The 144,179-nt window shown below is 39.2% G+C and overlaps 2 protein-coding genes and 1 long non-coding RNA gene across 7 annotated transcripts in view; 1 reads left to right on the forward strand and 2 right to left on the reverse strand.

Moving 5' to 3' along the window:
- GPD2 (glycerol-3-phosphate dehydrogenase 2) overlaps window positions 1–1,688 on the reverse strand; it is a 141,931-nt gene extending 140,243 nt beyond the window's left edge. The window contains exon 1 of one of the 2 annotated variants that reach the window (XM_082690583.1): window positions 1,320–1,688. The gene's annotated coding sequence lies outside the window, so the exon portion shown is untranslated. Of the gene's footprint in view, window positions 1–658; window positions 1,199–1,319 lie in introns of those variants that run through there. The other variant, XM_082690582.1, reaches the window with a different exon arrangement.
- Window positions 1,689–41,660: 39,972 nt separating this feature from the next.
- LOC309844204 lies at window positions 41,661–73,562 on the reverse strand. Its single transcript, XR_014300545.1, has 3 exons — window positions 73,333–73,562; window positions 71,470–71,518; window positions 41,661–41,834 (listed from the first exon to the last, which is right to left on the reverse strand). It is a non-coding gene; the product is annotated as an uncharacterized lncRNA (long non-coding RNA).
- A 5,143-nt stretch (window positions 73,563–78,705) lies between these two features.
- On the forward strand, window positions 78,706–96,865 carry NR4A2 (nuclear receptor subfamily 4 group A member 2). 4 transcript variants are annotated; one of them, XM_082690878.1, is made up of 9 exons: window positions 88,471–88,708; window positions 90,445–90,567; window positions 91,049–91,914; window positions 92,702–92,831; window positions 93,266–93,429; window positions 94,308–94,510; window positions 94,904–94,920; window positions 95,025–95,082; window positions 95,229–96,865. In XM_082690878.1, the coding sequence occupies exons 3-9, from the start codon at window positions 91,051–91,053 to the stop codon at window positions 95,314–95,316; spliced, it is 1,524 nt and encodes a 507-aa protein (XP_082547004.1). In that variant the 5' UTR covers window positions 88,471–88,708; window positions 90,445–90,567; window positions 91,049–91,050; the 3' UTR covers window positions 95,317–96,865. The 4 variants fall into 4 exon arrangements, with proteins under 4 accessions (XP_082547002.1, XP_082547003.1, XP_082547001.1 ...); XM_082690876.1 differs by lacking the exon at window positions 88,471–88,708 and adding an exon at window positions 78,706–78,924 and having other exon boundaries at window positions 94,904–95,082; XM_082690877.1 differs by having other exon boundaries at window positions 88,397–88,708; window positions 91,227–91,914; window positions 94,904–95,082.
- The last annotated feature ends 47,314 nt before the right edge of the window (window positions 96,866–144,179 follow it).

Consider the following 144,179-nt stretch of genomic DNA (forward strand, 5'->3'; position numbering starts at 1 on the left):
CAGTGTGGGTTGGCCCATGTCACTAAGACTGAGAATTTGTGTTTGTAAATTACTTTGAAACTCTTAAGGAAGGTTGGGGAGTGAATCCTCGTGCGCATAAGGTGGAGGGCTGTCTAGAAACTTAGCGGTAAGAGCAACACTTCATTCACAGGGCTACACCTTTCTGCCAAAGCACTCTGCAAATCTATTTTTGCTCAGAGACGCTACTACGTGGAGAGAGGAGGCTGCTTTAAGTACATCGGTGTACACTTTCCATTTCCTCCTATAACTGTCACACTCCAGCACCCAAGGTTCTCAAAAGAGAGCCTCAGCACCGTTCTAGAATCTTTCCCTCCCTTACTTCAGAAGGGAGCAACAGTCCTTCTCATCAGAGGAGCGACACTCACAAGCCAAAAGTTTGCAGGAAACTTTCAATTAGCTACCGACGCTTGCCCAAAATGTATCTTAACCCCACCGCCCTCCAAAATATAAAGAGCTAAACTCTGCCTGAGAACGAGGCCACCTTCTGTTGGGGAGAAATTCTCAATCTTCCCCCCCAAGAATCCCGCCACCACCCACCCAACACCGGGGTGCTAGGGGACTCACGCGGGTCGGAAAGGGACCGGTCTCCCCTCTGACCCTGAGGGCGGGGAAAGGGGGTCTCCCAGGAAGCACACACCTGAGATTGATCCTCTCGCGCGAGGGGAGAGCAGGCGCGCACAGTTCCTCCGGGTGGGGCGGAGTCTCTGCCTCCCCCCGAACCAGACCCTCGGCCCAGATCCTCGCGGCGAGGCGCGCGTGGCTGTCACTCCCCGGCAGCCCGAGCCAGTGTAACCCGACGCGCCCCGCGCCGCCGCACCCCCGCCTCTCCGGCGACTTCCTCCTCCCGCTCCTGCTCCTCCTCCCTCCCCAGGGGTTGGCCCGGGCGGCGCGACCGCTGCTTCCAGCCCGGATTCCTCGGGCCCAGGCTTCTCCGGCCCAGCGGGGAGACGCGGAAGTGGAGGCGGGAGCCGGGGCCGGGGTAGGGGGTGAAGCGTCGCGAACCAGCGGGTGGCGAGCGACCGAGGTCTCCGCCGCCCAATGAACGTGACCGGACGGGGACACACGCCCGGGTGGGGCGGCGGCGCGCCGTTGCGCGGGCCCTCGCCCCTGGCTGCGGTTCCTGCCCTGCGCCCCGCCTTGTCGGCCGCCTGGCAGACAAGAAAGCCTGGGCTCGGCTAGGCCTGGGGAATATGGGGGAGGTGTCCGATTGCCTCTGCCCTCCCCACGCGGGCCGCCCTCGCCACCTGTCCCGGAGAGAGGAGACTCTTGACCGCCTGCATGCGGGCAGGCTGGCTTACCTGATTTCTCGTCGCCCGCCCCCGAATCTGGCTTCCCCTCCTCAGCAGAAAGGCTTCCCTGGGCCTAGAAACGCTTCTAGGAAACGGGTGGACCCCTGGGACCCGGCCGAGCCCAAAGCCCTCGCTCGGGCTCCCCCCGCGCGCTCCTGTAGGCACGCTCGGCCTCCTGACCTGCCCGCTGAATGTCAGCGCGGGAACCCGCAGGGAAGGCCAAGCCCAAGCTCCAGAAGGTGGGATGCCGAGCATTGGCTCCTCAGGTCCAGCCTCGTACAGGTGGGGGGAGGCGGAGAGCCCCGCTGCAGAGCAGCAGGCTTCCCAGATGCACCCCCTAAAACCGACCCTGCCCACTGAGCATGCCCAGCTCACTTGGAACTGCAAGTGGCTAGACAAGCCCAAATGGACCCAGGGAGGACGCAGATGGGGTTCAAATGTACCCCATTTCTTTAAGACCTTTCCTCCCACAACCTCTGGAAGTTTTGCAAATAAGGTTTCTACCTTGGTGTTGAAAAATACCCAGGGGAGGGTTGGAAAGGCCTTCCAAAGGAAGGCAGCCAAATTACTTTGAACCCAAATCGCAATGTGGGGTTTTTTCAGCCTATTACTTATTAAGTCAATTTCCTTAAATGGCCGCAAAATTGTAACTGACATAAAGGAATGTGTAGCTTCATTGGGTCCCAAACTCACTAACTTCAGGAAACCAGTCTATCCAGGTTCCCAACTTTGGGTACATATTAGAATGGAAAGGCGGGTATAAAATGATTGACCCCAGGTTCACACCAAGTGAGTCACTCTGTAGATTGAACTTGGAGAGTCTTACATTTTAAAACTGGCTTTCAAAGGATAGCCAAAGGAACCAGCAGCCAGCAGCATCACCTAAGAACTTAGAAATACAAATTCTCTGCTTCACTCCCAACTGTGTGATTCCTAAAATCTGGAGCTGTTGCCTTTTTGATTTAACAAGCCCTTCCACTAATTCTCTTACACACTAAAGCTTGTGAACAACTGTTCACAAGAAAACTTCCTCCAGGTGATTCTAATGAGAACCCCTGTAATAAACCAATGTTTTCAGATTTTTTTCAAATCCCAAACATTTATCTAAAAGAGCAACATTTTACATAGAAAGTGAATAATCTGGTTGAATTGAGGTGCTAGTCCTGTATTTCCTTCCCACTAATTCTCCCAGAACAAATTAGTTCTTGGAAAATGGACCACCTATTTACTTTTGTACTCTGGTGCTAGCACAGTGCCTATAACATAATAAAGGTTTAATAAGTGTTTATTGATTTGAAATGAAAATTTAAGTGAATGATTTGTTCCAGACTCTATTATGTCTACTGTTTATTTTCCCCACAAGTCCTGGTCACCTTGGTAGCTAACAAGCCATTAGGAATTCAGTTCTTTTTTTTTTTTTTTTTTTTTTTAAGATTTATTTATTTGACAGACAGAGTTCACAAGTAGGCAGAGAGGGAGGCAGAGAGAGAGGGAGAAAGCAGGCTCCCCGCTGAGCAGAGAGACCAATGTGGGGCGCGATCCCAGGACCCTGAGATCATGACCTGAGCCAAAGGCAGAGGCTTTAACCCACTGAGCCATCCAGGCGCCCCAGGAATTCAGTTCTTAATAACCTGTGACTATCCATAAGGGTCTAAACCCAAGCCAGCACCTATGGAATAGAACATGGGAGAAAGTAGAGAATTTTGAGGAGTTGAGAAAAGTCAGAAGTATCAGACATGATTTCATTTGCCAAAACTGGGGCCCAAATTAACCAAAGGAAAGAAGAAAGACACTAGACATCTGGTGGAATTTAGGAAAGGCACTGAAGGAAAAGGTACGTATGGAAGGGCTTAGGGGAAGAGAGATAAGAAAGTTAACCATGATGAGCCGACAGTTTACTCTGGATCTTCTTTTTCTAAGCAACCTACCTCTGTTTCCGCTTCGCCAGATCTCTATCTGTCAAATAAATAAAATCTTAAAAAAAAAAAAAGTATTCCTTTTAGCTTTACACGTAATGCTTTAAAACTTAAAATACTAGTTATGAGTACCTAAAGTAGCTCCCTGCCTATTTCTGTCCCTTAGTCTTGCTTTCTGTGACAAGAATTCCACTGAAAGTTTGGTTGCTACTTAGGTTATCTAATAGGAGTGTAACTTCCCATATGCTTAAGCAATTTCTTTCTTTCTTTTTTTTTTTAAGCCATTTCTTTTTACTATTAAGATAGTTTGGGGGGAAGAGGGGAATAATCATTAGTTTAGGAATTACTCTTCAGATCAAATATTACATTAGATCCACAAACAATACATATGTAAAAAAAAAAAAAAAAAAATCTTCCCTGCACACAGACACTTGCTACAGCTTCTTTTTGCTCATGGAATTAAAACAAAAACAAACAAACAGGTTGAGAACTAAAAAGGGAAAAAACTTAGTGAGGGTGTAGGAGGGTTAGCACTTACCAGAAGCAATTTAAAAACATGAAGTAATTATTTTAGCAGAAAGCAATCTACTAAAGACCAGTATCTCAGGAAAGTTAGACTCTTAAGTGTTTCTTCTTGTCCTCATAAGTGTGACTCAGCATTTGGAATGGAATTATGTTTACCGTCTTTCAGATTGAGAGTATCAAATAACTTTGGTGCCACCTGATTCTTTTTTCTTGTGTGCCTAAGAAAACTTCAGGACTGCCCTGGGTTTTCAATCTCAGATGGCTACCTAAATCTGAAAAGCTTTCCCTTCTTCAATCATTTCTGTCTTACCAAAGCCTGAGTTTGCTCACCATTCATTTATCTTGCATTTGTAGCATGATCAGATGAATTTAGATTATTTCCTGTGCACCAGAAAAACAAAATGAGCAAGTCCTTTCTTTCCCAAGCCTGGAGAGTAGGCAACCTGCTGCTAGGACATCTTAAACACTATTGCTGGGAGTGCATTTTCCCCAACCTGGGGAGAACCTGGCATTGGTGATACTATCATGCACCTTTTATTACCATCTACCATATGCCAAAGGTCAACTGTTTTAGTCCCTGCCCATTTCTAGAGAAATAATTTTTCCCCAAGTGTTTATTGGTCACCAAAGTTCATAATAATACTTATGGAATATAAGGATTGAAAGGGGCCATAAATGTTATTAACTCCCATACTTTTGTTTTACAAACATTGAAACCAAGGCCCCAAGGTATTAAGTAATTTACCTAAAGTTACAGGATTAGCTAAACATACAACCAAGATGAAAATGCACAACTACTTGGTATACAGAACAGTGTATGGGCTTCAAGTGCATCCTCTTCCAAGTTCTTTAACCTAAGTTCTCTAGTCTCTGAGAACCTGTTTCCTTATCAGGGCATTAATAGTGAACAGTCACACAGTGTTTACTCTGTGACAGGGCCTGCGCTTAACAAGGTCCACATAATCTTTAAACTCAGAATAAACTCAGAATAACTGAGTTTTTGGCTTCCTGATTTCATTTTGTTTTACTTTTACAAAAAATGAGGAAAGTGACACACAAAGTTTTTAAGTAACGTGCCCAAGATAACACAGCTAGCAAATGGCCACACTGGGATTGAATGGGATAGTAGCTGTAAAAGACCTGACATATAGGTTGTCAACAGAAGAATCACCAATTTCATTTCCCTTTCCTAAGGTATAAATCAGAGGCATTCTGACGTTTGGTCCAAAATTGGGCCAAGACATCTTTATTCTGAGCTCTGATTGCTGTGTATGCTCACATATTTCTTCAGTTATATTATTTTAGTACAGGTCTTCCTCCGCTTATGATGGGGTAATGTCACAATAAACTCAGCATAGGTGGAAAAATATCGTAAGTTGAAAATATATTTAATATACCCAACTGACAAAACATAGCTTAGCTTAATCTAAAAGGTGCTCAGAACACATATATTAGCCTACAGCTGGGCAGAATCATCCAACTCAAAGCTTATTTTATAATAAAATATTGAAAATCTCATGTAATGTATGGAATACTGTACTGAAAATGAAAGACAGAATGGTTAAATGGGTCCAGAATGGTGGGTAAGTCCATACGGTGATTCATCCTGGAGATTGCCGGGTTGAATGGGAGCTGCAGCTCACTGCCACTGCCCAGCATCAGGAAGGAGGACTTGTACGACATACCACTAGTCCAAGAAAAAGTCCAAATTCAAAATTCAAAGTTTGGTTTCTAATGAATGTTTACCACTTTTGCACGATGGTAAAGTTAAAAAAAATCATTAAGTCAAGCCATCCTAAATTGGGGATTATTTGTCCTTTACATAATTTAGGAAGTACTATTTGTACCTATAATCCTATTTGTTGTTAAAATAGTTACAAACCTTAAGAAGATAACTAGACATTAAACAAAGACTACAGGTTTACCACTTACAAAGGGGAGAAAAAAAAAAACTGACACAGAGTTTCTAAAAGATTAACAATGCTGTGCACAAAAATCTTAAAACAAATCCTCAAATAGGACCAGACCAGTGAGGTTGGGGCTTTGCAATTAGAGCAGCTCATTTAGTAGATCTCTGCCTCTCTGCCTACTTGTTACTTGAATTTTTAAAATCAGAATTAGAGACATCTAAAAATAGCCTACAGAAAATCTTCCCATGTCAGTGATTCTCAGTTAGGATCAAGAATGAGGTGAATATATGATCCTTGAAAAGATGAAATAAAAATACTAAGTATACTTTTAAATGGGTACTTTAAGTTTTATTTCTGCTTTATAAGAGTCTGGGAAAGTATTTTTAAAATAAATTTTTAAAGCATCAATATAAAGTGGCACCATGAAACTTACTTAGATTTAAAGGCCTTGAGGGTAAAGGAAATGTGAACTCCTTCCTTAGGCAAGCATCCACTGTGTTCCTAGGACAGAGCAGCCCTGAAAACAAGCTTTTTCAAATGTTGATGATGTAAATTGAATAATGTTGACTCTGGAACACAGCCTCCTATTTAACGCAGCAGAAAGGTTGTGGGTAAACAGAAATGTCCCAAGAAACTCATGCAGAGAACATGAATAAGTATGAGGTTCTGATGTGGGAGCTGAACCAAAATGGAATATTGGGTTCTTCAGAGTAAATGGTGATGATTCAGTGACAGGAGGCTGAGCCAAGGGTAAGCAGCCTGAGAAACCAGAGATTTGCTCAGTTCCACATCTGAATACCTGTTACATAACCTGGAGATGGCTTGAAGCTCAGCAGTAACTGATTCAAATAAACTCAACCATGGCTGTAATGCTATAATGTGAATTTCAAAAAATGAATAAATCTAAACAGCAATAATAGAACAACAATAACAGTGGTCAGGGCTTATGTTTGTGCGTGATTAGCTTTAAAATGAGAATGTCGTGTATTAATTCTGCAGCCTGAAACACGTGGTCATTGACCTAATTTCTGCCAAGCCAAGAGGAAGGGACTTTACACACAAGGTTTCCAGCCAGAGAGTAACAGGTGCTGTTCCCTCAGCAAATACCTTGGCCTCAAAAGTGAATCTCCTTTCCTCCTCTATCGCCAAAAGCATCACACAAAGCTGAAAAGTGAATATTAGGAAAATAGAGAATCTTTGCTCTGTTATCGTTGGGTTGCATACTGAGGTTTATTTTTTAAAATAGCTCTTCCAGGAGGCATAAAACATGAAAGAATGTTTCAACATAACTTCCATCAAGGGGAAATTTGACTGTTTAGTGGAAAGTCTATTATTTTAAAATTCTCTAGACCACACTATAAATAGATAATCCCCTTCCCTTTCTGATGAACTTTTAACCCTGGTCAGGTTTCTAAGAACGGAGACAAACCTGACGTGTGATAAGAAGCTAGATAGAAACTGTTGTAAGGATATGTCCATTTTTTTCCCTAGTAAATTTAGACTGCGTGTGTTCTCAAAATATCTTTCAACAGTCAAATGTGAAGGAAGACAATTTTTCCTGAGTATGTGTTCTTCACGGTCAACCCGGTAGTCTTGTGGCTTTGAGACAGAGCAAAAGTCCTGTTCTCGCAAGGATGGTCTTCCTCCAGTGAGCTCCAAGGTGAAACTCTAGCTTCTCCATCACTGTGCTTACCCTGAACACAATTTGTGTGTTTGCTCCTTAGCCAGATGAAAAGCAAGAGTTCCCAGGCTTACCGAGCTAAAGCAAACACATGAGAGCTATCCTCTGGTAGGCTGAATGGGGGCCTCCCTGGAACCTGTGAAAGGTACAGGGTGGGAGTGGGGGCTTGCAGATTAAATTAAGGGTCTTGAGATGGAGACATTATTCTGAATTATCAGGGTGGATCCCACCCACAATTGAAAGTATCCTTGTAAGAGAGAAGTAATGGGGAGATTTTACACAGACAGAAGAGTAAAAGACATTGAGATCATGGATGCAGATTGGAGTAGAGCAGACACAGCCAAGAAATGCCAACAGCCATCAGAAGCTGGAAGAAGCAAGGGATTCATTCTCCCTTAGATCCTTTGAAGAAAGTGAAGCCCTGTTGACCACTGATTTTAGTGACTTTGAACTTCTGGCCTCCAGATCCCCGGGAGAACATATTCCTATTGTTTAAAGCAACAAGCTTATGGTAATTTCTTATAGTAGCCATGGGAAATGAATACAGCGTCCTTCATTTATTTCCCTTCGGCACTAATGCCAGTCTCTCCTTGTGGAGCCAGCCCTTCAATACACCACTGATATTTACAAGGTATTTTTCATTCAAGATGCCAAAGCAATTGACAACCATGTAAATGGGCTCAATTTTCTACCCTGGGGTATATCCAACCAGGACCAGAGCCTTCTAAAATTTAAGAGATGCCTGGACCACTTTATTTTGTATTTTTTTGAGCTTTCTAGTAAGTAAAGACATGCCTGAACCAGTTTTTAAAAAATTAGAGTGTAATTTGAATGTTACAGTTAGCCAGCTAATGTTCAGCAGAAGGAATACTCAGTAATGGTCCATACAGCTTCATTTAGAGATAAGAACAAAATTTTAAACGTGGGTGTCTGTGGTAGACAGTCTGCTGCAGCACCCAGACCTTCCTTCAAGCAGAGCTTAGTATGCCAGCTGCAGGAAGCATCTTTAGCCTGCTTCTTTAGAATTTGCCCCTGCTGCAAAGAACTTCCTCATTCAAGGTCATTCCTTTCCTGGGCCAGCGCTTACCCCATGACTGAGTGAAGCAAGGATATCAAGACTCAGCTGGGTAACTAACTGATAACTCTGATGGGCTGCAGGCACCCCAGAATTTCCCGGGGGTCAGGGAGGGCCGGCTGGCTGGGGAAGGGGAGGGGGGGTAACTGAGGCTTTGTGGAGCTTGTATCGACAATGCTACTTCTCCCTCTGCCCAATCCCGCTTCTGCATTCTTCTTTTCACAAGTATCCCTAGTAGTGACAGAGGAGCCCCTGCAATCTGTGCTACCTATCTAAAGGCATAAGTCTTCTCTAAACCCCGGGGAGTCCTGGAGCATGCATGGTGGAGTTCGTCCTTGCACCCTATTTCCTTTCAGTTTTGTTGGTTTTTTTGTATTGTTTTGTTTTTGTTTTTTTTTTTTAGTTTTTGTAACTTTAGTCAATCGATGAATATTTGTTGAGCTCCTTGAGCAACCTGTTTGGCCCATATGCGGAGGTGTTAGACCTCGGCAAGCTTCCTGGATAACAGGCTGCTGCTGCTTGTCCAAGTGTACCACATTCTCTCCAGCCTTCTTGGCACCAGGCACCAGTCTACTGTTCCAGGGGAAGCAGAGCTGTGCTCTCCCTACAGCCCTGAATGTAGCAGGTGATACACTTCCAGTCGAGGTATACAGATGCCTCCCAGGCAAGATAAACTGAGTTTGGCCTAGATATAAGATGAATAAGGCCTGGGGGAAGTCTGGGGCAAATTGGAGAGAGCGCACTACTTCCAAAGAGGTCAGCCCATTACCTTAACTTGAACTTCAGATTAAAGAGAGATACTAGGAAGAAAGATACTACATGCCTCAAGGTGTGATGCAATATGAAGACCACATCGTGACCTTTGAATTATTTTTGTCCCAAATGTTTTACTGGGATTAATCAAGTCTTTAGATAGGAGTTCCAGCCCATAAGACAACTGACCCCTTCAACAAGATGATGTCATCGAAGAAAAAAGAGGAGATGGGAGAGAGCCTGATCTAGTGTAAAAGTGACTATAATGTGACGCCACCAAATACAATGTACGTGTTTCTATTGAATCCTGGCATGAAAAGAAAATGAGTGTAAAAGACACTTTGGGAGTAGGAAAGAAATTTGAATATGGACTGAGTAAAAACTATATAAGAGAATTATGACTGAATATATATATAAAACTATATATATAGTTTTAGTATTATTTAGTATTATATATATATATTATAATATATATAAATAAATAAACTATATATAAATATAAATAAAATGCTTATTTTATTTATATTTATATATATAATAAATAAATAAGTTATGTATATAGTTTTAATATTTAGTATATAGTATATGGAATACATATATAAATATATATATATATATATATATATATATATATATAAAACCATAGAAGAGAATTATGACTGAATTTTTTCCAGTATGATAATAATATTGGAGTTGTGAGACACCTGGGTGGGTCAGTCGGTTAAGCATCTGCTCAGGTCATGATCCCAGGTCTTGATCCTGGAGTCCCAGGATCAAGCCAGTCTTCTGTGTCAGGTTCCCTGCTCAGTAGGGAGTCTGCTTCTTCCTCTCCTTCTGTTCCTCCCCCAACTCATGTTCTCCATCGCGCACATGTGCTTCCCCTCTCCAATAAATAAATAAATAAATAATCTTTGGAAAAAATTTAATTGTGTAGGAAACTGTCATTTTTGGAAATGTATGCCAAATTATTTAGGATGAAGGAATAGATCCACTTTAAGATGGTTCAGTAATAATAGAGATGTTTAGATATAGGGGTCAAATTCTGTAATAAATATGGCAACATCTTAACAATTGTTGAACACGATGGTAGTAATTGAATAGATTTATTTTTATTTTTTAGAAGGCCTTGAGATTTTCATAATCAAAATCTTTAGAAAAAATAAAAGTATCAGTCTTTATGCAGCTCTTGTCCATTACTGTCATGTGGGAATGAGGTTCATTGTTATAAGATAAGGTACTCTGAATTTTCAAAACAAACTGGAAATCTGGAATTTCTATGTAAACTGATTTTGTCACTTAAGAAATTATTAGCAACCATAACAAAAAAACAAATAAAAAACACCTCTGTGCGGGTCTGTTACAATGCATTTGGATGGGGCATCTGGGTGGCTCAGTGGGTTAAGCCTCTGCCTTTGGCTCAGGTCATGATCCCAGGATCCTGGGATCAAGCCTGGCATCGAGCCCCACATCCAGCCCTCTGCTCAGCAGGGAGCATGATTTCCCCTCTCTGTACCTGCCTCTTTGCCTACTTCTGATCTCTCTCTCTGTCAAATAAATAAATAAAATTTAAAAAAAAAAAGCATTTGGATACTGAAGTTGACCTCTCAGCCTCTTATTAATCATCTTAGGGTTAGATCCTTCGTACCTTAACCCTTTTCCTTACACCTTAGCTCTCTGACCCTCCACCCTTGATTTTCTTCTTTCTCCAAGAGCTATGTGGCTAACTTAGTTCTTTTCTCACTCTTGCTCTTCTTTTTTTCCCGAATGGCCTCTGCCACTTTGCAGTTTCACTGAGCAGTTGGTGGATAATGTGAGAATTAATCAAGCTATGGGCTTCTCTGGAGTATCAGATGATTTAGCAAACTAGAACTGTTTAATAATTATCCTAGGGCACTAAACATTATCCTAATGATCTAAAATAGTTATTAAACCTTCCCACTTAAGATTATTAAATTGCAACATCTGTCTTCAGGAAGCATTTCTATTGCGTGTAATATTTGTGAAACATTTACAACTGCTTTTAGTTGTATCTCATCCCCTGTGATAGGTTTATAGTTTTTTCCTTATTTAATGGCTGAAAACACTAGGCATGGAGTCCTACAGGTAACTCCTCTATATGAGGAGGACCTAGGCCTAGGCAAGCTTCCTGGATGACAGGCTGCTGCTTATCCAACTGCGCCACGTTCTCTCCAGCCCTTGTTTGCTTTATTAGCTAATTACCGGCTGCATATTCATCCCAGGTTCCAAGTATATTAAGGGCTATTTACTAGCTAAAATCAATACCCTTTCGATTAGACACCTGGCGTGGCTTTTGGTAACTAAGCATTATTTGGGCTTCACTGCTTTTACTCCATCAGGGAGATGAGAAAGTGCTTTGTTTTGATTTTTTACACTTAGTGGCTACTGCTCTTAGCAGTAGGAGATTAAGGGCAGTGGAGACTCACTCTGCCATGGCAGGGACTAGAACGAACATAATAATTACTGAACAAGAAAGGAAACAAAGAAAAATAAAATGACTAACAATGATTTTACTATTTTAAAGTTCTTTCTCAATTAAATAAATCTCTTCAGATATGTGTCTGGTTCCCCAGGCATTTTATTAACTTTAAAAATAAAAAGACAAATAAAATACATTCTCCAACTTGGTCAAGTCGGAAAGAACAACACCAAAACAGTAATTATTATTATTGAAGAGGGAATAGATCAAAAAGGAGTAGAACTGGGTTTTGACATAACACACGGCAAAGGGAATGATTCATTCTTTCCAGAAAGAAACAGGCCAGAGAGCCTTTGTTGGTGATGGCGGTGAAACCATCCAGCCAGAGGTATTACAAAATACCTCTGTAATGTAGGTATTTTATTACAGAAATAACAAATTATTATGTCCATTTTGGAACCATGAAAATATAGACACAAAGAAAAAAAAATCACTATCATCCATCATCCAGACCACAATTACCCACCGTTGATAGCTTGCTATGAACATTTAAAGAAGGTTTTCTTCAATTTATATGGACAATTTTTTAAAATAATAAAAACCAAAACATAAGGGAAGACATTGGTTGAATCAAATCATTCAAAACACAGGTCTTGCAATGTTACCTTCATGACTTCAGAAAATCTGCTTAATCTCTCTGAGCATCAGTTTTTTCCTCTATAATATATGGGTCATGGTATCTATCTTAGAGGATTATTATAAAAATGATTTAAAAGAAGTATATTTCTTAGAACAATCCCTGGTGTATATAAAGTACTCCACATATTCATTCAACCAACAAATATTTATGTAGAGCTTCCATGTTAACAAATTAGACCAGATCAGTGAACTAAATATGGTATTTATCTTAAATATGATCACTACCATTAACATAATGTTCTGTAAATCCTCTTTCATTTAACAAAATATCAAGAGCATCTTTCTTTGGCAATAAACATGATTCTATCATCATTCTTACCAGTGACATAGCATTTCAATGGGAAAATATATTATAATTTATTGAGACAATTGTCCAAAGGACAAAGATGGCTTTCAGTCTTATATTATGATCATTGTTTTGACTATCCTTTAATCCTTTCCAATTGATTCTTAAGAATATATCTTTTTTTTAAAAATTTTATTTTTTTTTTATTTGTCAGAGAGATATCACAAATAGGCAAAGAGGCAGGCAGAGGGGAAGAGGGAAGCAGGTTCCCTTCTGAGCAGAAAGCCAGATGTGGGGCCCAATCCCAGGACCCTGAGATCATGACCTGAGCCGAAGGCAGAGGCTTAACCCACTGAGTCACCCAGGTGCCCCTTAAGAATATATCTTTTAAATAGAATTATTGAATCAAAGATGATGAACATTTTTTTTCCTAAGTAGGCTCCACACCCAGCATGGAGCCCAACACAGGGCTTGAACTCACAGTCTGAGATCAAGACCAGAGCCATGACCAAGAGCCAGATGCACAGGTGACTATGCCACGTAGATGAACTAAAGATGATGAGCATTTTTAAAACTTTTTAACATCTGTTACTAGCTTGCCCAAGGAAAGCTTTCAGGTATGTGGAAAGGATAGCAGGGCTGGGTATTAAAGGGTAAGCAGAAAAGAGGTGGGAAGAGAAGTGTTAGAAAGACATCAACAGGAAGGAGTTCATTAACTTCAAGTGGTTTCAAGGTCATACTCTAAAGCAAGTTATCTTTTGGACTAAATAGATTATAAGGACAGCTAGTTTTAAAAGAGAACTTTGCAGTTAATCTAAATGACATAAAGGATAAGGTTTTCTTTTTCTTTCGATTCTCAAGAATAAGGAATCAGAGCGTCTTCTGAAATATTAACATGCACATTTTCATGTTCCACAACATCAGACAAATTTCCAAGGAGGGTACACCACTGTTACCTCTTAGTTCACTCTTTCCATACCTACTTACTCCTCTCTCTGCTCCCAGGAAAAGCATAGAACTATGCAAACTCATGGTGGTGGTGGTTGTTTTAATTGAATGTATGTAAAAATAACCTGGAGCACTTGTTTTAAAATGCTTGTTCCTAGGAATAAAGGGTATCTCCATAGATTTTGTCTCTGTAAAAACAGGCTGAGGATGAAAAACTTGCATTCTAAATAGCACCACTACTCCCAGCTAATTCCAGTATAGGCAATCCTCAACAACATTATGATGAACAACTTTGCTGTATATCCTTGCTGCTTAAAGGGTGTTTCCTATATAGAGAGCAAAAGCATCATGGAGTTTCTGATTAGAAATGCAGAATCTCAGACCTCACCCCAAACCTACCATACAAAATCTGAATGTTAACAAACTTCCTGGACAATTCGCATGTATGCACACTAAATTTTGATAAACCCTGTTCTTTAGCTTAACTGTCAATAAATAATCTGGTGTATCCAACACAGGAAAAATTTCCCATGAAAAGGAGAAACCCCATCCACTTGTGTTTTGGGGAGACCTAAAATCCAGATAATACTGGATATTGAGAAAATGCAGCATATAGCCTTGATCCTTCCAGCATGACTTGAGTGATCTGAGAGGGAAAAAAATCCCCAAAGGATAAACCTGTGGTGTAGAAGACTCCTTCACTAACATTCCGGGAAATATAATGAGGAAAAATGAGATCTAAACGATCTATCAACAGTACTCTAGTTATCCCCTTCAGCTTATATATCAATTCCCAACTCTTTTCGAGGTATAAATGACTTTATGGGAGGTTGCAGCAAGAAATATTTAAACAGCCCAAAGTATGATCAATAGATGCTAAATGAAATAAAATTGGTTTGGTTTTATTTCTCTTGTCAGTTTCTATTGACCAACCTTTTAAATTGTAAAATTATGCAGCTGAAACTAAAAACAAATAGGGAAAATGATGGAACTTTTATTTAGCACTGCCAGTTGATATTTTAAGAGCTGCAAAATTGGTAGAAATATATCTTATTGAGTTCAACTTTTATTGGGTCTGTCTCTACCGGAATCTGGCTGGAGATAACCATATTGTAATCAAACATGGACATTTATTAGAATCTCAAAAGTTTCATCAGTTAAATAATTATTTCAGATAGTTTTAGTGGGGTTTGAAATAAACCCAAGGGGTGGAGGGGTGGAGATCTAAGTTGGATCAAGTAACACTTGCATCCCATGAGTCCTTGTGTTTCAAATCCACTTACAGAAAAGCTTCAAAGTTTGTTATATCTTAAAAATGCAACACATAAAATGTAACTTCAGTTGTCCTCATCCTCTAAATTTATTTTAAATAAGGCAAAGTTTGATTTTTATTAACAACAACAAAAAGAGACAGAATTAACCACAGAGCACTTAAAAGCTTTGACTGGTACTCAAAATTACTTGTCTTGATGCTCATTTCACTACAAAACTGCTTAGATAAAATTCAAGAAGATGGTAGAGGACTAATCTCCCTTTCTCAGGATGCAAATTTAAGCAAGTTCTCCTATCTCTTTGAACTTGCTCTTGTGATGATATGGAGAGTAAGGATTTTAAAAGACAAAAGAGGTCAAGATAAAAAGCAAAACAAAAGGGGAAAATGGGAAGTGAGAGATCCAGATCAGACCAAACAGTTAGGAAGGTTTATGTCACTCACGTGGGCAAATTTGAAGCTAACAGTAACAACAAGATCTGCAATGCTGATCCTTTTCTCCTTAAAACTGGAAAGAAATGTGCAATACTGCTCCTTTTCTCCTTAAAACTAGAAAAACGTGCTATCTCTTCATGAAACTAAGCTTCAGTATCAGCGGAAATACTTCACAGTCCATTTGGCTGGTCAGAGAGGAATCTGTAGAAATCTCTTGGTTGCCACTTTATGATTCATAGCATAATATCTCTCACACTTGTAATATCTGTACATGTCCCTCACTATTTTACTTTGTGACTATGTGACACTTCTCCTCACCTTACTGTTTAATCTAACTTCCTTTTAATCTTACTTTTAACTTACTTTTTAATCAACTTACCTTTTAATCTAAACTTTTCCTAAAAAATAATTTCCATGAGTTACACATTAATATAAACAAATTAAAAAAATAAAAATAAAAAATGCCCCTCTACCACCCAAAAGCATCTTGTGAACAAACAACATTTGGAAAATCCTGACATAATAAGTGTTCAATAAATATTTGATAAATTCAGGAATAAATCTTATTTTTAACAGCTTCTTTAGGAAAGTGAATACACAAGATACAAGTGAAAATAATCCTTGCTAATTCACTAATATTTTGTCCCAAAGCATCAGATCAACCATAATTTTTATCTTCTGGCATATGTTTGATTTTATGCATTCAAAATCTCAGAGATCTAATTACAGGTTATTAATCAAATAATATTTTGTGACTTCTCAGTGATCCTTTTTAATTGATCATTCACCTCACAAAGAATGCGATCAAAGAAAAAACCAGAAAGTGTCCCCAAAAGCCAGATTTTTCTGAGTAAAACTGACTAATTCACCCTTTAATGACTACCTACTATGTGGAAGGCATTATGCTAGTTTTTAAAAATGTTCCTGAACTGAAAAATGCAAGACTAAATCCTTAACTCAAATTGCTTAAAAGTTTATGAGGAAGTCAGGCAATTAAACAAATAAATGTAATTCAGGTGGTAAAAGTTACAAGAGAGGTACCTATCAGTGACCCAGTAATACAAAGTAGTGACCAAGAGTGTCTGAGGGCAGCAAGGGTGAGGTATCAGTGAAGACAGGTAGTAGCTAAGCCTCCAGGATCTAGCATCCTAACAGGCACTCAAGAATCATTTTAAAAGCTGATGAATAGGGGCACCTGGGTGGCTCAGTTGGTTGGACGACTGCCTTTGGCTCAGGTCATGATCCTGGAGTCCTGGGATCGAGTCCCGCATCGGGCTCCCAGCTCTTTGGGATCGAGTCCCGCATCGGGCTCCCAGCTCTTTGGGAACCTTCTCCTCGCTCATGTTCTCTCTCACTGTCTCTCTCTCAAATAAACAAATAAAATATTTAAAAAAAAAAAAGCTGATGAATAAGTGAAGGAATAGTCAGATGTTAACCACTTAGATAAACAGGCAAAAATCAATCCAGATCTACCCTGTCCAGTATGTCAGGAAAATGAATTTGAACTTTAGGATAAATTGATATAAAACATGGGAACCCTCTGAAACATCCCACTTAATTTAAAACCATGAGTTCTGACACATTCATTTAACTAATATTTTTCATGCTTCTCTGTGATTTCAAAGAATGAGCAATTCCCATTCTTATACAAGTGAGGTTTTGGGGAGGCATATCCAATGGGGTAGAAGACCTATGACCCACTCTCAGCTCTGCAGTAAGCAACATGCCAACAATTCTTTTTTTTTTTTTTTCTTTTTTTTCACCCCAGTGTTCCAAGATTCATTCTTTACTCACCACATGCAGTGCTCCATGCAATATGTGCCCTCCTTAACACCCACCACCAGGCTCACCTAAACCCCCATCCTTCTCCCTTCCCAAAGCCTCGGTTTGTTTCTCAGAGTCCACGGTCTCTCATGATTTGTCTCCCCCTCTGATTTCCCCCAATTCACTTTTCCTTTCCTTCTCCTAATGTCCTCCATGTTATTCCTTATGCTCCACAAGTAAGTGAAATCATATGGTAATGGACTCTCTCTGCTTTACTTATTTCAATCAGCATAATCTCCTCCAGTCCAGTCCATGTTGATTCAAAAGTTCTGATGGAGGCATAATATTCCATTGTATGTATGGACCATATCTTCTTCATCCATTTGTCTGTTGAAGGCATCTTTAGGTTACTCCAGGCCTAGATTTTTCTCAGCTTCGGTGGTACCTAATTTTGAGTTCTAGTTGCAAAATATATTCAGATTCTCAGCATCTTTACTTCACATTTTGGTCGCAGCTCCCATCATCTTTTGCTTGGGTTACTGAAATGTTGTAACTTGACTCATTGCTTCTTTTCATGTCCCCATCCACTGTATTCTCAAATCAGCTGCCAGACTACTGTTAAGTAATATCAGGCCATTCCTGTGCTTAAAACTTCAAATGGCCTCCCGTATCATTTAGAGAAAAAACCAAAGTCCTTACTTACCATGGCTTCCACCTACCACTTATTTCCCTAACCCATCACTTGTGCTTCCTTCATTCCACTCCAACCATTGCACCTCCTTTCTGTTAGGAAAGAAAAGAGGAAGGAAGGAAGGAAGGCAAGCATCTTCTACTGCAGGGAAGAGTCTGGAAACTTTGTGCTTCATATTCTGTCTGCAAGAATACCTTTCCTCTTCACAGGTCTTCTCTTGAATGTTGTTTCCTCGGGGAGGCCTTCCATCACCATCTTCTTCACAATTTCAGTCCCTTGCCAACACAGCACTTATCACTGTTTATCACTGTTTAGAGCACTACACATTTTTTCTCATTTACTGTATCTTTTATTGAGCTCCCCATATAAGAACGCTAGTGCCACAAGGGTGGAACTTTGTCTCTTCCATGCACAGATGTAACCTTAGTGACTCAAAGAGTGTCTGGCACGTAAAAGCTCTCAAAAAATGTTTAATGAATGAATAATTGATGAAAAGTAAAGAGTTTGGATTAGACTTCCTCCTTGCTCAACTTTTCCACAGTTGAATAACAGCACGTGTCATTACACTATCTAAAAGACGCAGGAAATAGAAGCACTTACCACCATAACAACATCATTCCTAAACCTAGCTAAATGTTATGTAATACTTTTATGTCCTTATTTAACATTATATATTAAAGACCTATTGATCCCCCCTGGGACTGTCATTATTTAGAATATATATGGGATAATTGATAACATTCCCCATTTTCTAAATACAAATGGCATTGAAATCGCAATCATTTAAAAAGTACTCATTAAAGTAACACACATACAAAGTAACCTTTGGAAAAGTTTTCAGATCTCATCCACTCTGAATGTAAAAAGTTGATTTCTTTTCTAATAAAGTTCACCAATAAAATGATGCTGCTAAAGCCTCTGAAATGTCACAGAGCTACAGAGCTAGAAAGTAACTGGAGATCATTTGGTTCATACTTTTCCCAGAAAGCATGTGAATATCTCAGCTGTTCAGGGATCACATACGTCTTGGGATAGAAACACATTCAGACATATAGGTATAAGGAGCATCTGAGCCGTTGCAGACAACAGACCTAATTATATTTTAACATGAATGTTTAACCTCTCATTGATTCTCTATCCTTGTGCTTCAGCATCAGTTATTACAGAACTAGTGAGTTTAACTTTTGGTTTATATGAAATTTGAAGAATGAGGTCCATGTGTAAGTAGTAAATTGTATGTCACTTATGCTCAACAACTATTAGTCTGCTTTAAAACACCAGTTCGACCATAAGAGACTCTTAATCTCACAAAACAAACTGAGGCTTGCTGAGGGGAAGGAGGGAGGGAAAGGGGGGTGGGGTTATGGGTGTGGGAGGATATGTGCTATGGTGAGTGCTGTGAAGTGTGTAAACCTGGCGATTCACAGACCTGTACCCCTGGGGCTAATAATACATTATATGTTGATAAAAAATTAAAAAAATAAAATTAGACACCAATTCAAAACAGTTTTATTTAGAACGCTAAGAATAGATTGATGGCATATGTTCACTGTGTTTGTCTTACAATTTTTAAATTGGAGTAAGAGCAAGAATGACACCAAGACCCTATCTTTCAATTATAAGGAAAAAACAAGCTTTGTCTCCAAGTGATTTATGCATTTGCATCAAAACTTTGAAATTTCATACTGCAAATTATTTAAGCAGAAGTGGTTGAATTTTTGAGGCAATCTAAATCCAACTGAATACTTTTTGCTGATCGTGTTAAAGTTTATAAATCACTTTATCTACATTCTTCACACTCCTATGGAAGAAAATTTAGAAACTTAGAATGGAAAAGAAAAAAGAAAAAACTGCTTGAGTCCCAGTTCTGCCTTTGTTAAAAATATAACCTTTTTTTTTTTTCTAACCCTCCATTTCTTTACTAGTAAAACAAGGGTATGTTATCAATCTCACGGAGGTGTTGCAAAGCAAAATGCCTTGAAAGTACTTTGTGACCACAAATATACTATAAATATGATAGGCCATTATGGTTATTAATTTTGACATCACACTTACCAAAGCAGCCTCAAAAAGTACATTTACAAAATATTGATGAAGTACCAAGCCACCATTTTTGTAAACTCAGCAAAAATATATGTGGTCTACTATGTAGTTTCTTTTTCAGTTTTCTATTATTTGGGCTCATAATCATGTTGCTTGTCTTTATACTGGTTAGACACAGGTCTTACAGTATTGTTTCTTATTTATTAATAGCTAACATTTATTGAGCTAAACTTCTTGTGTGCCAGACACTGTGGAAGAGATTCAATATGCTTTTAGCCCATATAATTCTCAGAATACATGTGAGATAAGTACAATTACATCCCCCCTTTATCAAGGAAGCAACTAAGAAAGAGCTAGAAATGCCCTGCTGAAGTTCACAGACCTAGAGAGGGAGACGGGATTTAAACCTTGGTAGCCTGTCCAAGTCCTGTACTCTTAACCATGAAACCCTGCCACAAGTGTGTCGGACAGTTGTCTGAACTACTCTCTAAAGCTGACTGATAAAACCTATGCCTTTATTACTCAGCACTGCTAGTGGATGCCTCCTTTGATTCCCAGTGTTCTCAAGAGACTCGGGCAAGCACCTTCACTCAGGATGGTAAACTGAGGAAAGCAAGCTACTTACTATCTTAGTGGGCTTGGTTTTCCTGGGCAGGCAAAGTATTCCTTAAGCTTATGAAAGATGCTATAGGAAGAATTCTCACCAATGCTTCAAGCATTATAAATGCTATTTTTAGAATGTGTATTGTTTCTATAATTTAAGATCATGGAATCAGAATATGGAAATTACACTTGGAATCCTTGCCCTTCTGAGGAACAACTTCAGGTTTAATGGCCCTTAAGGTCATAGAAGAAGACATCTTATTGGCGTGATATCTTCCCGTTATTTGACGCTAAAGGAAAAATTGCTAGAAATGTCCATGGTTGCATTCTTTAATATACAGAACTTAGTATGACTGAAAATTTGTAGAAGTCAAACATCAAGTAAATTTGTTATGGCTGTGTTATAGACCCAGTTTTCAAGAATATAGCTCTGGATTCAGGATCCCAACCTTAACCACTTATTTTTGAAAAGATCTTAAGTAAGTTACTTAAACCCTAGTTTCCCCTTCTGCTAACTAGAAGTGTTCCAGTTTATGAGAATTATTTAGTTGTTGGTTCAAGCTGAATGAAGACTAGTTTCTTAAAAGTACTATATGTATTTTTGCTTCTCTTCCCCAACCCTATTATTTTCCTTCCACTACATAAAATTAGTCTTAGAAGTGGAAAGAAAATCACATTAAATTGGAAATAATTTGTGTTAGACTTTCAGTTAATTGACCAAATGGAATATTCCTTTCTCTGGTGTAATATCCTTTTTGGGTAAATATTGTATCTGTATAATAGGGAAAGGGGAAGAGTGAAGAGGTCTCCAAGTTACTAATAGCAATATTAACCTTTTAAGCATAAACTTAAGATAAGATGGTCATGCATGTTAAGGAGCAAAACAAAGATAAATGGCATATGATTTTGCAGTATAACCTCTTGCAGTAAATCAGTGTAAATAAAAAAGAAAGACAAATGTGTTACAGGTTCTTCAGTGTTCGATCAAAGTTAAATCTGTCCGTTTCTATTAAGACCTCTTGCTCAGAGGGGTCTGGGTAGTTCAGTTGGTTAAGCATCTGCCTTCGGCTCAGATCATGATCCCAGAGTCCTGGTAACCCACCCCACTTTGGCGGGGTGGGAGGGTCCCCTGCTCAGCAGGGGGTCTGCTTCTCCCTCTTCCTCTGTTTCCTCCCACTGCTCATGCTCATACTTGCACTCTCTTTCTGTCTCTCAAATAAATAAATAAATAAAATCTTAAAAAATAAAAAAAAGATTGCTTGCTCAGTTCCATGATGTCACAGCTAGGACAACATAATCCTGGATGTAAAAAGCTCAAGGCATTTACAAACAACTCAAAAACAAAACCAACAAACAAAAAATTCACACATACTTAAAAAAAAAACAAAAAACTAAGAGGGAACACAAAGTTGTACAAAACATTGCCTTAGTCCTATTCTCTAGGCCAATGGCATCCAATCTGGGGCCTTAGAAACTGAGCTGAACTGAGCCTCAGGAGCACTGGGTTAAAGGAAATAAATACCCAAAAAGGGAAGTAGCAGGAAGCGAGGACATTGGAAAAAAAATCTCTAAGAGCAAGTCTGAGGACCACAGGGAAAAGGAAACAACAGAACACACACACAGAGAAGCCAGAATTTGGGAGCAGAGGATCTATGGATTGCCAGCACTAGATGGGTGTGGACACTGGAGGCTCGTTCAAACATAGGAGCATTAGATCTTTCTGTGATCCCTTACTCTATAAGTTATCATAAAGACTTTCTAGTTGTGAATAAACAAAGATTTTTTAGAAGAGAACTCACCTCTGGTTAGAAGGCTTTGCTTGCCCTCTCACATTACTTAGCACGCTGTGTTCCGAAGCAGCCTAGAAACAACAGTCTAACCATTGACGGATTTCAGTAATATCTGGTATAGGCAGCAAAAATGAGAAGCAGAAGGGCTATAACCAACTGCAACTTTATCAATGTTATTAATACATCGAAGGAAAAAAAATTTGTCCCTGGGAAGAGTTGGGGATACTTGTGTTGGACTACAGAAGCATATTTTAGCTAAGTGCTCCTCATCCAGGGAGACCAGAACTACTCTTACATCTACTTAATAAATGTTAAAACGAAGGCAGAAAACTAAGGCAGTGAATCACATTGCCAGTGAATGACAGGGTGAGTTTACCTCACCACAATACCAGTCCAATAATCCCTTCTTTCACACAGTCCTCTCCCTATAATTACATACATTATTGTCCTTATAATAAGGTGGAAATAGCATACACGCTTCTTCGTGGTGAGCCCTTCTGCCCCTTACCCCCACCTCCACCACACCAGGATACATCAGGAAGGTCTTGAGGTAAGCTCATTGGATACTAGAGTGCCATTGCTCCCATGCCTTTCACTTGACAAAACTAAAGGAAAGCCTTTTTTTTAAAAAAACATTTTATTTATTCATTTGACAGACAGAGATCACAAGTAGGAAGAGAGGCAGGCAGAGAGAGAGAGGGGAAACAAGATCCATGCTGAGCAGAGAGCCCGATGTGGGGCTCGATCCCAGGACCCTGGGATCACAACCCGAGCCTAAGGCAGAGGCTTTAACCCACTGAGCCACCCAGGCACCCCAGGAAAGCCTTTTTAAATCATGATTTTTTTAAAGTGATATCTCCAGTTGAAATTTGGTAACAGAGTTTTTTTCATACTCCCTCAATCTATATTTTTATCTCCCTTTCCAAAGTGAAAAACTTGAGACCACAGAACATCAATATATTACTCATTCACACTATTATAGGATACATATAAGAGTTCCAGAATCAATTCATCAATACCCCTATTTTTTCTTTTTTTTTTTTAATCAATACCACCATTAATGACACATCTACCATGTAAAAGTCAACATTTATTTTGTTACTTATTTCCTGAGAATACTTGTTACAAAGAATATATAGGCAAAGTACTGTGGTCAAATGTTATTTGAGTTCATTCTTTCGTATATGTGTGGTTATGTTTTATATACAGTTAGGTTCCCTGGTTTCTGTTTACATTCAAATTTTAGGGTTGGCTTTCCTCATTATTTCTTATTAAATACTGTTATTTGAATATGTTTATATGGTTCAAAATACAAAGCTATATAAAAAGGAACACTCAAGGATGTCATAGTCATCTGCCTCATTCTCACACATCCCTGTAGATTTCTCCTTCACCTTTCCTTTTGGGGGAAAAACTGCAATGCATATGTACGTGTGAGCGTGTGTGAGCGTGTGTGCACAGCTGAAGAGACATGTGTGAACCTGAGTTACATTTATAAGTGGACACAGCACATTTAAGAACAAATCAGAAAATTTGTGTACTGAAGCTCATCGATAAAGCATTTGACAAAACAAATGTATTGATATTACAATGATATTTATGTGATTATAAAGTGAAAATTAAAATATTTCATTCGGTCCTGAAAGTTTTGTGTCCTCCTTGTTTTATGCATGTTTCTGCCACCCTTTATGAGCATTAATTATATTTACTATTTCTAACCCCTAAATTAATAATAGAAATAGAACTAGAAACATTTAGTAGGAATTAATCTAAAAACTTGTTCTAAGGGAAACCTATTCTTAAAAAAAGTGTTTGTCAGGGTGCCTGGGTGGCTTAGCCAGTTAAGCATCTAACTCAATTTTGGCTCAGGTTATAATCTCAGGATTTTGAGATTGAAGCCCATGTCAGCTCCTGCTAGGCATGGAGCTACTTAAGATTCTCTCTCTCCCTCTCCCTTTGCAACCCCCATCCCCACCCTGCTGGAGATCTCTCTCTCTCTCTCTCTCTCTCAAAAAAAAAAAAAAAAAAAAAAAAGTATAATCTGTGAGTCTTCCTAAAGAAGTTACCTGTAATTTCTTTAGAGAACTAGTATTTTCTTAGGTTAAATTAACTCAATACTTTTACTAAGCTTCCTTAAGTTAAATCTCTGGTAACCAAGACACTATTTCTGCAGAAGAGTTTATTCATGGAATTCAGTTTTCTTTCTTATTTACTCGTGTTGAGTAGTTTCTTAACTTTTCTGTTATCTGATCACTGGTCTAGCTTTGTGTTGCTTAAACCATAGGAGTCTGTCTAAGGCAAGAATTCATGTTAAGAATGAAGTTACTGTTATTAATAAACACATATATTGGTTTTTGCCAAGTTAAAAAATGAATAGTGTAGTGTTTTAACTGCTGAGTTTCTTCTTCCTGATAACCTGATGTTTTCATTTGTTAGGGCTGCAGCAACAAAGTACCACAAATTGTGTGGCTTGAACTAAAGAAATGTACTGTCTCAGAGTTCTGGAGGTTTGAAGTTCTAGATCAAGGCATTGGGAGGCTTGGTCTTTATAAGGGCTGTGAGGGAGAGTCTGCTTTCTGCCTCTTTCCTAGCTTCTGGAGGTTTGCTAACAAGCTTTGGTGTTCCTTGGCTTGTAGAAGCATTGCCCCATCCCTGCCTTCCTCTTCACATGGACTTCTTTCTTCGTGTGTGTGTGTGTGTGTGTGTGTGTGTGTGTGTGTCCAGCTCTCCCCTTTTTATAATGACCCAGTCTTACTGAATTAGTGCCCTCTCTGTAACAGCATCCCAGACATCTTCAAAGACCCTACATGAAATAAATAAACAAAAAAGAGTCACATGCACAGGTACCAAGGGTTAGAACTTCCACAGATGAATTTTGGGGAAAACAATTCAATACAACCACATCTGGTATACAAATTATACCAACAGTCACTCATTTTCTATTGTAATTTTGGAGTGATTTTGCAATGTTTGAGGATGATATGGTCAGTGTTATTTTCCCAGGATATGAGAAAGAGAAAGGGAGTTGGGGGAGAAAAGAGAGAGAGAGAGAGAGAGGAAGAGAGATTGTTTTTTAAATATTTCTAGACCTCAGTTGAAGTTTTCTACTAAAAAAAAGATTATTGTTCATAATAATTGATGATTCTTCATAGATTACTTTGCATATGAAATTCCCAATGTCAATCCGAAAATCTGAAAAATGACTTTAAATCCAATATTGTGTTAGGGACTGCTAAAACACATTCATACAAACAAACAAAATAACTACATAAAAGTTTCCCTGACCAAAAATACAATGTATTAGGAAAGTATGAGTAACAGTAAAAAATAGAAAGAGTGGATATTTGAGACAAATTTTGATAGGGACTAGAAATAGTGTAGGAGCTCAGGAAAGGAAAACACTAATAAGGTTTATTAATATACAAATACTCTGAAAAATCAATAAGAAAATGAGAAACATTCTAGTAAACAGGGCTCATCAATAAGGGATTGATTAAATTATGCTAAGTCTCTCTCTAAGTCTCTCTCTGTCATTATTATAGCAAGGGCAGATCTGTCTGTGCTGAAATGGGTGTAGAGAGAGATAGGTTAAACAGAAATTATGAATGTCTGAAAATTTCAAGAACTAATTCCAGACGCAAGGAAGAAAAATATACTAGAATGGAAGGATTTAACTTTTGATTTTATACTTTTCTGTACTGTTTGCATCTTTATAACATGTATGCTTTACTTTTTATCATTTTTTTTTGAATTGGAAGAACTCATTTGTCTAAAATTGAGTTAATCATACTTCTCTGTTCATGACATACGAGTATCATTGGGACTATACCTCTTTGTTTTATTATATATTTATTCACTCTACTCCCTTACCCCTATCCTGTTCCCTCTGCCTCCCTATAAACCATCACCAGACTGTGCTTAACATACATCACCTTGAGGGACCCTGAATGGCTCAGTCCATTAAGTGTCTGTTATTGGTTTGAGTCACAATCCTGGAATTGAACCCTGCATTAGGATGCTTCTCCCCCTGTCCCTCACCCCACTCATTCTCTCTCTCTCTCTCAAATAAATAAATAAAGCCTTAAAAAAAATACATCTCTGTGTTTATAAGGGACCTTACAAAACACATATTGTTTTGATGTCACAATTTCAAACGTATTGTAAATTACATTGTCATATCTCATTTTGTAGCTGATATGATTCACTAGGTGCTACGTTTCTGAGAGCATCCATGTTACTCCGTGACACATATCAGCCATTCCTTCCACAAGCTGCATATGAGTCATGGTGTGGGCCATTACCAGTTACCTGTCCACTCTCCTAGGAAACACTTAGGTTGCCTCCACAAATAACAGTGCAATGAAGAACCTGGTATAAGTCCTTTCAGGGACTTCTATGAGAAATTATTTGACCTACATAAGAATTTACATATACAAGTATTTCCAAATGGAAATACTAGTCCATGGTTTATATGCAAACCTTATGTGCCCAAATGGTACCAGTTTCTCTCTGAAATGGCTGCCCCTACCCATATGCCCACCAGTGGTGCACAGGGTCAAATGTCCTTGTGTGTTTGCCCACACTGAGCATTATATGGCTTTATAATATCATCTAGTCTAGGGGGCCTAAAAGGATATCTCCTTTTAAACTTTTTATTTGATTCATTTTAAGTAAGCTGAACACCCAGCAAGGGGCTTGAACTCACAGCCCTGAGGTCAAGAGTCACATGATCTACCAACAGAGCCAGCCAGGCACCCCAGATATCTTCTTTTTTAACTTGAGTTTCTTTGTTAACGTTTTAAAGGTAATTAAAAAATGTCTTCTTCACCCAAACATGTGGCTCTATCATCTAGTACCCTTTTACTCTCCCATGACCTCTCTTAGAATCCAGCTGTGTGTTTCCACCTAGTCAGACTTGTATATCTTGCCTAAAACCTCAGGCTCAGCATCTTTCAAAGCAATATGAAAAGTTCATGGATTATTAATGCTGAGAAGAATCTTGGTGACCTAGAACAATAGCTTCATTTTCCACCCAAGGAAACTGAGGCCCAGACAAAATAAAATGATTCTCCTGTTAAAGTGATTTGAGGGAAAGAACCAGAACTGATAAACAGCAAGATGCAGGTTGGAAGAGGCAGAGCTTTGGAGTCAGAGAGAAAAAGGAAAATACAAGAAGGTTAGAACACTTCAGTAAGGATCCCCAAATGGATCTCAAGCTGAAACTACCCTTGAAAAGATGCAGAGAAAATAAGGGAAATGTCCAGAGTGGAGAAAGCCACCATTGTTAGGTATGAATATGCTGTGTTTTGTGCATAACAGAGGGCAGCAAGAATATATGGCTGCATGGCACCTGGGTGCCTCAGTCCTTAGGCATCTGCCTTTGGCTCAAGTCAGGACCCTGGGGTACTGGAATCAAGCCCCATATCAGGCTCTCTGCTCAGCAGGAAGCCTGCTTCTCCTTCATATATACATACAAACACACATACCTACATATGGCTACAATAGCTAAAATGGGCATGGGAGTTGGGGAGCTGGAGAATCTAGCTAGGACTGGCTACATAATTCTTAGTGCCAGATGAAAATTTAGGGCTGTGTGTTTGAAAATTAAAAATTACAACACAGCTATAGCTAAGCTAAGTACAAGACCCTGTACAAATGCACAGGTTGCACATCCAGTGAGGTTTGCCCTGAGTCTAGCAACATTTAAAAAATGTGGTTGGAATTAGGAGCCACTGAAGTGTGTGAGCAAAATGAAAACAATGTTTAAATGTTGATAAAATAAAAACAATGTTTAAAAAAATATACATCTTTCTTAGGAATAATGCCACAATATATATCAATTTTTTAATTATATTAACATACGATATATTATTTGTTTCAGGGGTACAGGTCTGTAAATCATCAGTCTTACACAATTCACAGCACTCATTGTAGCACATACCCTCCGCGATGTCCATCACCCAACCACCCTATCCCTACCTCCCCCACTCCCCAGCAACCCTCAGTTTGTTTCCTAAGATTAAAAATCTCTAATGGTTTGTCTCCCTTCCTGGTCGCATCTTGTTTCACTTTTTTCCCTCCCCCCCCCATGACTCCCCACCCCGCCTCTCAAATTTTGTATCAATATTTAAAATGCTCCCACCCTTTGACATAACAGTTGCACTTCTAGGAAATTATCCAGCAGATATTTAATAAGTGAACCAAATAGCATTTGTTCAAAGATTTTCACTGCACTGTTGTTTCTACTACCAAACATCAGAAGCAGAATAAATGTCCTCAGCTGAGGAACTGGTTAAGGTAAGGACAGGACCTTCATGCAACACACATTTTCAGCGTGTTCCTACATCTTAGTCTTTGAGCTGGATTCTTCACTTCCATTGCCTTGATTCTAAATCTTTAGGGAACTTGGCCTTCGGGCACTATTTGTGATTGTGAGATGGAATAAATAATGTTTTAATTCCTAATCAGTAAAGGGCAGTTGGATATGAACATAGAACCATTAAAAAGAAAGAGGTAACTCTACTTGGATAGAAGAAACAATTTCAATTATCTTTTTAAAAAAGAGAGAGAAAGAAAAGGCAATAGCACACTTGTGCATAAAAGCTGTATGCAATATTTGTATCTACATATGGTATCTGTGGATGAAAATGCAAGAAAGTGATGGCAGTGGGTGGCCTCTAATAAACAGATCCCAGGAAATGAGGGTAACCGGAGGAAGGTCGGATGAAGACAAGCTTTTTAGTGCATCGTCTAATACTTTTTTTGAATTTTGCACCATACGCATGGGCTCCTTATGAAAAAATGTACGTCTCTTTTAAAAGACCAAATGACTTGAGAGGAATAAGACAGAAGGGAGGAGAAGGCCATTTCTGCCATTAGGTGGCAGGTGTCCAAGTGGCCCAGCTCAAGAGTATTTGAATAAACGCTGCAGCAGAAATGAGGGAATGTCGAGACCCACATATCCTCTACCCTGAAGACGCTGTAAGAATTTGACACTAATTCAATCTTGAACTGGCAATAAAGGAACGACTGACTTTTCCAAAATTAAGGAAATGAGAAACGGAAGGAAGGAAGGAAGGGAAGGAGGAGGCGAGGGAGAGGGGTTCAACTAGGGGCAATGGCAACAGAAAGCAGAGGTTTCCCAGGTAACCCAGGAAGTGAGCTGATAAGGATCAGCGCCAGGCCCAAGGGATGGGCCTGAGGAGGAAGAGCGAGATTTGATGCTGTTTTAAAAGGGGAAACTCAGATTCGTGGACTAATTAGATATGCTGGAGGAGTAGGGAGGAGCACATCCTGAGCAGGCTGCATTTGCAGTGACAGCTTTCCAGGAAATATTGCTGCATTCTCAACATCTGCATGCATCTGAGAATTACACCTGGATTCTTCATTTCCATGCCTTGATTTTAATCCTTAGGAAAGTAGGCCTTGGGGTACTACTTGTGATTCTAAAATGGAATAAGTAATGATTTAATTCCCAGCCAGTAAAGGGCAATCCAAATGACTGGTTCCACCATTTCCCCAGGGCTAGTTTGTAACCTGGGACAGAAATAAGCTGTGTGTATTAAATCAATACAATCGCTCATAAGTTAAAAAAATAAAAAAGATAAAAAAGCCTTGCTTTGGTGGTTATGTATTCTATGAACTGTTTCTCTTTCTTAATGGCTTGTTTTCTTCAGATGATATAAGCGAGGCCATATCTCCATGGTGAGCCAAAGCCAACCAGGGACTAGGGTGCCCTGAGCAACTGTTCCAAGGTGCTATGATGCATATTACAAGTCCCCGCTTGCCCCACTGGGCTGTCACAATGACAGGTTTCCTAAGAGAAATAAATGATTGTGTAACATTCCACGGCACTCCCCGTTTCCTCCTCTCTGCCAGCCCCAGGAGGGGCCACTCATCAGAGCACGGATGCTCAGCAGACTAGGGAAAGTGCTGCCTGGCGTATGCCACCCAGAAGACACCGTTGGCCGTCTTGTGATTGTTCCACGCTTGGCCGGACCAGCAATGAAATCACTCCCTCCACAGCACCTCTGATGTGAAACAGGATTAGTACACAGCATAGCTCTGAAACACAACAACGCATGTGTTCGTCAGGATGTGTTACTCAGCCTTAACGAGAGGAAGTTCTGCCTGCCTGAAGAAGATTTCCGCAGATTCCATGACAACCCACTCCCCTGTTTCTCTACCTTTGACTCCCAACTCTTACCACTTCTCAGGGGTCTGCCCTCACCTGTCCTCTGTCTGTGATTTCCTCCACTTCTAGATACTTAATCTTTCATGGCTGTGCTATCGGCTCCCAACTCCACTTCAGTAGCCTTGGCTTTCTCTAGATCTAGATGTCCATGAGGCATCTCCCGCTACTTACCTCAGAGTCTATGTTGCCCAAAGTGAACACTTGACTCCACCCTTTTCCTTCCAGTCATTTTTCTTCCTGACTTTCCTACCCGATACTATTATTTTCCCAGTCACTTAAGCTAGATTCCTTTCCCCCTTCCTTCTGCCTTGCCATGAACTTCATGCTAGAGCCTTCCACCTGTTTCAGGACCTTGGTGCATCTCCACTCCCATTTGTAAGCACCTTCTGAGTGCATTTCCCGACTTTCAGTCTTTCTCACTCCTACTTCTCAGGCACATTGTTGCAAGATGATCCGGTCAAATACATTGTTTCTTGTGCTGCTCAAAAAATTTTCAGTGGCTTTCCCTGCTACAAAGTATCCTTATTCCAACAAACAAGGATACTTCCTACAAACTTTTTCATGGTTTTTATTGTCTTCTTGTAATTCTACCACAGATTCATTTCTTTAAATTTTCTTAAACTTTCAGGTTATATCACATTTATGGATAATGAGTTCTCTAAATTTATTGTTTGGGGTAAAATTATTTCTCAATTTTTGTTGTTTAGATGTGAGCAATATAAATATAATACTACTCAAACTACATAGAAAAAGACAACTTATTTTCTAAGGACAACTTACGGACTCACATAAACACAAAGCCCAGAATTTGTTCTAACTAGGTATGGTTGCTTCTAGGGACTCTATGTCATATTGGGGATGTGCATCTCGCTCTATTTCTTGGACGAGCAAGGTAGCAGGAAATCTAGCTCTATACTTCACCCATTTGAACACCTGAGCAGAAAGATAGTCTTTGCTTGTAGCTCTGATAAGAAAGTTCTGGTAAGTTCTTGGAAAGTTGTCTCACCTACAGCCACATGTCCATCTCCAAATTAAACACAGTGAAAAGGGAAAATATTTGGCTAGATCTGTTTCACATATCCACCACTGTGACAGAGAAATAGAGATGAAGGAGAAAGTTAACCTCACTCAAATCTCAAGGTATCAATTCTCTACAGAACAGAAGATGCACCAGACTTCTATCAGAAATAAGTGAACTACTAAACAGATACAGACACATACCTGGAATGCTTTTGGCTGTGTATAACAAATTGCCCAACTTAAAGGGGCTTAAACAACAAGGATCTTTAATTGTCTTACCTAACCAAAAGTCTGGATGGAGAAAATCCTAAGATGGTACAGTGTCTCTATCTTTCTTTTGAATCATCTTCAGTCTCTCTTCATGTCATAAAATGGTTGGTCAGCTCCAAGCATTACAAATCATATGGCAATGTTACCAGCAGGGAAAAAATGGCAAAAGAGACCTTCCATACTATCTTTCTCAGAAGCCCCGAGCTGTCCATGCTTCCCTGTCTTTGGCCGGAAGTGTCACAAACCCATTCTAGACCAATCTTTGGAAACGATAAAGGGATAACTAACTGGCTTAGTGCCCCACATGTAGTCCTGGCGCTAGGTAGACTCGTGGACTTTTCAGTAAGAAAAAATGTAGATAGGCCATTAAAATTGTTTGCCATTAGGCCTTACTTCTTATTTGATCCCTTCTATCTGTTTAAACTTTTGGTAGTGTTTCTTGTGCTGAGGAAATTTAGACTTTTTAAATTTTGAATCACAACATTTTGGAATTTGAAGCAACTTAGGTCATTTAGTTCAGGGCTTTTCATATTTGTGTTTTTTTTTTTAAAGATTTTATTTATTTATTTGAAAGACGGAGATCACAAGTAGGCAGAGAGGCAGGCAGAGAGAGAGAGAGGGAAGCAGGCTTCCTGCGGAGCAGGGAGCCCGATGCGGGGCTCGATCCCAGGACCCTGAGATCATGACCCGAGCCAAAGGCAGCAGCCCAAACCACTGAGCCACCCAGGCGCCCCAGTTCAGGGCTTTTCAAAGGTATTTTTGTTCTTATTGTTGTTTGTTTGGTTGGGTTTGTTTGTTTTGTTTTGTTTTGTTTTGATTTCAGACTTGTAATTCAAATGCAAATAAATGGGAGAGTTTAAAAATGGCCTGGTGGGAGTGAGGGGCCTGGGCAAAAAAGGTGAGGCCTCACCAGCCAATGGCCCTGAGGCTCTTCTGGGAAGTTAAAGCCCTTCATAATGTAATTTGAAAACCACATCTCTCTTCAGTTCTCTCATTTAGAGAGCTGAGGCTCTGAGAGGTAAAATGCTTTGACCTTGTTCTTCCACAGGGTACTTAGGATTGCAGCTTCAATTTACTGATTCCCTAATCCCTTCATATCTTTTATGCCTTAATAATTTCATAATGTATTTGTCTTCAAATTTTGCCCTGTATCCACACACTTAAAAGGCCTTAAAAATAAATCTTAATGTAGAAGTTTTTACATTATTTTTTAGCCTTTTATGATTTTTTCTAACTCCACTCTACTATTTTTCATATATAGTGTCCTGAGCTGATGTAGTATTTCTGGTGCAACAGGGCTGTGACTGAGCACCAAAGATTGCTTGATACTACATGTGCTCCAGTGTTGCCTCTAAGAGCCTCAATTCCCTCAATTGTTAAGGGGAGGTAATTATAATACCTACCTCGCTGGGTTCAAATCCATGTGTAATGTCCTTACATAGCCAAGCATATATTCACTGCTACCATGTTTACTATTATTTTCTCATATCCCCTTCCCCCCACAACCCCCAAATCTTCCTTAGCTATCAAAGATCCTTCAAATTGTTGGGAATTTCCCCCCTCACAGATAAAGGACCAATGATGTCTAAATTCAGAAACTTCTATCTTGTATTTACCCTCATTTCCATAAATGCCTTTCCTTCACTTTAGTTTCTCTCCCTCATATATCTTTGCTGCAGGGTTTGCAGTTTTACTTTCTGTGGGCACTAAGAATAAAGGTTCAGATTCATACTATTAGAGTTGAAAGAGGTCCCATGATCAAGTCATTCACAATGAAGGAAGAGGCAGTTTAGAGAATTTAGGTCATTTGGCTAGAATCACAAATGCTTCAACTTTCCCTGTTCAGATCACATAGTTCTAATTTACCTTTATAATTTGGATCAGGGTCCCAGTTCCTGTCACAGCTCCCTCATCCTTATCTCCTGTTCTTGACAAAGATCATCATGTATTTATCCCAATAGCTAAAAGATAATTAGGGAGGGGCTGATGTAAATTGTCTAAATGTCTACATACAGCCAGGTAATTGTGTAATCCTGTACATACATAACAAGATTTTCATTTGCCTGCCTCACCAAGGTCAGCTTCAGAACAATCACTTCATAAGTTCAACAGAAGTTAATATAATAGGATTTTTTTGTAAATGTTTTCCCAATATTTTATTATAATTACAAATATCATTGCTTTCTTTAATATGAAATACAAAAACATATAATTACAAGGGGAAATCATTACACACACGGAAATATCTCTTCTATTAAAATGTGGAAAGAAACTTCTCTCGCGAGCATTGGTGGTTCAGTGGTAGAATTCTCGCCTGCCACGCGGGAGGCCCGGGTTCGATTCCCGGCCAATGCAACAGGGTTACCTTTTTCCTTTTTTTTCCTTTACTTTCCACCCATGTGTATTAGGTTCCCCAAGCAAGTTAAGTAACAATATCCAAAAGTTGATTTTATGCACATGAAGAATGAAGTACCGAGGGTAATTTCCGGTTTCACTTTTACTTACAAGAAGAAAGATTGTTTCTCTGAGCTTAGCCTCACTTTAAGACTGTTTCCGAGAGCCCTTGAATATGTAAGCAAAACGTATGCATGCTAGCGTTCTAGAAGTGGAAAAGAAAAGTAATCTTGGCTGTTTGGAGATGCCGGGGATTGAACCCGGGACCTCACACATGCGAAGCGCGCGCTCTACCACTGAGCTACATCCCCCAGCCGAGGAACCCTTTTCTGGTAAAGGGATTCATTCGGTCCCTTTAGCGCTGGTCAGACCAGTGAGGTTTCAGGCGTCTGTTTCGGTGCGCGCCTCCGCGCACGTTCCTACCCTTCGACTCTCGTCTCAGGCTGCTTCTTTGGTGCTTCGGGACCCCATGTGGCCCGCCGTCTGGGAGGCCGGCGGGACGCGCTCCCCAGCACGCCCGCCGGGGCCGGGAGCTCGCAGTGGGAGGCGGGGGTGGGGGTGGGGGGGCGCCCAGCCCCGCGAGGAGGCGGGACCGTCGCGCGGAGAGTGCCCCAGGGCTGGGCGCCGCCGCCGCTTTACGGCGCAGGCGCTGGGGTGGCGAGGGCGCCACCCGCGTTCCCCCCGGACTGGCGGTCGCGATCCACCGCCCAACGCGCCCGCGGCCCCGCGCGGGGAGCGTCGCCCCGGTGCTGGCGGAGACCTGCTCCCGAAGTAGAGGCTGGGGACCTTCTGTGCGCACTCGGAAACCTGGTTTACCTGTCCCTCCAACCCCGCCCCGCAGTAAACTCGCATCCCAGGTAAACGACCTGTTCAGGCCAGGTCCCCGCGAGCCGGGGTCTGCGGGAGTTCGTACGGCCACCTCCGGGAGGTGTGAACGATTCTGCAACACGCTCTTCTTCTCCGTGGGGACCAAACAAAACATGACACCGCCCCCCTCTCTGTTGCTTAATTATCTATAAATGATGATAAAGTTGGGGCGGGGAACCTGCTCAGGACGGATTTTTCTCTCTGATATTTACACCTTGGACACCTCTGACTGATGGATATGTTAAGACAGTAAAGTAAGTCACTGAACACCTCCTTTAATGTCCTCTGAACCCTCCCTAACAACTAATCGCGCCCCCAGCCCCGAATGAAGAAATGTATCCTGAGTCCTTTTGCCTCGGATGTTGCTTCTCTGCAGTTGTTTGGGCTACATAATACTTGCATTCTAGGGGGATGATGTGTGTTTGACCCTTCCCCGTGCGGTTTAAACTGACACCACCCCCAGGCAAGCGAAGCCCCAGTGTAGAAGCCTCCGGCCCCTGATGGAAGCGGGGGGGGGGGGGGGGGGGGCGAGGGGGGGGGGCGGAGAGATCTAGTGTCTGGGGAGCTGGGTCGCTCTCATGTCCAATCGACCTGACCCGTACGGCAGACCCCAACAGGTTAGGTAGCACAGGGAGGGCCTAGAATTTCTACTCACTTCAGTTGCAGGAAAGGACCTCTTGTAAATGAAATGGTCAGCAGGCCAAAAAAGCAGAGCAGAGAGCAGAAGTTGCAAAATAATTCTGAGTAACCCACAAGCTTCATAATCAACTCTTGGATTAAAAATAAATAAGTTACTGTGTTTGCTTACAGTAATTTAAACAAATAATGGCTCATAATCAGATTTTGTTTTTAACTAGAACAAGCCACATGCTGATCTAATACAATAATACAGAATGTCCAAAAAAAAAAAAAAAAAAAAGGAAAAACCCACAAAAAACCACAAAAACAAACCACGTCAGTGGACAGCCATTAGGAGTTCTGCTCCAAGCTAGAACATTTCCAAACCAACCCCTAGATTCCATCCTGAGGCACTAGAAGATGAACATGTTCAGTTGACTCTGAATTGGGAAACAGGGATAAAACCATTTCTCCACCCCCAAGGTTTTCACCAGGGCAAATTACAACGGTAGCATTTAGTTAATTGTAAAGGAAGTACATTGGCCTCTAGTGACCTCACGTTGCCATCCTCTTTGGTACCCTTCCCTCAAGTTCGGGCTTATTTCTCCATCACCTCAGGAAACTCCCTTTCTGGGATAATTCCCTTCTTTCTCAGGCAATTGTGAGATCTCAGAGCTAAGCCCAGAGAAGTCTCTTCATAAATGCCCACTCCTATTCCTTCATTCCAAGGCCTAACCAAGTGCATTTGATAAAGAAAATGAAGCTCTAAAGCCAACAGAGGATATCACGTTGATTTACTGGCTTGGCTTAACCCAAAAGAAAGGCTCCAACTCCCTGGGCTTGTTCAGCCACTGTGGTTGGTGGAAAGTGTGACTGGGAGGCACACTTTTGGATTAGGGGGACTTTTCAGGAAAACTGGGATCACATCTATACTTTATGCAAATAAAACTGCGTCAACTTTGTTCACAGAAGAAGGGAGGCTAGCCAAAATGTCCAAAATTATAGAGTATTAAAAAACACAGTTCTATCTTCTACCCTCCCATTTCTCTTGATTGGAGACAAATTTTTCCTTCTCAGTCTCCCTCTTTCTCTGCCCCCCCACATCAAATGCAACGATTGACCAAAAGCCCCCACTTTGAAGCAGGTGATATTTATCTCTGGCTGTGCTTACACCTTCCCTTCATATTCTTGCTTCAGCTCTTGGCACTCTGGCCAGCAGGTACAGAGCACGTTTCCTTCAGAGCTGACTATGAGCTAAGATGTTTATTTCCAGTCCAAGCAGCAGTTCTTACTCCTGACTGCACATTAGAATTACTGGCAGAGCCTTTGACAAATGCTAATGCTTGCTAGAGCCCAACCCCAAGCCAATTAAATTAGACTCTCAAGTAGTGGGCCCAAGCATTAGTGTCTTTTTAAAATCTCAAATGATTCCGACATGCAGCCAAACCTGGGGGCTGCTGCTTTAGAACTGTTCACATGTCAACAAGAGGTGTCCAGTGATAGTATTTAACTAAACCTACTCTTTTTTTTTTTTTTAAGATTTTATTTATTTATTTGACAGAGAGAGATCACAAGTAGGCAGAGAGGCAGGCAGAGAGAGAGAGAGGAGGAAGCAGGCTCCCTGCTGAGCAGAGAGCCCGATGCGGGACTCGATCCCAGGACCCTGAGATCATGACCTGAGCCGAAGGCAGTGGCTTAACCCACTGAGCCACCCAGGCACCCTAAACCTACTCTTTTAATCACTTTGCCATACATATGTATACCAAATCACCATGTTGTATGCCTTAAATGAATATAATGTTATATATCGATTATATCTCAATAAAACTGGAGGAAAAAAAACAAGGGAGGTCTATTACTAGCCCAGTGATTCTTGACCTTGGCTGCATATTGGAAGTACTTGACAAGCTTTAGGAAAAAAAAAATTCTTTAAATGCTTTAATCCCATTTTCAAATATACTGATTTAACAATTCTGACCCATTCTTGGCGTGAGATTTTTACAAGGCTTCCCAGGTGGCCCTATATGCAGCTAAAGCAGAGGACCACAGCATCAGGGGGCACCCTTTCTCAGGTTCTCCACCCTGCCGTATGAGCAGCCAAGCCCATCATAAGTCTGAAGCAGAGGACTCCAGAGCCCCCCACACTTGGAAATTGGCATTGCCAGAGGATGAAAAGAAGCTGACTCATTCCAACTTTTCTTCCCTATTTTCCTTCATCTAAAATAAAACTGGTGAAAGCAGGTGTTCAAGTGCTAAAAACAAGCATTTCTTAACCTCATATATCCAATCTCCTCTTCGTGAGGTGTCTCTGCTGCTTTGTTAGCCATTAGAAAAGCTCCAGAGGGGAATAGGAAAGGGGTGGAGAATAATCTGCACTTGGCACCTGGGAATACCCAGTGCTTGTGTTTTCCCGGATGAAAAAAAGATCGGATTGCTTTACTCAAAACCTAAAGGAATAGGCCGTGCTTTGAAATATATTATGTTACTCCTCAGGATCATAACTATTAGTAATTCTTCATTACCAGAGTTAATTATCATTAATAACAACCTGAGGGCCAAAAAAGCTACTGGCTACATTTAATTCAGAGAAAGTTAATAAACATTACTCTTTTCAATAAGTATCCCAAAGTGAAAAATTCTAGTGATCATAATTTGCATTTGGAATTAGAAGTATTTATTGAACAGTAAGTTAGAGCCTACTTAGAAAGATGCAAATTCTATAATTTAGATTCTGGTTACAAATAGATGGAAACAGAAGGAGGTACATATTTAAGATGACATTTAGAGAAGAGATGTTAGAAAAAGCCCATACTTCTGGAAACTATCAATGGTCAGTCAGTTTAAGAAAGGGTGTTTTAAGCCTGGAAGGAGAAAAAAATATCTATGTGGGGTCTGAGAGACTTTTCCAAATTCAGATGATCTATTCATAATTGGGTTTGTAGTCTTATAGGACTGGCCTATTCACAAAAGCTGGAAATAGGATATATTTTCTTATGGTGTTCTCAGAGGTCTTATTTTGACAACTAGCAAAAGAGATAGGTATTGTATATTATTCTATATGAACTCTCCAAAGCAGTAGCAGTCACTAAATTCTCAATAGGCATATAACACATGCTGGCTTATAAACTCAAGTGGGTAACTTTAAAAAAATGGTGTCTAAGGGTAAAGAGGTGTAAAGGACTCTACGAGGGTAATGGAGATATTCTAAAAGATTCTAAAATTGGATTATGATCATGGTTACACAACTGAGTAAAATTACCAAAATTAGGTAATTGTACAGTTAAAATGTGTGAATTTTATGATATGTAAATTATGCCTCAATACAGTTTTAAAAAGGGGAGGTCCATAAGGGAACGGAATGTGTTAACAGTGGAATGGGATGAATGTGCCAGAGGGATATTACACTGCAGACTGCATAACTCGTCTCGAAAGGGAAAAGGTGGTACCCGAAAGAGGGAAAATTGTGTATATAGAAGGAAAGAAGCAAATAGTTGTCACATCCGTAGGGTGTCTACTGTCTCTAGTAACTGTTAACAAGAACAGGGAGCACAAGCTACGTGCTGGGAACTAAACTAAGCACAGGCAAACACAAATAAACATTGCCATACAACTGATGAATGCTATAAAGGAGTTTTGCGTGGAGTATTGAAGGAAGAAACAGGAACAATTTAATTTGCCCATGTTCACATAGGTACAGATGTTGAAAGCAGAAGTCAAACCAAGCTTATCTCACCCTTCAGTCTGTATTCCTAGGCTGAATAAATGTCTTCTATGCATGTGCCACAGACTGCTGTTCTCCTTCCTATAATAAATCTTCTGGCTTCTAGCTGGACATATGAACACCAGAAGCAATGATATTCCCTACCCTCCTGGGCAGTAGGTGAAGGAACAGGCACATCTTCCTCCTCTTAGGACACGTGCCAGAAGGTGTAAACAAACACCATTTCCCCTCCAATCCTATTGGTAGAACTTACTCTCATGACTAAATCCTCAATCTAGCTAAGTGAGGGTTGGAGAAAAGGGACAGTTTTTTCCTTTCCCTACTGGCCAGAGTGCCAAGAGCTGAAGCAAGAATGTGGAAGGGAAGGTGTAAGCACAGCCAGAGATCAATATCACCTGCTTCAAAGTGGGGGCTTGTGGTCAAACATGACGTTTCATGTCCATACCTGGGTAGAGCAGCTTGGGTCCCAAACAGCTGTCTAATCCCTTTGTGCTCTCTGCAGAGAGCATCTAGACTTCTGTAAGAGAGGCATAAGCTTTCTTCATGTTTAAGCCACTTTATTTGTAGTCTCTCTTTCTCAGAATAGAACTTAAATTCTAATTAATAGAAATAATGGTTCTTTCTAGAACATAGGTAAGGATATAGACTTATGTGGCCCCTAAGTCTTTGATGAGAAGCAGTATTGCCAACCTCTAACACTAGGCTGGGGTTTCCTGGCCCTGACAATAAGCTCAGGATTAGACAAGTGGAATGGTGGCTAGCAATTATCTTTTTCATTAATTCTAGGCATAGAAAGGACATAGAACTTTCCTGCTTATTTATGATCAAAAGGGAAAGGGATATAAAGGCAATCACACCAAAATGAGATACCCTTTCTTAGTAGGTCCTCTGTATCTTAACCATACTTAAAGGATAGAGCCAACTAAGAAAAGCCATAACTTTCTCTCTGGATTGAGACATTTAGCTCCCAAAGATCGTACTTCATGCTGCTCCCCTCCAATTCCAAACTTTTGTTATTATGTTATCAACTCCTTAAGAAGGGAGGAACAGGTTAAAATGTTAACTGGTATCAAAAATACTCATATTTCTTGCCCCTCTTGAGTAACAATGCAGATGCCAACTACAGCAATTGCCCTTATCCTCACTTGGGAAACTGAAAGTTCTTGCCTGATGTACAAAAAAGGCAAAAAGGATAGTAAGAATGCCTCTACCCTTAACAGCATTTAGAGAAATATTATGTGGACCCCCAGGAAAAACTCCATAGCTCTGCAAGAAAAACTATATATATATACACATATATATGTATATGCATTTATGTATATAAAATGATAATATGTAATATATAATACATTTATACTTTAAGAATTCTCTATGTGTTTATAAATGTAAAATATTTCTGACATTAACCCACTAAGTGTTGACTGAGTTAGGGAGATACTGGAAATAAGGATTATGAGAGAAGGAGGTGCTCTGATTTAAAAAATTATGTGCATGATAGTGTCATTCAATAAAAGAGAATACATTGGAAGGAGAGCAAGCTTTATAGGCGGTCATTAATTCTATCTTTATTTTGTTCAATTTGAGGTACAGTCATCTCTCCAAAGACAGACCCTGAGCAGATATTTAGATGCTGGATTTGGAGATGACAGGTTTGGCATTGAAATACATACTTAAGAAACACCGGTATAGAGAAAATAAAGTCAGAGACTGGATGGGACTAATTAGAGCACAGAATGAGACGAAGGGGAGTGAAGATCTACTTTCAGGTACTCTAATATGTAAAGACTGAGAAAGGAAAATGAAAAGGAATAACCAGGGAGACAGGAGGAAAAGCAGAGGAATAAGGTCTTAGGGATCCTACTGGGAAAAGAATGTTTTGAAAGGGAATTTCAAATACTTAAATATTTAAAATACCATCCCCCGTGAAATCAGGTATTCTATTTAAGATTTAAAATGTCCATTAGAGGGACGCCTGGGTGTCTTAGTTGGTTAGGTGTCTTAGTTGGTTAGGTGTCTTAGTTGGTTAGCTCAAGTCATGATCCCAGGGTCCTGGAACTGAGTCCAGCATTAGGCTCTTTACTCAGCAGGGACCCTGCTTCTTCCTCTGCCTACCACTCCCCCTGCTTGTGTACTCTCTCTCTGACATATAAAATAATAAATAAAATCTTTTTAAAAAGTGTCCATTAGATTTAGTGACATGGAAGTCATTGGTTGACATTAGTAACAGTTACTTCACTACAAAACTGAATGTTAATTCTTTTAATAAATGCTGTGTAATTCACAGTTTCTCTCTGTGGAAAGTTTCCCTGTCTTCTAGCAAAAGAGCTGTTTCATGCTCTTTATCCTTTAATACCAACCTTAAATAAACTATTTTTTCTGAAGCAAATTCATCTGGAAATTAGTGAGGTCCAAAGAATCAAGAAAGGACAAGAGAGGGACGCCTGGGTGGCTCAGTCAGTTAAGCAGCTGCCTTTCACTCACGTCGTGATCCCAGAGTCTTGGGGTAGAGTCCCACATCGGGCTCCTTGTCCGGTGGGGAGCCTGCTTCTCCCTCTGCCTGCTGCTTCCCCTGCTTGTGTGCTCGCTCTCTCTGTCTCTCTCTGACAAAGAAAATCTTTAAAAAAAGAAAGGACATGAGACACAAGTACTTAAATCATAGGAGAATTTACAAATAGGAAAGGCTCTCCTTTTTCTTTTCTGATACTAAAGAACATTACACCTATTCATTTACTCAATCTTTTATTCAATGCAATTATACTGATCACCAACCATATACTACAACTGTGTTCAAAGTTAAGGATAAAAAAGTGACAAAGTTACTGTTCTGACTGTACTTTGGGTCAAGGGAGGAGGCCACCAAATATAAAGTATCAATAGTGTAATAAAGGATATGGTGGAAGAAACTACAAGTTTCGTATGAACACACAGAAAGAAGCCCTCACCCAGTTCTAGGAGATGAAGGAAGGTTTTTGGGGAGGCATGAAGTATGAGCAGCAGTTAGCCTATTGGAGATGAGTAGGGATAGAAGGATGAAGAGCATTCTAATCAAAAGAAACAGAATATGCAATAGCCTAGAAGTCAAGAAGATCATAATGGCTTTGAGGAACAAAACTTAAAATTTGTGGGGAGGGTACATGCTGTACTGTAGAGCATGAAAAGGAAGAGCTGAAGATGGAAAATAGGCAAGGGCCTTGTAAATTTCACAGACCCTCAGAGATCTGTGGAAACCATGCAGAGTTCTACACAGGAAAACAATATGAGATTTTATTTTTAGAAAAATTATTCTGGCTGTAGTATATAGAACATAGGGGCAGGGGCCCCAATAAGAAGCAAGAAAACCACTGGAAGCTTCCTCCTGACATCAGCAAAGAAATTACAAACTCAGACAAGAGAGGATGATCAAGTGCTTCAATGTCTAATATGGTGGCCATTAGCAATATATGTCTACTGAAATGTGGCTAATCTAAAGTGAGAAGGTAAAATATCTCAGTAATCGTTTTTATCATGACTACATGTTGAAATGATAATATTTTTAATATATTGGATTTAAATGAAATACATTATTAAAATTAATTTCTTTGTTTCTTTTTACTCTTGTGGGTACTAGAAAATTGAAAATTGTACACATTGGACTCATTATATTTCTTTTGGACAAACTGATTTAGAGCACTTGCATGGGAAATGGATAAAATTGAATAAACAAAGAGATACTGAGGTAGGACTTGCATATCAGTTGGATATAGAGGATAAGGAAAAGGGAGGAATAAATGATTCCAAAACTTCTGATTTGAGCAACTAAATAAAAAAATGGTATATTGAAGAACACCTTGGGATATGAAAGCCCTTTTTGTTTTGTTTTTAAGATAGAAGAAGATTCCAGGGAAGGATGGAGTCTGGGATATAGTTAATTTGATAGATTTAGAGACAGTAAGTTGACATTCCCATGAAAAATGCTTCAATTTTCTCTGTGAAGAAGAAGGTTCATCTACTTGGTCTCAGGGCCAAGATATTATCTTTAAAGTTTTGATGAAAATGGGAAAACTCTAGAGGAGCTGGAAGGATTCCAGGCAGCACTGAGACCAAAATGAAGTTGGAGAGAGGACTGCGGAGAGCTGCTCGTCTTCGGCAGGCCCAGAGAAAGGGGAATGCCAGATTGCCTGAGGAGAGGTTCCGTTAGGAATTTTTGACAAAAGGACAGTGGAGCCAGGAAGTATGGGAATTGATAAGGGTAGGACTGAAGAAATAAACATAAAATCTCGGATTTTCCTGAAAGGAAGTAAAGAGAAGAATGGGTTGACCAGATGCTTGCAGAATTCCTTGATGTCAAAGTGAGAGGGCTGTGGTCAGTGGTATCTGGGAAATAAATATTTCAAATATTTCAGAGGGTGATGACATTGCCCTGGGAGTGAATACCTAAAATGGAGTGGAGGTGAAGTTTAATACAGATATGATCAAGGAATTGAGAGGTTTTAGATATTCACAGGGACATTAATTCACCTTAGGAAAACAGTGGGGTCTGGGTGAAGCAGGCAGTGAGCCAGAAGCATGTCTTTAAGGAACGAGGGGGTGGGTGGGTTGGTGACAGGAGGGAAGTAGATTTATAGCATAGTAATTATCCAATACATGTTAGTTTCTCTTAACAGTTTATATACAAATTAATAAATGATCCTATCTTGTACTTTCACATTAAAATAATGTTCCATCCTTCTCTCCACAAACACATGGAGATACGATATATGTCTCCTCTCTCTCTCTCTCCACACACACAGACACACACACTCACATATGCTACTCACAGCTGATATACATTATTCCAGTTTTTAGACAAAATTGACAAAGAATTGGGGGGAAATGTGATAAATTGTGCATTTCATTTTGTGCTTCAGATAGAAAAAAAGATGTACATTTTATTAAAGCATCATTAACAATAGCAACTTCATAAATGTGCTCAAATACTAGCTTCTAAAGGTTAGAGGCAGGCCATGCTTGTACATGCTGAAGAAGCATTTTTTAAGACAGATTTTTATAGTGAAAAGAGAGCTTAAGTAGGAGTCAGAAAACACAATATCCAAGAAGCTTGATCAGTTATCAGGTGTTTGGGGCAAGACATTTAACCTCCCTGAATATTCACTTACCCATCTGTAGAAGATGGGTGATGTTCACAGCTCCTACAACTCAGTGGGATCTTTGAGAGGATTAAGTAAGAAAGCATACAGGAAATTCCTTTGTGGCCTGTTAAATGTTCATAAAAATTATCTGAGGGGACATGGGACCTAGCTCTGGTAAAAATTTATCATGGTTCCAACAATACTAATAATATTCTCATTGAAAGAGGGAAATTAAGGTTTGGGTCAAATTTGTGATTTCTGAAGGAAGGTTACTTTTTTATTGATAATTGGTTATTCTGAACTTTGGTGGGATTTCTTTTCTTGTTTAGGTTAGGTACCAAAGTACATCATCTCTTAGATTTCCTTAAAAAAGGGTGGACCTTGTATCATCTCACTGGAGTCACCTGAAATGTTTGTTTAAATGACAGCTACCTGGACTCAGCATCTAAAGATTCTGCCCTTTGGGCTGAACCTCAAGAGCCTATATCTGAGCTGATGCTACACACACCACATTTTTTAAATTTGTTTTATTTGTTGAGCTGTAATTCCCATATCATATATCCACCTATTGCAAGGGCACCACTCATTGGTTTTATATATTCGCAAAGTTGTGCAACTGTCACCATAAAATGAGATCTGTTGGGTTTCATGGACGTGGAGACAGCTCTGTGGCTAATGTATAAAGAATCTCTCCCCCAACCCCAAGTATCAAGATAGCTGAAAGACAAAATCATTGCACTCCACCAGACTGCTCAGCTTTCTGAGAGCTGATGGATTTCTGCTAACCATATTTCTCCTATTTTACAAAAGAGTTAGGGGACACTATAGAGAAAATGCAAATGCTGCCTAACTAAAGGAGAGTGGAATTTTCCACCTCCCTGAAAATCTGGCAAGCCCTGGCCTTCTCTTCCCAGCCCATGTATCAGAAAGAGTTTGTAAGGGAAAAGAATCATGATCAGGCGAAGGTTCCCCAGCTCCTCTTAAGGCCTACTTTCTGATCTATAAGTCTTTTTCTCTTCTTAAGAATTCAGGATCAATGCAACTTCCTAATATCTTTAGACAGAGCATGTCTCTAAAAGCTTATTGACATTTTCAGTTTGTCAGCTTCCAGAACTCCATTGTTGACTCAGTTCCACCTCTGTTTAATTAGAGGGGAAAGACTTTTAAACAAAAACACTTCATTGTTTCTGTAAATGGTAACATAAATGGTAAGGTGTGAACCAGAAACACCCAGGGCTTTAGAAGGAGTCACAGTCCTATTCAGGCTGATGTTTGAGATATTTTGCAAAGTGCTTTTCTTACTCCGTGGGGAATAAAATGTTTTGGAGAAGCATATTGGGAAAGCTAGGTAAGCTGCTTTTCTAGTTTTCACAGAGACGGTTTCTTATTTAGTGTACAGTGTGGTAAATTTCTTGAGAATCATACTCACTTAAGAGTATTAAATATATATATAATCTATTTTATCTATTATTACCTAATATTTTATTTGTAATGTTTATATGTATTATTATATGCATTATATAATCTCTTCCCTTCTAATGGAATTACTAGTCACTCTAAGGAGGTCATATCAACAACTAAGTTTGATCATGAGGACAAAAACAACAACAAAAAAACTCATAAACTCTTTCAGAGGGTTTAAACCAATAGCTCCTTTTTACAGATGAAAAACTAAGGTTCAGAGGTTTGTAACTTTCAGTTAGAACACACTTCTCTGCTTCCCTTAGAGTAGGTGGTCACACCTTTATGGCACATTATCTTGAATTAACAGTAAGAACTCAATTAAATATTATTTTCAGGGTGAAGCCCTAAAAGCTGTAATGAAGTAAGTTCTAGTCTCTGTTAATAGTTGAGTACTATATTTTCAAAATTACGACATTAAAATGAAAGCAGAGTTATGTTTTAGACTTGGTTATTTTCCATGATGTTGAGATACAACCAGAGAGCAAGTTATGCTTTAAAAGTTGGTTGTTTCCCTCTGCTGTACACAAAGATTGTCAATTCAGTAGAAAGCTCAGCTCAAACCAACTATGAATGGTTTCCAAATTCCAGAGACCTCTGTCTGGGAACATTTTTCAAACCGCCGGTAGTATTGCCACATATAGATCCCATCCAGGTTTAAAGCCTAGGCCCCCACAACATCAACCTTGTTTATAAGTCTTAAAGTCGCCCCTAGTTCCAGGAAATACTTTGTCATCATGCACTTGACAATTTTTGGTTGCCATCAACCGCGTCACAAACTTAACACTCAGTTTTCCCAGTCAATCTTTCCAGGGACCCAACTCACCTCTCTGTTTGGGTTTCCATGCTGACATTTAGAAAAACAACAGTCACTCGACTCATAAAGCACTTTCTCATGTTCGTACTAATTTTAATATTGACTTTCTCCTAAAAGCTCCAAAATATTTTAAGGTTTTTTTTTTTCCTTTTTTTGCAAGATTGAGCTTCCAACTTGTGTTTTTTTAAGTGCTTCCAAATTTTTTCTTAACATATGTTGCACGAAGTCTGTCCTATTAACAGAACCCACTCCTCTTCCACATAGCATAAAAATCCAAGATTTAGCCTTTCAGAGAGCATTTCTAGGTTGTACCATTAATTTGAGCTTTGAGTTTCATTCAAATCAATTTGTTTAGATTAGGTTCTCTCAAGTCACTTTATAATCATCAAAGATTCTGAGTTCAAATCCATTTCTGGAACACCCAATTTAATATATCTGGATGAGGACACATTTCTTTATATGTGAGGGAAGTGAAAAGAAATTGTTTTTAATGAACATAGCAGTATAACATTTGATCCTAACATTTTTGAACAGCTCTCTCTTTGCTTTCCCCCTTCCACCCAGGAAACTCTGTTTAAAATTATAGGATTGCATCAATATGTGTATCAAATTAAGAATTTTAGAGAGGTATAATTGTGTGTGATTAAGCACTTTGATGCTAGAATCAGATTGCCTGGGACTGGATCTTAGCTCTGCATCCTACCTGTGCAAACTTGAGAACATTATTATCGTTTCTGCACCTCAATTTTTTTTTTTAAGATTTTACTTTTTTATTTGAGAGAGAGAGCACAAGCAGGGGAAGAAGCAGAGGGAGAGGGAGAAACAGGCTCCCGGCTGAGCACGGAGCCCGATGCTGGGCTCACACAGAAGGCACTTAACTCACTGAGCACCTCTGCACCTCAAGTTTTAAATAGGAATAACAAAAGCTAAATGGAGACTGAGTAGTAAATATATGCAAAGCACTTAGAACCATGCCTGTCACATAGAAGTAATATATGTTAGCTAATTATATATAAATGCATTTGGCTGAATAAAATTTATAGATCAGTTACCAGAAATATAGATGCCATAGAGTTTGGAGGCCATATACATGAGATTCCCAGCGTATATAAGTAGGATAATTCAGAGAGGAATTTGAGAGAGATTCCTTATTTTTTACTTACTATTTTGAACTTTTGCTTTATTTTATTGTATGTGTGTGTGCTTTAAGATTTTTATTTATTTAGAGAGAGAACACAAGCAGGGGAAGTGGCAGAGGTAGAGGGAGCCTGAAGTGGGGCTTGATCCCAGGACCCCGGGATTATGACCTGAGCCAAAGGCAGACACTCAACCAACTGAGACATCCAGGTGCTCCTATTTTATTGCTTTATTTATTTATTGCCTTGAAGACTTTTACATATTGCCTTTCATTTCATCTTGCATCATAAAGAAGTAATCCTGTAGCAGGAGGTGTTCAAAGATCCTTCTGTGGCTGTTATTTGTGATTGGATTCAGTTCTGATACACATTTCATCATGAGGCTAAGATTTGATGGAAAATTTTCCAAATGATTTAGATTACTCTGAGTGATCACAATCCTGGAATTTATCCATGCAAAGGTACAGAAAAGAACAGAGAAGTCTACTGAGGAGCAGTTTGAGAGAGGGCAGGAGGGTTGCTTGCTCCCACCCATCAGGAAGGCAGTTCATAAACACTAACCAGATCTCTCACAGGCTTGGGGCAAGGCCAGAAGCTGAAACAAATATTTAGAGTGCAATTTAGGATGATTGATTCTTTATTTACTTTGTTTTGGTTAGGTAAAGTCAATGACCCAGGCATTGCAAAGATGTTTCTGCCTACAGGTTTGGTTGATGGTTGTTGAAATACTCAAGCTACTTATAGGACTTCACTTGTTCTTAAAGAAATTGTCAGAGACCGAGATCAAACAATTTCCCATTGGTGAATGGAGATCAAGCAGATTTGAATCTTCAAGGGGGAAAACATACAGTGCAATTTACTATCTATCTATCTATCTATCTATCTTCAGTCACTCATTCTGAGAATATAGAGAGAATGGTGATGTTCCTACAACTTCAATGCCTCAATAGCAGTGAAGACTTTCTTAGAATATATGAATCCAAATCTGTGATGTTCTGTGCAGAGAATTTAGCAATTCATTGTTTGCTTTCTTGTGTTATTCTCCAGTTCTGCCACCCAGGTAAATCTCACCTTCCTGAGCAGGTTTCAGGACCTGCATTATATTAAGCTGTGATTCAACTATACTATAGCTTCGCAGCAGGTATCCTAGCCCTGACCTCAAACTCTCAAGATGTTGTCAAATATGCTGTTGGCAGTACCATGGTGACACGGGCAATGGGCCTCTCAAGGTAAATACTGTGTGTACACTTGGATACAATCCATGCCTCTAGATAAGAAGTTCCCAACTAAGGCCAGAGGTCAGACTATCTGCTTTGGGAGGCCAGAGGAATATGTAGCGTTAGGAAGAAGGCCATTGTGACTCCTAGCTTAAATGCACGCGCTGCTACCAATGCACACAACCCACAGTTCATCCACACTCAGTCTTTCAAGCTAATTTTGGGGTTTGGCCCTGTGAATATAAAAATGAATGACATTTAATCCTATCTTTAAAGGACTGTATAGCTTGTAAAAATAATACCCTGAAACAACAGGATTAGGAAGAAAAAAAGGAGTGCTTGTGATTTGAATAGAGGACGTCTCCAAAGTGAAAAAAAGGTGAAAAGTGGAAACGATAATTACATCGATGAAATATATTTTTTTGCCTATAAAATGGCCAAGTGGGATTTTAACAATATCCACTCTCTGTAATAAAAACTAAACTCCACACATGTCAGCTCCTACAAAAAGGGTAAACACTAGCCTTTACAGCTTTGACATTCTGAAATAAGAAGGATAAAGTAGTTACATAGACTTAAACAATTTTAAACTAAGAAATTTTCACATAATTAAGTGATTCAGCTTTTAACCAGCCTTTAATTTATAATCCCACTTGTGAATCCACAGAGAATCTCATTTAAAAATTAAGACAGCTTTTAATTAGGACAGATCATTAAACAGGACAATTTGTATTTGATACGAAGAACCCTTGATTATAGCATTGTTCCCTATTTTAGTCTAATCTCAGAAATGTGTCAATATGTATGTTAAAGTAACTTGCACTGTTTATTATTTTTAGACTATTAGTAGCATATAGCCCAAATTTGTTTACATTTATGATTTCAAGATAAAAAAAAATTCCCAGAAGCATATAGGCAGGCTCTATAGAAAGGAACAAAATATCAGCTTCATGAAATGCCCCCATAACACCACCTTCCCTACACAATGGGGAAACATCTGAAGAGGTTTAAAGAAAAAATAACTAAAAATATTTTTTTACTTGTACAAGCCATCTTTCAGGCATGCGGGGTTTCTTAAGTATGCCTCATCTCAGAAAATATCATGCCCTGTAGTTATAATCTCAAGAATTCAGAGATGATTCAGAATTAAGATTTCAAAAATCTTTATTTTTGTAGTAGTGATATGAAAGCAATTGCACAGTTTTTCTTACCTCATCTGGGCTCATTAATCCAGTTGAAAATGTGATATCAGATGAATTCTGCAGTTTTGGAGTAATCTGAATCTGTAGTATTTCCCTAGTCTATTCTTTCCTGTTTTCTTGTTTTTACTTCTCTTTTCCAATTAGCCAAATACAAATGTTTATGTACAAATATGTACCTCTCAATTTATACAGAACCCCTGTCCATGTTTAGTGACAACTTAAATAATATCTATTCTTCTCTAGTTTTAACACTGGTTCAAAATGATAAACAGCTTCTCAGTAATGATTCCATTTGTTTATCTCTGGTCACCCAAAAATCTCACTAAAATAAAAATAAAGGAATGAAATAAGATATAAGCCCATGGGAGGAAAAATAATGTGAGAAGAAATTATTGAAGAGAGGTCAATAAATTTGGACGAAGGAAAACAGACAGATGAATCCTAAGAAGGCTTGGGAATATACTAGGTAGCTAAAAAGATGGGAGTGGTGGCTAGGATTGAAAATGGAAAGATTGGGGCGCCTGGGTGGCTCAGTCGGTTAAGCCGCTACCTTTGGCTCAGGTCATGATCCCAGGGTCCAGGGATCGAGTCCTGCATGGGGCTCCATGCTTAGTGGGGAGCCTGCTTCTCCCTCCGCCTGCTCCCCCTGTTCTGCCTGCTCTGTCTGCTGCTCCCCCTTGCTGGTGCTCTCTCTCTCTCTCTCTCTGACAAATAAATAAAATCTTTGAAAAAAAAATGGAAAGATTATCTGAAATTCAGAGGGAGAAAAAAAAAGGAAGAAAGAAATCCAAACCCCAGCTGTGAGCTCCCACGTCCTCTTATCCTTTAGTACAAAGCCACTCAGCTACCCACACGGCCCTACCACCACCACTCCTCCCATCTAGGGAGCTATCACCCTCCCAGGCAGGTTTTATACTTCTGGGTGGATTTCTATCTTTGGCAAGAGTCAGAGATTCATTTTCCAGATTAATTAAATCACAGAGAATCCACACTCCATGAAACAATGTACATCAGAGAAGGGGAAGTGAGCCCTTACAGAAAACAGGGAGAATGTGTGAAATTCCTATAAAATATCAAAACATCTCAGCCCTGTTCCTTGCTCTGCTTCCAGAAGAAATCATCAAACAGGAAACTGGAATGTGTAGTAGGCAGAACAGTGACCTCCTAAAAATGTCTATGTCCTAACCCTCCAAACATCTGAACACATACAGGCCTAGGGGGAATTAAGGTTGCAGATGGAATTAAGGTTACTAATCAATTGACCTTAACAGAAGATTATCCTAGATTATCTGAGTGGCCCCAAGTAGTCACCATAGGGTGTTCTAAATGTGGGAGAGGCAAAAGTGTCAGAGTCAGAGTCAGAGTGATGGAATATAAGAAAGATTTGACCAGCCACTGCTGGTTTTGAAAATGAAAGAAGGCCATGAGCAAAGGAATATGGTCAGCTGCTAGAAAGGAGAAAAGGCAGGAGAATTGATTCTCCTGTAGACCCTCTGGAAAGAAACCCAGATCTACTCACACCTTGATTTTAGCCCAGCAAGGCCCAATTTGGTCTTCTTAACTACACACTATGAGATAAATCAGTGTTGGTTCGATCTGCAGTAGGTGAGTTTGTGGTCATTTCTGTTTATTTATTTTTAAAGATTTTATTTATTCATTTGAGAGACAGAAAGAGTACAAGTTGGGGGAGGGGGGGAGGCAGGCTCTCCACTGAGCCAGGAGTCTGACTGGGGCTCAAAGTGGGCCTCAACCATGGGGCTTGATCCCAGGCCCCGGGATCATGGCTTGAGCCAAAGACAGACATTAAACTAACTGTGCCACCCAGTCTCCCTCATTTTTTACAGCACTTTTAGAAAACTGGTACAAAAGACCTGGCCAAAATAAAAGGCCAACAAATACTGAGATTTGTATAACTAAGTCCTTCTCGTTTCATCCTACAGTAGTAAAACCTCAAGTCAACAACCATTCCCCTCATAGACACGTGCACAGGGCCTCCAATTAGCAAGTAGAGTTTCTAAAGACAAACGACCAGCTATCCCTAGAATGTGATGCAATTTCCGAAATGTAAAATAGATATAAATATTTTTTTAAAATATAAAATTTAGAAGAAACAAATGTGGAAGACTGAAAAAAATTGTGTTAGAAAAACCTAAATTTTTTTATTTTTATTTTTTAAAAGATTTTATGTATTTATTTGACAGAGAGAGAGATCACAAGTAGACAGAGAGGAAGGCAGAGAGAAAGGGGGAAGCCGGCTCCCCGCGGAACAGAGAGCCCGATGCAGGGCTCCATCCCAGGACCCTGAGATCATGACCGGAGCTGAAGGCAGAAGCTTTAACCCACTGAGCCACCCAGGCGTCCCACAAAAACCTATAATTTATATAATCAAGAAGCTAAGAGAGAGAATGTATCCATAAACCAAGAAAAGTAAGTTAATGAAGAAAAAGAAGTAGAAAAGGAAAAGAATTAAAGTTCATAGAAATTTAAAAACATGTCAGCAGACAATTGTTAATAGAATTTTTAGAATCTGAAGCTGGAGAAATCATCCAGAAAAAAACAGTATCAAAGGACAATGGAATATTACTCAGCCATAGAAAAGAATGAAATCTTGCCAATTCCAGTAACATGGATGGATCTAGAGGATATGCTAAGCTAAATAAGTCAGTCAGAGAAAGACAAACACTGTATGATTTCGTTCATATGTGGAATTTAAGAAACAAAACGAAGAAAAAAGGAGACCAAAAAACCAGACTCTTAACTATAGAGAACAATCTGAGGGTGGCAAGAAGGGAGGTGGTTGGATGGGAGGACAGGTGAAACAGGTGATGGGGATTAAGAGTACACCGATCCTGGGCGCCTGGGTGGCTCAGTGGGTTGAAGCCTCTGCCTTCAGTTCAGGTCATGATCCCGAGGTCCTTGGATAAAGCCCCGCATCGGGCTCTCTGCTCAGCGGGGAGCCTGCTTCCACCTCTCTCTCTCTGCGTGCCTCTTTGCCTACTTGTGATCTCTCTGCCATATAAATAAATAAATAAAATATTTTTAATAATCAGTTAAAAAAAGAGTACACCGATCCTGATGAGCACCAAGTAAATGGGTAGAGTTCTTCAGTCACTATGTTGTACACCTGAAATTAATATAATGCTGTATGTTAGTTACACAGGAATTTTTTTAAAATAGTATAAAGGACAAAAAGACTAGTGACAGGAAAGGGAAAATAAGAAAATCGAGCATGCAACACAGGAGGTTCACAATTCTTCTTTTAGTAAGAATTCCAGATAGAGAATGAGACAGAGAGAGCATGCACACAAATTGGTAAGAGGAAACATTAAAGAAATGATATATTTTTTTAAAAGATTATTTATTTATTTATTTACTTATTTGATAGAGAGAGATCACAAGTAGGCTGAAGGCAGGCAGAGAGAGAGGGGGAAGTAGGCTTCCTGATGAGCAGAGAACCCGACGCAGGGCTCGATCCCAGGACCCCGAGACCATGACCCGAGCTGAAGGCAGAAGCTTAAACCACTGAGCCACCCAGGCGCCCCAAGAAATGATATTTTTAAAATACCATTACTAGTGAACATGTTCCCAGTGATTTATTGGTACAACGAATGAAAAGAGGCAGGAATCAAAGGATGGAATGGTAAGATTTCAGAACACCTGCCTTAGGGCTGAGTACTGGCAGAGAGAAAGCAGAGATCACACTCAAGGAAGGGTAAGGGCAAATTCAAGATGCCAGGAGAGTAGGGCAATGCACCAGGAGGAAACGTTTAGCCTTGAATTATTTACCTATTCGAACTATCGATCAAATGGGTGTAAATACTTTATCAGGCAAGAAAGTTCTCAAAAAAGAGTCCTCCATGTGTGATTTGCTAAACAAAAATGGAGGCAGGGAAAGAGGGGAAATCTTAGATTCAGAAAATAGTCAACACAAAGGAATGGCCCCGGGAATTAACTGGTATGCAGAGTACTGAGAAAACTGTCCATCTGTTATTGGAGCTGGAGGGCAGAGGGGTGAGGAGATAGAACCAAAAAATAAGCTAGCAAGGAGAACTTGATATGTTTGGCTCTATTGATATGTTTCTCACTTCAGTAGGATAGTTTAACTTTTAAAAATTAATATGATGATTTCTGGGAGTAAACAATGCTAGAAGTACAGCAAGTGAAACAAACATAACAACAACAAAACCAGATTATAAATTACCCAGGAAACTGAAGTTATAGACACAAAGGAAATATAACATAATAAGTTACATATTCCTCTATAAACAATATTTATATAGACAAGGCAATATAAACAATTTATGCTGACTTAACCAAAAAATTGATATAATAATATTTGGAGGATGGGGGCCATGGGAGAGCACTAAATCCTCACCTGTTAGCTCTGGGAGGTAGTAAGTGATGTCTAAAACCAATAACTATAAATGGCACTAAACGCATCAGGAAATAGATGGTAGAGTCTATGAGACACAGTTCAAAGAACCAGAAGTCATTACTGCTGGGAAGATGGATGGGAGGGGTGGGTCCCATAGAAGAGGTGGAGCAGAAAGCTTGTGTGTTTGTATTTGTATTGTATTTGCATATACTATTTTGATTTAAAAAATTAAAATAAAAAAATGGCTGAACTATTTACAAAGTTGTGAGCCACACTGAGAGAATTATCATACATAAGCCCCTTTCCTCCTTTCCATAAAATAGAACTACATATAGCAATAGTGGTCATTTTAATTGCTAGAAAGCTTGAGTTATGAGTTTCCACATCTTTAAAACTCATATTGATTACCTGAGTCATTTTTTTAAAATTGGGAAATAGTAATAAACCATCCAGTGGTAAATATTATCTGTCATCTAAGACAAATGAGCATTTCTTTGTTAATTATGCTTAAAACATAAGTATAAATGGCTCTACCTCAACTACATAAAACAAATATTTGGTGCACACTGAAAAATAGAGATGGTATCACATAAGATTCCTTCATTCCTTTTTCTTTTTGCTTTTTCTTCATTCCTTTCCTGCTTTGTTTTATAGACGTCTCTATTTTCCCATTTTAAAAACTTGATTAGATATTTCTCTTACAATCAAGAAACATATATATATATATATATATATATATATATATATTAGTTTAAAACTCAATTTAAAATAAAATATTAACATAAAAATCTGTGCATACTGTATAATATGCACACACATAAGAGAAAGACAACACAATGACACTCAATTTTAATGATGGTTATCTTCTTTTGAAGGAGAAGGACCTGTTTTTTCCTTTCTAATTTTCCCTATTTTTCAAGCATCAGTAGCAACATTTTGGTACATCTAAATATTAAGTAAAGTAAAGAATATTTTCCTTACAGTGCTAGCAGCTTCTTTCCTTTGAACCCAAGCACTTTACAGCAGGCAAGAGCCATGTGTGAAGGGGGCTGCCACATGCAGTCGGCCAACAACAGCAAGTATATTGAGACTAAGGCTACGAGGGGGATTGTGGGAATCCTTTTAACTTTAATTCTTCTGCACACTGTGTGGCAGCTGGCTTTGATAGGACTTACAGCATCTCCAGCATCAGGAATTGGTCCTGGGGTGTCAAGTTGATGAGGATGATCCCATTTCCATTAGCACCAGCACTAGTTCAGGAACAGACTAACTCAGGGCTGAGCTAACAATGTGTGGCATTCCCTAGCCCCAGGCATGGCTCGGGGGTGGTCCAATCTCCTCAGGCCTGGAATTCTGTTCCCAGTTTCAGGAAGAGCATTCTCTCTCACCATTTGGATCCTGGCAGCCACCCTGAGATGCTTGCCCAGAGGCAAAACCAAAACACGGAAGAAGGCAGAACAGAAATGATCACAGAAAAGTAAAACCAAAGTCCTGATGCCCACCACAAGATCTAAAAGGTCTATGATTTTTCATTTACCTGGAACGATAAATCAGCTTTATTGTTTAAGCAGGGGGAGTCAAACTTTGCAAACCTAAGTATGTCACCTGATGCCATAGGAAAATTTTCAGTGTTTGTGTGCCAAGCATGTTCTATACGTTCTCTTATTTAATCTGCCCAAAACCATGCTGTCACATTTTATCACTCTGATTTTTAAGTCAGGAAACTAGTGATGTTGGTAAATTACCCAAGGATACAACTGAGCAACGGTTTTGCTAATTTTTACTTTGCTAAGAACATTTTTAAAAAGTAGCATGATTGTACACAACTATTCCATAAAAGGAAGAATATTCCAGTGAAAAATTAAGATGGCCATGGTCTGAGAACTAAAGATAGTCCCTTTCAAGAAAGCACTGTTGCATCATTATATGGATATTTCCACGATGGACGGGTGAAAGCTCCATGGGTGGGCACTGGGCCAGAGGCATAAGTCATATTCTGATTCAACAGGTCTTGAGTAAGGTCTGGAAAAGGGTTTCCAAGATTCCTTCAAGTAATTCTGAAGCATAACCACCTTGAGCTACTATTCTAAGAGACATAAGATATGCTTTAACTGGAACAGGACCCTGTTACCTACTTTCCCGGCACATTTCTCTCCTGTTCTCCAGTCTGCTTCTATCGCACTTCAGGCCATACTCCCCAGCCTGGCAGACCCATGAATCATGTCTTTTCTGGCTCTCAATTTCTAATAGTTAAGCATGTTTTCTCTTTTTCTTGATGCCTCTGTGATTACCTGGTTCCATTTTGACTCATTTTCTTATTCAGAACTACCCAGCAAAGAACAAAAGGCTTCTTTTAGGTGCTGTTCCCCATAAACTTACAGAAAGAAAACACTGGCATGAATATTCCTAAAGACTGCACACCTTAGATGTTTACCTTGGAAGGTACAGAGTAATTCAATTCAATTCAATTCAAAACAATGTATGTTTGCATCCTTCATCAATAATTTTATCTGAATATATTTTATTAATTGGGGCAACAGAATTCCATGGCACTTTGAAAATAGACTCAGTATTTCTATGGTCTAATAATAATGATGATAATATGATCCAGGTCACTAAAAAACTATTCAGGGCGCCTGGGTGGCTCAGTGGATTAAGCCGCTGCCTTCAGCTCGGGTCATGATCTCAGTGTCCTGGAATCGAGCCCCACATCAGGCTCTCTGCTCAGTGGGGAGCCTGCTTCCCCTTCTCTCTCTGCCTAACTCTCTGCCTACTTGTGATCTCTCTCTGTCAAATAAATAAATAAAATCTTTAAAAAAAAAAACTATTCAATAGTTGACACTTTCTATGTTCTTTTTTTCCACCCAGTTTCCAAGATCAAAGACCTACTGTGTTAAATAGACTCTTAACTACGGAGAACAAACTGATAGTTACCAGAGGGGGTGGGTGGAATAGGTGATGAATTAAAGAGTACACATGTTGTGTGAAGCACCCAGCAATGTATAAAACTGTTGAATCACTCTATTGTACACCTGGAATTAAAATTAAAACTTAAAAAAAAGAAATTTAAAAATAAAAAACCACAACCAAAAAACCCCAAAGACTTACTATGTTACTTGGTAGAACTCAGCTATTGCTCACTTTCCCTTTCTCTTATTCTCTCTCCAGCTCTTTCTTACCACTCCTCCCCGCTCTGCACTTTGTCTCTGCTATTGACATTTCTGGCATCCATCCCTCACTCCGTTAACCTTCCCACTGTGATAAGATCTGATTATATTGGTTTATAATCACCCACCAGCTTCTGATCTCTTGGTCTAATTCATAGTGATCAAAGTAATGGGATCGGTTTCATGCTAAGCATTCAACTATTTTTTCCCCAAAGATTTTAGTAAGGGTAATACAGCTGCAAAAGCCCCTGAGGCTCCATAACCATTGAATACAATTTGGTTTGACAAATATTTAAAATATCTCCAAGCAAGATTTAGCTAGGCAGAGAAAGAGAGAGAGAGAGAGAGAGAAACATGATCCCCTAAGTAATGACTGCTCTCACTTTTCTTCTTCAAAATAGAGAGATAACAGTGTTGTCCATGAAGTTTGGATTTCCTTAGCCACGGATGGAGGGAAAGCCCAGACAGATTTATTTGCTACTTTAGCAACTTCAGAACGAATGCCTGAAGGTGTGAGAACTTGCCTCCTTGCTTCCACACTGCCTTCATGACATGAGTCCTGCCAAGCTCTATAGTCTCTCCCCTCTGATTCTACATGCATAGAATGTTCAGCTATATCTAATTATTTTCAATTCTTTTTCCATACATTTGCAGAACCTGCTTTCTCATTCTTTTCAACCCTTTCAAACTTTATTTACTTGGCCAAATTCTACCTGAATTCAAGATTCAACCTAAGCATGATTTCTTTCCTAAGCATAAATGGTCTTGGTGGCCCTCTATGGGAGACACTATTCCTTACCCAGACAAAAGCCATTCCCGTTTTTATTCTTTCAAATCAAACCCCAAATTTGTTCAGAAGGTGGCTCTAGCAGTTGGTCTAAGTGCTGTCAGGGGACCAGTTTATAACCAATAAAATGTAAAGAGAAGTGTATTGAATGGTTTTCTCTCCTTGACTGGTATAAAAGGAGACACTTCACATGCACACAACACATCCTGCTTCCTGCATTTAAACACTTTTTAGCGGGGACAAATGTGCCAGACACACTTGTATTATAGCCATCATGTGACTTTGAAGACAAGGCCAGTAGAATTGTGGAGCTGGCAGCCTTAATGTCATTAAGACACTGAGCTCAAATTTGTTGAAGCCACAGCTAGTTGATTCTTTTGTTGCCTGCCACTGAAAGCATCCCTTACTGTTACCTCCTCTGTATGCATAAATGCAATCACTGGAGTGTCCCAATCATCTCCTCTGAATCAATTCTGCCTAAGAGTGAAAACATCTTTACTCTTAAGCTGTCCTATGTTATTGACAACAGGAAAGAACCCGTAATTGGGTGTATTTGGATACATATTTACTATGCTGATAAAAATAAGGCAGCTACGCTGGCAAAAAGATCTCGTGTGATCATTCAGTGGTAGAGTTTAGTATAAACCCATATTGACCAGAAATTGTCTTTGCAGTATGCCTGCATACAGAAATACAAAAAAGAAAAATTTTAGCTGTGTAGAAATGAAAAATGATTTCTGGTCTAATGATTTTCAAAGTCTCCCAATAAGACCAAACCTCACATTATGGGAGCCAAAATCATCCATCATCAGCTATATATGTTTCTTGGTCTATATTATTTCTGTCCCAGACACTGGAATTCTGGACTTCTCCCAGAGAAGAGAACTGTCATCCTGTCACATGATTGCAATTGGCAAGTCTTACCAAGAAAGTTTGGCAGATTCTTAGAACAGGACTAACATATGTTTTATATATGTGTGGGTAGGTGTATATATAGCCATCCATCTACATACATATATGTATACTTATTTATTTATAAGCCTTACTTAAAGTTAGAAAAATTAATTTAGATGCATATGGATAAGTCACACAAATTAGCAGTAGTTTAAAAGGAATTAGTATAACCCTAAAAGAAATCGTTCTGATTTTTTTAAAGTAAAAATGCCAATGCAAATCTCAAAAGTAGAACATCATATTAATAACTTTTATCTTTAGGCTATTGCTCATTTATATCATTGATTCATTCATCCGTTCAACAAGTGTTTATGAAACCAACTACAAAGACATGTAAGATACAAAGACAAAGCCCTTGCCCTTGAGAATCTGGGTGGGCCTCATCCAATCCACCAAGGGCCTGAATAGAACAAAAAAGATAAGGCAGGGAGAATTTGTTCAATCTACCTATTTTGGAGTTGAGACATCAGTCTTCTTCCTTCAAACTCAGACTAGAACTTATATCATTGGCTTTTCTGGTTCTCAGGCCTCCAAGCATGGGCTGGAACTTATCATTCACTTTCTGGGTCTCCCACCTGCTGATCAGAGTTCAGACTCCTACAGTTACATAAGCCAACTCCTTATAATAACTCTATAGATCAATTGATTGATTATGTTCTGTTCGTCTGTTTCTCTGGAAAATCATGACTAAATACAACTACCCATTTGAGATATACAGCCAGAATTTAAAGTGATCCTGGCCAGCATAGTTACTGTGTCTCCATCACAATTCAGTTGTTTTGGTGCACAGGGTCTATTAGGTGTGACCACGATTGAAGCTCAGCCAGGTGAGAGAGGGCAGCAGAGATAAGGGGATGATAATGAAGGGTCAGGAGATCCAGAAACTGAGAGTTGAAGGTATTAGATGTATCATCCATGTGGTTTTGAAGTCAGTAAGAGGGAAGTCTGTGAGAATAATAAAAAGACAATATGCCATATGCTAAAGTTATCATATAAGAAGACAACGAAATTCTCTAGATGACAACAACAAGGAGAGGTAGTAGGTAACAAAATCTGATGATACAAACTTCAAAGAGCTGGGTGTTTGGAATGATTTTTACAAGGCACATCCGGGTTTTACCTACGGTGTGATAGCAAAGGCAACACTCAGAAATGAAATTGAAGATGCAGACAAGTTCGCTGGTGATGCACTGTTAGCTCCAGGTGTCAGAGTGGGCGGGCTTGAGGTGACAGTAGAAGTAATAGATAAGTGGACATACAAATGTATAGGGTGGAGATTAGCAACCTTTTTCTACAAAAGGCCCCCAAACAAGAGGTTTCTGCACAGCAAAGGAAATAATCGACAAAACTGAAAGGCAAACTACTGAGTAGAAGAAAATAATTGTAAATAACATATCTGATAAAGGGTTAGTATCCAAAATACATAAAGAACGGACACAACTCAATACCCAAAAAACAAATAATCCAATTAAAAATGAGCAGAAAAAATGAACAGATATTTCTCCAAAGAAGACATACAGATGGCCAACAGACACATGAAAAGATGCTCATCATCCCTCATCATCAGGGAAAATACAAATCTAACCTATAATGAGATATCACCTCACACCTGTCAGAATGGCTAAAATCAACAACACAGCAAACAACAGATGGTGGTAAGGATGTAGAAGAAGAACCCTCATGCACTGTTGGTGGGAATGCAAACTGGTACAGCCACTGTGGAAGACAATATGGAGTCCCACAAAAAGTTAAAAATAGAACTACCCATGATCCAGTAATTGCAATACTGGGTGTTTACCAAAAAAAAAAAAAAAAAAAAAAAAAAAAAAAAAAAACCAAAAACTAATTCAAAGGGATACATGCAATGCACCTCCATGTTTATTGTAGCATTGTTTATAATAGCCAAACTATGAGAACAGCCCAAGTGTCCTTCGATAAATGAATGGATAAAGAAGATGTGGTATAGATATACACAATGTGCTATTATTCATCCATAAGAAAACAATGAAATGTTGTCATTTGCAACAACATGGATGAAGCTAGAGGTATAATGCTAAGTGAAGTAGGTCCTTCAGAGAAAGACAAATACCATGTGATTTCACTCATATGTGGAATTTAGGAAACAAAACAAAGGAGCAAAGGAAAAGAAAAGGAGAGAGTTGAACCAAGAAACAGACTCTATTACAGAGAACAAACTGATGGTTACCAGAGGAGAGCTGTGTTGGAGGCCAAGAGGAATTCGTGAGGGACGGATAAGATTTAAAGAGTACACTCACCATGATAAAATAAAATAATTTTAAAAAAGAAAACAACTACGTAAGAACAATAAAATAAATAAATAAATAAATAACAAAAAAGAAAATGACAACAAAAAAGACCATATAGCAAACATTTTAAGCTTTGCAGGCCAGATGGCCTTTACCATAACTAGTTGACTTGGCCTTCTTAATGTGAGAGCAGCCATAGAGAATGTGTAAGGAAATGGGCGTGGTTTTGTTCCTATAAGACTATATTTACAAAAACAGGCCGTGGGCGGGAATTGGCCAATGGGTAATAAAAAGAGCAGGTAACAAAGTGAGCCTGAGCTTCTGATTGTGAGCTAGGTAGGCTCACAATCAGAGAAATGTAGGCCAAAATGGATGTTTGATCTCTTTAAAGAAGAGGAGGACAGCCAGTTTAAGATGAAAGACGTGAGGCGATCAGGTATCTGCTTGCTCCTTAGCTCCTGGATGTGGCAGTGAGGAACGTGGGAAGACCCTGACATGGAACTGTTGTGATGGGGCAAGGAGCATTCGTTTTGATGAGTGCATCTGCTTTTGGATGGTAAATGGCTCTCGCCTGGAGTGGGAGGCCTCGGAGGGACACTTCACCAGGAAGCTCAGTGTTGTTCCCTCGAGTGACTTCACTCTGATTCAAGGGGAAAAAGCAAGATAAGGCTTCGCAGAGGTGGAAACACATTGACTGTGTTTCTAAAGAATGAAGATGCAAGTGTGGCCAAATATGGGGAGGGGCAAAGTTCAATTACTCCACTCACATCTATATCCCAGAACTCAGTCCCTGCATGAGTTTAGTTACTTTAATATCTAAAAATGATCCAATAGCTTCTAAACAATCAGTCTCTAGATTTTGTTAAACTTCAAATTATCTAGTTGAGGACTTGGTATTTTGCATTAGACTCATTTAGAGTCACTCATCTGTCACTCATTTTGACAGGATTTTGAACTCAGTCTATAGAAACAATTAAAAAAAGACTCCTGGGTTGAGTCTGCAGATACTAAGTAAACTCTATACCTGGAGATGGCCTCTCGGATGCTCATTTTAATGATTCTTGAACAACAGGTGTTCATCCCCATTTCTGAAAGTTTTTTTTTTTTTAACTCCCAGCCCTTATTAGACCCTACAGAACTGAACAAAACATCATTGATGCTGCTGTTGTCTTGTTGATACTATTTAAACAGATTCCCCAAATGTTTAAATTATTCCTTGATAACAAACCAGGGCACTTTACAGGGAGAGAATAACTCTTTAAGACCTCTGGAGTATAATTTGGTGTATTTTGCTAGTAATCTGGAAGTATCTAATGTGCCTCTTGATCATAAATGCGGCCCTAGGATACTGGTTTATTGCTTATAGTTGTGAGGTTTCCGTTATGCTGATGACAGAAGGAATGGGCCTGTCTTTTAAGAGAATGCTTCATTTGATTCTACTGAAGACAAACACAAAAAAACCATTTGATTCAATTAAAATACATAAGTGTGAAAAACAGTCTTCTTTAAGTAAGCCATTTCTGCTTGATAGTATATTTATATTGTAATCAAAGACATCTGATGGTGGATTGAATAAAATTTAGTATTTATGTGCCAATTATTTATTATATGCAGAGTCCTGGGGAAATAAAGTTGAACAAGGCCTGATGCTTTATATATTTGACATATACATATCCTTTGTATAGGATTATATGTAGAGATATCTACATATAGATACATATCCTATATTTGAGACTAAGAAAAGCCAGTAATTGGACTATTTGAATTTTACAACATCAATTACATAAAAAATAATAGCAGTTCATGATTATTGAACCCTTACTATTACTCAATGTTATAGTAATGTTTTCATGCATTAATTCATTTTCTTCTCACAATAGCACTAGAAGGTAGGTACTGGTATCACATCTTAAAGATAAGTAAAATGGGACTAACAGCTAGTTAGTGCAGAGTTGAGTTTCAGAACTAGATCCATTTGACTCCTTTGATCTTAATCTCGATCTCATTATGCTTCGGAAACACACATTTTAAGCTGGGTAAAATCAATAAGTAAAAGCCAGTTATTATAGAATATGGATTTTTGCCACACTTGACAGACAGAAAAATGTGACATTTCAACTTCTGGCAATAGGTCTTCAAGAGTTTCTTCTTAAAATGCAAATCTGTACTCCTAGAAGGATAACACATCTAAAAAAATAAACATTTTTCAAGCTCTTAACACATGTATCCTTGCAAAATCTTAAGTCGTTGGGACAAAAGACAGGTAAGTTATGATAAGGTTAAGGAGTGATAGGTATGGAATAAGAAAGGGGCAAAACAGAGTAAGGGGTAGGAAGCACCATCTCCAGGAAACAGGTAGCATGAAAGAATCAGCTATGTGTGGTCAGGGCTCCTAAATGGGGCCAAGACAAAAGAACATCCAAGATGAGATGCTACATCTACATGACTTTACACAGAGCCATAACTGCTGCCTCTTCAAAAAAAAAAATTCAGTGGTACACCACTGGCAAGTATGATAAAATGATTTGTATGAACTCAAAAAAATATAGTAGCTTCTTTAAGCAAGGACGGAAATACAATTCTGTTGTCAAAGTGCTTATAATCAAGGAAGCATTTTTCCCCCCTCTTTCGCACCTGTTTGCTCCAGCATTCTTTAACATAAGGTTGGAAGCTTTTATTCATGATCAGTTGCAACATATGGTTGTGAAATAGCCTTATCCCCAAACAGGGATGCTAAGGATGCTAAAGATGCTAATAGAATTGATTGCTAATTAGTTCTGTTGCTCCTTTCATTGCAGTCACATCCTTAAGTTAGTATAAGACTTATCGATATATGACTCATTCACAAAACTTCCCTGCAATTTTAGTTAAATACTTAGTTACCATCATCATAATGCTAATAATTATAAGGATGATGATGATTATAATAATAATAAACTGAAGTGGTTTTAGGGGGAGAAATGTGAGTCTAAAAATGATATCTTCATGATCTGCGTTTATCCTACATCAATAATTTTGCATCAAATTTGCTCAATTTACAAATCAAAAATAGATTTTTCTGTCAGCAAAGATCAGTCCTGTATCTGAAAATCAAGCACAGCTTGTACATCATCATTAACCATAAAGGCTCTGAAATCAGAACTTAGCTGCCAATTTTGTTGATGATGCATAAGACGAAATCGAGTACAGCTGGCTCTTCTGTCCTATGCTAGCTCTGCAGTACTGACATTAGTGAAAAATCTGTTTGTTTTTTGCTTCAGGAAATTAAATAGCTATGACTAAAATGAAGCAGAGGGAACAGATATATCTGGGTAATAAACAGGTGCCATTTTTATTTTTAAGGTTTTTTTTTTCTTGTAGATTCATTTGAATTATTGCAACACTACTTTAATTTGACCAATTGCCATGACCTCAAAGAAAATATTATTAAACTTCTTCTAAAAGACCACCAAGAGGAGCCCATTTTCTTGATAAATGAGGACCAAATAACACAACTCATTTATAATTTTAAATCCACTGTAAGTTAATTGCAATTTTCTTAATGATTATTCCTTCTAATAGAGTGTCTATAGGCAAGTTGCACCTTAAAATAAATAGAGTTATTTGCTGATGCTTTTTCAGAATGGAAACGTCATGTGACTTAGACCCAAACTTTAATGTCTTAGCTGTGGAAAAATAAACCAATTTCTATTATCTTGAAATAAGGAAATGTGAGAATTTTCAATAAGGTAGCATTAAGTTAATGGCATAAAGTTAAATTTTTTTAGAGGGGACCTATAGGGGCAGAGGGAGAATCCCAAGCAGGCTCCATACCCAGCACGTAGCCCCAGGTAGGCTCAATCACGGGATCCTGAGTTCATGACCTGCACCTAAACGAAGAGTCATATGCTTAACCAACTGAACCAGCCAGGCACCGCTGGCATAAAATTAAATTTTAAAACCCTAAATCATTTGGAAGTTTGGTGAATCAAGGAGATCCTTACTATCTTTTCCAGGCAAGCATTAAATATGGGGGGCGAGTTCATGGTTAAATTAAGAACTGAACACACACATATTAACAGTTACCACTTCAGGAAATCCTGTGAAAGCAATCTGAGGCATTTTTTTGAAGACACAAAAAAGATGGGGAGGAAGAGATGAGGTAACAGCAACATACTTTTGAAAATTAGAAAATAGGTGGATGAAGTTTGACTGATTTAGCCGACCTCATAGAGTGGAAACTAAGCTGTAAAAGGGAAAGCTGAGAATTCCCATTAACACTGCAGAATCCTCAGAAGGTTCAAGAAATGGAAGCACTAGGTAATTGTGGAACTGAAAATGAAAGACGCAAGGTCAGTGCTGAAGGACTGGGTAAAAGCTGATGGAGAAGCAATCATCTCTTTAGATTCCCAACTCCACACCAGTGGGGGACTGACTCTCTCAACCTTGGATAAGTCCATGGTTCTATTCTGGACGGAGAGAGACCAAGTGCTGTTGAATACTTGAATAGTCTATCGAAAATATCCCCTCAAACCCTTTCCACAGCTGTTTCCCCAGGCACTGGCAACCAGATATCAACACTCCAGGAAAGAGATAGATGGACTTTTCTCTGGAAACCTGTCTATCCCAACTGGAAAGACCTAAAATTATGGCTAACAAGGATGTCCAATACACAGCCTTCCCAGACCACCTTGCTGTAAAGTTCAAGGTCAGTAAGCCCCATATACATATATGCATTCAGAGCTCCCTATTGGCTTTTAGACTTTCATTCTTAATCAAGAGTTGAAAATCAAAGATTATAAGAAATCTGGGGGGAAAAAAGACTCTAACATGGAAAACATATTAAAATAAACAAGCAGACAAATTCAACTTGAATACCATGCAGGGAGATAAAAATTTATATATACACAATATATCTATACCTATATCTATATCTATCTATATACACATACAAACACACACACACTAACATTCATGTCTTCAGAGAATTAAGATTTCACAGCCTTAAAAAATATAATACAAGTTGAACATTCAGAAAACTCCTGAAAAATACATAATTGTATAAATAAAAAATATGATACATCAATGTTTATAGAAGAATTATTTACAATAGCAATAAGGAAACACCTTAAGCATTCACTGACAGATGAATGGATAAACAATGTGATATATGCATACAATGGAAAATGATTCAGCCTTAAAAAGGAACAAAATTCTGATATACATTATAACAAGGATGAAAACTGAAGACATTATATTAAGTGAAATAAGCCAGACACAAATGGACAAATATTGTATGATTCTACTTAAGTGAGGTACTTATAGTTATCAAAGTCATAAAGACAGAAAATAGAACTGTGGTTACCAGGAGGCTTGGGGAAAGGAGGAATGGGGGATTATTTAATGGGTATAGAATTACAGCTTTGGAAGATGAAAAAGTTGTGGAGATGGATGATACTAATGATTGTACAACAATGTGAATGTAAATAACACTAAAAATTGGTTAAAATGGTAAAGTTTATGTTATAAAAGTACTGACAACATAAAAATAAACAAAAAATTTATAGTACATAAGAATGTCAGTTAGGGAGTGCCTAGCTTGCTTACTGGAGCATTCGACTCTTGATCTTGGTATCATGAATTGACACCCCACCTTGGATGCAGAGATTAATTAAAAAAAAAAAAAAAAAAAGAAAGAAAAAAACTTCAATTGTGAAATAAAGTTGAGAAATTTTCTCAAAAAATATAGCAAATTCAAATATGTATATACTTGTATACACACACACACACACACACACACACACACACACACACACATACAATGACTCGAAAAGGAACAAAGGAGAAAAAAGAACATTCAAGAGGCAATCATTGGTGAAATAATAATAATTAGTGAAATAATTCAGGAAAATTCTCCACAACAATAAGACCTTAATTTCCAGATTGAAAGGCCTACCTAGCCATTGCTCAATATAATAGATGAAAATAAAATCACATCAAGGCATATCATTAGAAAATTTTTAAATACTGGAGATAAAGAGATCACACAGTTTCCAAAGAGGAAAAAATTGTGTTAGAAATCACAATGGCATTGTATTTTTTTTAAGGTTTTATTTTTTATTTGTCAGAAAGAGCATAATCAGGGAGAGCAGCAGGCAGAGGGAGAAGCAGGCTCCCTACTGAGCAAAGAGCCTGATGTGGGACTCAATCCCAGGACCCTGGGATTATGGCCTGAGCAGAAGGCAGACAGTTAATGGAATGAGCCATCCAAGCCCCTGGCATTATATTTCTTAGCAGTAAGACTGGAGGAATGCCTACAAATTTCTGGGGGAGGGGTCGAGTATTTCCCATCTAAAACTCCATTGTCAACCAATGAGAGGGAAGAATAAAGAAAAAAAATTTTTTTTTTAAAATGCAAGATCTCAAAAAATTTACCTCCTACACACTCATGCTCTCTGGCTATTGGAAGATATATTTTGAGGGAGAGAGAATGTGTGGTTCTGTGTGTGTGTGTCTGTGTGTGTGTGTGTCAGAGAGGGAGAAGAAAGAGAGGGAGAACACTAAGAGAAAGAGGATTACCTGGGCTACAGGAAACAGGGGATCCAGCCTAAGAAAAAGAGGAAGAGAAGCCCTTGACAAGGAGGGTAGGATTACAGAGTGCTGCTCTTTACCAGGCATACAGAGCAAACTCAAGAATGGATCTCATCAGACAATTTTTGGCTGAGGACAGTGCAGGGTTCTTTTTAGCGTCCTTTCCCTTTACACAGAACAGATGTGCATAGAGAAAATCAGTGGAATTATCACTTTAAATGATGATGGTATAGGAGGCAATAAGAGTATGTTCCTAACTTAAATGGTTACACTGAATCCTTTCAGCCATTTTTGTAAGAGCCTTCTGTTCCTTGTAGACTACAGTACATAATAAAATACAAATCTAACTCAACAAATTAAATTCTCCTATAGATACATTCTTGCCCATAGAGATACGTATGTGCCTATGCTTGTGTGTATAAAATCAAGGAAAGGTTTTTATACAGGACACTAGAGACACACCTGCTTCTGGGGAAAGGAAATGTGTGGTTAGGCAAAGGAGTATGAGGAAGACTTATTTTTCAAAATGCACTCATTTGTTCCTTTTGACTTTTTTTTTTTTTAATCACAATAGAAATAGGAATAAATTATATTCCTTAAACTATTATCACATATACTTTTAACAAAGAAATTCAACTTCTAGGAGTTTATGCTAAAGTAGTACCTGTCCATAGGCAAAATGATGTAACTATAGGGATATCTTATGGAATATCTAGCAAAAGATTGGAAACCAATTAAATATCCATTCATGTGGCACTGGTAAAATAATATATATATATTCCTACAATGGAATAGTATGCAACCAGAAAAAAATATTTAAATACCTTATTTAAATACATCTCCAAAGTAAGCTGTTAAGGGAAAATAAACAATATATATACTTAAACAGATATGTGTGTTCACACTTGTTTGTATATACGTAGACTATCTCTGGAAGAAAATACAAACATTTTATAATATCAGTTTAACCTGGAGGAACTGGATGGCAGAACAGGGACACGACAGAAATTATTGTCTGTATACAATTTTGTACCTTTTGGATTTTGATCCATGTGAATATGCTACCTTTGAAAACCAAATTGAATTACAATTTTGAAAATGTGGGGCATTTTTAAATAGTCTAGATTATTTTCACCTCAGTTCTTCCTTTTTTCTCTATCGCAAAGCCAGTATGAGATCTTTCATCTAATAATAACACTCTGGTTGTAGTTCTGCAATGCTTAAGAAATAAAATCTGTTACTCCTGCTGGGATCAGAACAGTTGTCAGCGTATGTGGGCAGCAGTGGGTGAAGAGCTTTTGAATTTAAGGCATATAAACTAAATACCAAAGTTGAATGTATTATAACATCATTGTTGATATAGGAGAAATTTTATATTAATGACACGTATAAAGACGTCAGCAGTGTACTTTTCTGCAATACCGATGAAGACAAGACTATATATCAGCTTTATGCTATCCAGTCAATCATGACAGACAAGGCATATGAAAAGAGAGGGATAATTGGAACTCCAGACTGGATTTCAAAGCTGAGTCTGGGCCCCTTTTCAATGGCATGACTTACTGGGATGCATAAAGGGGCATATTTTCTGGCTCTTCCTCTCTCTTCCATGTGTTTACAAAATCATTATGCACATTAAAAAATTCAGGCATGGAATTAACTTCACAGAAGACTTTTAAAAATGCTATAAATAACTAATTTTCAGGAAATTAAATGGGCCGTGTGTGCTATTAAGCCCCTGATGTAACATGGTAAAGATGGAGGGGAAAGCTGAAGAGACATGCCCTCAAATCAATCCATTTGTATACAAAATCTGTTTACTGACCCCACCACTGTCTCCATCTTACTACCATCTCTCTCCACCCAGATACCTCTATGACCAGAAATTTTGATGATGGAATTACAGAATTGTTAAAGAAGTGTATCTCACAAGCCTTTTGATCATGATGTGAACATTTACTTTCCTCAACAAAATAGACTTTCAAGGACATCACTGCTCCTACTGTGGTGCCATCTGTCTCAATACTGAAAATTTGCGTAATCTTTAAATGGGTAAAATCTTTAAATGGAATCCGTTTAGCATGATTCCATTAATATGACTCTAATGGCACCTCTTAACCAAACAAGAATCTATTAACTTTGAATACCTAGGTTGCCAAAGGAAAGGTGCAACTTTTCAAAAAAAAATCCTGAGGACAAGAAGCAGGTGGAAAGAAGGAAAGAAGGGTTTTTTAAGGAGATCCTGGCAGAGCTGGTCATGGGCCAGCACCCTTTAGAAAGATGGCCATGGTGGCACTAGGGATGAGAACCAGACCAGAGCTAGGAAGCAACTGGTAACAGGAGCCAATGCAGGTGGCTGTCGCCAAAATCCAAGTTAAAAATGATGAAAGCTAAAGCAAGCGGGAAGAAAGAGCAAGATCTGAGGGGAGCACAGGAGGCCTTGGCAATGCAATATTTGAAATTCAAATGGACAGGAAGTTCTGATTCTTTTGACAAAGAAGTTTTCGACCCCAGCATTCAATACCCTGCCCCCCTTTCTCCACCCCCATGTCTGCTCCTGAGTCATTTGCTCTTCCATAGCCCTTTCAGAAGCCTTGTTCTCCATGCTCTTTCTCAGACCATTACTCATTTCCCCTGCTACTGCCAAAAGTTGGGACCACAACACAATGGCCTTTGGGAAGTGCAATGTACAATAGGTTATTACTTGCTGATGTTGGTCTTCTCCTTGATTGATCCACACCCCACCACCCTAGTCTGTGCAGGTGTTAATAACAGCTAAAAGTTAGAAGCAAATGAAGAGAATTACAACATAAAAGATTAAAAACTGTTCACAAAATCAAACTTCCCAATAGTCCAAAAGATAAGAGCAACAACAACCTTAAGGTAGAATATTTACATAGAGATCCTTAAGAGCATAACCTCATTCCTAGCCTGGCTCCTTGTCTCAAGGTCCACCATTGTTTACTTTCATCTTGAACAGCACCTTCCTTCATTGCTCTACAGTTATATATCTTCACTGCCTTATACACCACTCACGGTAATTAAATCTCATGGATGGTTCATCCCTCTTTCCCAACCAGGGCAACCCACAGGATATTATTTGCAGCAATACTTTTCCCAAAGGCCGAGTCAAGCAACACAGGTCTCTAACAGCACAGTTTCTGGAGCATTTGCATTTCAGTTTTCACCTGTTGGTAGCGGTGAAGATTTGCTCACCACCTCATTCTTCTAGATCATCTGTTGGATTCAACACAAATATATACACCAAGGGCGAGTAATAATTATCAACAACAATTCACATTTAAAAAAAAGAAACATTTCTCCAAATATAATCTATACTGAGTGTACCCTAAATGGAGATAACTGGCTACATTTTTATGCAGAGTTATGTCGATTCCCACTTTGTTCATCCTCCTGCTTCTAACCATGCCCAGATTTCTATAGGTCTATAAGAAACAGGATGCATTACTGTAACCTTTTCAAGTGACAGCAACTCCCTTCCTACACAAAGATGTTGAAATCATGGAATTATTAAAGAGTATGGAAATGAATGTGTGTGTGTGTGTGTGTGTGTGTGTGTTTGTATAAAGTGGGTAGAGGGTCTTTTTCCAATGATAATTCACTTGGTTCTGTTAGGTATCTGATTTCATGTGCTATTTGAACTGATGTTTTGGCTATAATAAAATATTCTCTAATCACAAATATTATGTAAGCCTGAGGAGCAAACAGACAATGCATAAGAAGTAAAATACTTGAAGAGAATAGAAAACTCTTAAAAGAGAAAAGAAAGGTAGCTAAATTCAAAGAACAAGAATTCTTAAACTTTGCAAAAATACTGCTATATTCATGCAAAAATAAAATAAAGAGTGCTATCATACAATGAGTTCTAATGAAATTTAACATTCCACTCTCTTAGAATTTATAACTTTGCAATTCCTATTACTGTGACAAATATTTTGATCACAAAGATTAAGTAAACTTTGGGCGCCTGGGTGGCTCAGTAGGTTAAAGCCTCTCCCTTCGGCTCAGGTTGTGATCCCAGGGTCCTGGGATCGAGCCCCGCAGCGAGGAACCTGCTTCCTCCTCTCTCTCTGCCTGCTTATCTGCCTACTTGTGATCTCAGTCTCTCAAATAAATAAATAAAATGTTTTGAAAAACTAAAAGATTAAGTAAACTTTAAGGTCCCAGCTATAAAAATGTATACCTCTTTTTATTTCTACATTCCTTTATTCAATTATTTCCACTAATCACAAAGAATTGTTGACAGCTAATGGTCAGGTCCCTAAAATTCCAAGAATTGGAGAGAATGCCTGCCTTCACGGAGCTCAGTCCAGTAGGGGAGGGAGAGAAATAAGCAACTGCATATAGTCACAATAGAAGGTACAGAGGGTGACACAGTAAGTGATCAATTTTAGAGTGTGGGGGTGGAAAGTGTGAGGAGTAGGGCATGTGGGTATCAGGTGAAATTTCACAGAGGCTAGGGCATACAAGCTAAGTCTTGAAGGGTAGGTGGTATGTGAGGTCCCTTTCAGCCTAGGAAAAGAACTTGTACAAAGTTACTAAGAAATGAAGTAGCGTGGACAATTTGGGAAACTATTTTAGTTGGCTAGGACTAGATGCTAGAGGTAGCATGTAGCAATAAAGAGATGGGAGATATACAGGGACCAAAGGCTGTTATGTTTCATGTCTTCTGCTTTGACCATTGAATTCTATGTTGTGCTGATCAAAAGGTTTACTCTATCTGGGGCAAGAAGAGTTTCATCCTTCCTGGAAATTCAGCCAACAATGGGCACTCCCACTTGATTCTGACATGCCACTTCCTATTGATAATGATAAGTCCCCCCTTGCCCTGCTCAATAGAAGTAGTAGAATAAATTGGTATCATATGGCATGGAGCCACTATTAGTCATCGGGTAAGTTCTGTACTATGTCCCAGCACTAAGGCCTTGAAAGGATATTAGGGACAAGTGTATCAGTTACAACTCTTTCCAATGCAATACAGAAAATTCAATCCTAACTGACTTTGGCTAAATGAGAACTGATTTACTCACATAACTTGAGAATCTGATGATAGGTTTAGCTCCAAGAATAGCTTGATCCAGGCTCAAATGTCTTCAGCACCCAATTTCTCCTTCTCCATCTCTTGGATCCACTTTGTCTGTGTTGGCTCTATCTTCCAGCAGAATCTTGATGTGTGGTGGCAGTTTACATCTCTCCGTGTTGAAGTGCAGAGAACAGAAAAAGAGAGAGATGTTTCCTGGTGGCTCCTATACTCACTGTGGCCACCTAGGTGTTAATGATCAATGGAAAGAAGAACCAGTATAATTCCTGGGACAGATGAGTGAGGTCCAGGGGGCATTTGTGCAATGATTCATCTCCCATGATACACCTGAATGCTAGAGGCATGACCTCATAGACTCCTCTGCCAACTCCTGGCTCTCTTTTTGGGCAAATCCTGCAGTATCGGCTCCCAGCTCCGTGTTTCTTCTCAGGAAATGCTGATCACTCTCTGTTTCTCTCTCCTCTTGTATGTGCCCAGGAAAATCCTTCTTCCAGTTTCAAGGAAATCCTTTTCTTTTTGAAGCTTTTTCAAGATACTTAGGCAGTGTCCTGGATTTTTTCCCCCCCTTGAAATTTCAGATTTTATAAAAGAAAGCCAAAAATACTTACAGATCATTTTTGTTTGCCCTTCATTTTGCCTCATCCTGGCTATGAACAATGAACACCCAGAAGGAGATCTACTTACAGGGGTGGTGAGGGAGGGGAGAAACAGTAGCAGATAATAGAGGGAGGAAAAAAATATAGAGGTAATTTAGATCTTGAAATATCATCCCAAGGATCCACATGCATGATATTTCAAATCAATTATACAGAAAGTTTTTTTCTTTCTCTTTTTCTTTTCTCTCTCTCTCTCTCTCTCTCTCTCTAAGATACAAGGGGACAGAGAAACCCCTAACAAATAAGCTGGTGAATTAGTGGGTTTTATAGACGTTGTGTGATGTAAATTAAACCTTGACAGATATTAAATGCTACTCTTCTTTTTAGCATGGAATTTATGTATCAGGCTCAGCTAATGGAGAAGTTCTGGGTAATGAACAGTAAAAAAATTTTAAAAACAAAATTATAAGAAATTTTTAAGATTTTTTCCTGAGGACTGAACGCTTTATGAGTCCTTCTATATGGCACAATAAAAAAATAATTCCTAGGGGTGCCTGGGTGGCTCAGTCGGTTAAGTGTCTGCTTTCAGCTTAGCTCATGATCCAGGCTCCTGGAACCCAGCCCCACATCAGACCCCCTGCTCAGTGGGGAGTCTGCTTCTCCCTCTCCCTCTGCCTCTCCCCATCCCCACTCCTGTTCTCTCTTCTCAATTAAAAAAATAATAATAATAAAATAAATAAACAAACAAAAACATTTTTAGCAAAAAAAGAAAAAAATCAAGGAGCAATTGATTTTCCATGTGTATCAGCTAATAGTGCCCTTTAGTAGGATGTATGGAGTCAGGCTCCAACCTGGAAAACGGGAACTGCTTTAAGTATTCAACACAGGGAAAATTTAATTCAAGGAATTAGTAAAACAGGTGACAGAAGGGCTGAGAAACAAAAAAAGAAGACAGGATGAAGTGACTCCAATCCCAATGTTGGGGGAATAAAAGGAAAAGGCAATGTTACTGCAGTCCAGAGTTAGAGGTCCTGAGGCATTTGGCAGGAATTAGAGCTTGGGGAGTGGGGTAGGACATTCTCCTGCTCTTGCTTTCCATTGGTTATACCCAGCTGGCAGGCAGCTCCTAAAAAAGGAAGGGAAACCACAGCTGGTTATATCAGCCTCCCTGTGTGACAGTCCAGAGAAAGGGGAAAAAACCCAGGAAGGAATCAAAGGGCAATAAGGCCAAGGACCCTGACCCCTCACAAGGAATTGGTTAAAATTCACTGTCCACAAATCCTGGTTTGTTGTTGTAATTTATACTGGCAGAAAAAATGTTGTTTGCAAGGGATCCCCATCAATGAGTTACCAAAGTCTGTGCACTCTGGGCAGACCATTAAAATCAGGACAACCTGAGCACTTCGGTGGCTCAGTTGGTTAAGCATCTGACTCTCGATTTCACCTCAGGTCATTATCTCAGGGTTGTGCGACAGAGCCCTGCTCCATGCTCAGTGTGGAGCCTGCTTAAGATTCTCTCTCTCTGCCCCTCCCCCCTTCCTCTGTGTAGGAAAATGAAAAATAAAATCAGGACAACCTTATCGGAAGGGCTGGTTATGTATGTATGTGCGTATATTGAGCTATGTTGAAATTCCTGTTAATTTTGCTCAAGTTTTGGGTGGCTTTTTGTTTTGTTTTGTTTTGTTTTTAAATTTTATAAGAACACTGCCTGCCATGATTTCTTGGTCTTTTAAATGTAGAAAACTCCCAGGTCTATAAACTTGGTTGTTTCTTTCCTGATACTGAGAATCCCTCATCACTTTTCTTGCTAACCTTCTATTTATCCATTTGAAAGTTGCTGAGATTTGCTTATACTATAACTTCAATGATATTTTCTGAAATGAATTCTATCACCAAAACTATACTGCATAGGATATGGCAAATATTTGTGCTCATTCCTTTGAAGCCTCAACCTGGCTGGCACTGCTCTCTAAATAGAGAGCAGGATTAACTGAGTAATAAGGCAAGAGTGCACAGTAGTTTCTTTAATAAGTTCTTCAATACTGTTACTGTGAGGAGTCTTTTAAAAGGATTTAACCTCAGGTAGACAGAAACGTCAGAAATATTGAGAAATGTCCATATTCTAAGACATCTGCTATGTTTAAAAAATTGTAACAAGCTTTATGCTATCAAGGAGATCCAATGAAAGATTTTTCACATTTTCAGCCTCCTATTTCACAAATTTCAACGTGGTTGTTTTGAGTTTTTTCATTTGTTTTTCCTTTTGTTTTAAGGAAACTGGTTGTTTCACTGTATTTCTCCTGGGTTCCAGGGCTAAGCTCCCATACCTCTCCACCTCATAAAATTTGGACATGTTTCAGTTGTAACCTAATTCTCATCCTGTTAAATTTTTAAGGATAAGGATAATGGAGGATGGAATTTATCACATTAAAAAAGGATAAGAAGGAAGCAAAAGAGTTTTAATTTAAAACTATGTGAGAAGCTGGAAGTTTCGGGAAAGTAGTAGTGAAAGAAAAATATCTTTTTGTAAGCTGCAGAAGAAAGAACTTTAAAATGAAATTAGAGATTTGAAACATTTTATGGGAAAGAGAGACAGATGTGCTTTTGGAACCGGGAAAATACTGGTTAACTTTTAGTTGTGATCACACTTCGGTGGTATCTACGTGAAGCAAATGTTTTGGCTCTAAACTTGTTTCTGCCTTTTTTATGTTTCCTGCCTTCACCAACCTGGAGACAGAAGATTAAAGCAGATTCTGACAATGATGAGGGTCAATCAGAAGAAGACTTTGCCTGTCTCATAGACACCACCCACTGATAAACAATTCCCTGTCTTTCAACTGGAAACCTCTTCCTAAAAACTATATAAGCTAGATTTGGGGGCAAAATTGGAGGAAAGTGATCCTAGTACATTTTGCTACTCATAATTCATTCACTTGTGTGAGAGAACATGGTGTTGGAAAAATCCTAAGACATCAGACTGAAATTATGTCTGTTATCATGTAAGTGAAGGATAGAGTGACAACTATTATTTCTTCCTAATATAGTTTTAATGATATAGTTAAATTCATTTTTTTTCTGAAGGGGCCCTAACATATTTTCTTTTTGAAATGTACAAAGTAAAAAATTGTCAGACCAAATTATTATATATTTGGTTATACTTTTCCCATGAGACACAGGTATTCATATTCATAACTTTAGGTATCTGAAAACAATTTTGTCCTTTATTATCCCAGAATTTAGTGTTGAAAGAAGCTTAGAAGCCATGCTTTATCCATTTGAAGACAAGGAAACTGAGGCAGAGTGCGAGGCTGTAATTTCTGCAAGGTGGCACAAACAGGACTTAATTAAAACCCATATTTCCTAGTCTTCCAAATTCCCGCAGAGTGCACCCTTCACTACCACATTTTGTCTTGATTGTGAATCAACAAACATTTCCTCACCCTTTTAACGCTCTCTCTAGGCCTGGATCCCTTAAAAACCGTTTCCATCTGTAAATTATATATCGGCATCCCAGGAAATTTGGGAGTTCATATATCTGAGACATTTTGCTCAGGAGGAGAAATTGTCTCACTGGTCTATTAATGATGGTTACAAGAGAACAGACTACCTCCAGTTGTATATGAACATCTTAGTGGGTAGGAGGAGGGTTGGGGTATAGGAAAACCGGCCCAAGTAGGAAAGCGTGAACAGGATGTCCCCACAAAAAAGTTACCTATCGAGAAAGCCCTCTTTTAAGTGTAAGCCCTGATGAAACTCCAAAACGTTGAACGATGGCAGAGTTTTGGAAAATTCAAAAGTGCTCTGTGCAAGGCCTGGTGCTACGTTCAAGGCCAAAGGCCAAAAAGATATGCAAAGTGTTCTGAGACTGAGAACAGGGGATGGGAAAGCCAGGCGCACGCTGTTTCTTACCGGGCACCCTATATACAACTTCCCAAATTCAAACAGTAATATGGCCCTGGCTCCACAAAAACCTAAATAAATAATCGTGGTGGAGTCTGAAGAAAGGAAGGATATGATCTATATAGAGAGAGGGATGTAGGCGGAACTCCAGGAGATGGGAACACGCGCATATACTTTAAAATATGCTACATCCGAACACTTAAGATGGAAGGTTTTTGTCTGGTTTTGAACTGAGGATCGGCCACCACAAACACACCCTACCTGTCCTAGAGCGGGTGTGGGAGAGCCGAGAAAGCCTCCAGAGGCCGAACTCGAGCCGGGAGTAAGTAACACAGCGAGCCCTTTACTACACTCGTGGGCTGGGCTCGCCTCGGCCCTTCCCACCCGCGAGCCGCGCTCAGAACAGGGCGGGCCGGGGCGGGGAAAGCCGAGCGCGGCGGGAAGGGCCCGGGGCGGCGGGGGGAGGGCGGAGGGAGGCCGGGGAGGCGGGCGGGCGGCTTTATTGTTTCCTCTCGCCCTCCTCCTCCCGCGCCTTGCCCCGGCGTCACTGGAAAGCCGCCCGAGCCGCCCGGCGGCGGGTTATTTATAGAGCTGGCTGCGCGCGCGTCACGGAGCCCGGCCCGGCTGACGGGGCCGCTGACGCGCTTGGCCGCGGGGCCGAGTCCGCGGGGCTGCGCGCCGGGCGCCGGTGACAATGGGCTTCTGTGTGTGCAGCTGCCGCCGCCGCTGGGGGTCGGGGGAGGGGGGCGGGCGGCCGCTCCCTGACCCCCCTCCCTCCCGCCCTCGACCCTCCGAAAGGTAACCGGCCTCTTCTTGCCCCTGGCCGGGACACCCCCCTCCACCCCCCGAAACCAGCGGCTTCTACCTTTTTTTTTTTTTTTTTTTTTTTTAATTTTACCAGTAAGTTTCCCTGGGCCCAGCCTCCCCGCTTCCACTTCCCCCGTCTCCCCCTCTCCCCCCAACATGACGGGAGAGGGGGATTTAGCCGGCCGGGGGCGGCCACTTTGTGCGTCCCGGGGAGCGGGACCCGCACAAGGCGCGCCAGCAGGGGATGCGGTGACCGAGGGGCCGGGAGCGCCGGGCAGGTAACGTATCCTGGACCTGGAGCGGGGCTTTGTTTGGGTGTGGGGGGGGGAGGGGAGCAGGGGTGGGTGCGAGCGCCGGGCAGCCCTGCCGGGGTTCGGGTCTCCCGGCTTCTCCGCCCCGCTGGCCCGCGCGCACGAAGCCGATCTGGGGTGTAACGCCAAGAGCGAAAGAGAAACTTCTGCGTGACTGACTAGATGAGGCTCCTCCCGAGAGACCAAGATAATAGAGGACTCCCCCCCGCCCCTCCCTGCGGGTTCTAGCCCGGTACGCCCCCACCCTGCGGAAGGAGGGGCTGGTGGGGATTTTAGGGACTTCCTGGGCTGCGGAGACCGGCTCTGAACCAGCCCCTCTCAGCTGCCGGGAGCTGGAAAGCTTGCTCTGGAGCCTCTCGCACGTGGCAGGCAGGCAGAGAACTTGCTGTGCCTTCTAGGAAATTGCAATCGATTTGTAATGCAGTTTCGCTAATTGGGAGTTCAAAATTAAACTTTAATAAAGCATTTGTGTTGTCTCGTGTAATTGTGAAAGCTTCCATCCGTCCTGGTAGATAGACTCTAAGTCTCAAGTTAATGGCGCTAAGCTAGATTCCCCCCCCAAGTACAATTCCGTCAGCCGTCGTCGGCGCAGCTGGATTTCCGTAAGGTACAGATGTTGCTAATGGCAGCTTAAGCACGGATGGGCAGATAGCATACGGAATGCAACATGTTGCCATATGGTTCCTTTAGCCTTTCACCTCCAGGGATATCAATCACATATATTCTGGGAGGAACTTAATGACTCTCCGAACGGCAAAATGAATTACCTGGTACAATTTATATCCCTTGACCTGATACGTTATAACAACAGGGAGATAGCATCTCACAGTTTCTGTGGTATAAACTGAGCTGCAGAGCTACAGTTCAAATTCTATAACATCTATCTGTGGTTTGAGGGGCCCTGTCAAATCATTCTGGCTGTAAAAGAGGGTTTCTGTATTGTCTTCCTCCTCCCCCCTCCCTCTTCTGAAGGATACAAAGTTTATAAAGTTTGGTAAAACTGTTGTCTTAGAAATTGCCAGTCAGCCAACCGAATACTAATTGATGAGAATATGGAGAAATGGAAAAGAGGATTTCCAATGCTAGTTACTTAATTAGTAATGTTTAGGAACACCATACTTTTGGAATCCAGAAAATTAAAGAACTACAAGAAATGTGTGTTCTGTGAGTTGTTTCTATGTAACTCCTCAACCTATTAATTAACTATTTAAAGTTCTTTTTTTTTTAGAAAATAATCTTTATTCTTAAACATAAGAAAATATCTTACAGTAAACAGTCCTCAGAAACATGAAATATAAGAAATTTAAGAAGCTGAACAATTCTATACACAACCCCCCTCCCCATACACATATACTCTGTGTGTACTTGAATCATCCATGGGTAGTACTGGTCGTTTTTCTCCTACCAACATGCCAGTGACAACATACTGAAGTCGCTGTTTAGATCCTAGTGGAATGTTTCTGTAATATTTCACAGGTCTTATTTTAAATATTTCAGTGACTAATAAAATGGTTGATTGTCTCTAATTTCAGGTTATAAACATGGTTGTCTCTTAGTGTAACCCTCCATTTTCTTCCACTAAAGCAGAGAGGCAATACTAGAAAACAAGAAATAAAGGTACAAAGAAAGTAAATAACTTGTGAAACATTTTTTTTTAACTTTTACCTATTAAGTAATATCTGAAAGCAACAAATGTACTATCTTTTAAAAGATTTTGCTTCTGACAGTGTGTAAACCACATTAATTCATGTGAATTGATAGACTAACAAAACACAAAATAGACCTAAGCGATCTAAACAAGTACATATTTTCAGTCACATCACGTTTCAGAAAGTTAACATTCTGGAAGTTTATCTGTACCTCATGTCCTTTCTGAATCCTTTTGAAATGACAAGATAATATTTCTCCTTTTCTTCTTACTTTTTGAAATGGATGATGATGTGTTACCTAGTATTTGAGTTAGTGCAGTATGTTGGTAATTATTATCAAACAATATAAGACGTCTGTGTATTTTTATAGCAGAAAATCTTATACAGGACACAATAAGATATATATCTGACTTATGGCAACGGTTGCTGGGGGCTGTTTTTGGTAATCTTTTAATGGCTAAGGTTTTCTCTCACCAGTACTCAGTGTGTTTTAACCCTGATCAGAAGTAAGCTTGTCAATAATGATTCCATCTCCATGACTTCTGAATAGGCAGTGAGTGTGTCCTTTAATCAGCTACACAGAACTCGCCTTATAAAGCTGTTCTTGTCGTGAGCAGCTATTGCGGCCTTTTGTTAGGCCCCATGATTATTAACGTGTTCCACCTTCAAAAGCCAGGCTGAAAGTCCTGCTGTGCTTCATTTCAGAATTCAAGTCCATTAGTAAATAAAACCCTAAGCAGCACTATTTGCTTTTTCTCAAGTTACAACATTACATGGAGTTCACCAATGATTTTAGGCCCTTTTGTAGACATGAACGATGTATATTTTGGGTATGCATACACAGTAATAAAAACAAGATGTGTATCTTGCATCATGACTTTTATTTTAAACGAAGATTTGATGGATGTCCATTGTTACTCTAAACGAGGTGGCTGGCTGCCAGGGGGATCCCTATAGCTGGAAAGTACTAGCATTGTTAATGTGTACCAGGGAATCACTTTCTATTTTTTGAACTCTCAACTTCACCTCCCTCTTTAAATAGTGCCCTTCCGTATTGCTAATCTGAGAATTAGTTTGGAAATGAAAACTTTTGAAAATGTGTTTGTATTGCCGAGATCTTCACCACTGTTTCTGGTTGCCTGCTGGTTTACAGCCTTTATCTTGGGCTGGCACGTTTATTTTAACTGAAAATGAAGAAATACTCTTAGGACAGGGTATATTCTCCATGCTCTATGTAATTTTAATTTGATATAATCCTAGCTGCTTTCTTATTTTTTTACTCATGAACGTATTTTAGAATATGTAGGATAGGGAGGATTTGTGTGTTTCTCATGGTAACATGGGACAAGTTATGGATAGACATTAGGCCTCTAATAGAACTCTGCATTCAAGTGAGTGGGGGTGGGGAGGAGAGCCATCCAGAAAGAGTATATGGGCCCAGTGCACTGGCCCTGTTTGCTTTTCAAATTTAAAATCTACATCGCTGCATTGGAAACTTGTTTCTTTTATCGCGTTTCATTTTTAAAGAATTCTTTAAAAACTGTCAATCTGTAAATATTTAACCAGCCAAGCAAGAAACAGTCTTTTATTCTCGGCTATATGCAGCTTTGTTTTTATCTGGGTTAGTGTGAGTGCCATGTAAATACCACATAAAAATTTGACTTGGTTTTCCTTACTTTGACTGAAGATTGACAGGGGCTTCTTTAATTAATCTTGTTCTCTTTCATGTTCTGTATTCAGATATTGAAATACAGTATTTTTATACATTTATAAGATTGTGTTTGCATTTATTTAATTTATGTTTCTTTTTTTAAAGCATGTAGCCTTGAATGTTTGTTCTACTATTTTTTTTTTTTTTCTTCACATCATTACTCTGGTACTGCTTGATGTAACTTGATTAGCTCCCTCCCCAGTCATGATTGGTAATTAAAATAGGCATTAAAATTAGTCACTTAGCAATTTTGCTGTTCAATTGGCAATTAAATTACTTAATTGCAATTAAAGTCCTAATTTTAATTGGCAAAATGATAGATGTAGATTTAAGATAATATGTATAAATACTTTAATAAGTGTCTATATAAGGATTACTTAATTACTCAACTTCAAGTTTATGCTGTTAACTTTAGAACTTTTAAGTGAGCAATGAAATTTATATTACATCTATTCAAAGGATATGGTAATTAGATTTATTACTTATCACTATAAGGGTCCTTGCTATAAGTTACTTTTGTAGTGTTAAAATTGTAGGCTTGATAATTGCAGAATTATGATGAGGAAAAGGGCATATATATCTTTGTCGTAATATATCCGTACAGGATCTTCATTTTTTATTAAATCGAGAGGTTCCTATCCCCCAGTTAGGCTGAGGAAAAAATCAGAAGTGGTTATTTTATCATTAAAGGTAGAACAAAAACTCACAGCTATGATATGAATACAAGAACTATTGCCAAGTGTATGTATTTTATCTACTTAAAATGCTATGTAATACTGTATTAGTTACTAATGTTATTAGCTACTTTTAGAATTTCAAGTGTCCTTGTCCTTCACATATAGCAACTTATTTTCAGAATCTTTAAAAAGTCTTCTAGGACTTCGTACAATTTAATCACCCACATGTTTACTGAAATTAGCAATGAAATCGAAAAGCAAAGTTACCCTTACTTGCTTGATCACAAAGAATTCTTACATAGAAGATATTAGTGGTTGCTAGAGACTGGGAGAAAGGGAGAATGGACAGTTATTGTTTAATGGGTATAGGGTTTTAATTTTAGAAGATGAAGAGATGGAGATGGATAGTGGTGATAGGTACACAACAATGTGAATGTATCTACCATCACTGAACAGTACACTTAAAAATGGTTAAGATGATGAATTTTATGTTATGTGTATTTTACCACACACACAGGAAGAAAATAGTAGGTTACTTTAAAAGCAAATGTTTAGGAGATGGTTACTGAGAGTCAAGCATTAGAGCTTAAAAGATGAAGGATTTTTATTATGCAAAATACTTTTTGAGTGGCATGAGGCTTTACCATATGTTCAATTTTATAATTTTACTTTGCAAGTAGATGCTTCTAGAAAAAAAGAGTGCTGTTTTCTTCTGCACATCTTTACACATTTCTAGAACTGAGTTCTGAATTGAAGTCAGAAATAATTTTGCGTTTAGTGTTTTTTGGTTAAAAAAAATAATGGGCTGAATAAAACTGAGGAAAAAATCACAACTACCCAAAATGTGAATATCAGGTAAGCAATTGACTTGTTTTGTAAACATCCTATAGGAAAGGAACAAATGATTCATCAATTAATATCCTATTAATGCAAATGAAATCGCAGAAAGGAAAAAAAAAAAAACCCTTCAGTATTAAAAGCTGATTTTGTAGTTCCATAACTGAGTTTTTATTTCAAAGTGAAAATTTCTCTCTTCTATCACTAATGTAAAATTTCCTGCTGAATAGCAACAAATGCCATGAATGTAAATTTGTCCAAATATAACTTAAAATATATATCTCATTTTAATGTTTAAGACAGTTTCCATTAAGTAATTTTGTTATGAAATATCTTAAAGTTACTTCAGCTCTTGCAATAAAACAGTTATGTCCGTTCACTATATCTGAACTGGAAGGGCTACTCTGAGTTCATTTTGGGAGAATCCTGAAAGAAATCCCCAAAGACCCCTTTTCCATGCATTAAGATAGAAAATCCTATGGGATTACATCCATGTTTGCTTTCTAAATTATACCAAAAGCTCAATTTTATTAAGTATAATCTGTCTAGCCATGCATAAAATAAAATACTTTGGTTTAGATGTGAGTGTATTATTTATATTGATTTTTTATAAAAATATTTTTTACATATGTGTCACATTCTGCTTAATTTTGGTTAATATCATAAAAGATAATGTAGTAACATGACTTTTCTAAATGCTTTTATGAGGTCATCTAATGGTATATATTGAAAGAATTAATTTTTTGTCACTTAATTTAGTTTTCAAAAGAAGGAGCTCTTTATGTATAAGACCAATTTTTACTCCTATTTATTTTAACTTCTTAAGAAAATAGAACTTCATTGGGGATAACTTTACACATTAATACATGGCAGTAATTAAAGTTGTATCTGGATCTGGGCCTTGAAAAAAACTAGAATTGTCATTTTAATTGAGTTATAAAGTAGTTTATATTTAGGAATCTATGTTTCTCAAAAAATCTTGAAAGGTTCTAGTCATATAAATGCAAAATTTCAGTTTCTTGTAGCCTATAGCATCATTTTAACATTTTCTAAAAGGTTGTTCAGTTCTACATTTTGATTCCATTATATGTGTAATTAAACCTCTGTGCACAAAAGCATTCTCTTATGTACTAGCAAATACACCCACAGGAATCCTCTTCTAAACTATAATTTATTTAAACATGTAATCATAGGATTTTCAAACATGCTTTCATTTTTCCAAACTATATGCCAATTTGAGCTACTTGGTGATAAAATGAGAGATTTCATTACTATTTTGGTTTTTCCCCCCGTGACCTAACAGTGAGTTAATCATGGGAAGGAGGAAAAAAAATCTGTTGTGAACCTAATTCCATGTGTTAACTGTTTCCCCTTTAAAGAAAAATAGAAAAAGTATAGAAGACTTGTAGTTATTTATGAATTCCAGCACAGTATGAATATTTGGGCCTCCAGCTTGCTCTCCTAGGGTTTGGCCTAAGTAGTAAATAGCTAGCTGGTACGTGAGAGTGTGTGTGTGTGTGTGTGTGTGTGTGTGTGTGTGTGTGTGATTGATCTTCCTGAACGTTGTGGAGTCAGGCCCCCTACTGACAGCATCAGTCAATTACAGACATTGGCGGTTCCACTGAGATTCGTTCTATCACAATCTGATGGGGACACAGGAGTCTGGAGTTCTGAGCAGGGTCCTTTCTTCCACTTTCTGGTGCCTATGTTGCGTCCTTTCCACCCCGAGCACATCTGAGCCCTACCAAAAATGCGAACACAAGAAGCAGCTTATCCAGTAATCGATTTAAATGAGTTTATCAGTCTTTCATCCAGTGTGTCTTCTTAAGAAGTAACACTCCCCAGGAACTAGAATAGGAATTTGAAGAAAAGAGGGAACTCATACAGGTTATAGGATGCAAGGGGGAAAAGTTCACCTTTTCTCTGTTGTTAATGTTATACCTAATGCCTCCATTTCCACTTACTAATAATTATAATTGCTGTGAAAACTGCCTCTCAGTCTTGGGTGCAGTAAGACTCGGGTAAGGGCTCTGTTAAGCCCGACTCCACAGGTTGCTGTTGTAGAATAACGCACCGCACTACAGTGTTTGTCTCCTTCAGAGCTCACTTTAAGAACTCCAGAACACTCTCCACTCTCTAAGAGAGAATTCTCCAGTTGTCCGCAGACTCAACCCAGGCTAAAGCCAAGTGTTTTTAAGGGCCCTACGGGAGGAGGAACTTGTGCAGGGAATGTATCCACTCACTTGTGCGTATTTGTGTAGGGAGGGTGATAGTTACAACCTTAAAGTTCTCCTGGCCCCCGCTTCCCTAGGAGTATATTAAAAAATAATAACCGCCACCCCAGCGTGGCTGCGCCTGAGTTTCCGACTGCCTGAAAATAGCTGCCGGGAGCCTGGCCCACCGCTGGGATCAAGGAAAGCTCCTCCTGGCAGCGCCCTGCTCCCTCGCGGAAGGGGAAGGGAACCCGGGAGGGCGCCACCGAGCTAGAGCCGCTGCTATTTTGGGCCCAGCCCCGCGGGTGCGTCAATGCCTGCGCCCCTGCGTCACCGCCACCCCCACCCCTTTCCTTCTCCCCTGCTCTCCAAACTCTCACTTTTTCCCTTTCGTTCGCGTGGAATCGTTCCTGCCCACGGGGCGCTGACGCTACTGAGCTCATGCTAATAGGCTACTCTTCGCCCTCCTCCCCTCTTCCCCCTACTCACACACCCTCACTCGCCACAACAGCCCCCCCCTACACACACACACACACACACACACACACACACACACACACACACACACACACACTTCCTGGTTTTATTTGTACTCCGGCCCGCTGGGGCACCGCTGAGCCGCGGAGGCGGCGGCGGCGGCAGCGGCAGCCGCAACATCTGGGGGAAACTTAAGGTGGCCACGCAGGTTTTCCAGAGGCTGCGGCGCAGAGGAGCCCGAGACTTCCCGGGGCAGCCGTAGGGCACCTGATGGCTATGCCTCTCCAGCCGCTGGGGAGCGAGCAAAGGCTGGGGGTGCAGATTGAGCTGAGCGGCTTCAGAACGCGGATAGTTCCGCGGCGCTTTTGGCCCATCCAGAGAACACCAGGATTGGGGGCGGGGAGTGGGGAGTCGCCAAGGGGCTCCTGCAGTCTGGAAGCGAGCCACGCCGAGGGAGGTGGGGCGGTTGGAACTCTTCGCGGCCAGAGAGGGGGGACGCCTCGGAGCCCTCCCTCCCCTCGTCCCAGCCTCTTCTAGACCCCTGGGAGAAGCCCTGAGAGGCCCGCCCTGTTCGGGCCGGAGGAAAGCGAAGGGAGCCCGCTTTCTGTAGAAGTGGCGTCTCCTTTGCTAGAAAGCTCCTCACGCCCTCAGCCGGGCGGGTGGACAGGCGTGCAAAGTGGAGTCAGCGGCGACTCGCGGCCGCGGGGGGTGCGGCGAGCTACCACAGTGCTCCGGGTCCCTCTCCTGGAAGGGCTGGGCACACAACTTACGCTTGCGGAGATACCCCACCCCGCCCTCTCCCCTTGTTTTGTCTTTCCCTCTTGGCTCTGAGACTAAGGTTTGAGAGCCCTTGTGCTTCAGAGGAAGGTTGAGTTATTTCTCTACAACTCGTGTTAGGGTATGAGTTGGTGGGCACTGAGGAGTGTCGAAAGTATAAGAGTTGGCCAAAGGTGAGGTTAGAGCACCTTTCTGTTGAAGGCGCACCTGTTGCCTATTGCTTGGCTGTATTGCCTGCGATAGGAAAGTGGGCGATGTCTCATTCTGACTTTCGGGATCCCTAAAGGGTTGGGTCACTGTCTACCTGTCCCCCCTCTATTCCCCTTTCCACGCACCACGTATTCCCTTGCACGTGGGCACTGCAAGGGAAGAAGGGAACATGGAGAATAGGCCCTTCCCAGTCCCTTCCACCTTGGACTGTATATGTGTGTGTGTGTTTGTGCGCGCGCGCGCGCGCGTGTGTGTGTGTGTGTGTGTGTGTGTGAAGGGGGAAGGGGAGACAGAGAGAGAGAATGCTAACGCCAAAGGAGGCGGCCCTGGACAGGAAAAGGGAGAAAGGGGTATGCATCGGGCTAGGGAAATCCCACCCTAACTGCCTGAGGCCTTTGAGCTTCTCGAGTCTTGGGACATCTGTCCGCGCTTCCGCTAATGGGGGAGACAATTGTGAGTGGATGAGGTTAGAACACTGCCAGGCACACCCCATCCCTCACTAGTCCAGGTGCCGGCTACCTGGCCCATACCAGCGTTCCCTTCCGCCGGAGCTTTTGTTGCACCCTCCCCCACATGTGAGCAGCCGGGCGGCAGCGGTGGCCCTTGGTTTAGGGGAAGGCGAGGTGAGACGTCGCGGTGCTGCGGGCTGCGCGGACCTGTGTGGAGAGGTCACACCTCTTTCGGAAAAAAAAAAAAAAAAAAAAAAAGAGAGAGAGAGAGAGAGAGAAGAAAGAAAGAAAGAAAGAAAGAAAAAAAAAAAACCCAAGCTGGCGACCAAGGTGAACCCAGAACGGTTCCCACCTTAAAATCGGCCCTGCTCGTGACGTCAGGTCGGAAATATACCAAAGCGAGAGCCGGCCAGGAGTCCGGGGAGCGCGGCGGCGCGGCGATTGGGCGGCGGGCCGCTGACGCGCGCTGACGCGCGGAGACTTTAGGTGCATGTTGGCAGCGGCAGCGCGAGCCACATAAACAAAGGCACATTGGCGGCCAGGGCCAGTCCGCCCGGCGGCTCGCGCTCGGCTCCGCGGTCCTGCTCCCCTGCCCAGCCGGCCGCCTTCTCCTGCTCCCTCCCCGCTCCTGGCGACTTGGTTACCTTCGCCCCTCTCGCCCACCCCTGTCAGACCCTGCTACCAGGACTCCCAGAGGAAACTACACTTCGGCTGAGTTGAATGAATGAAGAGAGACGCAGAGAACTCCTAAGTGAGTAGGTAGAGCCCGTGCAGCTCGAGTTCCTTTATCCTTCTTTCGTCTTTTGCACGTCTCTTCCTTCCACATGTGTTAGTACAGGTTTTCTCGAAGTGGGCGCCAGAGGGTCGGAGCGTGATGGGGCTGGAGGACCGGGAATAGGTGCGCGCGGCTTCGGCGGTCATTTGTCCGAACTCCAGCTTTGGCACTAGGGGGGAGTTGGCTCCCAGAAGGCTTCCAGGCTCCTCATTGGTGGACGTGGATGGGAGACTTGCATAGTCTGGGGAGCTGCGGACTTGCCCGGGGGATATGTGGCCAAAGTTTGCTCTTAGAGTGGAACTGATTGTGACCATTGGACAAGGAGACTCCAAAGTCCTGTATATACGAGAGGCCTGGACGCTACCCACAAACTGACAGGGAGAAAGTTCTTCAGTTTATGTGTTGCTTGGGAACTGTGTCACCGCGGCTGGCCGGTGTGCCAGTGTTTCCTGGGTATTATTGAATAAGGGGTGGTGTTGGTGTTGGTGTTGGTAGAGTGTCCTATTACTAAGTTGCCTGAAATTTCTGGTTTTGACACATGCCGTGCTTGTGTATGTGAATACGTCAGAGAGAGAGAGAGAGAGAGAGAGAAACAGAGAAGGGAGTAAAGAGTACAGTTATGAAGCTGTTAAGTTACCAGGAGGTTAATATCCAGCACAGGCATATAGCTCTCAAAGGCTGTGGGTGTCGTGGGTCTCCTTTCTTTCTACTTTTTCTGATTAACCTTCCTCCCCAGGAAGCAAGATAATGGGGGAGTGGGGAGGAGAACAGAAGGAGTGGATGTTTGGCTTTCTTTTTCATTAGTAATAGGATTCTCGATGCTCTAGAATGCCTTCCAAGTGGCAACATCTGAAAATTACTCGTTTCCCTGGCAAATAGGCAGATTGTGGATGGCTGTATAGGCGAGGTGTTCTGCTTCCAGTGTTGGGAAGTGCTTCTAACCTTGGTACCAGTACCAGATAAGCTGTTTCCCTCCCTCTGCAACTGACCTAAGATGGTCCTGGAAAAGTAGGGTCTTCTTTTCCCACCCCTTGACCGTTAAAGATGTTGAAAGACAAGTTTCCTGGAGAAATGAATGGCAATTCACCTGTATCTTCAATCCCAGTGTTCTGTCTTGTGACACTTAGGAAATCCAGATGCTTCCATTCAGATTGTCTTCAGGTCTGCCCAGGCCTTGCTAGCATTCTGTAACACGTAGGGGTGGAGGGAGAGATTATTTTTCTCATATTATATTTTTGACTTCTACTTTCTTTACCCCCTCCTGGAAGAAAAACTACTTCCGCCACAGAAAAATTCAGGCGAAGTTTCCAGTGCTGTATTTTATTAAACTCTAGTTTCTTCTTATTTGGGTTTGAATGAAACTAAAATGGAAATGACACTACATTCCCACCCCCACCTCTACTTCCATCCCCACCCCCACCCCTACATCTTAGGGTCCAATTTATTACATCATAAGTATTAAGTAAGTACCTTCTCTCCTTCAGAACTCTCTGTCTGCAAAGATTTACACAGTGCAACGGGTGGCATTTTGTGTTGTTTACAGTCATCTCTTTTACTCATTCATTTTAACTGCTGAGTTTGGTAAGGGCTACACAAGAATTGCCAATGAAACAATCAAGGAGGGCCCAGAAGGGCTTGCCTGGTGACCCTACAGATGCCCAGCTGAATCTGTCGGGAAAGTCACCCTGAAGCTTCCTGTGTCTGTATTTCAGGGAGGAGATCCGACAGGCTGGACTCCCCATTGCTTTTCTAAAAATCTTGGAACTTTGTCCTTCGTTGAATTACGACACTGTCCACCTTTAATTTCCTCGAAAACGCCTGTAATTCGGCTGAAGGTTAGTGCAACTTCATTTCTTTTTTCCCTCCTCCGAGTTCCCCGAACGTCGAGAAACAGGGCAATCCCATCTTCCTCAGCAAACTCTTTAAGTTAAGGTTTTCCTGGCCCATTATCTTCGGGAACAACATCCACAATGTGCAATTCAACCTTATTTCTAGAATGAGCTTGCTGAACCCGAGCTTCAGAGGAACGGCTCATATAAGCAGAACCGTCGGTGTGATGGGGTGAAGGGGGAGGCATTTGAAATATCCGGGAATAAAGACCCTCAAAAGCTTTCCAGCTCTGGGTCTTCCTTGGACCAGTCTTTCCATGCCCTGCACGGTTTTGCCCCGCAGCATTCGCTCTCCGCTCTTCCTCTCGCGTCCCTTACATGCTCTCTGACCGCTGCGGGCTGCCGGTGTAGCTCCAGGTGTACCCGAGCCCGGGAGAAAGTGTTCAGTTGACCAGGCTGAGTGTATATTACCCTGTTTCATTTCCAGCCATGCCTTGTGTTCAGGCGCAGTATGGGTCCTCGCCTCAAGGAGCCAGCCCCGCTTCTCAGAGCTACAGTTACCACTCTTCGGGAGAATACAGCTCCGATTTCTTAACTCCAGAGTTTGTCAAGTTTAGCATGGACCTCACCAACACTGAAATCACTGCCACCACTTCTCTCCCCAGCTTCAGTACCTTTATGGACAACTACAGCACAGGCTACGACGTCAAGCCACCTTGCTTGTACCAAATGCCCCTGTCCGGACAGCAGTCCTCCATTAAGGTAGAAGACATTCAGATGCACAACTACCAGCAGCACAGCCACCTGCCCCCCCAGTCCGAGGAGATGATGCCGCATTCCGGGTCGGTTTACTACAAGCCCTCCTCGCCCCCGACGCCCACCACCCCGGGCTTCCAAGTGCAGCACAGCCCCATGTGGGACGACCCAGGCTCTCTCCACAACTTCCATCAGAACTACGTGGCCACCACGCACATGATCGAGCAGAGGAAAACGCCCGTCTCCCGCCTCTCCCTCTTCTCATTTAAGCAATCGCCTCCCGGCACCCCCGTGTCTAGCTGCCAGATGCGCTTCGACGGGCCCCTGCACGTCCCCATGAACCCGGAGCAGGCAGGCAGCCACCACGTGGTGGACGGGCAGACCTTCGCTGTGCCCAACCCCATCCGAAAGCCTGCGTCCATGGGCTTCCCAGGCCTGCAGATCGGCCACGCATCGCAGCTGCTGGACACGCAGGTGCCCTCGCCGCCGTCGCGGGGCTCGCCCTCCAACGAGGGATTGTGTGCCGTGTGTGGCGACAACGCGGCCTGCCAACACTATGGCGTGCGCACCTGTGAGGGCTGCAAAGGTTTCTTTAAGGTGAGCGAGGACGGGGCCGGAGGAGGCAGGTAGGGGCCCCCTAGTGCCGGGAGCCTCGGAGTGCGCGCTCCTCCTGGATGCAGGCAGCCCAGTCCTAGGTCGTCCAACTCCCGAGGTCTGCGGAGGCTTTCCTGCAGCCGTTCATGGCCTGTGGCGGAGGCCTCTGGGTGCTTGAGAAAGGGAACTAGCTAGACCCGGAGAGCAGGGGTCGCATCCCCCTCGCACGCAGCCGACACCCCGGCAGGCCCTAGCCCGAAGTTGCAGGAGCCTGAGTTGGAAGAGGGTCATTTGCATGTGCTAGGAGCTGTCTTCTCTGTTCAGATTGAAATTGGTTAGGACAGAGAACCGTGTCTGAGCTAACCAAGTGGAACAGAATTCCCTATGGTCAAATTAAGTGATCTCTTTATTTCGCCATCCTGATTGAATAATCTTATCATTTTAAATAGAGAAGGTCTCCAAGGAATGTAAATAATATGAATGCCCACGGATTTGTATTTACTGAGCGTCTCCTTCTCCTTCTCTTGGCATATAAAACACAGCAAGGAGCGGCAAGGTTAGCTCAAATGTTAACGCTATCAATTTTCTCCTGTTAAATGCCCTGGGGGAGGAAAACGAAAAGAAAGAGAAAGAAAAGGAAAAGGAAAAAAATAAAAGAGGAGTTGTGTGTATGTGTTTGTTTATGGGGAGGAGTGTAGATCCCAGCTGTTCAGAAATTGTTCCTGGATTCCCTGGGTTGCTGGATTTTCAAAAGAAAAAAAAAATCGGTCTATATTGTCTCCTTTTGCAGCGCACGGTACAAAAAAACGCAAAATACGTGTGTTTAGCAAATAAAAACTGCCCAGTGGACAAGCGGCGCCGGAATCGCTGTCAGTATTGCCGATTTCAGAAGTGCCTGGCTGTTGGGATGGTCAAAGAAGGTAGGTCGGAACAAGCAGCCCATTCCCTCGTCTGCGCCCGCGGGAAACTGCGGCTTCTATTCCAGTCGCATTTTCCACTTCCCAGCGCCCGGAAGATGTGTGTGTGTGTGTGGGGGGGGGGTGTCTCCCGGTTCCCCCTCATCTGCCTTCTGCCTTGCTGACCCCGCGGCTGCCTGCTTGCCTATCCTGCCCTGGAGAAAACAGCGGGGCCCTTCTTGCCTTCAACTCTACGACCCATTTGGAAGACGACATAAAACAACCCCACTTTTTTTTTTTTTTTTTTAAATGCTTCTTGTCAGTGAAGGCTTTACAAGCAATGGGACCCTGTGCAGCCTGCCCTGGCGCCTGGTGGCTGCGGCCTTCCCCGGGAGGGGCCCAGGCAACAGCTGGGTCCCGCTAGGGGGAGCGACGCTAACCCATTTATTCCTTCGCAGTGGTTCGCACGGACAGTTTAAAAGGCCGGAGAGGTCGTTTGCCCTCGAAACCGAAGAGCCCACAGGAGCCCTCTCCCCCCTCGCCCCCGGTGAGTCTGATCAGTGCCCTCGTCAGGGCCCATGTCGACTCCAACCCGGCTATGACCAGCCTGGACTATTCCAGGGTAAGAAGCTGGCGGGTAGCATGTGGACAAACCAACAGATGGGCAGGACCCCTTCCCACACCGGTCACTAAGCCCCAGACTCAAGCAAGGCTGTGGCTTTACAGCTCTGAGCAGAGCCACGGGACACAGACAGAGCGACAAATATTCCACATTACTGGGAGTGTAGACATGAGGACAGACAGAGAAAAGAAGAGAAGACAGGCTACAGCGGTCCCATCTCTGGGAGACCTCTCTCTCACTGCCATGGTGCACACACTAATGCCTCTAATGCTTAAAGCAGAGGCTGTGCAAAAATGCCCCCCACTTGGATTTTATCCCCAATCTTCCATAGAGATGCTTTAATCCTCATCCTCTGTGGCACTGTCGGGGTGGGGAATGCCTGCTTGGGGGTCGGGAAAGGAAAGAGAAAAGTATAAGGAATGGCAATGGTGTTGGGAATCAGGTGGTCAGATTCCCTTTTTACCCCAGCTGTGAGAAATGTGTGGGCTTTAATTGGAAGAAGTATGTCGGGCAAACCTAGAAGCCACTGCCATTTTATTAAGATTTGCAAAGGGCGTCTCTGCTCGAGACCCACTCTGGGACTGGCATGAATACTAACGTGTCAATTGTTTTGTGGAGATAAGAGTGAACGTTTCCCAGGGCTGGATGGCACTGTATTTAGTCTGTATGGAAATGGTAATTTACATATTTAAAGCAGCGACCTCATAGCACCATCCCTAATTGAATTAATTGCCCCGGAACATCTAATTTCCTTACTGGTCAGAGAGAGGTTTAATTGTTATAAAAACCCGGCTCCCCTACTAGAAGCGGGGTTAGCAATTTCACGGGTTATATATTTTAGAGAACCTCATTAAGTGCTTTTTAAAATGAAATTCCAGTTCCAGGCGAACCCTGACTATCAGATGAGTGGAGATGACACCCAGCATATCCAGCAGTTCTATGATCTCCTGACTGGCTCCATGGAGATCATCAGGGGCTGGGCTGAGAAGATCCCAGGCTTCGCTGACCTGCCCAAAGCCGACCAAGACCTGCTTTTTGAATCAGCTTTCTTAGAACTGTTTGTGCTTCGATTAGCGTACAGGTAATGGAGGAGGCAATCCAGGGAGGCTGGGAAAGGAGGAAGAGAGGAATCAAGAAGGGAAAGAAAGAGGAAAAGAGAAATAAAAGGGGAGAAGAGAGAGGGGCAGAAGAGGAAAATGAAAGAGGAAAAGAAGAAGGAAAAGAGAGTAGACAAAAGGAAGAGAAGGGAAGGAGTGAGCCCAGAAACCTTGGATGAATGGAATGGAAGTGGGATAGGGGGCGTTCTTGATGGTTATGAAATTAAACCCGTTCAAGGTCTACTGGTCTACATTTTATTAACTCTTCCGTAATTAGTTACCTCTTAAATCCCTCATTTATTGCTCTTCAAGTAATTAGTTGTTTAGCTTTTCTCTCTCTCTTTTTCTCCCCTCTCTCTCTTTGGTATTAATTGCAGGTCCAACCCAGTGGAGGGTAAACTCATCTTTTGCAATGGGGTGGTCTTGCACAGGTTGCAATGCGTTCGTGGCTTTGGGGAATGGATTGATTCCATTGTTGAATTCTCCTCCAACTTGCAGAATATGAACATCGACATTTCTGCCTTCTCCTGCATTGCTGCCCTGGCTATGGTCACAGGTCAGTACCTCACTTGCAGGGCAGGTCTCCAAAACTGCCCAGCAGGATTTGTCCCGGTTTTCCCTTGCCACTGACCCTCCCTGCTCCTGCCAGCTAGCTAACTGCTTTGTGTGTTCCTCTTTTGTTTCTGATTGTGTTTTCTGCAGAGAGACACGGGCTCAAGGAACCCAAGAGAGTGGAAGAACTGCAAAACAAGATTGTAAATTGTCTCAAAGACCATGTGACTTTCAATAATGGGGGGTTGAACCGCCCCAACTATTTGTCCAAACTATTGGGGAAGCTCCCAGAACTCCGTACTCTTTGCACACAGGGGCTACAGCGCATTTTCTACCTGAAACTAGAAGACTTGGTACCACCGCCAGCAATAATTGACAAACTTTTCCTGGACACTTTACCTTTCTAAGACCTTCTCCCATGCACTTCAAAGGAACTGGAAAGAAACCTAAAACTATCCAGAGGGGGGAAGTCACAAGGCAGAGATATTCCCATGAGCTGCCTCAGCTCTAGCCGGCCCCCACTCCCTCCAAAAAATCCCAGTCCCTTAATCCCTAAAGAAACAAAACAAAACAAAACAAAACAAAACAAAACAACAAAAACTGTTGCTATTTCCTAACCTGCAGGCAGAACCTAAAAGGGCATTTTGGCTCCGGGGCATCCTGGATTTAGAACATGGACTGCACACAATACAGTGGTATAAACTTTTTATTATCAGTTTAAAAATCAGTTTATTGTTCAGAAGAAAGATTCCTAATGTATGATAGGGGAAATGTTTGGCCATGTTTGGTTGTTGCAGTTAAGACAAATGTAATACATACACACACACACACACACACACACACACGCACACACACGCGCACACATTCACTCACACATTGTAAGGGGACCCACAAGTATTGCCCTTTAAAAGACTTCAAAGTTTTCTGCTGTAAAGAAAGCTGTAATATATAGTAAAACTAAATGTTGCGTGGGTGGCATGAGTTGAAGAAGGGAAAGGCTTGTAAATTTATCCAATGCAGTTTGGCTTTTTAAATTATTTTGTGCCTATTTATGAATACATATTACAAATTCTAAAAGATAAGTGTGTTTGCAAAAAAAAAAAAAAAGAAAAAAGAAAAAAAGAACTACACAAAAAAGGGACAAGCATGTTGAGTCTAGGTTGAAAATGTTATAGGCACTTGCTATTTCAGTAATGTCTATATTATATAAATAGTATTTCAGACACTATGTAGTCTGTTAGATTTTATAAAGATTGGTAGTTATCTGAGCTTAAACATTTTCTCAATTGTAAAATAGGTGGGCACAAGTATTACACATCAGAAAATCCTGACAAAAGGGACACATAGTGTTTGTAACACAGTCCAACATTCCTTGTTTGTAAGTGTTGTATGTACCGTTGATGTTGATAAAAGAAAGTTTATATCTTGATTATTTTGTTGTCTAAAGCTAAACAAAACTTGCATGCAGCAGCTTTTGACTGTTTCCAGAGTGCTTATAATATACATAACTCCCTGGAAATTACTGAGCACTTTGAATTTTTTTTGTTTTTTTTTTAAATGTCTAAAATTGTCAGTTAATATATTATTTTATGTTTGAGTAAGAATTTTAATATTGCCATATTCTGTAGTATTTTTCTTTGTATATTTCCAGTATGGCACATGATATGAGTCACTGCCTTTTTTTCTATGGTGTATGACAGTTAGAGACGCTGATTTTTTTTTTCTGATAAATTCTTTCTTTGAGAAAGACAATTTTAATGTTTACAACAATAAACTATGTAAATGAACAGAATTTTGTCTTCTTTCTGGGTCAGGAAAAAATGGTGACAAAACAGCAATATGAAATAGAATTGGAGATGGATTTAGGGTAGGTCACTTATTCAACATTTGAGTTTCAAACGAACAGCCTACATCTATTCTAGCAAAAGAAACTGGGAAATTGAACTAATTGTCCAGAAAACTCAGTACAGTATTTTTCCTCAGCCAGAATTGTTGAGTGTGGCAACCTGCATTTATCAGAATCAATTGAGAATATCTTAACACTTTTTAAAATTTTGCTAGGAAATGCAGCTTTCAGAAGAGAAGTTTAGGAAACCAGATAACTTGAACTTTTGCAAGGTCTGAAGTCCTGTCAGGTTTTTGTCTTACAGAATGTTTAGGGAGTATCTTTCTAAGATTCAGGAAATTAACATGGATTTGAAGTGTGTTGTACATTATCTCTGGTTTTTCCAATTCCTCTAGTTATTACTGTTGTAATAAGGACGAGGGGCCAGGCATTTTGGCCCTTTGGACCTTGGGTCAGTGGTCTTGGCATACAGCACAACTCAGTAGAGCTGTTTCTTACAACTTTTTGTTGTCATCCTTCAGTAGATGGTGATGAGGTACACTTTGAACTTTTAGCATAATACCTCCTTCTTTAAAGTTTTTCAGATAAATTATAAAATAGCTCTTTGTCAGCTCCTGGGTCTGGTACAAGTAAGTCATACCACAGCTTTCACGATTCCACCCATCACCAACTTTTAACAAAGAAAGCAATAACGCTATAGACAGCGGCTGAAGGTCTGAGCTTCCTTCTACTCAAGGTGCTGGTCTTTGGGCAGTCAAGGTCCTGCCTAACTGGCTTCAGGTCTGCGGCAAATTCCTAGTAGAAGATGGAGACCATCTTCTTCGCTGACCCCAGTGAATTACAGATGGTTTCTGGGGGCACTGAAATTTAGAGAGTACAATTGTTTATAAAACGCAAAGTTAGAAATTGCCAGTAAATTGCCACGAGAGAGTTCTTAGGTGGTAGTTTTTACTTTGCTTCCCTTCCCCCTCCTTTTTAAAAAATTTTTAAAGACAGGCTTTGTGCATGGGAGAAAAAGAAGGCATGTTAGTTATAATTTAAGGTTATTTTAACCAGATATGTTTCTCTGCAGGTAACTCTGGGGCGACAAAAGTAGTGGTCACAAAAGGGACTAAATAATAAGCGAAATATCCAATTTCCTGGCTTTTTTGAAAAGATGGGGCTTGCCATTTCCTTTTATTTTCACAACTTCTGTCCAACCAAAGCATCACACTAATAAGCAGAGAAAAAGAAAGCTCTTTAGAAATGCTGGGAGTCTGCAGAGCCGCCAGGGCTCGTCTCTCAGGTGCCTCTAGCCCCGAGACAATTACATTCTGGGTCAGAATCCCCGAGAGTTGAACCCAGAAACGAACTCTTTCGAAGGTTCTCCCTGAAGGAAGGGGCTGCGCATCACCCGAGGCCAATGAGGTGTTAGGTAGGGCGCCTCCGGAGAATTTGGGGTGAAAGGAGGGAGGAAGAACTCTCCCAAGCCCGCGTGCAGATTGAACTGGCAGCTCGTACATTCAGAGGTAATTTCTAAATTGCAAAGTGGCCAGTGCTTTTTCTGCTTCACAGTTATCGAGTCAATTTCCAACCACCGGCTGCACACGGGGTTGTAGGAGGAAAGAACCTCGCAAGCATCTCTCCTGCATCTTCCGAGATCCGCGCAGTTGAGGACTTACACTGCCCTAGTCTTTCTCTGAGTAAAGCCCAGGAAAAGCAACAGACACGCTGCATTGCAAAACAGACGTTGCATGGGACTTCTTTAGAAATAGATCAAAACTTTATAATGAAGGCTTCATCTCACTCTCATCTTCCCACATCCTCTTAAGTTATGTATCGTTTCAGCTATGGAAAATGCATAATCATTGTTCTGAGGATATAACCATACACTTCTCTGCGCTGAAAGGTCTCATTTTAAGTCTTCACGGTGTCTAGACTCACTTCGAGTGGTTGCTTAGAACGCTCTGGCTTTATGGAGAGATGCCTTTAATTCAAAGCACGGGTGAGCAGAGCTCCTGCCTGCTACTTGGGTTATGCTTCTCCACCCGTCCAGGCGACCTCCGCAGTCTCTCTAGGCGCTCAGGCGACCCTTGCTCGGGGGTGGGGTGGGGATGGGAGACAGAGAGACGGAGTTAGACAGAGACAGAATAGTGAGAGGAGAGGGAAGTTTGCATTTCTGGTTCTAACAAGAGACGCGCCTGACCCAGGAAGGTGATAGCACCTGCAGTGACAGCAGCACCCCATGACCTTACCATGTGTGTTTCTTTTTGGTGCACGACTCCGTTTCTAGAGAGTTTGGGTGCCCCTTCCACTAAAAATATCAATCACGAGTCTTACGGGACACTATTTCTCAGCGTGCAAGGGACCCGACGAGGAGAAACACATATTCTTGCCAACTTAAGAATGTCACTTGAAGGTTCAATTTCACTTTGCCTTGAGACTCTTGGCTTTGTTGGTGTCCGTGCGTCTACACGAATATCCAATTATCTAATTATATTTTAAACCTAGGCGTCGGCAGTGAACACTTCAAGATATGACCAGGTCTGTGATGGAGAAGTTGTATTTTATGGTAATATTTTGATCACAGAGCTTTCCAGGACAGGACACATTTCTATCTCGACAGGCCCCACACAGGGTACCAACACCAGAGCACTTCCAGGCACGTCGCGGGTTGCGCATCTTCGCGCCGCAAGCCAGGTGCCAACTCCGCACACACGTCCGTTTCCCTTTTTATCCGCGGCGCGGCAGCGCGGAGGTGGCCTCGGAGAGTGAGGCCTGAGGGTCTTCCCGGCCGGCCTCGCCTCTGTCGGTGAGACAGGCGCGGGTCTGGAGGCCGTGTGTGCCTACAACCACCTTAAAAATGGAGAAAGGTTTATTAACGCGCGAGGGGGGAAAGAGGCTGTTGGGTACCGCGGATTCAACAACTTTCTTCAGTATTATTTTGCTGTTTGAATAGAAGTCTGGGACGGAGTATGTATCTCTAAGACATCTTCCTAAGGCTCCCCCCACCACCCTCCACCTGTCACCGCTATTCGGGAACAGGAACTGTTGCTCCGTGGGCGCGCCCGGGAGTTTCTCACAATCCAATTCCTGTGCACCCGGTGAGCCAGGACCTGACTCAATTTTAGAGTCCCACAGAGGAGAGGTGGGGTTGAGGGGGGTCCCAGCCAACTCCAACCAATCATTCCTTCCCAGAGATCTCAGCAACTCCTAAAAAGGGCGCGGCTGGTGCAATAATCTTTGGCAGAGGTTCTGCTTAGATCCGTGCATGTGACAGCACTGGAACCAGAGCGATCACGATTCGTATAGCCAAATTGGGGTGGGGGGCATTCAGTCGGTATTGGCTGACTTTACTGAGAAAGAAAGATATGAATTCCAAACAAGGTCATCATTTTCTAACAATTCGATTTTAATAATCAAATAAACGCAGAAATCCAATTTTTCATTTTTACTTTTAAATTTTACTAGAAATCCCTACTTGGACATCACACGTAACCATTTAGGACAGTAAGGCTGTTATAACTTTAAAGCCATTTTCCCTCAGTGTATCTCCTGAGCACGACTGGAAACGACCTCTGGGTCCCGTAAGGACTTTTCTCTCACTTTAATCTTGGCGTTTCCTTAGGGAAAGTACAGCTTCGGCAGGGTCGGAGGGCGCCTCCTTGAGCGGCGGGTGAGCATCAGCGCGGGAGCGCAGGGCCCACCCCACTCCGGGGGCGTAAGGAGGAGAGCCGCACCCCTAGTTCTCAGCCGAGAAGTGCGCTCCCGGCCCAACCGACAGCGGCGGGAGGACTCGGGAGAGCGAGGCTTTAGCCGCTTACTCGCCCCCCACCCCCGCCCTCCCCCGACCGCTTTCCCACTTGGCCCTCTTGTAGCGTGGTCTGATTTCGAGGCCCCAGGATTACTGAAGAGAACATGCCTTCTTGTGGTTCGGCCGAGGGTGAATGTGGAGATGCAAGCGCTCCCACCGCCCATTGTGTTTTGGAGACTGAGAGTTTGACTCCGCACGTTGCGCTTAAGACTTTACCAGGGGAGCCTCGGAACCATTAGGACAAATTCACCAGGGTTAACTCTCTGTTTTCCTCCTTTTCCTGCCCTGCCCTTCCCAGCTGCTCCTTGCTTCCCTCCCACCCCCAGCTGTTCCTTGCCCCGTTCCCCACCGCGGGGGGCGGCAACAGGTTTCCGACGCTGCTGGGCCAGGTTCGGTGCGTCGGGGCTCGAGCACGTGCGGCCCAGCGCGCCTCCGGCTTCTCCTGCGCCGACCCGTTAGTGGTCAACCTTGGGTCTACGGGGCATCCATCCACCTCACGCGGGGGGAACCATTTTTTCCAGTTGTGGGGGAGAACAAAAGAGTGGGGCAGAGGCGCCAGGGCGCATCCGCACCGCGGGAAGAGCCGAGAGAGAGACCCACACGTCTGTGCCACACGCGTGCCACGTGTGCTTTCAACTCCCACGCTCGGGGGAGAGATGGTGCGCATCCTGGCCCCGCTTTCCGATCTCCTGGCGACCGAGTTCTGAGCCCAAGGCCCGGGAGCCGCAGGAAGCGACTCGTCAGGTGGCCACATCAGTACTGCGCTCTCGGAGGGGCCGTGGGGCAGCCACTCCGCCTCTCCGCCTGCCGCGGGGAGCGCTCCTTGCTTCCTTGAAGACACCGACTGCCGGTGGCTGGCTGCCCTCTTCTTAGCTTAGCCGAGTTCTGTTTGGCTTGCTCAGCGGGTCTGGACAGAGCGCTGAACAGGGACCGGGATCTTTGGAGAGATTGGCTTCTATGCTTTCCTCCGCGTTTCTTCTTCCCCTAGTTAATCTCTCTCACTCCTTTTTCTTTGTATTTCTACAGAAACTTGTGTGTAGAGAAACTAGGATTTCCAGGACACGTGCCACCTGTCTTAACAGATACAGTGCCCAAATACATGTCAGAGACTTCTCCGGGGCAGTAGAGGGTGATGGAAGGACTGCTGCACGAGTGAGGACTCCGTCGGGTACCGGAGGGACTTCAGAGGACCCGAACTTGCTAAGATTTTCTGCCTCCGCAAGCTTGCAGGAAAGGATTGTGCTATCTCAAAACAATTGGACTTTTACAAAGGGTGTGGAGGTAGAAAGAGACTCTTGATCAGTAGGCTGCAAGTAGGTCAGTGTTTTTCAAACCGAGGGTCCCCACCCACGCATGGTTTGTAAAGTCAATATAGTGAGTTGTGATCAGAATTTTCTTTCCAAGAAATAAAGGAATAACAGCATAGAAATCATGAGTGCTTTGCACAGAGTAGCCAAACTATGAAAAGTTTAAGTATTTCTTGCTGGAACTTTCCTTGGGCTATAACATAAAATATATTTGTGAGTTTGAGTCTGACTCAAAAAATTTGAGACCCCCCCCAAAAAATTTTTGAGAGCCCACTGTTGATGGACCTAACTGGGCTGGAAGCAAAGGGGAGGGGATGACTATACTGAGAGATACTGAGAAGGGAATTTCAGCAATGCAGTGATGTTTTGTGATCAGTTCTCTCTCTCTCTCTCTTTTTTCTTGTCTCCCATCTCCTCACTGCTTCTCTCCTACTCCAGTGGGGTTCCACATATCTTTATCCCCTCGCCTGTTATGTGCTTGGAGCCCTGCTGCGGATCATGAGTGAGGGCCAAGGAAGGAGCACATAAAGCCACCCCTTTTTCCTTTCTCTCAGCAACCTAGTGCCTGGGAAGAGAGTCGACAGTTATTGGGGAAGCTTCATGGAAGGGAGGGGAGTCCAAGTCACATTGTTTACTGACTACATGCTGGGCTGTCCTATTTGTCTGCTACTGCCCAACACAAGGAAAGGAGCAGAAGCTTTTGAGAGAGAGAGAGAGTTAAGGGAGAATAAAAATAATGAAACATGTGAATGCTCGTCTGAGTGGGGACTGAGGAGATGGAAGAGGAGGGAGAAACTTGAGGAGGTGTTTAATCAGAGTGCCAGGGTTGAAGGCAAGCAGAGGTGGGAAGGAGAGGACTAAAGTGCCAGCGAAATCTAGGATTCTGGGCATGGAGAGTAATGTGATAAGCTTAAAGAAAACTGAAGAGATAAAGGAGGGCAATTATAGAGGGTGCATAAAGGATGTGGGGGTGGGGTGGGGGTGGGATGGGCAGGTCTGAGATGAAAGTTGGATGTAAAGAGCACAGCACAAGGGTTATGAAAAGAGAGGGTGGCTTTAGGTGTGGGAAGCCTTGGCCTATTGAGGACCACAGAGAAGTTTCACATTTTGTCATCAAGGAATTAAAAGGAGCAAAACCTTTGGCATGGAAAGGTTCCTCTCCTGTCATTCCATTCTCGCTGAAAGGTTTGAAAGCTGGCTTGTTTCTTAAGGAGTGCTACAATCTTTAAGCAGGAGGATATGGACTACCTTCCAAGATTCAGGCCAATAGGAAAGGTAGAACCAGCTGTCAGAGGAGGCCACCTTCCTTGGTTTCCGAGGTTCTCCATCACAAATTTTCTACCTACCATATGTGGCAAGGCTGGATCTCATCTCATGTAATCCTCTTAGCTCTAACCTGTGATGTTCCCATTATTCCTTCCATTTTTACAAATGAGAAGATGAGGCTCAAAAATATTGTTAAATATCCTGACCTGTTAGTACGCGGCATAGCTGCAATTTAAACTCAGGACAAGGACACTCAATTCCAAGGGACTTGGTTTTGTGACAGCTGGCTCAGAAGGACTGGACCCTTCTCCACAATGGCTACTCAAGAGGACTATGGGTTTCTGCTGAGAGTTGAACAGATTATTTCAGGTGTGTTCAGACTTCCAGAAGGGAGCACTGACATGAAATCATAACGCCTTCTTTTTAGTGGAGTTATTTTGATTGCTTTTCATCATTAGTACATGAAGGAGTTCTGAGTTGCTTGCTTTGCTACCCAAGGAAAGAAAAGGTTGAGATGACTGCTGCATGTGTTTGTCACCTAGAACTCATATTAAAGTTAGTAAAGAGAAAAAAAAAAAAGTTTTTCCTCCCCAAGCTCTTAGAATTTCCTTGCATTAACCATTTGATCTTCAGCCAGCTTCCATATATCCTAACAGGAAAACCAAATTGCACATCAGTGAGTTCACCTTAGTCACAGTTCTGAGCAGACCACTTTGTGAAGACTGGCTGTGCACGAGCCATTTACTCCTTCTTCTCCTTCTCTATTTGTGGTCTACAGGGTGTTTAAGTGTTATTAACATTTTCTTAAAGCTACTCTCATAGTCTACCAAGTGATATAAGTAGATTTTACTTAGAGTGTCAAGCAGAGTGTAATATTTTTTCAGAAGACTCTGCATCTAGCTTGGTTTGGTCAAAAGGTGGCAAAGATCGCCTTATTATATTACAAAATTTATTGGAATATACACAGTTGACAAACAAAATATGGTGGATTTAGGTCAGCTGTTTTCTTATATGATAGATTTTGTTAGTCTTTGACATTTAATTTAAGCCTCGCTTATCTGAGGGCCAGGGATAGGATAAGTATGTTCTGCATGTGTTATGCTTCTTGTTTTATAAAACTGACTTGTCTGCAGCTATCCGGAAATAATTCACAATCAGTGACTTGGGGACAAGGGGGCCTTGTGAGATGTTCTGAAAGCGCCTTTCTGAAATGAAGTTCTGAAAAGTTGAATTATGGAGACCCTAACAGGGGTTTTTATTTTGGAGGAATAAAGATAGCCTCATTTGTTTTCTTGATCTTTTGCTTAATTATCCTGCCTGCATACTGAATTGATACAGCTAAAACCAAGCTTCCTGAAATCCATAATGAATCCATTTGATGCTGAGAATCTGTGTTGTGTATAATTGCCCTCCTCTCGGCTGTGCTGGGCCGAAGGTGCCCGGGCCACATGGATGGAAACAACATCAAAAACATTTGACACATTAGTGACTTATTTTTAATATATCTGAGAAAAAAGTCTGCCATTGTAAAATCTGCACTTGCAGATGTGTTAGCCCTAAATAACCTTTAAAATTGGTCGTGGTGTGGTGGGAGATGTTGGTATTCATGAGTGTTTTGACATGTTTGACATTTTATGTACGGTGTACTGCTCTGTCTGTCTTGCATTTTTTCCCCAATAGTGCATGTTTTGTTACTAAAATGCAGCTTTTGGTGTTTCCATTTGGGGTCCATAAATATGCTTACTGGATAAATGATTTGTTGTTATTTATGTAAATAATGTTTTAACGAATGAGGCTATTACTGCTTTCCATGCTATAGCCATAAAAAGAAGGTTGTGTATAGAAGAAATAATTTGATTTTTACTTTCTAGAGAAAACATTTGCTCAGTACACATGAGACATCCTACATTTGCTATAGTCCTGGATTAACAAATAAGGAAAAGCAATTCTGTGGAATGATTATGCGTGCAGAAGCCAAGGAATTTGTGTACCAGAATCTGGTGTAATGAGTAGAGGTTTTGAAATCCTTCTGAGTAGTATTTGGAATTGTCCTCTAATTCGTTTATTTTTGGAAGGGTCCCTAGTAGGAAATTGCCAATAGAACGGAGAAATCTAGGTGGCCTTGAGAGATCACATTCTTAAATATACAGAGAATCAGAGATTGAGTAGCTTTCTCTGACTGAAATACAGATTTGCTAGTGTGGTCATCTTTTCTCTGTACCTCCTCTATGTCAGTTCTCCAGGTAGATCTCAGTAAGTGAGTTCAAAAGATTCAGCTAATCTTGGTGAGACATTTTCAAATTTGTGAGTACCATGTTCCTAAAAGAGCTACTGCCTGTCGTTTGAGTATCAGAAAAGACAACAACCTTTGCCGCCCCTTTCCTTCGTGTGATAAACATGAGTGCCACACAAAGCCCGTCCCAAGGTCTGTTCAGATTTATAAGGATAGATTTGGCTGAAAGTTTTGTAATTCGAAACGAATACGTTGCTCATTACCTTTTCCCCCTTTGAAACTGATGTTGCTTATCACGTGGCTTCTCTTTAAATGTTATTTTCTTTAAGACTGCAACCGACTCCAAGGCTTTGACATTTTTTTGTCCCAGATATTTCTCCTGTTTTTAATCTCCACCTGTTGTCACATGCCAGGACAGCACTGTACCTCCAGGTGGAAGGACAAAGGGGTGACTTCCTCTGTCAGGGGTGTCAGAGCTGCTTTTCCTCTGGAGTGGAAGTTTTATGTGCACTTTCCTTTGTACCCTTTCCCTGGGGACTGACACATCACCTCCATGACACACACAGCAGTTGTGGCCTGAGGTTTGTAAGAATAGCCTAAGTTGACTTTCAGCTAGCAGAAGTATTTAATATTGCATCTTGCAATTCAAACGGTGTCACAAGACCAACTTGCACACGCTCTTGACTTGTAGCTTCCCAGTCTCTCTTCTCGATTAACAAAGCCTGAGGACTTCCACATCCCTTTGAGGATCTTCCAGAGGAAAATTTCATTCATAAAACACAAAACAACAGAAAAGTTAACATCAAAGGTGCAGTGCTGTTATTTTTTTTTAAATATATGATTTTAATTTGTAGAGCAATGTGAATGATGGTAGTCTGACACTAACAAGATTGTGAATCTCATTTCCTAGGTTATGAGTTAGGAAAAAATGCAAGGCTTTTCTTGAATGTGCAGTGTTTTGTATGCTGAACATTGCTTTCATCAAAATATGTACTGTTGATTCATTCATTACATTTCTTGTATGTACTTAACTGAAAAGCAGGAAAAAGAAAATCAAGTGCTTGTCTTTTCTTGAGTTAATTTCCCTTAACATGTATTCAAAATAAGCATTCCTATGTAGAATAATATAAAATAGTTATGGAATTTGATGATTGTAGGAAAGTTGGTGTGGGGGAGAAATGCATCATTCATTAGGTTGCAAGTAGCAGTGTATGATAGAGAAAAGGCAAGGTACTATAAACAAGAAGCTGTAAATAAGCATTTTTCCTTTCTGTAACTAGAATACAAATACTTGCATTATGTAGACATATTCATAAATTTTGATGATAACTTAGTGAAACAGGACCATAAATATGAAAACTAGGCATATTATTAAATGTATATGATTTTGCAATGAACGCTTATTATTTTTAAAAGTCTATGTTCCTATGGCTTTCACTTTGAGAAATCAATCTCCCAGTACTGTGAATAGCCTAATCATTCTTTTTTTCCTCCAGCTAATAACAGTAACTTCCCCAATTGAAGACTGAACCACAGCAGTCAAACTTAACAACCCTTTGATCAAATCGCAAAACTGGTGACTAAAAGGAACATGAAACCTGTGATCCAGTTTCACAAAATCTTATTTGAAATCTTATTCAGATTAACCCAAGCACTGTCACATGTGCTGAAAATGGAAAGACCGTAAATACAAGGAACTGTTATCTGACAATAAGCTGACTCGTGCGGCGTGATTCGAAGGGGGTGCTGTTACAAGGTTTTCACTTAACCTTGTTACTAACAATCCTTATAATGGACAAACATTGTATTAATCACTCTCACCGAGTGTAGTGAACGGAGAACTTGGTGAGACCGGAGACGTGCAGTGGCACAAAGAGAGGTCAGGCACACACGGAGAAAATAAAGCACTTCTAAGCTGAAAAAGATGAAAGCAGATATATCCAATACATGTCTCAGCATTGCAGATTTGGAATACGGAATATGAATGCAAGAGAAATATTTGTAAAATGCTAATGTTTGGAGTGAAAGCAAGATAAAAAATTAGGTCGCAGTATTCCCTGTAAAATGAGAGCAGAAAAGCTGATATGCTTTTTAAGCTGCATGCCCAGGGACTTCTCACCATCAGAACGAGAGAGATGCTGCTAATCCTTTTCTGCAGAAAGCATTGACAAGGCAGTGCCGGGATCCTACAAGCAGTCCTGAACTTCTCAGCACCAGAGGGATGTTGACAAATTGGACAGATTTCAGAGAACCACAACAAAAATGATTAAGGGGCTGGAGCAATTGACTTATGAGAAAAGATTAAAAGAACCAATTATATATTGCTTACCCATACAAGACAAGCAGTAGAGGGAGGAGAGACAAGAAAACCATGTATGATTATTTGAAGAGTGTAAATACCAAGGTAGAAGATGAATTGTTTAGACTGGTCCAAGATGGCAATAACTTTGAGGTAAGGAGAGGAAAAAAAGTAAAGAGGAATTTGGTAGATTATCAGGAAAATAATTTGCAGGGGTGTTATTAGTAAAATAATGGAGACAATTTTGAGGAATTAGCAAACTATATTGCTCTTATTAATGCAAAAGAAAAAAAGGTTGCTTTTTTACTACAGGAAGACTTCTAGAAGAGGCGGAGGAAAAGGAAGAAAGATCACTAGTTTACTTCAATTTAGAACGTGAAGAACTTTATATGGAAGTTCAATTAAATATGACAACTTCAAATAAAGGTCAGGGCAAACCTTAAATGAAGCTATCCTAAAAGTAGGACCACTCCTACTTTCATAGGTCCTTCTTAACATTAGAGCTACCCTTGACTGCATGTGCTTTAGTAGGGTCCTCTTTCCTTGGTCAGTATAATGAGAGGATCTTACTATTTTCTTTTAATAAAACATTCCTCTCATGGAATTGTTCTCACAATGGAAGTGATGTTGATGGAACTCAGCCCAGTATCAAACTGATAAAAGAACTAAGAAGTGTTCTCATTTGTATTTTATTAGTGTTTTTCTGGCATGCCCCTCTGAAATTTGGCTCAGCTCGGAAGGGAAGAGAATGAATGGAATGAAGTGGCCACTTGAAATTATAATAAGCATGGAAGTGAGGGAAAGGATTTTACAAAGCATGCTCCTCTAGAAGCCAAGCAAAGGAAAAAAGATTTCTTCCAGTGTCAATGAGACATACAAATGGATCTAAAAACATTAATGGCAAAGAGGAAAAAAAAAAAAAGTGAGTGAACTCAAGGCTCCTAAGAATCTCCTGCTTTCTCTGTCTTAGTGAGAGAGTGCTTTTCCTGTGCTAGAGGATGCAGTGTGTGAGGTGGAGAGATGCAGAAGGAGAATCTCATTAACGTGAGCTCTCCACTCCCCATGCACTCTGAAACTGCCTGCTGTCAGGTTGCAGAGAAGCCAACATATGCAGGCGTCCAGGGCGTTCCTGCTGCAGAAGGCTGTGTGTAATTATTTCTGGATAGGATCCTATGCATGATTCCATGATAACTCTGACTTATAGGCTGTCTTTATTTGAACTGGTATTTACTATATGTATAATTTAAGCTTCTAACAGTGAGGTCTCATATGGGGGGGCCACACAGGTATTTTCCCTTAAGCCGTGTAGTCAGTTGATACCTGAACTCAAGAAGATTTGCTGTGCTAATTGGAAGAGAGAGAGAGGGGGAGAAAAGAAAAAAAAACCCACAAAAACAAAAAACAAACCCAACATTTGTTTTACTTTTTGGGGGGATGCTGTTGTTTATAGCTAATACATGATGGCTTGTGTCAGTTATAGCCAATTCGTTCTATTGGAAATATCCTTTAATTTGTAATAGGTGTGTCTTAGACCCAAACTTGCAATGTAATTTTAGTTTCAAGAGGACATATAAAATATCTGTATGGTAACTTCTTACTTCGCTGCAGGAGCTTCCAAGCGTTTTTTCCTTATTATTATTATTTATTGAAAATAATGTTGTAAATAATATTTTAATGAAACTAATATAACATTGCATGTCAACTCTATTTCAGTGAAAAAAAAGGAGAAAATGTTTTAAAAAATGCATTGTCCTAATAAAAGTCAATGAGCTATATTTACTAGGCAGTTTTATTAAGTGAAGAGGGTGTCCTAAGATTTAAGTTGATTTTTTTTCATTTTGTAAATGATTATAATTTCTGTTTTTATGTTCACAAATTCTTTAGTCCAGAGATTTAATTAAATCATTTTACCTTATAAAACAAGGAGACGTGATTACACAGGTAGACAGACTATGCTGTGAGCAAACATTTCTAATTACTAAACTGCTTTATTTTTGCTACTGTGTTAATGATTTAGTGGGAAAATGACCTTATTTTTGCACAAAAGAAATAATTAGAGTAAACAAAGCTGCTATCATTGACTTTTTCTTTTAAAACTAATGACAAACTTTTCTAATAAAAGCATCTCTGATGTGACTATTTGTGCATTTAAAAATACCAATGTAGATAAAACAAGGGAGTTGGTTTTTGTTTCCAGTTTTATGATTAACTTATTTTAAACATTTTAATTCTGACCACTTAAAGAACTGCTGAATTTTAGATTATTTTGTTTACAGTGCTTATATCTTGGTTCTAAAACTGTTTAATGACAAGGCATTTTTATGATTTCATTTTATTCAATAGCCAGAAATTTGTTATGATACTAGGCTTTTTTTTTTTTTTAAATTAATCGCTTCTTTTTGGTTTTTGTTTTAATCTTATCATGGCTTCAGTGTAGAAACTTAGTTCTAACCCTTCAATTTGTATGTTAAACATTTTGTTTAGTTTTTTTTTTTTTTTTAAATTTTATTCACTTTAATCCTTACCTTATTTTGAGCTCTGGTTTTTGACCACAAAACTTCTGAAGTGATTATGCAATTTTGTTTTTCTTTCTGTCCTGTTTGTGATTCCTCTCTATCTTTTGAGAGCATAGGACAAATCTGGTGAGGGTTGAGGGGCTGTGTCAATGAAGCTCAGAATTATGCAATGAGACCATGTAAATGAGTTGTTTAGATCCTTTCAATTTCACTACATCATTGCACACCATGTGAATTTTCTTGGGTACAAGAACATTGTTATTAGCCATGACATAACTTGTGTGGTGTTTATAATATCTACTTTGTGAATTAGATTGATTTTTGAGGCAGTTAACATTTGTTACCTTCTTAGGAAGAGAAACTGTTGTCTGTTTATAGAATTGTAAAATGACAAAGCTTAAAGTGGTCTCACAAGCTTGACTAACGCCATCTTTCTTTCTCTTGGCCAGTCTTGTCTTGCCTCTCTTACATGTCAAAGACAATATCGTAGTTTATTTCTAAGTGCACAAAGGGTAACATGTCATGGAATATAGATTTGAAAAAAAAATTTATGAGCACCGTAATATTTAGATGCTAACTACTTTGACTATGTCATTAAAAGGAATGAAAGATTTATTTTATTTTATTTTATTTATTTATTTTTTTAAAATTTATTTGACAGACAGACAGACAGACAGAGTAGGCAGAGAGGCAGGCAGAGAGGGAGGGGGAGGCAGGCTCCTTGCTGAGCAGAGAGCCTGATGCGGGGCTCGATCCCAGGACTCTGGGATCATGACCTGGGCCGAAGGCAGAGGCTTAACCCACTGAGCCACCCAGGCGCCCCGAAAGATTTATTTTAGATAAATTTCTGGGACCTAGTGAAAATCCTTAGACAGTCAAGTGTTTTACCCCATAGTGCATTAACACATTTATATTCCAGATAAACGTCTCAGAAATGAGTGTTTTTAGGCCCACTTTAGGAAGGGCATATTTTGCATATAAAATATTATGATACAGTGACAGAATATTATAGCATTTAGTGAATGATTTCGTGAATACTCTCCCAAGTGTTTTTAGGATGCCAAGTGTATCTAAATTACATTATGTACATTTGGCTTACTTATACAAAATGTATTTATTTATAGAAAAAGTATTTTTTTGAGATGATTCTTTAACATATGTGAATAACTTCCATTGATTTTTTTCCAAGGGAATAAGATGTCTTTGAGTTGGTATGAACATGAGAGTTTTTGACAATGGTTAGCTTTGTTGCTTAACACTTTCTTTGTGGGCTTATAAATAATGACTTATGTTCTTAAGATATACAATGTAGAGGAAACATTTGAGGCAGTAGACATATTATTACATATACAGACATAAAATTGCTCTGACACTAATTAGGGCATAAATAATGGCATGTCTAACTAAAGGCAAGTAATATATTTGTTTAGTAATTAAAATGAAACTTATTTGCAGGTTCAAAGTTTGTTCAAAACAGACTAGGTCAGATAGGTAAAAAATAAGCAAGTAGATAGTAATGCAGTGCCCAGTTTTGCATCATCCTGAGAACCTTGAATTTCCGATGAGTTTTTAGGATCTGTAGGCATGTGGAGTAGAAATTTTGACATGCTCTATAGGATGAACCCTTGACTTAGAGCTTTTTATTTTCTCTAGGTGTATGTAAGACTCTGTGCACATATCCTGCTCCCTGTTCTTTTTTTATTTGGAGTTTTTAGAGAAGAATTAACCTAGTTTGTGTTGGTATTAGGAACCCTTCAGGAATTAGATTAGTTGCCTGGTTTAAAGATGTATGTTTTCAAAAAAGAAAGGGAAGAAGCAGGTTCCAGTGGAATGGTAACTTTAAACTCTTTCAGGAGTGTGCTGGGGAATGGTTCTGATTATTTGGATATAAATGCAAAAGTTGACTAAATGCAAGATAATACTTTTTCCATAGTTCAAGAATCCAGTGCATTTTTTCATGTACATGATCAAGCAAGATTCCTGGCACCTCCTATGAGCATTGAAATAAAATTAGCAATTGTTGGTAACCAATCAAACATTTATTGAGCACTGCTAACTACAAGCTGTGTTACCTTGAGCAATTTACCTATCCTATCTATGCCTCAGTTGCCTCATCTGACAATGAGAGAAAAACAGTCTAGGACATGATTAATTCCCAGTAAGGTATGCTCTTTTTTATTTTAAAGATTTTATTTGTTTATTTGACACAGAGAGAGAGAGAGAGAGAGAGATCACAAGTAGGCAGAGCAAAGAGAGGTGGAAGCGGGCTCCCTGCTGAGCAGAGACCACCCCCCTACCCCCACCGCTGCCCTGATGTGGGGCTTGATCCCAGAACCCTGAAACCATGACTTGAGTCAAAGGCAGAGGCTTAACCCACTAAGCCACCCAGGTGAAGCAAGGTAGTGCTATTTTTATTATTTCTCTTAACACTATCACATTAGGCTCTGAGAATACAAGTTCTTTTATTTCAATTTCATTTTCCACCCATTACTTTGTAGTTGTATTAGGTGGTTTATAATGCTCTTCATTATGAAGGACCTTGTTTGGGTTCTTTTATTTCACCAATTGTGACTGCAAATTCTTTATGTGCTGGTGTAGAAATACAGGACATACAAAGTAGAAACTTCATAGTCATTGCTCTCAAGTCTCTTAGGATCTAGTAAGGTAAACATATGTGAAAACAAACACTTCTAGCACAGTATATAATTAACTCTAAACAGGGACCTCTAAGCCATTTGTGGGGATCGAGTGCCCAAGAATGCCTGGAGCATCCTCTCTTTTGCAGAGAAATGAGTTTACTTCTAAGACAAAAAGAGGGAATGTATATATAGAAAAATATAAAAGGCTTAGGGTTTTGGGGGAAATGATGGCATATAAAATCCAAGGAAGGGACATTGACAAGGGTTAGATTGGTAGTCAGAATCTCGATTCTGCAAGGGCATACAAAGGAATTTATATTTTATCTTTCACCCATAAGCAGTAGGGAGCAATTAATAAAAACTTGAACTGGGAAATAAAACCATCTGATTAAATTTTTATAAAGATCACTCTGGCTATGTCATCCTGATTAACTGGTTTTGTTGGTGGTGGTGGTTGTGGTTCGTTGGTTGGTTTTGTATCTTCTTTTTAGGATCTTAGGATCTTCTTTTTATCTTTAGTATTATAAAATTTTAGGATCTTCTTTTTATCTTTAGTATTATAAAATTTTCCTAGGCTATGTTATGGGTCTTTCTCAATTTATTATGTTGTGTTGTGTGTTCAGTGGGCCATCTCAATTGAGAACGCCATTCAGTTTTGGGAAAATATCCTCATTTACTTCTTTCAAATGTTTCCTTTTTGTTTGGGGGGGGCGGAGGTAATTTTCTTTATTTCTTTTGGGAATTCCTGAGGAAAAATTAAGGGTTTTAGACTTTCTGAATTAATCTTTTAATATAACAGTTTCCCTTTTCCCTTTTTTGCTGTTATTTCTAACAAGCAATAATCAGAGACCATTTTTTAAAACTGTAAACTAGTAAAATAATAAGTGTAGAGACAATATCTTTTGTTGGTGAAGATGAGGGGAAGTGAGTCATTTCCTAAGATTTTTGATGTGTTTATAAATTGGGGTAGTATTTTTGGAAGGCAATTGGCAATGTCTATGTAAAGAGGTTCCAAAATTAAGTATCCTTCCTAGAGAAATTCTCCATAAGGGAAAGGATATAGGCTTATAGATACTTAGTATAGCATTGCTTGTAGGAGTGAAGCTTGAAAACAACCGAAAAGTTTTTTTAGAACTATTAAATAAATATTGATCTATTTAAACTATAGAATTTACCATAATTGGTAAAAAAAATACATATATAGGCAAGGTATATAAATTTGGCTATGGTAAATCTCTAAGAAATATTGTTAAGAATAATATTTATAGTTATATACTATGTTCTTATGGTCTGGTGCCAATTCCAGTGTGTGTGGAGGTTCTCCACACCAACAACCAATTCTTGTACACCAGTTGGGTGTCTTATAATTCAACTCAGTTCTAACATTATCTACATTGAGATAGCATTGGATCCCATAAGGTAAGGGATTAGCTGCATGAGACTACACCTCCAGCTTGCTTGAGACACCAACCATAAGCCCAAGTTATTATCTGTGCTTCGGACCAACTGGTCAGAATAGAGGTTCCAACAACCCCCTCAAACTGAACATGCCAATCAATTGCAAGCCTGGGTTGTTATGTATACTTCTGCCTGACTAGCTGTAAATCAGAGGTTCCCACGACCTCCTCCTCAGGTTCTATTCATTTGCTAGAGGGCCTCACAGAACTCAGAAACATTTTACTTACTATATCACCAGTTTATTATAAGAGGATATAACTCAGGACTAGCCAAAGGAAAGAGATGCATAGGGCAGGGTATGAGGAAAGGGTGCAGAGCTTCTATACCTGCTTCAAGAGCATCATTCTCCATGTGTTCACCAATTTGGAAACTCTCTGAACCCTGCCCTTTGGTGTTTTTCTTGAAATTCTATTATATAAGCCTGATTGATTTAATCACTGGCCATTGGTATTGGCCATTGGCCATCTACATAGCTTCTTTGGAAGCTCTATGCTCAGTCTCAAGCCCCTTTCCTCTGGCAGAAGTGGGGGAGGATGGGACTGAAAGCTCCGACCCTCTAACTACATGGTTGGTTCTCTTGACAACCAGGCAAGATCTCTAGGTGCTCCAAAAGTCACCTCACTCATATAACAAAAGACCTTAATCACTCTCATCACTTAAGAAATTCCAAGGGTTTTAGTTCTGGGCCAAAAATGGGGACAAAGACCAAATACATATTTCTTACTATAAATTACAATGTCATATATATATAATACAATGTATATGTAAATACAATGTATGTATTTATAAATAAGATCATTATATAGAAGATACATGTAATACTTTACACAAAAAATCTAAATGCACAGACAACCTTCTGGAATGTTGCATATCACTTATTCTTTTATTAGTTTTTTCCCCCCAGCTTAACTGAGAAATAATTAACATGCTCACTGTGTAAATTTAAGGCATACAGCATAACGGTTTGCTTTATATATATTGTGAAATGATTAGCATTATAGGTTCAGCTAACACCATCTTCTCATATAGATATAATAAAAATAAAAGAAAGAAGAAAAGATAAAAGGAAAAAACCCGCTTCACCTATAATAAGAACTTTTGAGACTTATTCTCTTAACAACTTGCCTATGTATCATACATCAGTGTTAGTCATAGTCATCAGGTTGTGCATTACATCCCTAGTGCTTATTTATCTTATAACTGGAAGTTTATATCTTTTGATCACCTTCCCCCATGCCCTGCTTTTGGTAATCACCAATCTGATCTCTTTTCCTATGAGTTTGGGTTGCTTTTTTCTTTTTCTTTTTTTTTTTAGATTCCACATGTGAGATCATACTGCATTTGTCTTTTTCTGTCTGACTTATTTCACTTTCAGATCTACCCATGTTGTCACAAATGGTAGGATTTCCTTGTTATTTTTTTAATAGCTGAATAATATTCATATTTCTTTATCTATGTATTCATCAAAGGACACAGGTTTTCTCCATGTTTTGTTTACTGTAAATAATGCTGTTATGTACACGGGGGCACAGAGTTTGTATGTTCATTACCTTGAATATAGTCCCAGAAGTAGAGTTGCTTGGTCATATGATAGTTCTATTTTTAATTTTTTTGAGGATCCTTCAAAATACTGAAAATCCTTCACTATTTTCTATAGTGGTTATACCAATTTACAATCCCACCAACAGTGCATAAGGCTTCCCTTTTCTTCATGTCCATAACAACATTTGTTATCTCTTGTCTTTTTGATGATAGCCATCTAATAGGCATAAGACATCAAAACCACATTCCAGGGCACCTGGGTTGCTCAGTGGGTTAAGCCTCTGTCTTCAGCTCAGGTCATGATTTCACAGTTCTGGGATCGAGTCCTGCATTGGGCTCTCTGCTCAGCAGGTAGCCTGCTTCCCCTCTCTCTCTGCCTGTCTCTCTACCTACTTGCGATCTCTCTCTCTCTGTCAAATACATAAATAAAATCTTAAAAAAAAATAAAACCACATTCCATTGTGGTTTTAACTTGCATTTCCCTTAATGACAAGTTATGATCGGCTTTTATTCCTGTACCAGTTGGCCATCTACATAGCTTCTTTGGAGAAATGTCTATTCAGTTATTTTGCCCATTTTTAATTGGGTTATTTGCCCTTTTTGATATTGAGTTGTATGGGTTCTTTATATGTTTTGGATATTAACCCATTATCTGATATATGGTTTGCAATTTTTTCCGCATTCCATAGATTGTCTTTTTTACTTTGTTGATGGTTTCTTTTGTTGTGTAGAAGTTTTTCAGTTTCATGTAGACCTACTTGTTTATTTGTGCCTTACATATCCTGTCCAAAGAACCATTATCAAGACCCATATCAAAGAGGTTTCTTTTTTTAAAGAGATTTCTTTCTTTCTTTCTTTGAGAGAGAGTGCAGGCAGAAGGAGGGGCAGAGGGATAAGGAAAGAGAGAGGGAGAAGCAGACTCCCTGCTCAGTGCAGAATCTAATGAGGGGCTCAATGCTATGACCCATAGATTCTGACATGAGCTGAAATCAAGACTCGGCTGCTGAGCTGACTGAGCCACCTACGCACCCTATCAAGGAGTTTTGTTGCTATGTTTTCTTCTAGGAGTTTCATGGTTTCAGGTCTCATGTTTATGTCTTTAATCCATTTTGAGTTAATTTTTGCAAGTAGTGTAAGACGGGGTCCAGTTTCATTCTTTAATATGTGAATAAAACTATTAAAGGATTTCACAACAGAAACTTTTCAGACCAGGAGATAAGGGATAATGTATTCAAAATATTAAAAGAAAATAAGTGTCAACTAAGAATTCTGTACCTAATGAAGCTGTCTTTCAGAAACAAAGACAGGATAAAGACTTTCCTGGAAAAACAAAATTTGAGAGAGTTCATTACCACCAGACTTGCCTTATAAGAAATACTAAAGGGAGTTCTTTCAGTGGAAGTAAAAGAAAATTAATTAAAATAAAAAAGCACAAAAAAGTACCATAAATCTCACTGGTAATGATAAACATATTGTCATAGTTAGATTCTGCAATATGGCAACACTTGCAAATAACTCACAACTCTAACTTAAAAGTTTTAAAAAGGTAGCAAAACCCAAAATAACCATAAATACAAAAATCCATTATTAGTTACACTACATAAAAATCATGTAAATTGTAAGAGCAATAACCTAGATGTGAGGGGGAGAAGAGTAAATGGGTAAAGAGCATGAATTCCATTGAAGTTATCAGTTTAAAATAGAGTTTTATAAGTTTAGGATATTTTATGTTGGTAACTGTTGGTAACTACATGGAAAAATGTAATAATTAGACAAAAAATAATAAAAAATTAAAGCATACTTCGATATCAAGACACATGAAATCATAGGAAAAAAAGACAGGAGAATAAGGAACAAGAAATAATGGATTCAGAAAACAATCAGGAAATAATTAATAAAATGGCAATAAAAATTCTTAGGTAGCAATAATTACTTTAAACATAAATATGGGCAGCTGGATGGCTCAGTTGGTTGAGTGTCTGACACTTAATCTCAGCTCAGGTCTTGATCTCAGTGAGTTCATGCCACACATGGGCTCCACAAAGTGAATTTGGAGCCTACTTAAAAAACAAACAACAACAACAATAACAATAACTTTAAACATAAATGGATAAAATACTCCAAGCAAAAGATATAGAGTGGCTGAATGGATTAGAAAAACAGATCCAACAATATGCTACCTACAAGTGACTCACTCTAACTTTAAAGACACACATAGACCAAGAATGAAGGGATTGAAAAAGACATTTCAAAAAATGATGATCAAAAACCATCAGAGGTATATACTTATATCTACATCAGACAAAATAGACTTTAAGAGTAATAAAAAGAGACATACTGGGTCACTGTAAAATAACAAAGGAATAATACATCAAGAAGATATAACAATCATAAATATTTATGCCTCCAACATCAGAACACCTAAGTATATAGAGCAAAAACTACCAGAGCTAAAAGGAGAAATAAACAGCAATACAAAAATGGGGGGGGGGGCTTTAATATCCCACTCTCAGCAATAGAGAGATCATCTTCACAGAGACTCAATAAGGATATAGAGAATTTGAGCAATATTATAGACCAAATAGACCTAACAGACATATACAAACATTTTATCCAACAACAACAGGCTACACATTTTTCTCAAGGGCACATGAACATTTTCTAGAATAGGCCATATGATAGACCACATAAAAAGTCAGCAAACTCAAGAAGACTGAAATCATATCAAGAATCTTCCCTTACTGCAATGGCATGAAACTAGAAACCAGCAAGAGGAAAACTAGAACATTCACAAACACATGGAAATTTAACAAAACTCTCCTGAAAAACCAATGGATCAAAGAAGATCTTAAATGGCAAATAGCAAATTTTCCTTAGACAAATGAAAATGTAAACACAATATACCAGAACTCTTGGGATGCAGCAAAAGCTGCTTTAAGAGGCAGTTCATAACAATAAATGCCTACATTAACAAGTGAAAGAGATCCCAAATAAACATCCTAACACTGAGCCTTGAGTGCAAAGTTAATAGTGGAAAGGATATAATGAAGATAAGAGCAGAATTAAATGACATAGCAACAGGAAAACAATAGGAAAGATGAATGAAACTGGTTTTGTTCTTTGATTCTTTGAAAAGATGAACAAAGCTGACAAACCCTTGGACTAACCAAGCAAAAAAAAGAATCAGCCCAAATTAACAAAAGTATGTGTGGAAAAAGGAGACACAACAACTGATACCACAAAAGTTCAAAAATTCAAAATACCAAGAGGTCACTAAGAACAACTCTATGCCAAAAAACTGGGCAACCTGGAAGAAATGAAAATTTTTAGAAACATAAAATATACCAAGACTAAATTATGAAGAAATAGGAAATCTGAGTAGACCAACTACTAGTAAGGGATTAAATCAGTAATCAAAAATTTCCTGATGAAGAAAAGCTCATGACTAGATGTCTTCACTGATAAATTTTATCAAACAAACATTTATTTATTAACACCAATCCTTTTCAAACTTTTTCAGAAAATGAAAGAGGAGGAAACACTTCCAGACTTATTTTATAAGACCAGCATTATCTTGATATCAAACCCAGAAGAAGCAGCTACTAAGAAACAAAACAAAGCAATGGGTCAATAACCCTGATGAATGTAAAGGCAAAATTTTCTTTCTTTCTTTCTTTCTTTTTAAAGATTTTATTTTTAAGTAATTTCTACACCTACTGTGGGCCTTGAACTTACAACCCCAAGATTAAGAGTCACATGCTCAACCAACTGAGCCAACCTGGTGCCCCATGAATGCAAAAAATGTCAAAACAATATTAGCAAAATGCATTCAGCAGCATTTTAAAATAATCATTCACCATGGGATTTAATTGGGATTTATCCCTGGGACTGGAGAATGGAAATGAACTAAGGAATGACTTATGTTGTCAAGGTGGTGGTGTCATTCTCCTCACTCATTTGACAGTGGTTACTTATGGAGAGGGATATAGGAATGGGAGAGGGTGGGGAAATCTTTTCCATTTTATTATTTAGACTTTTGCATTGGTAATTTTTTCTAGGGACCACGTACTTATGTATAGATTTAGTAAATTAAAAAAAAAAAAAAAGACTTTTTTCTCACCCTCAAGTAAAGTTAACCAAGTCATCCACTCCTCATTTTAATTCTGTTTCTTTAGAATATTTTCTACCACTGTAATCCATACCTTGAAAGCTGTGAATATCCTGGCTTGAGAAGCAGTTTTACAATAAAACAACAGCTATACATTATTTCTATTTTTTTTAGACTTTATTATTAAAAATATATTTCCCACTATTTCCTAACATTTTTTGCCTTTCTTGAAGGATGCATGGAGTACAATGTACAAAGAAAATCATCTATCAAGATTGGTTCAACAGCCTTTGGCTGTGAGAGTCTCAAGGAATGAGTGATAATTAGTTTTCATTAGTGAGAAGAAAGAAGCAAAGAAGAATAAATCAGCTACCACACATATGAGTCTACCTAGGATCAAAATTTCATTTTTTCTCCCACATGCATGATTTAGTTTTCTTTGATTTTTATGCTTCTGTAAAAAAAATAAATAGTATATGGATACTTCAAATTTGTAACATCCCTGAAAACTTTATAAAAAGGAGAAAACTGTCTCATTTAAACAGGAGCCATATTTAAACTAAAATATAAAAACTGTTGCACTGAAGGCACGTTTATTGCATAGTGGATCATGGAAATAGTACCTGTTTGTCGTAACTTACATGTATCCAGAAGACAAGGATTTTAATGGATCTTTGTTCTTGTTGCTTTTCTAAACATTATGTTTATTTCAGGTATGCAACATAACGATTTGATATATGTATATATTGCAAAGTGAATACATATTGATTTTCTTTCCTTTTATCACTAATTGCTTGCTGATAATAGTTGGTTCTTTGAAAATGTTGCCTGGTTTCTTTAAGAAGATCCTCATTCTCGGGGGTGTTGGTATTACCTCCCAGCTTCAGACTCAAAGTTCAGATTCATGTTTGTCACGTATCTTGCTGCTGACAAATCTTATGCAAAGGGTAACCTCAGAAACACAAAGTGATGATGTGTTCTGTTTTTAAAGGCAGCTTCTGGGTGTCCAGGTCACATTTCAAAGCATCAAATTGCATGGTCCACTTGAAGGCTATGAATTTTTCTATAGACAGATGTATGTGGAATATGACCTCTTTTTTTATATTTTTGCATGTCGTGATTGTCCCTTTGAAGTTTCTATAGTTAAGCAAGGTAAGCAAAATATCAGGGGTGTTGGCTATTGGGAGAGAGAAGTCTTTTTTATTCCAAAGCTATTTAATTTATCTATCAAGAAATGTCCACTTTATACTTTCTTTTTCAAATGGGGTAATGTAAATGCTCAATTTCTTTGAAAGGAAAGAAAAACATACATACTCCAAGAGAAAAATTCACATATCTAAATTATAATCTTTTATGTAAGGGGAAGAGTATGTAAATGTTGATACATATGAAAATAAAGCTCATATAAAAATTTGCAGTTGTTTTTCAAAGATTCAACACAATGGATTAGGCAAAAATAAGGATGTCATCCTTTAAAACAATAGGCTGGCATAAATCACCATTTAATGGCGGTGTGTGATGTATCCACATATGGTTAGAAAGACGCAAATATGTCTATGGAAATCATATATTTTTGTATTTTATTTATATCTTATTAAAAATTTATGGCAAAACCAAATGTAATACCTATTGTTAAAAAATCATGTGTTTGCAGCTGCCTATGTATCTATTTCAAAGTTATAAATATTTACTAAAGTAAGAATCAATCTCTAATCAAAGTAAATTATAATTCAGGGACAAGAAAATATCATGTTTAGAGCTCAACAATCAAAAATCAGAGAAAAGAGCCATCAACTGAAGCCCTGCAAAGTGACCTGTATTCTTTCTTACTGATCTCAAACAAAGAATTTCTCCCTAAAATTATTATTTTTTTTTGAATAATAAGTTAACTAGAGTCTTGAGGTTTTTCTTTTTAATACCCATGGAGAATTCCTGGTTAGGCAATTCATACAATGCCGTGCACGTGCAGCTCAAAGGATGTTGTGAAGTAGGGAATGACAGGAGAAGAGTCTGGAGACAGAAGCAGGAGCTAGATCTATAGGACCTTATAGGCATTGTTACTGACATTAGCTGAGGGCAATGGGTAGCCACTGACACAAAATACAAAAAGATACTATCATTCTTAGTGGAAGATAATGGCTTAGATAAAAGTGACTCTTCTCTGGGGACAAATATTCCTAAAGAAAAAAATTGCAGAGAAAATACGGTATTTTTTAAAGAGGCATTTATTTATTTATTTATTTATTTATTTATTTAATTAATTGTTTGAATGAGAGAGGAAAAGAACAGGAGCCCATGAACAGGGAGAGCAGCAGAGGGAGAATGAGAAGCAGACTCCCCACTGAGCAGGGAACATGACTCAGGGCTAGATCCCAGAATCCCAGGATCCCAGGACCCCGAGATCATGACCTGAGCCCAAGGCAGACACTTAACTGCCTGAGTCACCCAGGTACCCCCCCATAGGGTATTGATTAATTAATTAAGCAAATAGTTATTAGGTTTCTATTATGGACCAGATAACATGGGGGATATAAAAGTAAAATACACATGCTGAGCCTAATGGAACACACCAAAAATCAGCAGATACACTATATAAGGAGCTGTGCTAAAAATATGCATATTGTGTTATAGGAACACTGGAAGAAGCGTGTTTATTCCATATTAGAAAATTAAAAAAAATACAAGTGTTTGTTTATTTGTTTGTTTTCCTAGACAAGTGAAGTTTATGGAAGTTATTTCAAAATACTTCAAGTGTTTGTGTGTGTATGAAATCTGCAAAGGTGTACAAGACTTTTCTTACTTGGAAATAATATTGCACACATAAGCTTGACATGGGTTTGGCATTTCCCCAGGTGGAAGGTCTGGGTTGGCCTAAAACATCTCAGATTTTAATATAATTTAATGTATAGAATAATTATATGACAAATCTTTCACTAGAAGATTTACTTCTAGAATACTTAGATTTACTTCTAGAAGATTACTGAGACAAATAAAAATTTAATGTTTTGCACAATCTACTCTTGGTACTCAGTGTTAATTCATTTAATAATGTATTAGTATGTGCCAAGCAATATGCTAGAGCTGGAAATTAAAAAGAAAAAGAAAGACATAGTCCTGGCTCCTACAGAAAATACAATCTAGTGGGAAATTTAGAAAACTAAACAGGCAATTCCACCTTGTTGTGTTTTTTCTAGTTGGTGAATTTTTTTCCTTCTTCCTCACTGGTAGCTGTCACTTCTCAGTATTGAGTCATTTCAAAATCTAATTTGAGATGATAGTAATTAGTAGTTATGGATGAGTAACACTGTATTTCTTGTTCAGGAGTGACTTGCTTTGTTTATTATTTCTAAAAAGATAGCATCATAAAAATGGAATTGGTTTACATATATAATGTCTTATTTATTCAGTTGGCTTGTTTAAACCTTTTGGGAACAAACCAGTTACAGATGAATGAATATTTACAACTGTCATTGATGGAGTGCTTACTATGTATTTTTTACATACATTAGCTCACTTAATCATCAAGACAACCCTTAGAAGAGGGTGTTATTATTTTATAGATGTAGACCTCTTAGAAGAGGGTCTACATTCTATAGATGAGGACATTGAAGCACTGAGAGGTTAAGTAACTTGTCCAAAATCACACAGCCAAAACAGAATGGAGCCAGGTTTTAAACTCTGGTAGCCAGGCTCAGAACAATTGTTCTTGATCAGTAAATTATACTGACTTCAGAATGAATTAATACATAAATATTCACTTATATATGTAAAAGCATTTTAATGCTGCATTCCTAAATTATAAAATTAGATTGTCATTGATCATGATAAAATCTGACTGTCACAAATACACCACTGCTTCAACAGACCTGCTGTAGACTGCTGACAATTCTATCAGAAGAATTACTCCTTTGATATGAGATGGATATTCTAGAGGGTCCCTCTAAAGCATATAGTTATTTGAAACAGTAAACGTGCGAAATGCATTCTTGCATTAGCATGGACTACATCGCTAAATGATCTAGCTTAACCTTAAACAAGTTTGAACCTTAAACAAGTTTGCAAACCTAAGGGGATAGCACAGCCCCTTAAATTTTTGAAAGAAGGATGAAAGACTTGGAACGTTATGTACTTCCTATGGAGGATAACGCCAGTGCGGAACCGCACTGCACAGCCCGTTAGGGCTCAGCATAAGAGTGACTGAGTCCTTTGAGGGGGAGATTAGCACCACAGACATCCTCAGCCCTCTGGGAAATTTGCCATAGTCCACTCCGGGAAAAGATAGTTTTTCCTATACTCTTACATATAGACTTGACTCAACTTAGCATTTTATCTTGGAAATGAAATAAATTTTGCTCCTACTCATCCCGTTTGGATTATGTTTAAGGACTTGAAGAACCACTGAAACCCTTCTGTCACTGATTTAAATGTAGTAACTCCATTCTGGTAGTTCTCAGTGGGGGTGTCCAGAACTTGCCAGAAGAGCGCTATCTAATTTTAATCAAATATCTCCTATAATATTAGAGTAATTACAGTCCTATTCGTCAGAGCTGTGTTGTGTGTGTTTCTGTGTGTTTAAGATTTTATTTTCTTAGAGCCTTTTAAGTTCACAGCAAAATTGAGAGAAGGTGCAAAAATTTCACAGAATCTCCCTACACGTACAGTTGCATAGATCCTCACGTTACCCACATAACCTGTCAAAGGGGTACATGTGTTATCATTGAAGAATCAACATTGATATGTCATCATCACCTAAAACCCATAGTTTGTATTAGGGTCCACTCTTGGAGTTTGGGTTTGGACAAATATATAGTATCATGTATCTATCATTATGGTACCATACACAGTATTTCCACTGTCCTAAAAATCCTGTTTTTTTGCCTGCTTATCCCTCTCTCTTTACCCAACCCTTGGCAGCCACTAATCTTTTTACTGACTGTAGTTTTTCTTTTTCTAGAATGTTATGTATTTGGAATCATATAGTCTGTCGCTTTCTCAGATTGCCCTCTTTACTTAGTAATATGCATTTAAGCTTCCTTTTTGTCTTTCCGAGGCTTGATAATGAATTTTTTTAGCATCAAATAATATTTTATTATCTGGATATACTATAGTTTATTAATCCATTCACCTACTGAAGGACATCTTGATTGCTTACAAGTTTTAAGAGTTATAAATAAAACTGCTATCCATACGCGGGTTTGTGTGTGGACATAGACTTTTAATTTTTGTGGGGTACATATCAAGGTGTCCTATTGCTGTATCATATAGTAAGAATATGTTTAGTTTCATGAGAATTTAGCAAACTATCTTCCAGAGAGCTGTATCATTTTGTATTTTGACTAGTAATGAATGAGAGTCCTTATTCTTACCAGCATTTGATGTTCTTAGTGTTCTAGATTTTGGGCTCTCTAATAGGTATGTACTAGTATTCATTATTATTTTAATTTGCATTTCTCCAATGACATATGATGTAAAGTATCTTTTTCATATACTTATTTGTAATCTGCATATCTTCTCTGGTGAGGTGTCTGTTCAGGTCTTTGTCTCATTTTTTATTTGGGTTGCTTTCTTATTCAGTTCTAAGAGTTCTTTGTATCAGAGCTGGTCTTAGGATTCAGTGAAAATTATGACTTAATACAATATTTGTAAGAAGTAAGAGTCTTAGGGGGTAGTTCACTCGGTTCAGCATCTGCCTCTGGGTCAGGTTACAATCCTGGAGCACTGGGGTTGAGCTCTGAGTCAGGCCCTGTTCAGTGGGGAGTCTGCTTCTCCCCTCACCATATTTGCACTCTCTCTCTCTCTCTCCCCCCAGTAAATAAATAAATAAATAAAATCTAAAAAAAAAAAAAAAAAAAAAAAAGAAGAGGCTTAATATAATGTAAAACACAGACTAAAAAATGGTTTGTATTTATAGGAACATCATAAGTAGAAAAGGGACCAGTTATTGGTACTCAAACATATTTGAAGTCAACCATGGATAGCCAAGTTGCAGCGAAGCCCAAGCTAGCCATGCGCAAAGGACGTATGGAGAAAGAGGGATTTAGGCTAGCCTCCAGTTGTTTCAGTGATCCCAGTTCAGGCGCCAGACATGTGAATAAAAGGACTATCTTATACATTCCAACTCCAGAAGATGCCAAGTTATGAATATTTAAGGACCTAGACATATGGGCCCAATTGAGTTTGTCTATCTACAGCTACTTGAGAACCTGTGCTGAGGTCCTAGACATAGTAGAGCAATGACAAGCTATCACTTCTGTGCCTTGCTCAGCCTTCCTGATGCTCAGTATCATAAGCATAATAAAATGATTAAGCAGTGTGTTAAGTAGTGTTAAGTAACTACTAATGTTAAGTAGTGTGAGCAATAGATAGGCAGGACAAACTCTTATATCGCTCCCTTCTAAGGGTTGGATTAGGCTTAAAGCATGGGTTGAGCATGAGCTTTCACATAAGCTAGAACAATCTAATTTGCTGTGTCAAGAAGACAATTCTTTTTTATTTGTAATTTGTCTTTATGAGTTTCCTTTGACAGTGTAAATCATTCATGGTCAATTAAGCTTTTTTTTTTTTTTTTTTTTTTAAATTTTATTTATTTATTTGAAAGACGGAGATCACAAGTAGGCAGAGAGGCAGGCAGAGAGAGAGAGAGAGAGGGAAGCAGGCTTCCTGCGGAGCAGGGAGCCCGATGCGGGGCTCGATCCCAGGACCCTGAGATCATGACCCGAGCCAAAGGCAGCAGCCCAAACCACTGAGCCACCCAGGCGCCCCTCAATTAAGCTTTAATAACAAACACTTGTTGGTATCTTCAGACTGAGTAGGACCCTATAAGAATGGGATATAGAAAACACTTTTTCATGTATACCCTTGGCCTAGTTCTGGTTTAGTACTCTTTCTGGTTTCACCAGTTTGGTGTTTTTAGTCTTCTCTCTCTCTGACTGAGAAAACATAAGAAAAATAGGAAAAGGAACAATTATGTTGTAGGCATAGTGTATCAGGATTAAGAACAAAGCTTGTGAATTGAATAAAACTTATGATGAAAGGTTCATGTTTTAAGGGTAGATGATGAGCCATAAAACCAGCCCCAGCTGCTATATGTTTTGAAGAGTAGAGGGATCGAGGAAAGAAAGGCATTTTATACCTAAATTAATAAAACAACAAATGGTAAAACATACATTGTTTGTTCAGACTCGCTGTGCTTTGAGTGAGGTGTTCTGTTTTGAGTTACATAAATTAAAAAGGGTGGATTATAGTGCCTTTAAATGCACTCTATTTCTAAAATGTTTGACCTTAAATATTAAATGACAAAGGTAAAGTCAGTGATTCTGGCATGTAATAGGTGCTCAATAAATATTTTTTGAATGATTAACATGAGCATGCATCGAATTTACCTGGTAGGGCCTAGGACAGTGAAACCTTCAAACTGTTCAAGAATGTTAAGATTTTCTCACTTTAACACTTATATTTAAAGCTAGGACTAGGCAAAACTAATATAGCAGATTTTTTTTTGTATCTTCGTAAGTTTTTTTTCTCTTCATCCAGGAATTCTAGCCATAGTCCAGGAATATCCTACTACTATCCCAAAAGGATTTTGCTCTCTAAACCGGACATCGAGGTGTTTGGAAATTACCCTAAAGCCAAAAGAACTCTACCCTTCCATGACACTGAGTTAAAAAAACAAAAAATCTAGGCTTATTTTGTGTTTAATTGTACATTTACATGCAGCTGTGAATTAGTGTCAAGATATCCCATGTATCCTTCACTCAATTTCCCCCAATGATAACATCTTACATAACTATAGTATAATATCATGCCTGGGAAATTGACATTGATATGATCCACTGACCTTATCCAGATTTCATCAGTTTAAATGAACTCATTTGTGTGTGTGTATGTGTGTGTGTGTATTTAGTTCAATGCTACACTACCACATGTATAGATTTGTGGAACTACAGTCAAGATGCAGAAGAGTTATGTCACCACAAGCATTATTCCTTGTGCTTCCTTTTAATAGAAACCTGCCCCCCACCCATCTCTAACTCTTGGCAACCACTAATCTCTTCATCTCTGTCATTTTATTATTTCAAAGATATTACATAGATGGAATCATACAGTATGTAACCTTTTGAGATGAGCTTTTTTCACTCTGTAATTCTAACCCACTGACTTTTAAGACTCAGAAAAATGAAGGTATAATAATGGACTATGATACGAAGGAATTGATATTTTTGAATAAAAATGCCTATACGTTTTCTGTTTCTTTGACCCCCTTAGCCAAATTACCTCCTTCCTCTACCATCTATGCCACCATACACCATGTCAGAAACCTTTTAACTTCAGAAGAAAGCTTGTATCTAGGAAAGTGGAATCAGGAAAAGTGAATTAAGCTTAATCTCTCTACTGAATATGTCATTTCTGACAATGAGCTCAAATGAAGGAGTTACATTTAGTGACCAGAAGGATCTTTTCACCTTGGAAATTTTATGAATAGAATTATTAAGATCCCATAAAACAAGTGTTTGGTGGCCACATTGGCTTCTAGAATTGGGAGGGCAGGAAAATGGTTCTAAATGGTGGGGTCATAATGTAATAGCCAGAACAGGAAAGTAGTGAGTAAAGGCATAAAAACTAATAAAGTGTTGATATCTTCACTCAAAATAAAAATTGATATTATTATCTCTCTTTTACAAATGAGAAGAGGAGCTTAAGAGTTTAAATAACTTGCTTAAAATCACACAGTTGGAGGTAGGATTAGAATCCAAGGAGGCAAGATTAGGAATCAAGTCTTTTTTGAAAAAAAAAAAAAATAAATAAATAAAAATAAATCTCTCTCTCAAAATAACCCAAAAAACAACAACCCCCTAAAAAAACCCAACAACAAACTAACCAACCAAATACAATAAAACAAACCAGTGCTATAGCCACAGATACTAAAGATATAAGCATCAGGGAAGGGGAGAGTTTGATTCAAGAAGTTTGAGACTGTGCATTGACTGACTAGCCACTTTGCAGGATTTGAGAATGCATATTTATATGAGAGTGCAAAGAGAATGTGTTTATTTAAGGCACTGATTCTCAAAGTGTGGTCCAGCTTCATTTGCCTCACATAGGAATTTGCTAGAAATGTGAGTTCACATAGAAATTTGCTAGAAATTTGAGTTTTCTAGCCTCTGACTTATTGAATCAGATACTTTGGGTGTAGGGCTCAGAAGTCTTTTTTTCTTTTTTTTAAGAATTTTTTGTTTTCTTAAATATTTTATTTATTTGACAGAAAGAGAGCGAGATAGGGAGAGAGGCAACACAAGCAGAGGGTTGAGAGAGGCAGAGGAAGGCTTCCCGCTGAGCAGGAAGCCTGATACAGGTCTCAGTCCCAGGACCCTGGGATCATGACCTGAACGAAAGGAAGACTCTTAATGACTGAACCACCCAGGTGCCCCGAATTTCATCAATCCTAACATGACTAAATAGGTATGACTTTGAAGGCAGGCTGTTCTAGGCAGTGTTTTTTTATTTCAAGAAACTGCAATAAGATAAAAGCAACTCTGGAAAAGTACGGCCCCAGCACAGTAGTTTCTTGGTAACAAGGATAGTAATAGTGGTAGTTGTGATGGGACCTTGATAGGAGGAGGGAGTTGGAGGGGTGTATAGGAAAGGATGCTGGTGGTTTTTAAATGAAGAATGGGTATAACTGGAATATTAGTCTTTATTTAAATAGTTTGCTGCTCCGAGATCTAATTCTTGCACACCTGGAACAATATACAGTGGAAATTGAGATGTGAAAATGGATTGGTGGATGACTGCAATCTTGTCGAACAATCTGTTAGAGATTCTTTCCCTGCTTAGAAGTTGATGATAACTGATAGAAGCTACCTACTCTGAGATGGAAAAAGATTCTTAGGTTCCATTTTCATATCTTGCTAAATTATGATAGAATTTATAGTTTGGAAAATAGCATTATGGAATTTACTTAATTACATAGAAAGTAAATGAAAGTGAGACATTTTCTCTTTAGATATGCTATACACTGCTATGTTCTTTACCGGACAATCCATATTTAAGTATTCTTTTCTTTATTCTTTTGGGTTTATAATAAGCATTAAAACAGTATATAAAGTAGTTCATGGGGACCCCAAAACACTGAAGCCCGGGTTCATAAAGCATTTATAAGGAAATGCTGATACATCTCTTGAGGCCATCTCTGTTAACCCACTGTTACTACAGATGTCTGAGGAGCATATTAATATGCCTATTAACAATGTAAGTCTATTTCATTTTTGGGTCAAACAGCCAAAAGAATATTTCTTTTTTTCTTTTCTTCTTCTGATTGCCCTACCTGGGCTGTAACTAGCTGAACATTTACAACTCTGAATGATATAATGCAATTAAGACTCTCTATAACATTCTAATTTGCATATCTCATTATATAGAGTGACACCATTAGAAGACATGTGTTGAAGCTTTCAAAATGATTATGAAATGTGAATGTGTAATGGGATGAATATGCTATGCTGAACCAAGATTGTACAGTTTTCACAGGCATACTTAGGGTAGCAGGTGCTTCCTGAAGAATGATTTCTATGAACAAATGCCAATCACATTCTTTATTTTGTTTTTCTTCTCTATGGACACAAGTACAGAAATCCAAAATAAGGTGTAAATGCTGCAAAATAGAAGTTTTACAGGACGATATTTATTTAAACACATTTATCTGGGCTTTTTATTCAGTTGTTTCCTTCAGATGTGCTCTTCCAGTTGCCTTTGGCCAATTAGAGGCACCAGCCATAGACAGAGGTTCAGATATTTATTTCCTTGCTCTTCCTTGCTAGGACAAGATTTGGCACTAACTGCATCTGGTAGAGGATTTCCATGAAATGAATAAAACTTTAATTTCAGAGCCACTCACCTGTACAGGCTCTTTCCAAAGCCTACAGATGGGCCCAGACAATGTGCTTTCATGGCCTTATGTTTTTGTCAAAAGGAGAAAAAATTCCGATATTAAGAAGTGTATTTAGGAAGACATTTTGGAATATTTCAATACAGGTGAGAAATGTGAGATTCCTGATTAAGAGATGAAAGCTGCTTTCTTTTATCATCTCTAAATATATTTATTGAAGAATTTGAGAGAGAATATAAACAATTAATGAAATATGAGCCATAAGTGATAGATTGAGTGAATAATCAGTATGGACTATTCTGATTTTAAAAAATAAAACAAAAAATTTTTAGATTATACTAAAAGCTGTAATAGTATAGTATAATCTAAAATAGACAAAATGATTTTTTGAACATTTTTTGAAAATGACAAAATTTGAATAGACAAAATGAATAAGCTCTCAAATTGTTTGAGAATCTAATTAACAGAGAGGAATGAATCATAGAGACACCTTGGAGAAAGATATAAATTTGTTGGTATTTTGACATGAGTTACTGGTATTGATGAAGATAATATAAGACTCACAATAAGACACTATAATGAGAACAGTTAGGACATACTGGTTAATGACTATTGTCAACTTGAACTATAGTTAATATTAGTCACTACACAAAAAAACTTGAAATGCATTGAAATCTGATAGTTTATATGAGACAGAAACTTGACAGAAGGTTTCTCCAATTTGAATACAAAACAAAAAATTACATGACATTAATAACAGGGGTTGTGAGTTGTAAATTGTGATAGTTGATTCTTAATTATCAGTGATAAAAAAACAAATTTCAATCCTTCATGTTGGGGAAAGTATTGACTTATTTTTATTTTATTCTTCTATAAAATTTGATCTTACAAAATTAATACATGAAGAAGCAAACAGAATATGCAGTGAAAAAAATTAGAAAAAAAGATGTCCCAAAGCTGCTCTGCTTGTTAATTAATGAAATACTTAACTATTCTTCTAGATTTTGTTATGTTTGTGGTGTTTGTTAGATTTTTAAAATTTGTGATTCTTTATTTTGAAATCTTCACTTTTGTTCCTAATTCGTACTTGTTGTTTTGAATTATTTTTTCTTAAAGAGAATACTCTAAATTATATAAACTTAAACCCTATGATACCCATATCAGCCTTTATCTCATAGCCCCTCTCCACACTAACTGGAAGCTGATAACAGATCTTTCATCTTGACCCTTTCAGTCTAAGGGTAGTAATGTCTTCCTGCTTTTGTGATTCCCTGAGGGTTTCATCATCTTTTACTTGTTTCTCAACTATGACACATCAGTGTTTCAGTTGGATAATTCTTTGTTATGGCCACTGTCCTGTATAGTGTAAGATGCTTAGTACCACCCTTTGCCTTTACCTACTAGATGCCAGTAATACTTCCCAAGTTGTGACAACCAAAAATGTCTCCAGATATTGTCAAATATCTTCTGGGGGAAAAGTCATCATCTCCAGCTGAGAACCATTCTCTTAAAACTTTATGAGTGGCCTCTTCATTAAAATGGCTTCAATTGTCCCTTTAAGCTTGCCATATATTCTAAGACAGTTATCTAAGCTTTCCCAAGATGATGACAAAAGCAGATATGAAATTCTGATAGAGGTTAAAAATAAGTACTTTATCATTTTTTTCTTAAAAATATAAAACAACCAGACATTATATTCCTGTATGTGAAGTAATAATCTGAACCAAATTTTTTTTAAAGATTTTATTTATTTATTTGACAGAGAGAGATACAAGTAGGCAGAGAGGCAGGCAGAGAGAAAGGGAAGCAGGCTCCCTGCTGAGCAGAAAGCCCTATGCGGGGCTCAATCCCAGGACACTGGGATCATGACCTGACTTTAACGCACTGAGCCACCCAGGTGCCCCGAACCAAATATTAAAAAAAATTTTTATTTATTAATTTGACAGAGAGAGAGCAAGAGAGCACAAGCAGAGGGGGAGTGGAGAGGGAGAAGCAGGCTCCCCATTCAGCAGAGATCCTGATGTGAGGATTGATCCAAGACCCTGGGATCATGAACTGAGCTGAGGGCAGACACTTAATTGATTGAGCCATCTAGGTACCCTTAGCCTGAAGCAAATTATCACTAAATTCTAAGTAGATTTATAGGAAGGAAATATAGATACACGTAACAAATATAAAAATGAATAAAGGAAAATACATTCTAGAAAGAAAAAATGTGATATCAATAGCTAAAGATGGTGATAAAAAAAAAAAAACCTTGAGAAAAATGGAACATGCTCAGAACATTCAAGCAAATAAAATAGGGAACATCATAAAAGAAACAAAGAATATGTAAGTTTAGATGGAACCACAAAGGACTGCAAATAGCCAAAGATAAGAGTTACGGTGATGGCAAAGTTAAGGAATTTGGGAAATCCTCTTCCATTAAAACCAACTGTTGTTTTTGCTATTAGTTGTAAGAGCTCCTTGTATATTTTGGAAATGAACCTCTTATCATAGATATAGCTTGCAAATATTTTCTACCATTCCATAGGTTGCCTTTTCACACTGTTGATTGTTTCCTTTGTTGTTAAGAAGGCTTTTAGATTGACATAGTCTCAATTGCTTTTTTTTTCTTTCATTGTTTGTAGTTTTGGTATCATATCCATGAAATCACTGCCAGGACTAATATTATGAAGATTTTCCTCTATGTTTTCTTCTAGTTTTGTAGTTTTAGGTCTTATGTTTAAGTCTTAAATCCATTTTAAGTTTATTTTGGTGTATGGTGTAAGACAGTGGTCCAGTTTCATTCTTTTACACATATATATCCAGTTTTCCCAGAATCATTTGTTGAAGAGACTATCCTTTTCCCATTGTGTATTTTTGATGTCCTTATTGCGAGTCAGTTGACCTTATGTGTGGATGAATTTCTGGACTTTCTATTCCATATTATTTGTCTCTATGTCTGTCTTATGCTAGAACCATACTGTTGTAATTACTGTCATTTTAAAATATATTTTGAAATCAGGAAGTATAATGTCTTCAGCTTTGCTCTTTTATTCTCATTATTGTTTTGGCTATTTACAGTCCTTTGTGGTTCCATCTGAATTTTAGAATTGTTTTATCAATTTCTGTAAAAAATACTATTAGGATTTTGGTAAAGATTGCATTGAATATTTAGATATTCTTTATGAATAGATATAACTTTATGAAGTTTGGATATTTTAAAAATATTGTCTTCCAATCTGTGAATGTGGATGTCTTCCCACTTTTTTGCTTCCATTTTAATTTCTATCATCAATGTTTTGTAGTTTTCAGTGTACACGTCTTTTACTTCTTCAGTTAACTTATTCCTAAGGATTGTATTCTTTTAGATGTTATTATAAATAGTATTTTTTCCTAATTTCTTTTTCAGATAGTTCATTTTTAGTGCATAGAAAATGTAACTGAGTTTTGTGTGTTGATTTTGTATCCTGCAACTTTGCTAAATTTGTTTATTAATTCTAATGTTTTTTTCTGAAGTCTTTAGGGTTTTTTTATACATAAGGTCAGAACCACAATGAGATACTAACTCACACCTGTTATAATAGCTATTATCAAAAAAATAAAATATAACAGGTATTGGCAGGGATGTTGAGAAGTTGAAACCTTTGTACTTTATTTGTGGAAATGCAAAATGATGCAATTACTATGTAAAACAGTATGAAGTTTCCTCTGAAAAATAATAATAGAGCTACCATATGATTTAGCAATCCCACTTTTGGGATACTTATCTAGAAGAATTGAAGTAGGATCTTGAAGAGACATTAGCACTCCCACGTTCATTGCAGGAGTATTCATAATAACCAAGATGTAGAAATAATCTAAAAAATCTAAATGTCCATTGATGGATTAATGAATAAAGAAAATGTAGTATACATATTAATGGAATGTTATTTAGCCTTAAAAAGAGGAAAATCCAGCCATATGTGATAACATGGATAAACCTTGAGGACACTATTTTCAGTGAAATAACCAGTCACAGAAGGACAGATACTACATGATTGATAATTAATAATATTACATCATTCCACTTTATGAGGTATGTAAAATAATAACACAGAGAGTAGAATGGTAATTGCGGGAGGCTAGAAAGGTGGATGAGTGAGGAGTTGCTAATCAATGGGTATAACATTTCACTTATGAAAGACAGTAAGTTCTAGTGCAATTCTGTACAGCACTGTGCCTATAGTTAACAATACTGTATTGTATGCTTAAAAATCTAAGAGGATAGATCTCATATTTAATATTCTCCTGACAATTAAAAAAAAAGCCTATCTTTAAAATTAGATAAAATTGTCATAAATAACCTCTAGAAATCAAGTAATGGTAAACAATGAATTGAGAAATGTTTGTTCATAAAAAAACTGTAGGATGTTAGGTAAGAACAGTGGGAATTTGTTATAATCCTGTCTGGGAATGTTTCTTTCTCTGCCCAACTTCCCCACTATTCCTCAGCCTGTTTAGCACAGTAATAACACATGGCAGCATTAGCTGTAAAAACATCAGTTTCATTGCCATAGGAGCCTGGTTTAATTTGGAGTGGAAGATTTAAAAAAAAACAAAAACAAAACAAAAAAAACTATGTGGTGTTGCCAATAAATTTAGCAAACTCAAGAAAATGCATGGAAAAAACCTATAGATTTCCTAGGCTAAGGTAATAGTCCTGTTTAAGGTAGGAATAGACAAACTTACAACATTTAATAGGGAGATTTTGGAAAAGTGATAACAACTCAGTGGCTAGATAAGTTCTCTACAACTCATTGTTGATTGGGAGGCTCTGCACATAAGCAGAAAAGACCCTAGAGAGACTTGTGAAAAGTAAAAGCCAGGGAAGACTTAAAAGGAGCTCTACAACTCACATATAGATTTAGCAGCAGAGGTAGAAGCTTTATGAATTGAAAATGTTTGAACACATCCTCTGGAATCAAGCATTGGTTGGCTGCTATGCAGTCAGGATGACTCCAGTGGAAGTAGTAGGTTAAAAAAAAAAAAAAAGATTGAGCAAAGGCATCAGTTTCCATTCTTTAGGGGGAAGAAAGTTTCCACAGATAAATTCTAGGCAAGTCATAAAAAAAAAAAAAAAAAGGTGAAAAAAATCTACAACAATCCTTAAGAGGGGATCAGAATCCAGTTTTTTGACATTATCTGTAATATCTAGTTTTCAATAAAAACTTATACAAAATGCATAAAAAATAAAGTATTTTCCCAAGTATTTTTCCTTTACTCAGGAAAAAATTAACAGTCAATACTAACTAACTCTGAATGAGCTCAAATGTTAAACTTAGCAAAAAAGATGTCAAAGCACTTATAAACAGAATTAAAACAACTATGTGATTATGTTTAAAGAACTCGAGGGCAATATGGTAATGGTGACTCACTACATATGAAATATCAATAAAGAATAGAAACTATAAGGGTGCCTGGGTGGCTCAGCTGTTAAGTAGCTGCCTTTGGCTCAGGTCATGGTCCCAGGGTCCTGGGATCAAGCCCCACATCAGGCTCCTTTCTCAACAGGAAGCCTGCTTCTCCCTCTCCTATTCCCCCTTTTTGTGTTCCCTCTCTCTGTGTGTCTCTCTTTGTCAAATAAAAGAGTAAAATCTTAAGAAAAAAAAAAGAATAAAAGCTATAAAATAGAAGTTGATAGTCTGTAACTGGAAAGTTCAGTAACCAAATGAAAAATTCACTTGAATTCAGCAGATTTGAGATGCAAAAACAAAACAAAACAAAACAAAACAAAAAACACAAAAAAACCCTGTGAATTTGAAGATGTAGCAAAAGAAATTAACCAATTTTAAGAAAAATGAAAGTAAATTTGATTAAAAATGAGCAGATAAGTAAAATCTTTAAAACAACAACAACAACAAAAAAGGGGCACCTGGGTGGTTCAGTGGGTTAAGCCTCTGCCTTTGGCTCAGGTCATGATCTCGGGGTCCTGGGATCAAGCCCCACATTGGGCTTTCTGCTCTCTGCTCTGCCTGCCTCTCTGCCTACTTATGGTCTCTCTCTCAGTCAAATAAATACATAAAATCTTTAAAAAAAAATCATCAGAGTCTCAGAGATTTATGGGACAATGGTAAATGTACTAACACATGTGTAATAGGAGTGTCAGAAGTGGATGATAAGGGGTGCCTGGGTGGCTCAGTGGGTTACGGCTCTGCATTCTGCTCAGGTCATGATGTCAGGGTCCTGGGATTGAGCCCTGCATAGGGTTCTCTGCTCAGTGGGGAGTCTGCTTCCCCCCCCCCCCCGACTGCCTGCTTGTGATCTCTCTCTCTCTCTGTCAAATAAATAAAATCTTTAAAAAAAAAGTGGGTGATAAAAAAAAGAGAAGTAGAAAAATGATTTGAAGAAATAATGACTGAATGATTTCCTAATTTAATGAATAACATTAATTTACAGATCTAAGGATCTCAGTGAATCCCAAGTAGGATAAACACAAACAAATACACCTCTGGACACATCTTTGTCAAACCGATTAAAGTGACTAAGAGAAAAATGATCATCATATACAGAAGAAATATACTATGCAAATAAGTGATTTCTTTTCAGAAATCATGGAGGTCAGAAATAATGGAGGCTAGAAGGTAATGGAATGACATATTCAAGTTCAAAAAGACACACACAAAAAAGAAAATAATCTTGTTAACCAAGAATGTTATATTTGGCAAAATTATCTTCCATACCTGAATAAGATAAAAATGATTCAAAGTGCAAACTTTAAGAATTTTGTTGCTTACTTGGCTCACAAGAAATACTAAAGGAAGTACTTCCTTAGGATGAAAAAAAAATGACATTAGATGGTAACTTGGATATACAGAAAGAAATGAAAAGCAATATAATGTAAATACATTGATAAATATAAAGTATAAATATGTTGATTAATATAAAAACTGTATAAATATATATATATTTGCTTAATATCTTTGAAATATATAAGATTTTAAAGCAAAAATTATAACTTTATTTTTGTTTTATTAAATGCATTATTGAAATACATGAGTAATAACACAAAGAGAGAGTAAATAAAATGACATTGGAGAAAAGTTATTCTATTTTGCTGGAATTCAGACAATATTAAATTAAGCAGATTGTGAATAGTTCAGATGCATATTGTAATCTATACAACAATACTAAAAATTAAAATATATAATTAAATAAAATTATAAACAATATACTAAAATATTCATTTAGTGTAAGAGAAAGCAGTAAAAGAATAGATGAATAAATATGGCATATACAAAAAATTAACAGCCAAAATGCAGATGTCAATTTAATGATACCAATAATTACATTAAATATTAACTTGATTTAATATACAAAAATCATTTAATATAACATACCATATAAATAGAATAAAGGACAAATCCATATAATCATCTCAGTAGATATAGAGAAAACATTTCTCTATATAGGGAAAGCATAAAATCCTATATCCATTCATGGATTAGAAACTCTAATGAAATTAGGAATAAAAGGGAATGTAGAACCTTGTCTCACACCATACAAAAAAATTAAAAAAATAGGTCATTTGACCTAAATGTACAAGCTAACACGATAAACCAAAACCAAACCAAAACAAAACAAAACAAAATTTGTGACTTTGGGCGAGGCAAATACTTTTTAGACTTGACACCAAAAGCAGGATCCATAAAAGAAAAAAACATGGATAAATTGGAGTTTGTAAAACTTTTAGCTCTTCAAAGATACAATTAATAAATAAAAAGACAAGACAAAGACTAGGAGGAAATATTTGCGAATCATATATCTGATAAACTATTTGGATCAAGAATATATAAAGAACTCTGACAACTTAAAAATAAGAGGATAGGCAATCTAGTTAAGAAATAGAATACGTGAATAGACATTTTACCAAAGAAGATATCCAAAAGTTAATGAATACATAAATAGATACTCAACAACAACATTATTCATTAGGGAAATAAAAACTATGATTACATTGAGGTACTGCTACCTACCCACAAGAGTGTCTATAATTATAAAAGATTGATAATGTTAAGTGTTGGTGAGGCTGTGGCAAAACTTGAATTCTCATATACTGCTGGTGGGAATGTAAAGTGGTACACGCACTTTAGGAAACAATCTATTTGTTTCTTAAGAAGAGAAACATAAATTTCCCATGTGTCCTAGCAATCCTACTCCTAGTCTCTATCCAAATGAAATTTATTTATTTTTCTTTTTATTTTATTTCATTTATTTATTTATTTGACAGACCGAGATCACAAGTAGGCAGAGAGAGCAGGGTAGGCAGGTTCCTTGATGAGCAGAGAGCCTGATGAGGGGCTCAATCCCAGGACTCTGAGATCATGACCTGAGCTGAAAGCAGAGGCTTTAACCCACTGAGCCACCCAGGCACCCTTACCCAAGAGAGATTTAAACATACATCCATGTAAGACTTGTACACAAATGTTCATAGCAATATTATTTATAAGAACTCCCCCCAAAATAATCTAAATTTTTATCAATTAATGGATGTTGTATAAAATGTGGTGGTATCCTTTGGGGCACCTGGGTGGTTCAGTCAGTTAAGCGTCTGCCTTCAGCTCAGGTCATGATCCCAGAGTTCTGGGGTCAAGCCCTGCATCGGGCTCCCTGCTCAGCGGGGAGTCTGCTTCTCTCTCTCCCATTCTCCTGATTGTACTCCCTTTCGCACTTTGTCTCTCTTTGTCAAATAAATAAATAAAATCTTTAAAATAATGTAGTGGTACTCATACAATGGTTTACTATTCAGCTGTAAATGGGAGCAAACTACTGACATTTACTACTATATGGAAGTAATTAAAAAACATTATACTTAGTGAAGGAAGTCTGACCCAAAGAACTACAGCTTGTTTGATTCTATTTAAATACACTTTGGAAGACTCTTAATCTCACAAAACAAACTGAGGGTTGCTGGGGAGTGGGGGAAGGTTAGGGATAGGGTGGTTGGATTATGGACATTGGGGAGGGTATGTGCTATGGTGAGTCCTGTGAAATGTGTAAGTCTGATGATTCACAGACCTGTAGCCCTGGGGCAAATAATACATTATATGTTAATAAAATAACAACAACAAAAAAATAAATACACTTTGGAAAAGGCAAATCTATAGAAACAGAAAGCAGATCAATGGTCACCTGGGGTTGAATGTGGGACCAGCGTTTGGCATAAATTGATGCAAGGGATTTTTTTTTAAGGGTAACAGAAATGTCCTAAAACAGGATTGTAACAATATTTGCACAATTCTATACATTTTCTAAATGTAATTGAAATATATAATTATAATGGGTACATTTTATTGTTGATAAATTAAACCTTAGTAAAGTTATTTAAGAGGGCAGGCCATCATTTTGGCAGAGTACTGATGCTTTCTTATACAAACAAAATGGGAATGGTATTTCAATTCAGCCATAGAACTCCAGCTCTTTCATGGAGTCATCAACACCTTTTAATTCATTATCCTTGCTTGAGTCTTTCTGTTATTATTTGCTAATTATATTGTGTAGGCAAAGGGGTTTGCAATAAGTAGTTATCCTTCAAATTTCTGAGCAAGCATAGCCCTGGAAGTATTAGAGAGAATTGTCCTTTAGTTGAAAGGATGTAGACATGGCTCTTGTCTGTTCACCATTTATGGTTAGATTTGCCCAATTTTATTTTGTCTCTTTTTTACTTCTGATTTTCCCAGTTCACTCATCTGGCTTAACTCTCCTTTGGTTCAGTTCTCTCTTAAAACTTACAACTTGACCTGGTGATGATTGTTAAAACAACATCTATTGACTTATATAACAAAGTATTTTTCTTTTCTTGTTAATATATATATATATAGAGAGAGAGAGAGAGAGCACTCTAGATAGAGATATAGAGAGGTAGATCTCTCTCTCTCTCTATATATATATATATATTTATATCTAGATATATCTATATATAACTATCTATCACGTTAGCTTGTGTTATTACATTAGGTTCTGGGTATCTGGTCTAGTTAACATTAACATGACTTAAATATTAGTTTGACTTAGTTTGTTCTGATTTGAATTTGCCCAAACATATTCTGTGTCCATACATCAACTGTCTTAAACTCATTTGCAGGTGTCAGCCATGCCCGTTTCAATCAGGTTAGATAATGTGACTTGGGAAGCAGATTGCTTATTAACATACTGGCTGATCAATCTAATAGACTTTAATTCAGTTCGGTTTAGCTTATTCCTCCCCAGGGTGCAGTGTGACTTTCTCTAACTTGTTGAGATAAAGCTCTGATCCATGGCATTCAATGCGTCTCGGATGAACGTACCCACCAGTTCTCCTACAGTCACAGGTTACACTGGGGGCTGCCAATTCTCAGCCTTTTGGTTAGCTTCCTACCTTGTCTAATGATTCATTTGATGAATCATTAGGTGCACTTTCTAGAAATTGCAACCATGCTGTTAGAGCATAAGCTGTTGAAATCAATTATAACCCCTGAGATGAATACTCAAAGTCATCTGAAAATTCAAATAGGGAAAACATATCAGAATTTGTCAGTGAGGGTTTTCTCTGTTTGGTGTGATCATTAATGGGTGTGAACTCAGTAAACTATTATTGATTACACTGTAGTTAGAATGGTGTATTCTCAAGAAAAATTTTTAAAATTAAAATTAAAATCAATGAAGTTTGGACCTACTGTGTTTCTGAAACACTTTCTTAGACTCATGTCAGCTTTGAAAACAGAAATATTTATGTTCCTTTTGGTGAAACTGTCTTCTACTATCTCTATTCTGACATTCCACCTGAACATTTGGGCTTGTCAATAAATTTTTTCTGTTTTGTAAGTTTGAGGGAACATGGTACAGAAAAAAGGAAGCAGACTGTTGAGTCAAACAGTCCTAGGGTTTAAATTTTATTTCCAACCACCAGTGTTGATCTGATAGGCAAGCCCTAATATCTCTGGTCATCAGTGTCCCTACCTTAGAATGGGAATGATTAAATCTTTCACAGAGAGTGTTGTGAGATTTAAAATCAATGTCCATAAAATCTTTGGCACAAATAAATACACAAGAAATGCTGTCTGAATATTCTTTGTTTTCTTTTCCTCTTCAAAATTCCACCTTTTTAATATTATAACCTTTGCATGTCTATATAAGATAAACTTATTGGGAGTCATGATATGTTTTCCTTCCTTATAAAGCCCCTTCCACTGTTGTAGAGCTATAGGATGATAGTCATCCATCCATTTATTTAATGATTATTTATGTGCTCCCTTAGGTGTTCTAAATGTTGGGTATCCAGCTACAAACAAAATTAAAATTCCTGCATTTGTGGAATGTACATACTAACAGTTATGAGTAATCATATAGGTTTAGTGTTCTTAAGAATCTAAGTTGAGGGGGCCTGGGTGGCTTAGTCAGTTAAGCGATTGCCTTCAACTTAGGTCATGATCCTGGAATCCCAGGATCAAGTCCTCCATAGGGTTTTCTGCTTCAGTGAGGGTCTGCTTCTCCCTCTAACCCTCCCCGCTCTCATGCTCTCTCTCTCTCCCATTCTCTCTCTTTCAAATAAATAAATAAACTCTTAAAAAAAATCCAAGTTGAAATAAAATTGAGTAGTATTTCAACACAGTGACAGTGCAACCAGGAATTGCCAATGATATGAATGATTAGCAACTTCACTTTTGAGAAAATTGGTCTCATGTAAAATTTGGCACCAGATGTTTTAGAAAGTTTGAGGATACTTAAAAAAAAAAAAGAAAAATAAGAGAATAAACCACCATTTGTCATAAAATTTCCTTTCCTTTCCTTTTGTATCCTTTGAGTAAATATCTAGCAGTGCAATTGCTTGATTGTAAGGTAGTTCTGTTTTTCAAGTTTTGAGGAACCTCCATACTGTTTTCCAGAATGCCTACACAAGTTGGTGTTTCCACCAACAATGTAAGAGGATTCTCCTTTCTTTGCATTCTCACCAACATCTGTTGTTTCCTGATTGTTAATTTTAGTCATTTTGACAGGTGTGAAGCAACATCTCTTTACAGTTTTTATTTGTATCATGTTGAGTGATGTTGAGCCTCTTTTCATGTGTTTACCACTGTATCTCTGCTTTGGAAAAACATCTATTCTTGTCTTCCGCCCAGTTTTTAACTGGATTATGTGTTTTTTGGGGTGTTGAGTTTTATAAATGCTTTATTTATTTTGGATGCTAACCCTTTATCAGATATGTCATTTGCACATATGTTCTTAAAATACTCTTATAGGATGTTATATTTCAAGTGTAATTTTTAAAAAGTTTATATTCAAGTTAGTTAACACACAGTGTTTATAGCATTACTGACAATGGTAAAGTTATGGGAAAAAACCCAATGTCCATTGACTGATGGATGGATAAAGAAGGTGTGGTATATATGTGTGTGTGTGTGTGTGTGTATATATATATATATATATGTTTTAACCATAAAAACACAAAGATGTGGATGATGCTAGAGAACTCCTACTAAGCCAAATAAGTCAGAAAAACATAAATACCATACGATTTCACTCACATGTAGAAACAGACTCTTAACTATAGTGAACACACTGAGGGTTATGAGAGGGAGTGTAGTAGCCTTGATGGGTGAAATAAGTGACGAGGAATGAGGAGGCCACTTGTGATGAACACTGAGTGATGTATGGAAATGTTGAATCACTAAATTCTACCCCTGAAACTACTATTACACTGTATGCTAACTGGCTGGAATTTAAATAAAAACGTGGGGGTGGGGGAGAAAAGAAAACAACCATTAAAGGCAGGTCTAATTTGTCTTCTATTTATAATAAGAACCAAAGCTAAAATGATGACAAATCTTACCTAAGTTATATAGCCAGAGCGTGGTGGTTCTGTTTGTCTTCAAAATCCACCTTTTGAATAATATGTCAAGATAGGGATAGCATTAGCTAGGTAGGCCAACACCTAGTTCCTAACAATGGTGAATAACATGACCTCTATGTTTATTACCCATGGCCTTCTCTATCTGTATCCTGGTCTTCCTCCTTACCATTTTTCAGGGTTATCATCAGGCACAGAGTCTCTATAGAATAGAGGCAGAAAGAGTTGATTTCAAGGGCTGTTTCCAGTCTTGTGATTTGTGGTTTCCATGAGTTAGTAACATTTTTCAATCAGCAGTTAATATTTAACCCAAATGAATGAATCTCTAAAGAGAATTTCCAGCGTGGTGGCACATGGGGACA

Source organism: Mustela nivalis (assembly GCF_964662115.1).
Source record: "Mustela nivalis genome assembly, chromosome: 11".
NCBI classification, from domain to species: Eukaryota; Metazoa; Chordata; class Mammalia; order Carnivora; family Mustelidae; genus Mustela; species Mustela nivalis.

What these genes read in the sequence shown, in the direction of transcription:
- NR4A2 (XM_082690876.1), top strand. Translation starts at nt 91,051, where the DNA reads ATGCCTTGTGTTCAGGCGCAGTATGGGTCCTCGCCTCAAGGAGCCAGC. An exon ending in GCTGCAAAGGTTTCTTTAAG is followed by an intron (nt 91,915 to 92,701) that starts GTGAGCGAGGAC and finishes CTCCTTTTGCAG; the next exon opens with CGCACGGTACAAAAAAACGC. An exon ending in TGTTGGGATGGTCAAAGAAG is followed by an intron (nt 92,832 to 93,265) that starts GTAGGTCGGAAC and finishes ATTCCTTCGCAG; the next exon opens with TGGTTCGCACGGACAGTTTA.